This window comes from Sarcophilus harrisii, chromosome X (genome assembly GCF_902635505.1).
Source record: "Sarcophilus harrisii chromosome X, mSarHar1.11, whole genome shotgun sequence".
Taxonomy (NCBI): Eukaryota; Metazoa; Chordata; class Mammalia; order Dasyuromorphia; family Dasyuridae; genus Sarcophilus; species Sarcophilus harrisii.
In genome coordinates this window covers 72579534-72719351 of record NC_045432.1, presented here as the reverse complement: position 1 = coordinate 72719351, position 139818 = coordinate 72579534, and the positions used below count along the sequence as shown (strand labels likewise).

Below are 139818 nucleotides of genomic sequence, written 5' to 3'. Positions count from 1 at the left end.
TGCTCACTTTTTTCCGGAAAACTGGTTTCTTTTGCCCACCATAGCCCTTCTGCTTCCGAAGGTATCGCCTGGTCCCTGAGGGAAGAAAAGAGAAATATCCTAAGTCCGCAGGGCAGGTCAGTGGCAAGAGGTGTGAACATCTCCTCGCCCGCCTTCCCTCCCCCCCTCCCCCCATTAAGCCGCTTTCGGCCAAGAGGGCTCCAATCTAAAGCCTCGAGTCTTCCCCCCACTGCGCGCTGCTCTTACCCTGCGAGACCCGGGAATCTTTGCCTCTCCTGTACTGCGTCACCCGGTGAAGCTGGTGCCGGCCGCACCTTTTGCAGTAGCTCCTACGGAATCTGGGGAAGTTCACCTGGGAAAAAAAGCCTATGAAGTGAGCGGGCAGCGGCCCAAGACCTTCCAAGATGGCGCCCACTAGCGGCCGGAGCTCGACGGTCAGCGCCAGTTCTCCTCTCGCAGTCTCCACCCTCTTTCCCCGCCCCCAGGGCGGCCGGAGGGGCCCGTGAGGGGGAAAAAGGCCGGGGGCCGGCCGGCCGGCTCAGGCCTCGGGAGGGAGGGTCAGAATGCCGGCCCCGGCCCCACCCCACGCCCCTCCGCCCCTCCGGCCGCCATGTTTTCTTTGTTCGGGCCCGCCCCCACCCCACCCCCCCAGCAGGCAAGGTGAGGGAGCCCGTCTTCGAGCGTTTCCCGGCAATGGCAGGTTCCTCGGGTGTGCGAAGCTCCGCTACGCCACTGGCGTCTAGCGGGCCTCCAGGCCGATTCCCACGAGGTAGGATTAAACTGGATTCCCGCGCCTCCCCAGCCGCCCACCATGGCCGCCGTTGCGTCGTCACCCCGAGAAGAAGCCGACGTGGCCGGAAGTGGGGGGAGAGAAAAGAGGCTACGGGTCGCAAGGGCTTCTGGGAGACGCCCTCCGAGCCCAAGGAGGGGCGCTGCGCGGGGGCGCCCCCTAGCGGCCGAGGTAGGCATTGCACTTTCGGCATTGCGCAGAACGCCACGCCGGACGAGACAAAGGCTGAAGGGGGCCAGATGGGCAACGGCAAAGGTGCGGGGCAGAAGGTCGCTGGGGACTCACCGACGGGGGGCGCTGCGCTTCCTGCTGGGCTTCTCTGACGGCCGGCTAGCTGGGATCCCTCGGCCGAGCGCCCGCCAATGAGCGCTCGGCCGAGGACGACGAGGAGCTCTAGAAGACGACCGACTTCGAAGGACGTCGGAGGAAGACTGGGGCTTGACTGAGGTGGCTTACGCGCATGCCCTGACGTCAGGAGGAGGAGCGGCTCGACAGGCCCGCCTCTGACGCATACTGCCCGAGAAGTGTGACTTCGTACCTTCTTTGCTCGCCCCACCCCCCTTCATAGCCCCGCCTCTTCTCCGACCTCCTCCCCTCCCACACACTCACCCACAGCACCCCCGGGCCTTGCTGGACCGACTCTTTGACGACGTTTAGATAAGACAAGATCAGAAGGAAATGATATTTTTGCGTGACATCTCTTAAGTTCCCTTCCAGCTCTAAACCCATGATCAACCCCCTCCTATGCCAGGCGAATAAACTGAGGCCCGGAGAAATAAAAGCACTTGTCCAAAGTCACAGAGCCCCGTGATCCCCAAGTCCCATTGAAGGCATTCTAGACGTGCGTGCCTGGTTTTTCATTTGAGGAAACCACTGCCTCAGAACTCTTCTCCGAGGAAAACTGTCTATTCTATAGCTCAAGAGTCTTCCGACCCCTTCCTGCCCATTGTTGCTGGCCACTCCCTTGCACCTAACTTCCTGTGACCCCATTAGGGGGTTTCCTTGACAGAGATCCTGGAGGGGCTTGCCATTTCCTGCTTCAGTTCATTTGACAGATGAGGAAACTGAGGCAAACAGTAAGAAGCGACTTGCCCGGGGTCACACAGCTGGGAAGGCTCTGAGGCCAGATTTGAACTCTGGCCTTCCAGACTGGGGGGGGGGGGGCCCTAGCTGCCCTAGATGACAAATTATCAACACTATTGTATACAGTCCAACATTTGGCCCACCCTCAAAGCCTTTCCAATTTAGAAGGGCTTGTCTGAGCTTGATTCGATTTGCAGCTTGCAGATACTGTGCTTACAAAGCTGAGTCACCTCCTGGCATGATGAGGCATAAAAAGACATAGGATCCCAGGGACCAGAGGCAGAGCTGGAAGAGTCTTGGAGGGCATCTACTCAGAACTCATTTTACAAAAAACGAATCAGACCCAGGGAGGCCAAAAAGCTTGCTCAATGACGCAAGGATAGATTTGAACCCAGGCTCTTTGACAAATTCCAGTTTTCTTTCCACTAGGATGGGGGATACTTTTTATTTATTTGTTTGTTTGTTCATTATTTATTTTTTATTTATTCATTATTTATTTGTTTGTTATTCTTAAGTGCAAAATGCCATATTGAGCCAACCAAATGAGAGCTAATATCTGACTCCTTTGGATAATAAATACATGACCTCAAATCTTGACCTTCCTACTTCCTACTTCCATGCCCCACTCTGGACCTCCATTTCTCTAACTGTAAAATGAAGGGGCTACATGAATGATTACCAAGATCCCTCCTAGCCCCAAATCCTCAGTTGCCCGGAGCACAGGGGGACTGGCCCTCCATCTCCCTGGTCCAATGCAAAAGGATCTGAAGGCCACAAGACCTTGGTCACTCAATAACACTGCTGAAATATCCAGTGTATAGGGTGGCAGTCACTCCCCTTTCATTTCCCGGGCTTTGGGCTAACTACCAGAATTTACAGAATTGGTTTGGTTAGATTGAACAAATTAGATGCCTCTATTTCGGGGTCGACCTGAAATTGTGGAGCATCTGTAACCTGCAAATCATCCCTTCCAAGAGAAAGTCCCCATTGCCTTTTCCCCCTGTCTGCCCAGAAAGCTGAAGGCTAGCAGCCACTAATCCAACAGAATATCCCAGAACCCCACTTTGGCTTCCTTTGAGTACATGTTCCCATGTGATGACCACTTCAAGTTAAGTGTGTTCTAAGAAATCCAGCAGCACAAAGGACAAGCCAGCCCATCTCTGTCAATTTGTCTAGAAAACACAGAGCACAGAAGGTACCCAATCCAGTACTTTAGGACTTGAAAGGAAACAAAATTAACGGTCAGACTTCTCCAAACCTTTCTCTAATCAGATGCATCCTTGCTGAGATAAGCGTTTTGCTTCTAGCCTTGGACAGAGTAAGATTCAAGTGACAAGTATAGAGCAGACATCTGAAGCTCCAAACTGAAATACAACTTCTCATGCTTATTGGCTACCCGGCCAGTTTCCGTGACTGTAAAATAAGTATAATAATAACTTTTGTAACTATACTGACGCTGCAAACTTTAAAGCACCACTTAAAGGTCAGTTATTTTTACTTATCCATCTACCTTGAGCAAATGTGAGAATCAGCTAATACTTGGCCAATAAAAAGACTTTTAAAAAATATGTATCCAGTTAAGACGCCTTTGTTGCTTTCAGAATCTTGAGAGGCACATAAAGGCTTCAGAGAAGCTTGGAAAGATGTGTGAACTGAGGCAGAAGTAAGAGTCAGTTACTCGGTCAATAGACGGTTAGAATTCAGATCGATCCAATGACCAATCTTGCCTCCCAAGGACTAAGGCTGGCAAAACACTAAACATATATTATCTCTTTTTTTCCTCACCAGAGATCCCGTAAGGTAGGTGCTATTATTGTCTCCATACTACAGATAAGGAAACCAAAGTGACTCGCTAAGGGTCACATGACTAGCAAGTATCCGAGACAGATTTGGAATGCAGCAAAAGAGACTGCTGTCCTCTTTGCAAAGAGGCAGGGGATTATGGGCGGACAATGAGGCGTATGTTGTCAGAAGCGGTCAATGTCTATTATTTCACTCAGCTGTTTAGAAAAGGTTTAAAGGGATTTCGGGGCATGGGACAGAGCCAGAGGTGACAGCAATGTAAAGAAAAGCATCCAAGAGACATTTAAACAGTTTCAGTAATCTTAATGAACTTCCAACAGATCCTAGGAAGATCTTTTCCATCAGACATCAGAGTCTGAGTTCAGGCAACTAAGGATATGCTGGTAGGGTCACGATAGCAAGCATTACAGCTTGATGCCCTCACCAACTGCTGCCCGAGGATTGTTCCTGGGAGAATCTATTTCCTTCCTGGAATGCCCAGTGGAGAGTAGTAAAGCAGCAGGTCAGAGGTAGGAGTGGCGCTCAGCCCACTGGCTACTGCCAGTTGGGAAAGGACCACAAGTTCTCCGGATTGGCTCCCAGGAGGTGTGCTTTCCAGGATCAGAGAGCCCTAAAAAATTCAAGCCATGGTCTCATGGTAAGGGTCTTAAATGGAAAAAAAAAATCACCATCCCTGGAAAATACGGAAGAGTGCAAGTTTGTGCCCTGGCTCATGTTCTGACATTTTTATCTGTTGAAAAAAAAATTCTTTCTTAGAAAATGACTCAACAGAGGAAGTCTTCCTATCTCTAGCTCTGTCATTTTCTGTCCCCTCTGCCCTACCCCTCCCTTTGTCTCATCTCCAAGCCCCTCCACCATATAGGGCCAAAGGTTGTATGATACAACTCTTCTTCACCAAGAGCTTGACCCGTCTCTCTCCCTCTCTCTCCCTGCCCTGCCCCCCCCCCCATTTCTGCATTTCTCCTTTCTCTCTGCCTGCCCATTCCTGCAATCTTGAAACCACCTTCGTGGCCTGGCTGCTTGGTCAAGGCGCTATGGTCTGAGCCTCCGTGACACCAAAGTAGGTGGAGAAGGCTTTTTGCCAGCCCAACTCATGGTGGCAGTGTTGGGGGTTCCAAGCAAATGGAAGGGGAAATAAGATACCATGCCTCTGAGAAGGGAGAAGAAAAAAAAAGACATTGGTTTAAGTCAGGAAACAAAAAAAGGGGAACTGAGTGGCTGTGAAAGGGTGGGGTTTGCTCACACTGTCCTTCCTCTCTGGACTGTAAGAATATGTCTCCAGAGCCAGTCTCTGCAAGGATCGAGTCCCCCCTTCCACGCCTGGGCAGCTTAATGCATCTGGGAAACTGCCAGCATTAAGACAGTACTGAGGTGGGTGATTAACGAATGGAGCAACTATGACTGGGAAGTGCAGTGAGTACCTTCCCCCTCAGGGCCATATGGGAGAAAACATGGCTGGTGTCTGAGATGGCAGCAGGGGGTAGATGACGGTGGTGGGACGCTTCAGAGCACCGAGTTCTGACACTTAGTGCTAGATGACCAAGAGGGGTAACATGTATGACCTGAGGGAGGAACTGAGGAAAGTGAAAGGAAGGACCAGCAAGCAGGTGGCCCTGAATTAGTGGCGGGTCACTGAGAAGCACGAGCACAGTCCAAATCAGACCTTCTCCCACTCTTAGCCTTTGCCCCACAAGGGCCTTCTGGCTGTAGTCTCGAGACCCCTTCACAAATTCTGCTTTAACGTTCGCGTGGACCTCAGAAGGCAGCGGCTCGGTGAGCCGATCTGGAGGCAAAAAGCCGAGCTTTGAATCCCAGCTCGGCCGTGTGACCGTACAGTCAGAGAACGGCCGAGTCCCCTTACCACATTCCTTACGATTGGCTCCCCGGCCTTTGACGGCCTCCGGAAAGGGGAGCCCATCACCTCCGGAGGCAGCTGCTTTGACTTCCAGCTCTAAATTCATCATGATGGAAGCCTGGCTTTTGAGCTAAAAAGTGCTTTGGGAAGTCATCTGGTCCAGATATTAGGCAAGCTAGTTCATCCTTCTGAAGCTCAGTTTCCCTTTATGTAAAATAAGAGGATTCCATTAAGGGACCTTGATGGTTCTATCTAGCATTCAGTCCTGTAGTCTTGAAGTCCTCTGAGCTGAATGTGAATGAGCTGGAAGTCCCATCCTAGGATGATCAGGAGACCACAAGTAGCTAAGTAAAGGCACAGTTAGGAATTGTGGGATATCTACCTGGGATGCCCTGAAGCCACTACAAGCAAGTATAAGGCAAAAACACAGTCAGAGTCGACTTAATGTTCATATTTGATTTTTTAAAAATCCGATTCTTTAGGTCTAGGGAAGGCAGCCGGTGTCCCTCAGAGAATTGTTAGATGTGCATCACTGGAAACCCTTTCTCTCCTATCCCACATCTTATGTGTGCCTCTTTTCATTCTCCCATTCCTTTCCTCACAAGCTACTTCTCCTTCTTCCTCTTTTTCTTGCTCTTTCTCCTGCTCCCCCTTCCTTCTCTCCTCTCCTTGGCTCTGCTGGGCCTTGTTGAGCTATCGCCTCTCATCACTGTTGCTGACCTTAATCAGGGCCCTTAATCTAGTGGGGGACAGGGAATTTGAAGTCTGAGGCCTGGGATCAAATGCTGGCTTTGCCACTCACTACCTAGCTCATTGTGGCCAAGGTACTGAGGGCCTCAGCAAGCACCTGACCCACCTGCATATGCATCTGTCTCTTTAGTCTATGACCTGCCTCTCCCATGGTCCTTCACCTGAGGCTTCCTGCCAGCTTTCGGGCCTAGAGTTATATACTTGAGAGAGATGGACTTGACCACCAAGATCCCTTTTCTCTCTAAATCCATGTGTGTGTGTGTGTGTGTGTGTGTGTGTGTGTGTACATGCCCGCACATGTGGCTGGGCATATTTCTGTGTGTTTACATACATGCATATATTGCTCATGTCTTTCTGGGTGTGTGTATACATGTGTGCACATACATTGTGTGGCTGTGTATAGTTCTGTGTGCACATGGATACATGTGTCACCATGTGTGTGCATTTCTCTGTGTGGGTGTGTATATTATATGTGTACATGGATGCACGGTAGCTGGGTGTGCATGCATGTGTGATTGTGTGTTTCTGTATTTGCATGCAGTGTGGCCATGTACATAGATGTGTCTGTGGCTGTGTGTATGTGCACGCACTGAGTGTCTGCATGTACATGTGTGCACATGTGACTGTGTTTCCATATTGTGTACATGCCTGCAGTGTGGCTCTGTGTGTGTGTGTGTGTGTGTGTGTGTACATGCGTGCAGGTGTGGCTGGGGGTAAATCTGTCATCAGGAGAGGAGCCAGTCCCCTGCAGTGTGACCCCATCTGCTGTCAGGGCTGATAGACCATGCTAGAATGTCTGTGGCCAGGGCTGCCCAGCCTCCTTGAAGGGCCACATCCAAAGGCTTGGGCCCTACAGGGCAGAGGTGGTTGTCCCAGATGCCTTGTTCTTGCCTACCAAGCCACTCAAGCAAGAGAAAGGCAATTAGCTCCCAACTCCAGATCCCCTTTGGAGCTCACTGTGCCTGCAGTGAGCATCCCACTGCTGCCACCCATGAGCTCTGGAACCCTGCCCAAATCCCTTTGCCTCTCTGAGCCTGTTTCCTCACCTACAAATATGACAAATCTTGTCTCTGGTACCTTATTCCCTTGGTTGTTAGGAAGATCAAAGGAAAACAATTTATACTAGATTTAAGGGGTCTCCTGGGGGGGAGGAGGTCCACTGGAGGTGGGAAATGGCTTCCTGCAGTGTCACAGCACCACGACTGAGCATTTTGTTAGAACATTCAAATTGAAACTTGGAAAATGACTTAATTATTCCTGCTCTCTGCGCTGTAAGGGAGGAAAGAAATGGGAAGAGAAGTGATAAGAGGCTACAATACCAGGTAGAAGGTTTTCTGAAATAATATTGACTATCTGATCGCCGTGGATCCTGGTGAGATGCAAATATGGGGTGGGTGTCATGTGTTGATGGCCTATGTGACTGTATCCAACTAATTTCACCTCTCAAGGCCCAAATAACTCTCTTCAGACTGGAGTTGCTGGGCCACCAACTCAGGAAAATATTATGTCTGAAACGGCTTTATTTGGAAGCTTAACTCCTCTACGAGAAAGGGATACTTGTACGCTGTTGCCGGACTCTTTGCACTGAGTGTATATTGCCTCTATTTCCCTTTAGTAGATCCTCCGAGCTCTTTGGGAACATTTTAATTTCCCAGAAAGGATTTGCTTTCTAATCTCTCTGTTATACTTAAAAATCCTATTTTCAGATCTCAAAAGCTATGTTGTTCCTTTGTTAATTTTTTCTAAATTATTTGTGGTCCTGGACTTATCTTGCTACCCTTTTCTGAGGGTATTAAGGTCCCTTAAAAAAAATTATGGGCTTCATTTGGTATATCCACAATTGTGTATTTCCTCAGTTTTTTTTTAAATGCAGTCCTCCTATACCAGGAAGAGTCTTGGGAAGAAGGGCCCATATTGCTCATCCAAGCCAGTGGTTCCCAAGCATCTTCTTGGCTCTGAGCTGGGAAGGGAAAGAAGGCAGGAGAGTAAGGACTTTCTGTGAGTCCTCCCTGAGGGAGAAGCTCCAGGAGATAGCTCACCAACCTGACACATGTCCTGGGGAGGCCTCTCAGTTATGCAAATCCGATTGCTGAGGAATTCAGGCAGAACCAAGATACCATTGGGCCCCATGGGGCTTTCAGTTTCAGTGAAGCTGAAAATACAGTGAAGGGGGCAAGAAGGAAGGAAGCCAGGAAGGGAAGGCAGGCTTTCAAAGAGCAGGGGCTGGACCCTTCCTCCCAGCATATGCTCTCCCAGACGCCCAGGATCCGGACCGATAGTGGCCAATGACGGCTCAGCTTAGTCACACTGCGTGGCCCCCAGAAACAACAGACTGGTGTGTTGGGTGGGGCTCACCCTCCACATGCCTACATTTCTGGATAGAAAAGGGTCTGAGCACTAGAAGTTGGAGGTTTGAATGGGTGCAGACCCAGACACGTGAGCCAGTGCAATGGCAGAGAAGCACGGACAGGTCAACTTACAAACATGTATTAAGTTCCTGCTGTGTGCAGGGCACCCAGGTGGGAGCCGGGAGTGACACAACATTTAGATAAGACAAGATCCCTACCCTCTTAGAGCTTCCAGTTCAATAGGAGGCTATGATGCAAATGCCCACTTTTATGCTGCCTTGCACTCCAAGATACTAAGTAAGCCATGATGAGAGGCAGTGCACCGGAGAGGAAAGAGCGATGGAATTGCCAATCCGGGAGATCCTGGCTCAACTCTTTACTGACCATGAAACTTTGAGAAGGTCATTAACCTCTTAAAGCTTTCATCTTGTCATCTGAGAGGATCTCTTGGCTCTCTGGGGTGCTTTCTCACTCACTCTCCCACTCTTTCCTGGGCCTAGAAATACTTTCTGAGACGTGGAACAAAGAAAGAGCTCTGAGGTCTGAAGGGAGAAAGGCTTCATGGGGGAAGTAGCATTTGAGCCGAGTTGAGTTGACCTGTTGAGGATGGGCAGGCAATTCAACAGGTGAAGAGGAGGATGGCAGACATTCCAAGGAATAGCATAAATAAAATCAGAGATGAGCAAACACGGGAAGAATTCTGACAAGAATTTAATCCCAAAGCACTGCTTAAGTTCTTCCTCTGTGTCGAGCAGCACACAAGACACACCGGGGTACAGAGTCAGAACAAATTTTCTCCCCTCAAGTGGGTTACATCTCTTGGATAGAGGAGTCTGGCTCAGCTGGAGTGTATAGTAGGTGGAGCATGATGGTAGGGTAGATAGTAGAGCAGGTAGTAGCATTCGAAAGCTGGAGAGGTCCCTGGAACCAGCTGGGCAAGGACCTCAACTGATGAGCAGAGGAGTTTGAGCTTTATTGGTAGGCCCCATGGAACCACTCACCATTTTGGGGTTTTGAACAGCAGAGTTAGATGATCAAATCTATACATGAGGAGCCTCATTCATACCAGGGAAATGAAGGATGGATCAGTGTGGGGAGAAAGTAAAGAACCTTTTTGTAAGGAGTCTATTATATGGTTTAGGTGAGTGGTAATGAAGGTCTGTGGGAAAGTGCAGACAGCAGAAACAGACAGGAGAAGAGTGAATCAAAAAAGACCATGGACATTGGCTCTATATCCACTGAAAGGTGAGGGACAGACAGAGGAGGGTCAAGAAGACACCTGTGGAATTCGTTCCAAATTCAATATGGGAGACTTCTGAAGGATCCCTCTTGTGTCCCCACCTCATGTTTCCCCTGCATATTCGAATTTGGCTCGGGGCTGGGAATCTTCAGCAAGGCAAAGACTCTCGGTTCATGGGCAAAAGTCAGAGGAGTCCCTCATTTCTTCCACCATCACTGTGACTGTTGTGGCACACCTTCCTATAGTCCCCGATATGTGGCTATGGTGAGTCTGATGTGCTGGCAGGACGTCCAGATAGAGATATCCTAGAGACAGCTGGAATTGTGACTCTGGAGCTCAGAAGAGAGAGGTTGAGAGCATGGCTTTGCTCAAGCCAGCTTGAACCGGCTTTGCAGAGCAAATGCTGTAAAGCAGGCCTTTGTTGATTATTTTGTTGATTGCACTTAAGAAAGCATTTATAATGCAGGTTAAACTCTAAAACGTGTCCTGGGTACCTTTTTCTGAGATCTGGTTGTTAGACATTTATGAACACAGCAAAGTAAGAAGTCATCTCTTTAGAAATAGCAGTTGAAGCCTTGAATAAATGAGTCTGTGGAGCAGAGGAAAAAGAAAAAAAAGAGAAGAAAGAGGACCAAAGACAAGATCTTTGAGAACATCCAAGTCAAGGTGTTGGAATAAAGGAGGAAGAATCAGAGAAAGAGGCTGAGATGGAACCGTTACAGAGACAGGAAGATAACTAGGGGAATATGATCTCTCTAAGCCAGAAAAGGAAAGCTAGACAGAGACAGACACAGGGGTAGGGCAAGGGTGGAGAAGTGGTGGATGGGGCAGAAGGATAAAGGGAACACTTTAGGACCTGGCAAACTGGACATGTTTGTAGGTAAATGGGAAGAAGTCAGTGGTGAAAGAGAGACTGGAGATGCTGGAGAGAGCACTCGAGTGAAAACAGCACAGAAACACTAAGACATGATGCCAAGGACAGGGAGGTACAAGAGGCACAGGAGGAGGCACAGGCAGACTAAAGCTAAATTAAGAACCAAATGGTCCAATCAAAATGGAGCCAGAAAACCTGGAGCCAGAGTGCCACTCCAGAGCAAAGAGGAGCACTCAATTTCAGGTTCATGGGTAACTAATCCCCTCTGCTGCCATATGCAAAACTGACAAATTAGCTACCTGGCAGTACCCTCACTGCACTGGAGGAACTCATCTCCCCAAGCGAGGTACGGAGGGAAAAAACTCCCCGGTGGTCCAGAAACTCCCAAAGCCACAGAAGAAACCTGTGAAACACTGCCAGTGATAGAGCAAGAGCCCAAAGACCTTCGGTGACTGGGAAGGAGTCATCTTCTGAGCCCTGATGTGCTCTAGAATGCTAGAGAACAGCTTCTGGTCCGAGTCAGGCCACAAGTTTGATGAAGCTTCAGGGTCAGCCGTGAGGCCTTCCTCCATCACTGGCTCTGTCCTTAACTCTTGGTCCTCTGTAGGCCTCAGTGGGGCTGTATCTGGCCTTCTTACAAGCCTTGGTGAACTGAGTAGGCACCAGAGAATCTGCAGAGCCACGTGGCTATCCTCCAGGTTATAAGATCAGGGAATCCCCAAGCCTGATCTCAGGAGTTTCTCCTGGGAGCTGCTAGGTTTCAGGTCCACTTTAGTACATCAGCTACCTTCTCTACCCCTGACCAAGCACTTTTAGAACTCCATTAATCTTCACAATGGAGCATCAAGAAGGGCAGGACCATGGAAGAGAACAAAAAAGCAATCGGGTTTCCCTCGCTGCAACCAGTGAGCTCAGCTAGCGTGGAACATTTTGTCTGCCGATTGAGCATTTATTCCAGGACTGTGCAAATGCATTCAAGTAAAGAGCCACATTAGGAAGGCACAAAAGACATAGGTTAGAAGGGAGTAGATGTTCCTTTCAAAGCCTCTCCATTCACAATGATGGTAATGGAAGATGCCTCCTGGGGGAGTTGGGTACAGTCTTCAAGTTGGAAAAGCTTCCCCTTGATCTCAGAAGCCGTGAGAAGTTAGTACATAGAATGTTGGGCTGAGGAATGACATTTGAAAAGTGAGATTTTAAAGGAGATGCTTCTCCCAGTGGCCCGAAGGCATGTTCAGAAGAAAGCCCAAGAGGAAGGGAGACCAAGTAAAAGGTTTTTAGGTCCCCTAGAGGTTATTATAACAATTCTCAGGTTTTGATTCAGCATAAAGACAAACTTAACAATTAGAGCTATTGCCCAGAAGGAACTGACTCCTTTTTGAAGCACTGAATTCCCAATCACTGGGACTCTGGCTGAAGAACCATTTGTAAGGGACCTTGAAGATGGAACTCATGCTTCCGGTAAAGATTGGACAAGATGGTCTTTGAGGTCCCATCCAGCCCTGAGATCGAGGGTTTCTTTTGGTGAACATGGGTCGGGTTGCCCATGTTTCACAGATTGCCATGGTCAGAGAATTTCTTTTTTCTTTTCTTTTTTTCCCCTTTTTTTTTTTTTTTTCTGAGACAATTGGGGTTGTGACTTGCCCAGGATCACACAACCAGAAGTGTTAAGTGTCTGAAGCCACATTTGAACTCAGGTCTTCCTGACTTCAGGGCTGGTGCTCTATCCACTGTGCCATCTAGCTGCCCCCAGAGAACTTCTTTTCAATGATGGGTCCCACTTAGCTCTGCTGGTCCTTGGAAAACAGATCTGGGCGTGTTGTCAGGCCCAGAATCAGAGCCTTCTCCAGCATGGTAGAACCTGCCAGAGCTTATGCTCTGCTGATATCAGCTACCTAGGATCTTGGAGGCCATTCCCCTCATTGAGGCCATTCCTCAGATGAGGAAGTTGAGCCCAGAGAAGGAAGTGCCTAATCCAAGGTCACCTGGCCAAAAAGTAGCAGAATCAGGATTTGAATGTATGACCTTGGACTCCAAATTCGATGCTCTCTCCACCTCCCCCACACAATCACACTCCTATTAGAGCCTGCTGTTTTGAATGGTCGCCTCTTTCTTTGTTCCCTTAGGTAAATCACAGGTTGCTATGGAGCTCTGAGGTTACTATGTGAGCATCTCAAGGCCTCACCCAGCAGCAGCTGTTCCCCTTTGTCTCCCAGGTCTAGCTGTGGCAGGTTCTGCCTACTTAGAGGCCACAGGAAAAATCTAGATAATCAGCAAAGAGAAGGGAAACAAAGAGTGAGATTTGTTCTCGGGCAACTGTATCTAAAGAGTATACTGATTATTGGATGGATGTCAACTTGGAAAAAAGTCTCTAGCCGTGTGCTTTCAGACTATGTTCTTGATTAGCCCTGTTCCGGTTGCTATTCCCCTCCCTCTGCCCCCAAGAACTTTCAAAAATAGAATTTTTTTTAGTCATTTCATTAAATATCTCCCAATTACATTAAAAAATGTTTAACACTCATTTTTAAAAATTGGGACTTGCAGTTTTTCTCCCTCTGTCTCATCCAGCCCCAGCCCTCTAGGAGACGAGTAATATATTTGCTATTTTTAAGCTGACAGCTTAATTAACGATCTAAGTGGTCTGCTTTTCTGATTTGCAGATGATGTGAAATTGGAAGGATAGCTAAATTAATTAGGTAGCTGAATCAGGATCCAAGCCGGAATAAGGGGCCAACTTTAATGAGAACAGACATTGGAGCCGAATGGTCTGGTAAAAAGAACCTGACCCTGCAACCCAGGGATCTTAATTGGAATCTCAGCTCTACCACTTACTCCATATGCCATCTTGGGCAAGTCACTTGAGCTCCTAGGGCCTCAGTTTCTTCCTCTGTAAAATGAGAGGATTGGACTGGATGATCCCTGAGGTTCTTTCCAGTTCTAAATCTACGATCCTGCTACCATTCTGCCATTACAGGGAGGGAGGTCAGTTACAAACCAACCAATCTGTAGCACTTATTTACTCTTGCCATGATGCTTTTCTCCTTCACCTTTCTAATGGAAACTTTAGGGTTTCAGAATCAATAATAGAGTATGTCTTAGATGTTTAATGTGAGCGATTGGCAAAAAGCATTGCTTTATAAAAAGAAAAAAAGCTGTGATGTCTAGTCTGGGCCCCTGAGAAGAAAGAAGAAAAACACCTCCTTTCTTGTGTGGAGAGGTTGGGGTCCGTGGATGCACAAGGTTGCATGCACTGTTGCTGGATGGTGACGTTTGAAAGTTTTCCATTGATATATGAGAAGTCTTACTGCACAAAATGGGAAGGCTACATCTGGAAATGACTGAAATGTAAAAGTAAAAGGCATCCATAAATCTTAAAATAATCATGTCTTTTTGAAAAGCAGTGTTTTCTTAAAACGAAATTTATTCCTGGATCTGAGGACAACTCACTTTTCACCTTTTGTCACCATTCTCTGGCTCAGTTCATTTCTCCAAAAGGGTCATAAGTCATATCTCCCTATCTGGAGAATCACTAAGTTATTTCCTGGTCATACATGGCTCATATATCTGAGATGTAAGATAGGATCAACCAGGGAAGTACCATCACACTGAGGCATAATGTGATCTCTATATTTTGGAGTTAGCACGCGATCACTGTTCTTATTGTTGCTAAAACTGGTCACCATGTATGGTTCCAAGAATAAAATCTTACGTCCTCATCCCCAGAGTTTTCATTTTCTTTCCTTCAGCTCAGGCTGGATCAGGGTGGCAGTAGTGGTCCTAGTGATGCTGAGACAAGTCCAGTTCTTTGTGACTCCATTTGGGGTTTTCTCGGCAGAGATTCTAAGTGGCTTGCAATTTCCTTCTCTGGTGGAGAGCAAACAGGGTGAAGTGACTTGCCCAGGGTCACACAGCTAGTAAGTGTCTGAGGTAGAATTTGAATTCAGGTCTTCTTGACACTAGGCTGGTGCTCTATCCACTGCAGCATCACCTTGTTTCCCAAGATTAGTGTGGAACCAGGTAATGATAGCCTCCATCCATAGGTATGTTCCTCTCATCTTCCCCAAATCCTGCTGGGCTACAGACTCCAGCGGGATGCCACGTGAAAATAATTAAATATACTATCTAGTTTAACCATTCTGGAGCACAATTTGGAACTATGCCCAAAGGGCTATTCAAGCACATGCCCTTTAATCCAGCAATGTGTCTACTGGGTCTGTATCCCAAAAGGATCATAAAAGAGGGAGAAAGACTGACAGGTGCAAAAAAAGTCTGTAGTAGCTCTGTTTGTGGCAAAGAATTAGAAAATGAGTGGATACCCACCAACTGGAGAAATGAACGAGATATGGTCTATTAAAGTAATGGAATATTATTGTTCTATAAGAAATGATGAAGAGGCTGATTTCAGAAAAGCCTGGAAAGATTTGCATGAACTGATGCAGAGGGAAGCCTGCAGAACCAGGAAAACATTGTATACAGTAATAGCAAGCTTGGGTGACTTAGGTCTTCTCAGCAATTCAGTAATCCAAGGTAGAGCCTATAAACTTTGGATGGAAAATGCCAGGTGTATCCAGAGAGAGAATGATGGAAACTGAATGCAGATCAAAGCATACTATTTTTTACCTTTTTTATTACCTTTTTTCCTTATGTTTTTTCCCTTTTGTTCTGATTTTTCTTTTCTAAGATGACTCATATGAAAATATGTAAAAAAATGTATATGTATAAACTGAAAAAAAAACCTTCCCTTTGGCAAAATATATATATATATATATTTCTAAGAAACTTGGAACTTACCCAACCAGTCCCTGTATTAAATTTCTGATCTCTTGGCAGGGGGGAGGTGACCAGTAGGATCAACAGCTGTACAGTTCCTATATTTGTTTATACTCAATATAAAACGGGTCTTGGTGCTGATGCAGGCCTGCTTCTCTGGTACTTGGAGAGCCAACAAGTAGATTCAGTATCCAAGATAATCGACTATTACAATGACCCAGTCTAACAGAGCCTCCTCATGGTGGGGGAGTTTACCTCAAAATTTCCTTTCCCTAGGATTTGCCTCGGTATCTAGGTGCTGTAGTAAGAGGGGATCAGTGAAAGAGCCCAGTGGTGGTATTACTGTTGAAAACAGGGCTTCTTGAGGTGGGCTAAGGATGAAGGGAGGCCAGTTGGTAGTCTCCTGGGTGCTTACCACTTACTTCTCTGTTTCTGGTGCCCACAGGTGAGGAAAAAGAAAGGAGAGGACAAGAGAGGAGAAGACATGGCTGCAGTAATCCTAGAAAGCATCTTCCTGAAGCGATCACAACAGAAAAAGAAGACCTCCCCTCTGAACTTTAAGAAACGACTCTTTCTCTTGACCGTTCAGAAACTCTCTTATTATGAGTATGACTTTGAGCGTGGGGTAAGTGTGCTATAAGACAGCTGAGGAGGGTCTGTTCGAGTTTGCAAAATGCTTTCCATCCATTTAGCTCACACCCGGTGAGGAAGGGACTATGACTATATTTGACTTATTTTACAGAGGGGGAAACCAAAGCTTCCAAACATGTCACATGTTGACTGGGTATCAGGAGCAGTATATGAACCCTGTCTTCTGACTGCAGTTTCAGCAATCTAACCACTAGGCCAAACTGCCTCTCATAAGTATTGTTGATGATAGTAATGGTGAAGGCCAAGAACTGGATGTGTTACCTTCTGTCATAATGGGAGTGCCTCAAGAACAAGGACTGGATTGCTTTTTTCTTTGGGCCTCCAGCATTTTCCATATGATTTTGCTTAATGAATGCTTTTTCATTCATGTATTCCTTCCCAGAATATAAGCACAAAGAAAGAAATTCAGATAACAAAACCCAATCATTTCTCTTGCTTAATCACTCTCAGTAACCCCACCTCGTGCACTTCTTTGTTTGCTCTCTCAGAGACGAGGGAGTAAAAAGGGGTCGGTAGATGTGGAGAAGATCACCTGTGTTGAAACAGTGGTTCCTGAAAAAAATCCTCCCCCTGAGCGGCAGATCCCGGTAAGAACAGGTCACTTTTGTTATCCACCCACCTCTGTGGTTCAAATGAGCTGCAGTATTTTAGTCCAATCCTATCATTAAGCAGAGCCCACCTTGATCCACAATATGAGTGTAATTAAAACAAGTTATGTTGTGACATATCCTCCCAAAATAGAGAGAGAAATTCAGTTCAACAAACGTTTTTAGGATATACAGTATTTCTTTCGCTACAAGCTATAAAGTTTTATTACGTGGTTGTTATCTTTGTTCTCTGATACCAATGTCATCATATTTAGATGGTGTAGCCCAATGGTGACAGGCTCAAAAAGGGGCCACTGAACAATAAGTAAGGATCTCTGGGGGCCCTCCCAGACTTATAGAAAACCACAAATGAACATTATCTAGGTCCTACTGTATGTTTATTTATCTTATTATACATTTCCCAAAGACACTGCAATCTGCTTCAGGCCCTCGTGGGGATTGCTGTGGGCCTGAGAGTATGGTTGACATCTCTGCTTTAGAGTATTTGAACCAGATCTGTGACGTGTTCAGTGTAGGGACCTCCTGGTGAGAGAACTCCCTCGAGCTAACAGATTGACATCTGTTTGGAAACTTCTATTTTTCGAACCTTGCCCTCGAGGAGCAAAGGTCATGCAGCCAGTATGTAGCCTTCCCGACTCTGGCTGTATATCACATGGCTTCTTATAGTATTTCTGGTAGGTGGAATATGATAGCAAATGGATTCTAAGGTCTAGGGCATTGTGGAGCTGCACGCAAGTGAGCCTGGGACTGCCAGGTATTCCACCCCACCTCCCTCCCTGTCTCCCAGAACCGAGGATCTCAAACCCATTTTCAGCATGGGGAGGTCTTGTTCTAGGTGGGTGCCAGGAGATCCATTCCCCCAAGTGCCTCAGAGAACACACTCTTACATCAATCTACTAGAGACTGCATTTAAGGCCTAGTTCTTGGATCTCTGGGGGAGCCCATCCTCAGCTAGCTTGGATGTAGCTCACCATATGGCCTGGTCTGTTCCCCTTTCATGATTCTGAGTCTGGACACGGCAAAGAACCTGAGAAACTGGCTGTGTGGAGTCCTGTGGGTCGGTGCCCCCGTGGCAAGGTTGCAGGCGGGGACCACTAAGCCCTGACTTGGCCTTTAAGTTAAAGCCTTGTTCGACTGCCAACTGAGGGCCTGTCCTCTATGTCTTTTTCATACAGAGAAAGGGGGAAGAGGCCAGTGAGATGGAGCAGATCTCGATCATCGAGAGATTCCCCTACCCCTTTCAGGTAAATCCTTTTTCCCCTAACTACACCGTGGTCGGCCTGAAAGGGATCTTAGTGGGCATCCTTTTACACATCCCCAGGGAGCAGAGATCACAGCGGGGCCCACGATTCAGAGTGAGCGATAAGACCTTTACCCTTACTGGTGGCACCTTGGGTTTCTGCTTGGCAGTGAGGAAAAGGCTGCAGAGGAAGACAGCTTTTAATGCAGTCACTAACAGTGCTCCCTGGCTCTAATCACTGAGCTGGGGAAGCTGTGGAGTCTGCTGACTGAAAATTTCAGTTCTTTTCAGAATCGCCTCTCTCTGTTGCTGGTTTAGTAAACTTGGGAGATGAGCAAGTGGACTAGAGCTGGGGGCTTAACATTCAAAGAGGAGGTGCCATTGGGCTTACCATTTAAGGCCCTTTTTCGGTGTCAGCCCTGGACTGGCAAGCACAGTGAGCACAGACTAAGCTGGACACAGTAAAAAAGGCCCCACGATGATTTATTTTCGGGGACTTGGCTTTCCTTTGTTCTGTAAGCAGAAACACAGCAGCCTCTAAGGCCCTGAAAGGCAGAGAAGGAACCGGAAGTGCCCCCCAGGAGGAGGGGGAGGGGGGGAGCAGGCCAGGCAAGGAGGAAAGGGGGGGCACCGGGAGGAGAGGGGGGAAGGGAGGGAGAAGGGGTGGGGCAAAGGGGGGCCAGGGAAGTTGAAGTGGGTGAGGGGAAGGGGGCGGGGGAAGCCAGGCAAGGGGGAAGGGGGCCTCTCAGTCATGGTTACAGGAGCACAGCAAAAGTCTGGTAACAAAGCCAGAATGAATTAAGGCCCCTCGTTCCCTTTCTTGAGCCTTTTTAAATGGGGTCTTTCTTCCTGCTGTCTTCTCCCCTTAAAGTGCTAATGGAGACAGGCAGTTTCAAGAATACAAAGGAACAGTGACCCTGAAATCATCTTCCTGATTTCCAAATTCACCATGTGACGCTCCCCCTCCTGGGCTCCCCCCCCCACCGGTTTTATTCTTGGGCCATTTCTCCCACTGCACCTGGCATCTGGGCCTTATGGGGGATGGAGCCCTAAGAAGTTTGCGGGGATCTATTTGATAACTAGTTTATCTTCCCAATTATGAGTTACTTTCATTGTTGTTGTCTTTCAGTCCTGTCCCCCTCTTTGTGTCCCTATTTGGTGTTTTCTTGGTAGGGACGCTGGAGTGGTTGGCCATTTCCTTCTCCAGCTTGTTTTACAGATGAGGAAACTGAGGCAAGCAGGGTGAAGTGACTTGCCCAGAGTCACACAGCTAAGGAGTGTCTGAGGCCAGATTTGCAGTCACATCTTTCTGACTCTGGGCCCAGCCCTCTATCCCTTCACCACCTAGCTGACCCTTTACTCGCCTTTAAATTACAATATATTTCTTGTCCTGATGACATTCACGCCACTTGGTGGACACCAATAGGGAGGACTTACTTTAGAAATAAACATTTTCTACTGAGAGCCAAGGCCATAGATAGTTCCTTCTGATCACGATCTCCACTCATCTCCCCTGAGTTCAAGATTTAAAAATCAGATAAAAAGAAAGGGGCAGTGTGGGCAGTGCTGGGAAGGAGGGGGCCGCGGATTTGAATTCTGACACCCCCACTTGGTGAACCTGGGCCAACCCCTTAACCTCTAGGGTTCTGTATTAGAGAGATATTGCTTATCTCTAAATTGAGAGAGGCCTAAGCTCCCTTCCAGCTGGAAATCCATGAGTCACGATTCCAAAACATCGGAGCCCAGGCTGGGGCGAATCCTCCCATCACAAGGGTAATCAGTATGGTCCCAGGCTATGCTGAAACTAAGCCACTTATGTGGAGGCCCTGGGATCGTTTGGAAACCTAGAATAGAAATCTAGAATGGAAGCTTTGAGGGACCACAGATTATTTCATTTGTATTCCCATGACTGGCAGAAGATCCTTAATAAATGCTTGTCCATCCATGGGCGTTTACTAGCTGTGTGATCCTGGGCAAATTATTTAGTCTCTCAGCCTCAGTTCCCTCCTCTGTAAATGAGGATAATGATAGCACCTCCCTCCCAGGGTGATTGTGGCGATCAGTCGATCTCACACACAGAGAGTTGCAAACCTCAAAGCTCTAAGTGTTGGCTATTGTTACTGAAAACTGTAGACTTTGCAAACCTAGATCATGTAGAGAGTTCCCGCATCTCCTGGCCACCCGAGCCCATTCGATTGGCCGCACATCCTGGGTCCCACGGATTGTCCCCATGCCTAGGTCTTCCGTTGCCCGCCCTTCCTTCTTTGCTCTGAGGTCTCACCGTTGTGGCTCTGGTCCTTCCCCAGGTGGTGTATGATGAAGGCCCTCTCTACGTCTTCTCCCCAACCGAAGAACTGAGGAAGCGCTGGATTCACCAGCTCAAAAATGGTGAGGCTCATTTGGAAAACCAACAAAGGGTGTTTTCCTTTGAAAACAAAACTCCTTAGGCCATTTGGAAACATCCTTATGAAATCCTTCACATTGGTCACAATGGAGAGGTTCAAACCAGTCCCCTGGAAGACGATGCCAGGAACGAGCGAATAGGCAAAGCTGGCCCCCTTCTCTTGGGGCCCCCGCTCCACTCTGCCCCTCCGTTGACACTTCATGCTAACAGAGACTGGGCCTTCACCCTTTCTTGCCAGCAACTGCCACAGTCATGTGTTTGTTATTACTTCATATGGTTATCCTCTCGTGGCAAGATCACAGCTTTTAGAGCTGGAAGAGCCCTTCAAGGTCACCTCATTTTAGAGAGAAGGAAACAGGCCCAGAGAGGGCAAGGAGCTAGCCCAAGAACACACGGGTGGCCCAGGTTAGAGTGAGGCTGGGAGCTCCCACCTTGCTGGATCTCTGCCCTACAGAGGAGAAGGTGAGGGGGCTTCATCTCAGAAGTTCCTCGTGCACTCTGGACTTTGCAAGGGTCTAGATTCACTCAGAGCCCTGAGTTTCTGCCTTTTGTCCGAATTTGACCCCGGGTGCAGCTTGGAAGAAACTTCCACAGGATACTTGCGTGCACGTATACTTGTATATATATAGCTACGTGGCTGTTAGGGACTGAGAGATTAACGGGCTGAAGTGCTACCAGGAAAGGTTGCCTAGAGAAACAGGAAGGATGGCAGGCTGATAATCTATGGTTGGTTTATTGCATGACAGTCACTTGGCCTCATAAACATAACGATTCTCATGTGGCGACTTCTTGAACCACGCCAACTTTGCCCTCTTCTTGGGACACATTTGCCTGGTTCTCACCGCCCCCTGCCCAGCCCTAAAGCTCCAAATATGTTGTTGTTCAGTCATGGCTGACTGTCCGTGACCCACGGATCCTACTGTTCATGGAGTTTTCTTGACAAAGATAATGGATTGCTTTGCCATCTCTTTCTCGAGTAGACTAAGGTGAACAGGTTAGGGGTCTCACCCAGGGTAACAAAGTAAGTATCTGAGGCTAGATTTGAACTCGGGCTTTTCTGACCGCAGGCCCGAGCGCTAACCGCTGAGCCATCTAGTTGCCCCACATATAGTTGGTGCCAATGGTCTAGAGGGGGAGGTCTACAGAAGCACACGCCATCACAACAGAGGTCTTTTTGTAGATTTATTGTTCTCTCCTCATTTCTGGACATTATACCTCCACCCCCAAAAGCCTTCCCCCTGTGACAAATTAAAAAATCAACACATCAATCTTTTCCGATCATACATGCACCATTCCGTAGCTGTAGCTCTCTACCTCAGAGGGGGCTCCTCTTCTCTTCTGCAAGCCCCCTTCCCACCCCACCCCGGTCACCAGCATTACCCAGGGCTCAGCTTCTTTATGCTCTCTTTCATTCCCGCTGCGGTGTCATTTTTTTTAATAACATTTTCCCAATTGCTGATTTCAGTCCATTTGTAGACATCTTTCCACATTTCTCTGAGTACTCCATTATCCATCATTTCTTAGAGGGTAATGTATTCCATTACCTTTCTATACACCAATTTGTTTAGCCATTTCCTAGTTGTGGGCATGCACTGACTTTGCCCTCCGTAGGGGAATCTCTTGGTCAGAGGGCATGAACAATCAAGTCACTTGAACCCCTTATTTGCAAAGTGATTTATCATATGATTGGCCCAAAGAATAGCTCTTAAGTATATGTTATTGGATCTCTTTTCCCACAGCCCCCTCCACCACTATTTCCATCCTTGCCAATCTGTTGAAGGTACAGCTTTCACAACATTGCAGTTAGAACCCCGGGCCTGATGTAGTCTTAATGAATTTCTTTATAGTCCTATAGCTAACCCTACCCCTACCTCCTGCTCCCCGGATCCCTGTGACCCACCGGGAGACAAACGTTTCTTTTCCCTGCCCCCTCTTCCTGTCCTCAAACCCCTCCCTCTTTTCAGTGGCTCGGCTTTTATGTGTTAGCCTTTTCACTGAGCCCTCTGGAATACCCACTAGCTTTTTGACAGACTTCCTTCTATTTCAGTCTCTTGGATTCTTCCTATCTTCTGGAGATAAAAGCAACCTGGCTTTCTCCCCTCCCTGGCCGTCCTCTCCAATGTGGACCTTTCCTTCTCTCACTGCTCCTGACGTGATGGGCCTTGCGCCCCACAGTGGGTCACTCTCCAATGCTCCCTTGGTCCCCTTTACTCAGCAGTATCTCCTCTGAAACCCACACTCTCTAATGTCATCACCTAGTCCAAATCCTCATCCGGCTTTTCTAAGGACTTCCACGGTACTCTCTCTCCTTTCTTCCCAAGTGTACCATATGGCTCAGTCTTGCTCAGCATCCCAACCCCTGGAGAGCAGTTTACAGTCAGCAGCTCCACGTCCTCACTCCCCCTGATGCTTCGGTCCCTTCCTGTCTGGCTTCTGCTCCTCTTCATCTCACAGCTCTCTCCAATGTCAGCAAGGCCATCTTCATTGCTGAACCACATGGCCTTCTCTCGGCGTCCATTCCTTTGGTCTCTCCTTGCCCTAACATAAATGCAAAGAATGAAGCCATTTTGATGAGTTTGGCGCTGCTGACTTCCAGACCTCTCCATGGCTGCTCCTTCATCCCTTTGGCTTCTGTGCCCCTGACCTTCCGGCTTCTCTTCGGGCCTGCTTGACCCTTTGCTAGTTCCTGGCTTTCTGAGTACGAGTGTCTGTTTGAGCTCTATCCTGAACCCTCTTGTCTTCCCGTGAGAGAAAAACCATGCTGACTACGGCAATGAAAATGAAAAAATGAAGCTGAATCTTGGGTAATTATAATGACCATTTGTCCATCTGTGCAAATAAGTCCCAAAGCACATCTCCTCTCCTGGTTTTTTTTTTTTTTCTGAACTCTAACCCTCTGACTTCCTATAGGGTATCTTAACCCAAATATCCTGACAGGAAATTCATTTTTAAAAAATTATGTCTGGGGGCAGCTAGATGGTTCAGCGGATAGAGCACCAGCCCTAAAGTCAGGAGGACCTGAGTTCAAATTTGGTCTCAGACACTTAAAGCTTCCTAGCTGTGTGATCCTGGGCAAGTCATTTAACCGCAATTGCCTCAGGAAAAAAAAAACAACTCATGTCTGTACTTTGGATCATTTTGCCAATTTTCTCCTTTAGTTCATTTTTTGCCATATTTTTTTTTAGCCTTTTTGTTCTCTTGGTTGTTTTTGGAGGATTACGTAAAGAGCCTGGGTCCCTTAGAACTTTCACCTGTCCATGTTGACTGGAAAATGTACCTCTCCAGCCTGACTTTGGGAGATTTTTCTAATGGGGATGATTGTTAGAGTTGTTGAAATGCCACAGATGACAAAAATAATAATAATAATCTCTTCTGCATGGGGCTTTTGAGTGTTTTCTCACTTAACCCTCTAAACTCTGGGATAGGCAGAGAAGATACTAGCTGTCTTAAATTCTTAGTAGAGTTCTTAAAAATGGCACTAAGACTTTGGGAACAGCCTTTATTAAATTCATAATGAGTTTGACTCACCTGAATGTTCCCAGCACAATGGGGGGGGGGGCGGTACATATGCATTAGAGAGAGAGAGAATTATTCTCGTTTCCACTTATCGTAAGGCTGTACCTTTGAGCTCTCTGCTACTGAACCATGCAGCAGTTAAACAGTAACTTCCACCCTCCTTACTAAGGCAAATATCCTTTTAAGATCGAATGGGATTTCCCCCGTACAATAGCTGTCTTATGGCAAGTGCTTAACAAATGCTTCTTATACTGCATTTAATGAAATGCTGGAGTAGGAGTAAGAGAGAGAGAATTGGTCCTCATCTGGAAAGTGCAAGCCAGACCAATTCTCACCTGCTTCACAGAATGGCTGTAAAAGCAGCCCGAAAAAACTCAGGTCAAACAGTTCCTGTGCTCTGTGGGTAATATCTACTAGAATTCAGATGGTCGTTGAGAGGTTTTCCAGTACAAGTATACACGTATACTAATCATCAGGCCAGTGGAGAGAGTAAGAGGAGAGTTGGTTGAAGTTAAGCTAAATCCAGTCAAAGAGGGGAAAATGTAAACCCTGGGTCCTCCAATTGAAGAACCACCGGGAGGGCTCCAGGCTGCAGAATGACCTCTTTCTCTCTTCTCCCCTCCCCACAGTGATCCGCTACAACAGTGACCTTGTGCAGAAATACCACCCTTGTTTCTGGATCGATGGGCAGTACCTCTGCTGCTCTCAGACAGCCAAAAATGCCATGGGCTGTCAAATCCTGGAGAATCGCAATGGAAGTGAGAGACGTGCCATTTCTTGCTGGGCTGTATCCTCTCTGCTTTACTTCTGTGGCTGACCTACCCTTGCTGTTCCTAAGTTCTTCCCTACAACGCTTGCTCTCTCATCATCAGTTTCTTATTTTTCAGGCTTAAAACCGGGAAGCTCTCACCGGAAGACCAAAAAGCCTCTTCCTCCAACCCCCGAGGAGGACCAGGTATAGGGGGACCCTCAATTTGGATGCTGGATGAATAGTAAAATAATATTTTGATTCTTGGCCTGAGTTAGAACCCTAAAGGTAGAGGACCAGAGATGTACTGCTGTTTGGCAACTGGGCACTTTGAAGCCCAACAACTGGGAGTATTTCCGGTGCTGGGAAAAGGTATAAGGTGCTCCAGCTGCCATCAGGGTGATGTCCCACACTTAAAATCTGAGTAATTCCTACCATTTATACATTAGCTTGTGGTAAATGAAGCACACACATGCCTTGTCTCCTTTGATTCTCCCAATGATATTTTGAGGGACAGTCAGGTGATGAGGTGGATAGAGCACCAGCCCTAGACTTGGGAATACTCATCTTTGTGAGTTCAAATCCAGCCTCAGATACTTCCTAGCTATATGACCCTGGGACATTCACTTAACCCTATTTGCTTCAGTTTCCTCATTGGTAAAATGAGTTGGAGAAGGAAACAGCAGACCGCTGCAGTATCTCTGCCAGGAAAACTCCAAATGGGGATGCGAAAAATCAGACACAATTGGGAAAGGACCAAACACCACCACAAAGAATACTGTGAGGGGAGGGACATAGGCAGTTATCTCTGTTTTATGGAAGTGCAAAGCAAAATGCCCCAAGTCAACCAAGACTTTGCAGAGCTGGGACTAAAAGCAAGGCTTCCTTGATCTCTAATTGAGTGTCTGATTTGAGCTAGACAGGAAACAGTCCAGATAGGAAAGGAGAGGAGAGTGTTGCCCCTTTCAGATCCGTTACCTGTTGTGACTTCCTGCCCCACAGATTCAAAACAAACCACTGCCCCCTGAGCCAAGAGGAGAGGCCAGCCCCCCAAATGAGCTCAAGAGGGTCGTTGCCCTTTATGACTATACGCCAATGAACGCAAATGACCTGCAGTTACAGAAGGGTGAAGAGTATCTTATCCTGGAGGAGAGCACCTTGCCCTGGTGGAGAGCTCGGGACAAAAATGGGTGAGAGACCACCCCGGAACCATACATACCTGGGCCCTGGCTTGTGCGGTCTCACAATCTGACAGTGGAATCCTCCCTCCCTGTCATCATGGCTAGAAAGGGTTTTTACCTGCCCAACACCAAACCCAGAACCTCTGACCCAGGCCTCCACTGAGCATCAGCCAGGAGGCCTAAGCCTTACTTGAAGTTTGGGGTATTTTGGGGGGTTATTTTGAATTTTGGTCTGACCCTGCAATTTCACTGGCATTGGGAAATAAATACCATTGAGTTCCCCATGTCTTCTACCAGTGCGACCGTTCTGCAATTTGTCATCTTTGACAGTTGAATCAAGTCGAGATAAGCCCACAAACATTTTGTAAAAGTACCTACTATGTGCCAGGCACTGCGCTAAGCTCTGGGGATACAAAAAAAGGCAAAAAGAGCCCTGTCTTTAAGGAGTTCACATTCTAATGAGAGGGACAGCGTGCAAACAACTTCGGACACACAAGATAGAGATGGGGTAAAGTGGAGGTGATCTCAGAGGCAAGGCACTAGCATTGAGGAGGACCTGAAATGAGCAGGACCATATAGCATTCAAAGGAGGCTAATGAAGTAAGAAGTAAGAAACATGGAAAAAAGACAAAGGAGCCTTTAAAAGCTAAACAGAGGATTTTACATTTGATCCTGGAGGTGATAGGAAGCACCTCCAATTTATTAAATAAGGGAGTGACATGGTCAGACTGTAGCAATAACAGCAGACTATTGCAATAGCCCAGGCACGAAGTGATAAGGGCCCACACCAGGGTGGGGGCAGTGTCAGAGGAGGGAAGGGGTCATATGTGGGAGATGTGGTAAAGATAGAGTCACGACTTGGAAGCTGATTGGATGTGGGGGAAGGGGAAAAGACAGAGTAAGAGAGCGAGGAGGCGAGGATCATACCGAGATCTTGAGTCTGGGTGACCAGGACGATGGCGGTACTCTTAACAGTAACGGGGAAGTTAAAAAGAGGGGAAGGATCGCGGAAAAAGATCACGGGTTCAGTGTGTAAACATGTTGACGTCTATAGCAGATCAAGTTGGAAATGTCCAATAGACGATTGCAGATGCTAGGCTGGAGGTCAGCAGAGAGGTGAGGACTGGTGAATAAGGAGCTCTGACAATCATCTGCAAAGAGATGATCATTGAATCCATGGAAACGGGAGTGAGATAGCATAGAGACAGAAGGGAATTCAGACAAAAGCCTTGGGGGATGCTTCACGGTTAGTGGGTGTTATCTAAGGGAATAGGGCAGCTAAGTGGCACTGCAGTAGATAGAGCTCTGAGCCTGAAGTCAGGAGGACCTGAGTTCAAAATAGGCCTCAGACACTTACTAGCTGTATGACCCTGGGCAAGTCACTAAACCCCATTTGCCTCAATTTCCTGATCTCTAAAATAAGCCGGAGAAGGAAATGGCAAATACTCTAGCATCTCTGCCAAGAAAACCCCAAGTGGAATCACAAAGACGGGCCTGAAACGATCCTCCAACAACAACGACACCTAGGTGAATATTCAACAAAGGAGAAAACGAGGAGGGATCAGATAGGTAGGAGAAGAACCAAGAAAGAAATATGTCATTAAAAAAAAAAACTAGACAGGAGAGGATAGCAAGGGGAAAAAAGTGATCACCAGTGTCAGAAGCTGAAGAAAAATCAAAAAGGATGAAGACTGAGAAAAGGTCAGTAGATTTGTCAATGAAGAGATCCCCGCTAACTGTGGAGAGAGCAGTTTCATAGAAAAATGAAGTTAGAAGACACGTTATAGAGGGTTTAGAAGAGAAGAAGGAGAAAGGAAGTAGAGACCTTGAGTATAGATGGCCTTCTCAAGGAGTTTAGCCACAAAAAGGAGAAGAAATATAGCCTTGAAGTTTGAAGTTTGGGGTATTTTTTGGGGGTTTATTTTGAATTTTGGTCTGACCCTGCAATTTCATTGGCATTGGGAAATAAATACCATTGAGTTCCCTATGTCTTCTACCAGTGCGACCGTTCTGCAATTTGTCATCGTTGACAGTTGAGTCGTCAAGATAAGCCCACAAACATTTTGTAAAAGTACCTACTATGTGCCAGGCCCATATATTTCGGTGAATGGTACTGTTTTTTTAAAATATAACTCATATAGAGCTCATTGCTAGGTTTCCCAAAATATAGGTTGCAGAGTTGCTAGCTCCTATCCAAGTACTCAAAGTAATAAATGTTTATAGATTTGGCTTTATTTGAATTCATAGAAAATGCAGATGACTCAGAAGGGCTTAGAGGAGTCTAGGAGGAGACATAGAAAATACATAAAGCACTCAAGTAAGCCCCAAACTTAGCCACATAAGCATGCAGAGAACCTGTGATCGTTCAGAAGCTCTCTTTGGAAGGCAACAACATTTTAAGACTGACTCCAGTTACACAGGTAGTCACCTACAACTGTCTGAATCTCTAAAATAACAGGGGTAGGGGAAGGGATAGTACTACAGGGGACACAGTTCAGATTACTTGCTTTTCTATGCTGTGTCACCTTCAGCTCTCCTTCAGTCTTGAGGGCCATGTTGGTGATGCTTCTCTTTCTCCAAGAGGCACAGAGGTCTGCCTGTTTACAGACTCTCATCTCCCCTAGAAAGTCTGCTCCTTGAACTCAGGGTTCCTCATGAGGGAACTCCCAGGTCTGGTGCTACCTAAGAAACCTCCCTTCTGGCCAGAAGGCTAAATCCCAAGGTCATGCTGCCTAGGAAACTGAAATTCCCTCTAGGTGGAGAAGACGGCACACAAGCTTCCTGCTCACCTTCAAAACACTTATTTGACAAAGCACCTATTTTCTCTGATCAGGGGAAAAACCCAAAAGATGAGAGCATCAGAAAGATGCTTATTCCCTCTTTTGATGCTCTCATTCAGAGCCAAACAAACAAGCCTCCAATATAATCCAAAACACATAGAGCCTGGCCCATCAGCCATCAGGATGTTCAGCTCCTGAAGCCAGGGCCACACGTTTGGCTCTCTTCCTCCCTGCAGAGATGGCTCAGGGTGACTCACGTCTCTGTCTACTTTGCAGCCGGGAAGGTTACATCCCTAACAACTATGTCACCGAGGCAGAAGACTCCATCGAGATGTATGAGTGAGTATGCACGGGGCCTTTAGCTGTGGTATTTCACAAGAAAGAGGCTATCTCCCTTGCTTTCAATGTGCATTTTAAAATTTCACATGAGCTGGCAACTATAGCTCACTGCCACAAGAACAGGGGGCCACCACAGGACATGAAACTTTTAAAGGCTGCCAAGTCACGATTGGATTTTTTTCTACCTTCCTTCCTGGCCACAGGAGTGGGTTGTTCCCAAATCCTTCCCTTCCTGATCGCTCTTCTTCCATGTCTCTTTGATCCCAGCTTAGGTTTGAGAAAGGGGTGGATGCTATCTTCTGTGTACCTCAAAAGCACTCAGTAGCATTTTCCGTGTTGAATATATGACTGATGGCCAGAGGAACACAGGTGGGCCTGTGATGGCTGGGATACTTCTTCCTAGGTTCAGACCTAGACATTTTGCTTCCTATTTCAGGTGGTATTCCAAACATATGACTCGGAGTCAAGCAGAACAACTGCTAAAGCAAGAGGTGAGTGCACTCTAGTGTCTGAATACTGGAACTCCAAGCAGCATCCTAAGCCATAGACCAGAGTCACCTCCAAGCTGAAAGAGATGAAGTTGCTATCATGTAATGCTTAACTTTACTTATACTCAAATAGTTGCTATGACAACTGGCAAAAGGGAACTGAAGGTCAGGATGGATGTAGATGGGAGCTGTTCTTGTTCCTCGGTCATCTTGGCTTTTTTTCTCTTCATTCCAGGGTAAAGAAGGGGGTTTCATTGTCCGAGATTCCAGCAAAGCAGGAAAATATACTGTGTCTGTTTTTACCAAATCAGCTGGGTAAGTGACAAGTCTGGAGAAGTAGTCAGTTAACAAGCATTTATTAAGGATTTAAGATATGCCAGACACTGTGCTAAGTTCTGGGGATACAAAGATCTGAGAATCATCTGCCTACGATGATTGATAATTGAGCCCATAGGACTTGATAAGATCAAGTGAGATAGTACAGAGTGAAAAAGATCAGGGGGCCAAGGACAAAGCCTTGGGGGGGGGGCCACCCATAGTTAGTAAGCCTGACCTAGAGGGAAATTCAGTACAGGAGACAGAGAAGGAATGATCAAAGAGGAAGGAGGAGAACCTAGAGAGGAGAATATCAATAAGAAAAAGAGAGTGATCACCAGTGTCAAAAGCTCTATGGCATCAAGAAGGATGAGGACTAAGAAGAGGCCACTGGATTTGGCAACAAAGAGATCAGTGGTGACTGGAGAGCAGTTTTGGTGAAATGAGACAGCTTTCTTAAAGAGTTTAGCTGAGAAGGGGAAGTGAAATCTAGGATGATGGCTAACAGAGAGGGAAGGATCCAGTGCAGATTTTTTGAGGATCAAAAAGATGTGGGCCTGTTTGTAGGTTTGCAGGGAAGGTGCCTGAAGACAGAGAGATGTAGGATGAAGATATGTGGGAAAGGGGGAGTGACACAGGAGGAAATCGACCGGAGAAGATGGGTTAGAATGGGATCGAGAGGGTTTGCCATGGCGAGAAGAAAGGCTACCTCATCGGGAGAAACAGGGCTGGCCCTCACAACACTTGCACTCTGATCATCCCATCGGGCCACTTTTTTTCTTTCCTCTTTGAGCTTCTTCACTTCACTGATTTGGAGTCTGTAGCTCCTCTCTTTGTCTCCCAAGTTCCTGACTGTGTGTTCAATTCTCCAGGGACCCTCAAGGGGTGATCCGCCATTATGTCGTGTGCTCCACCCCTCAGAGCCAATACTATCTGGCCGAGAGGCACCTCTTCAACACTATTCCCGAACTCATCCATTACCATCAGCACAACTCTGCTGGTGAGTACCAGAGTCTACATAAGAAGGGGTGGTTAAACAGGTAGTTTTTTTTTTACCTTTTTTTAAAATGAGTACTTTTATTGTGATCTCAACAGACATAATTGAAAACATTTCAGTCTACAAAAGAGAAAAAGAACGTTTCATATAAAAAACTGAATCTTTGTAGCAAATTATTTCAAGAGTCCTGTGTAAGAAGTTGCACCCAAGTTGTTCTTTAAAAGACGAGAGGGATCGTAAGGGACAATTATAAAGGACCAATACTTTCCAGACATGATAGTCAGGTGGGCACAGGCAAGAGGCAGAAGACTGAATATTATTTGTGGGGAGCAGCTGGACCCTAATCCCAGCCTCTGCTCCTTGACAACTCATCACTTTGATTAAATGATTTTACCTCTGAGGGCCTCAATTTTGTCATTTGCAAGGTGATTGCACTAGATGACTTCTTTGGCTTCTTTCTTTGAGCTCTGAATATTCGATACTACCCTTGTTGTTGTCCACAAAAGTTCTACTATAATGGTTCAGTGGGAGAACAGGTAGTTTTTCAATGAAAAAACAAAACAAAACTATTTGTAATCACATGAAAAAAAGGCAAATCATTATTGACTAGAAAAATGCAAATTAAAACAACTTTGAGAGATCATCTTACATCTATCAGATTGACTCAAAAGATAGATGCCTTTCAATTAGGGAACGGCTAAAGAAGATGAGGTATATGATTGTGATAGAATACCACTGATATAAGAAATGATGAGCTGATTGATTTTAGAAAAACATGGAAAGACTTAGACCTATGAAAGAAGATGGGATGCATCTCCAGAGAAAGAACTGACAAATTGAATATGTATAGCATGGTCTTACATACATGTATATGTTTGTATATATTATATCTAGGTATACATATATATTTATATATTCATGTTTAATTGTATCCTGCTCTAGGACAGGTTGGTGAGAGAGGGAAAAAATAGAAATAAAAAGTACACGGCAGAGAACAAAAAAAAACTTGGAAGGCAGCACAGAAAAGCTGGATAGCTTTGAAAACAATATGTAGTATTTATTTATTTTTATTTTATTTATTTATTTTTATTTTTATTTAATAGCCTTTTATTTACAGGTTATATGCATGGATAACTTTACAGCATTAACAATTGCCAAACCTCTTGTTCCAATATGTAGTATTTATTACATAGGTTTTCCAAAAAATATAAACAGTTTGAAATGGAGACATCATTTTATACTGAATCCTCTAAGTTCTGCTGTGTACATGAACATGTTCTTTTTTTTCTTTTCTCATTTTGTATTTAAGCTTAAAATAAAATAATTTTTTAAAAGAAAAAGAATACACTGACACAGGATAACAAAACTGGGGCTCTGTGGAATCCAAGTCTGTGAACTAGGATGGGGAAAGAAATGAATTCTTGATTTTCTTCCCATGAGATTTATCATATCTTTCAATCATGAATAAAGACAACAAGCATGATTATGAGCAGGATTCCCAAGTTTCACCAGCCTACCAGAGGGGAAGCCACAACACAGAGAAGTCTAAGAACTCTCCTGCCATAAATTGTCTCGTTTGAGCCATACAATAACTGTGCGAGGGGTACTGGAATAGGTATGATTTGACTCAGTTTATAAAAGAGAAAACTAAGGCTCAGAGAGGTTAACTGGAATAGGCCCATAGTATCAGAAACAGAAGGCACCAGGTCAGTCCCTTTACCCATAATGCCAATGTTAGTCCTCAATGTAAGCCATCACCCTTCCCCTCGTGGAGCTGGTAGTTCAAAAGGAAATATGAAAAAAGTATGTGAGAAAGTGCTAGCTCGTGTGGTCTGGGCTCTAAGTGCAGGAAAAGTTCGCAGAAGGGGAAATCAATTTGCAGAAGGGGAAATCAATCATTTGGAGTTAAAGCCTAAATAATAACTATAATAATGGCTAACGTTTATAGCACTACCATGTGCCATGCAGTGTGCTAAGCACTTTATAAATCGTGCTTCATTTGTTCTTCACATTTCTGGGGAGGAGGTACTGTTATTATCCTCATTTTACAGATGAGGAAACTGAGGCAAATAAAGACTAAGTGACTTGCCTGTGGTCACACAGCTAGTAAATGTCTGAGGCTAGATTTGATCCTCTTGATCCCAGGCCCACCTCACTGTCTAAGGATGTCAGCTGGGTTTGAACTCTAAGAGTATATTACTAATAAGGATCATCTTTTCTCTCTTCCATGAAAATACCTTTTGAGAGGAGAAAGAGGAAGAAGCTGGTGGGGATGGAGGGGGGCTGCCACGGACACCTGACAATCAATCCCGTGACGCTGCAGGAAATGTGGGATTATGGAGGTCAACTGGAACAAGGCAGCTCTGCATATAAGCCTTCAGCTTCTCTTGCCCAATTATGGCCAGCTGGGCACTGGCAGCATTCTGCCATGTCGATATGCCGAGTTAGGCAGATGGAACCCACTGTTGTGTATTTCAGGACTCATCTCGAGACTCAAGTATCCAGTTTCTCAACAAAACAAGAATGCTCCCTCCACGGCGGGGCTGGGCTATGGTAATTACTACTTTTTTCTCGACCTGAATCTAGTGCCTCCCCCCGTCCCATCCTCACCTTCCACCTCTCAATAACTGCAGGAGCAAGCAGGAAGGGGGGCAGGCCTGAGTTTCTCCATAGTGAGCCTTAGTGCTACACCTGCTTCCAGGAGAACCGAGCAGGCTCATAGCTTTCTTTCTCTGATTCCCTTAGGCTTTGGTCCCCACTAAGAGAAACAAGGGCTGCAGAAGTAAAGACTTCCAAGGCTCAAAAGGCCCTTGAAGGGGTCATCTATACTATCTCTTTTCTTTTAGGCAGGGCTCTTTCCAAAGTTTTAAGATCTCAGAACCCCAGGGGAGGAACCCCCGAACAGTCCTATGAGGACAGATGCACTGGTGCTCCTGAGCCCACATCCCATTCTTCCCCTGAGAAAAGTCCCTCCCCTACAGTATGATTCCTATCCCATGGAATTACATAGAGGCTGCTATTTGTTATAGGGTCATGGGAGATTGATCCAAGGGACCTGACATTCTTGAAGGAGCTGGGGACTGGACAGTTTGGGGTGGTGAAGTATGGGAAATGGAGAGGCCAATATGACGTGGCCATCAAGATGATCAGAGAAGGCTCCATGTCAGAGGATGAGTTCATTGAGGAGGCCAAAGTCATGATGTGAGTTACTACCCAAACTCTCCATCCAACCTTTGGTGTCTATATCAGCAGGCACGCTACACTGTGATGTGAGTGTGCCGTACATTGTGTGAAACTTCCGAGGTCTGGACCAGAACCTGGGGTCACACTGTGACGAGTGGGAGGCTCAGTCTCTAGTTAGCTATTCCTTGAGAACGGTGTTGATCTTGGGGGCATCCTACCTCCAGCAGCATTAATAACACTAATGAAATTAAATGATGCTGCCACGGCCCGTCTCGTTTTCAATGTCCCTTCCATGGCTTGATCACAGTGGAGTAAAGCCAGTTCCCCCGAGTAGGTAGTCTCCGTGACCGTCCTGTGTTGGATTTGCTCCTCTGCTCTATTATTTTAAGTCTCCACTTAGTGCCAGTTTTGAAGTATCGGAACACAGCCAGGAGCCGGAAGGAAGAGGGATGGAGAAAGGCAATCTAGTCACCAGGGTCACTTGTTCTGGCGCTACTTCATCAGACCTTGTCTTTCCCAGCCTTTCCTTGACTGCTCTGTGGAGCAACAGGGGAGGCTGGATCTATTACCTATCCTGTAGGAACCTGTCACATGAGAAACTGGTCCAGTTATATGGGGTCTGCACCAAGCAGCGTCCCATCTTCATCATCACTGAGTACATGGCCAATGGCTGCCTCCTGAACTACCTGAGGGAAATGAGGCCCCGCGTCCAGACCCAACAGTTGCTGGAGATGTGCAGGGACGTCTGTGAGGCTATGGACTACCTGGAATCTAAGCAGTTCCTTCACCGAGATCTAGTAGGACCTTGGGGGAGCGTGTGCCTGCAAAGGAGGCAGGGTGGGGGAGAGCGTGGGGAGAGCCTCACAATTAAGCCTACACGGAGCAGCACAGATTCATGGCAACCTCTGCCTGGCATTATAATTGGGGAAGAACACTGGGGTAAGCCCCCTGATGTAGTACAGATGGGATGGGAGAGGTGAAAGGCTTCCAGAGAGCTGGGGCCTATGTTAAGAGCAGATGGCTGCTATCAAAGGGGGACAGAATACAGGGGGCAGAAGATACCCCAAGGAGAGATTAAGGAGATGGAAATGAGCTTGGTCATCCTGTGTCATTCTCCCAGTTTCGCTCTGAGTGTGAATACTGTTCATTTGCCTTGGCCTCAGTGGCAACAGGTCAGCTGTATTTTCATATTCTCAGTGTCTGGGAAAGCATGAAGACTCAGGAGTGCCTCCAACTGGTGCAGTTGCCCCTCCATCTAGGGGCACCCCTGCGTGGCCCTGCCCAGACCAACTCCCAAATTGCTTTAAGCCCACAAACTGGCCCCCATTGAGTTCTAGTTTCACATCTCCCCAGAAGAATGGATTCCATAATAACTGCATATGTGAAGGAAATCCAACTGCATTTATATTCTCAAGGATTTCATTCATTATCTCCACATCCAGGTGTTTCTGTGAAGTAGAATCAGAGCTAGGCTCATAATCAACAAGCATTTTAAAAATCCCTACTGTGTGTCAAGCACTGTGCTAAATACTGGGGATGCGAAAAAAGTCAAAAAATAATCCCATTGGATTTAGAGAGGCTTCTCACATGGAAGAAACAAAACATGTCTTACTGACGTCAACAACAAATGAACAAACAAGGATTCCACTGGGAGATTCCAGTGATTTGCAAGGAAATATGGCCTCACTGGTACCTCTTCCTCCACAGGCCGCTCGAAACTGTTTGGTCAACGATCAAGGGATTGTCAAAGTATCTGACTTCGGTCTCTCCAGGTCAGTGTGCCTCCTCATCCTTTCCCTTTTCTTCACCTTGAAAAACAGAAATGTTCTATGGCTTTGTCATCTTCTCCCCATCTTGCTGCTCAGTCTGGTATTTCTCAGTGGCTTCCTGCTCTTCGCTCTGTGTTATCGTAAGCATATTTTCCCCTCTCGCCCATGTCTCTGTGTCTTCTCTACCTCAATTCTTTCATTATCTTCTCTTCCCCTCATACTTTTGCTATCTTTACTGCTTACCTTCTTCCTAATCACTCTGGATCTCCCCACTGTGTGGTGTTTAAGCCAACCCAGAATGCATCATCAGCTATGGAGAGAAAGAAGAAAACAGACTGCTATGCACACTATTGTCTAGTGACCGGGCCTCAGTTTCTGTCCTCCTTTGAATAGAACCTGAATATCTTTTGCTTAATTTATGCCAGAAGAGACTGGTTGGACAATGAGACATGTGGCTGACCCTACACTTGTCTTGGTTTTTTGCCTCTGTCCAGAGGTCTAGGCAGATCCCAAGATGAGTGTCAACAATTTGATCTAAATCTCTCATAGATATGTCTTGGATGATGAATATACCAGCTCGGCGGGATCCAAATTTCCAGTTCGGTGGTCTCCACCCGAAGTCCTCATGTATAGCAAGTTCAGTAGCAAATCTGACATCTGGGCTTTTGGTGAGTAGACAAGGTAGTTTAGAGGAATAAGTGGGACTTTCCCCCTCAGACAGTCACCACAGCTGCCATTTCCAAAGTACTTTAAGGGCTCCAAAGGTCTTTCCCTGGAAATAAGGTGAGTACTATAGGTATCATGAGCTTCATTTTACAAGTGAGGAAACTGGAGCTGAGAGACTAGTTTGTCCATGAACACACAACTGGTAAGTGTCAGAGGAAAGATTCAAATCCAGGTTTCTGCTCCACTATGTCAACTTCACTATACCACATCACCACGGAAGGTACCACCTACTTTGTGCTACACTCCAAGGGGCTGGCATCTCTGGTATCTAGAATTATATTAAGGGGTTTGTAGAGCACACAATTGTATCAAGTATCATCTTCAGAGAGCAGAGAATAAGTGTAGGTATATATGATGTTGCTCAGTAATTTCAGTCATGTCTGATTTGGTGACCCCATTTGGGGATTTCTTGGCAAAGATACTGGAGGGGCTTGCCATCTCCTTTTCCAGCTCATTTTACAGAGGAGCAAACTGAGGCAAACAGGGTGAAGGAATTTGCCCAGGGTCACAGAGCTAGTCAGTATCTGAGGCCCCATTTGAACTCAGCAAGTTGAATCTTTCTCCAGTCCTGGTGCTCTATCTACTGGGTCACCCAGCTGCCCATATGTGTATGTGTGTGTATATATTAATTTTGGTTTTCTTTTCTTTTTTGCCTCATAGGGGTTTTGATGTGGGAGATTTACTCTCTGGGAAAGATGCCGTATGAGAGATTTAGTAACAGTGAAACAGCAGAACACATTGCCAAAGGCCTCCGGCTCTACCGGCCTCAGCTAGCCTCAGAACGAGTGTATGCCATCATGTACAGCTGCTGGCATGAGGTGAGCCTTCTTCCCCTATAAGCACAAATAGTCTTCCTGGGCCATTGACAAGGGCCATCTCCTACTTTCCAAGACAGAAGACCTGGCCGCAGACTGCCTGCTGCACAGATCCCTTTTTCCCCCTTAGTAATTCCCAGAGAACCTAGGGCTACCTCAAGGTTTCTGGAGTGAATTGAAATGCCATACAAGTTACTGCCAGGCAGCCAAATACCCACAAGAAGGCCTGTATCCCTTCTCATTTGTAGAAAGCAGTCCAAAGTTCAATGCTTATTCCTTTCTGTGACCCTAAATGAAGGTGCCAGGACCGTAAGACCTGAACACAAACCATTTTCAAATTGCCTCATTCTTTAAAAAAAAACCAAAAAACATTGTTTAGTTCAAACAGGCAAACAGGTAACCTTCACACTTCTCATTAAGTCCTTCACTACTCCCTTCTATAGGTACCTTCATAACCACTTTTTAGCCCTTGGTAACCTAAATTAATGTCTTGGGGTAGGTTTAGGCCCTCCTGCCCTTGACACTTCACCTTTCTCCAGGAGAAAATTGACAAAGAAATGTTGGATTCTGGGGGATGGGGGGGTCTGGAGTCCAAACAGAGTTTCCCTGCCACTATCCTTTCCCTTGACCGATGGCATGGGGCATAAGAAAGGCAGGTTATGTGGCACAGGAGGGGACTTGTTGCTTGCACACTGCTCTGATGCACTTCCATAGAACACAAAGAAAACTGTGTTTTCTGGCCAGGAGGTCCATGATTTCTGCCCCCTCCCAACAATCTTCTTTCTCTTTGAGTCCAGAAGGCAGATGAACGCCCCACTTTCAGATTTCTTCTGAGCAACATTCTGGATGTTATGGATGAAGAATCCTGAGCCGTTCAGCCCACTTCTCTGGTCCTTCCGTCTCCACTCCTCGCTCCATTTGCTCACTCACTTTTCTCTGAAGAAATTCAAGGCTTCCAGCGCCTGGGTGGGAAGGGGAAGGGAAGGGGAGGGCGAGAGGAAAGGAAAGGGATGGGAGCAGGGAAAAAAGCCTTTACGCTCCCCCTGCACTCCTTAACTGTGGCACTGTACACCTGAGAATGGCTCACACCTTTGATCCCCAGGGACTTTCTCTGGCCCGAGCAAAAGCTGAGGAATAGTAGCTTCATTCTTCAGAACACGCTGTTGCTCCAGGAGATAAAAATTCCTCCTAGCAGTTAAGAACAAATTGTAACGGATGTGTGTGTGTGGATGTGTGTGCATACGAGCAAATAAACCCTTTGGGTGGCCTTCATGTGACTGTGATAAGGGGTACTTATAACAACAGGCCTGGTTAGGGGACTGTTTTTGACAAAAGTGTTTCAGAAAAAAATCCCCAAGGTCTCCATTATCTTTTATCATTACAAGGCCTCCCTTTAGATGTCACTGCCTTCACAAAAGCAGGGTTTTATCTGTGTCGGGCTCAATTTCATTCAATCCAACAAGTATCATTTGAATTCCCACTACTGGGGTATGCAAAGCACTAGGCTAATAGAAAAAACAGGCTCTGGAGTTAGAAAGGCTCATCTTCCTACTTCAAATCTGGCCTCAGACAGGTACCTACTTATTAGCTTTTTCACCCTGGGAAAGTCACTTCACCCTGCTGGCCTCAGTCTCCTCATCTCTAAAGTGAACAGGAGAAGAAAATGGCAAAACCACTCCAGTATTGCTGCCAAGAAAACTCCAAATGGGGACACGGAAAAGCAGGAGGGACTGAACAACAATGGGAGCAAAACAAACAGGGGCTAGCTTAAAGAGTTTAAGTTCTACTGGGAGAAAGTGAGTTGACACAAAGTAATTTGGTCTTAACCTGGGATTTCCATTGGTGGAGGGAACTGGTTTGTCAGCTCAGTCCACTGATAGAGCTTGCAGTGTCTCCAAGTTTTGGTTTAGAGAGAGGCCTGAGGCCCTAAAAGTGAATATTAAGTAATGGCTTGCCCATCTTCCTGCTGCAAGTAAGATTAAACTGCAAGATTTCCAAGTCAGTGCTTCCTTACTCCAAGGTCAGTCCCCTAGCAGCCACACTATATCTATCACACACTGCTTCCCATATGTAAGTAGATACCCAGCAAATACAAAACAGCCCCAATGGTCAGATCTATCTGCCCAACTAAAAGCTAATATTCCTAGTTTTGGTCTGATTTAACAAACATTCATTAAAGCCCTACTCTTTACCAAGCACTTTGCTAACTGCTGGTAGTAAGAGAAAAATTTAAAAGCCCCTGCCCTCTGGCAGCTTACATTCTACAGAGGTCAGCACCCCAGAAAATGTCTGCTATGCTTCTAAAACTATGGGCTCTGCCTCTCTCTTGATCCCTTGAGGAGCCCAGGCTGACCTGATTCAACAAGCAGGCCCAAAGGCTGGTTGAGAGCCAGATTGTCCCCAGAGGTTGAGTCCCACAGAGCTCAGCACATGTATCTCCCTCGCCGGATTACTGTGAGCAAGCTGCTTTTTCAGCCTTAATATGAATGTCTGTGACCAGGGAATTAAGACTTAAAAGTTTCTAGGGTGTGGGTCCTCAGAGGTTACAGGGAATAGGGAGGAGAGAAATGGATAATTTCCATTTGATCAACAGTTCAGAGCTGAACAGACCTTAGAGGCCAGTGGAACTAATCTTTTCATTATACAAATGTGGAAACTGAGACAGGGGAAACTAAGGAAATTGTCCAGGCTCAGTCAGCCGGTATACCAGCATGTACTTATGTGGTGGGCACTGGGCTAAGCAGAGGCAATACAGAGAGGCAAAACCACATTGCAGACTCAACTTGCTTTTCTTTTTTTTTTTTAGAATTTATATATGGTTTTATTGATTATAAAGCATTTCACAAATGCTATCTCATTTCAGCTTTACAACAATTTTGAGAGATTAATACTATTATTTTGTAATTAGAAAAATGAGGAAACTGAAGCACATAAAATTAATTGACTTGCCTGGGGTTACAAAGCTGGTAACTATCTGAGGATGAATTTGATCTCAGGGTGTTGTTACTCCAAGGTCATCATTATAAGCATTTCAACACCCATCTGACTAGAAAAATTCTCTCAATTTTGCTTCTCTCCATCCTTTTTCTTTTTTTTCTGCATATTTTTTTTAATAGCCTTTTATTTACAGGTTATATGCATGGGTAACTTTACAGCTTTAACAATTGCCAAACCTCTTGTTCCAATTTTTCACCTCTTACCCCCACCCCGTCCCCCAGATGGCAGGATGACCAGTAGATGTTAAATACATTAAAATATAAATTAGATACACCATAAGTATACATGACCAAACCGTTATTTTGCTGTACAAAAAGAATCAGGCTCTGAAATATTGTACAATTAGCTTGTGAAGGAAATCAAAAATGCAGGTGGGCATAAATATAGGGATTGGGAATTCAATGTAATGGTTTTTAGTCATCTCCCAGAGTTCTTTCTCTGGGCGTAGCTGGTTCAGTTCATTACTGCTCCATTGGAAATGATTTGGTTGATCTCGTTGCTGAGGATGGCCAGGTCCATCACAACTGGTCATCATATAGTATTGTTGTTGAAGTCTATAATGATCTCCCGGTCCTGCTCATTTCCCTCAGCATCAGTTCATGTAAGTCTCTCCAGGCCTTTCTGAAATCATCCTGTTGGTCATTTCTTACAGAACAGTAATATTCCATAATATTCATATATCACAATTTATTCAGCCATTCTCCAACTGATGGGCATCCATTCAGTTTCCGGTTTCTGGCCACTACAAAAAGGGCTGCCACAAACATTTTGGCACATACAGGTCCCTTTCCCTTCTTTAAGATCTCTTTGGGATATAAGCCCAGTAGTAACACTGCTGGATCAAAGGGTATGCACAGTTTGATAACTTTTTGAGCATAGTTCCAAACTGCTCTCCAGAATGGTTGGATTCGTTCACAACTCCACCAACAATGCATCCATGTCCCAGTTTTCCCGCATCCCCTCCAACAATCATCATTATTTTTTCCTGTCATCTTAGCCAATCTGAAAGGTGTGTAGTGGTATCTTAGAGTTGTCTTAATTTGCATTTCTCTGATTAATAATGACTTGGAGCATCTTTTCATATGACTAGAAATAGTTTCAATTTCTTCATCTGAGAATTGTCTGTTCATATCCTTTGACCATTTTTCAATTGGAGAATGGCTTGATTTTTTATAAATTAGAGTTAATTCTCTATATATTTTGGAAATTAGGCCTTTATCAGAACCTTTAGCTGTAAAAATATTTTCCCAGTTTATTGCAGACTCAACTTTCAAGGACAGCCCAGTCTAATGGAGGATAAAACATACCACTGACTATGTACGTGTAAGACATATGCAGGACCAATAGAAGGTCACAATTCCTAAGTATGTGAGGCAGGATTTGAAATCAGATCTTTATAACTTCAAGCTTAAGGTCCTCTCCACTAAACCATGAAGCCTCTTAACCATCTTTTTACTCCCGTGACTCCTCATCAACATCTGATTTTCAGCGAAAGCCTTCTGAAAACCGGAGAATATTTCTCAGTGTAGGATAAGCCCAATGTATATCAGCACTGGGATGTGACACCCTGGTAATGTGATTGATCTTGCACTGGACTGAGATACGTGAGGGGCACCCTTAGAAAACCAGACTCAGTCTGTGTGTCCACTTCCTTTGCTGTCACTCTTTTCTGAAGCCCCTCAAGTCTGACTTCTGACCTCATCATTCCGCTGAAAGTGTTCTCTCCAAAATGGCCAGTGATCTCTTGATTGCCAAATATAATTCATGCTTCTCTATGTAGCTGACTAACAACATTTTTCTTCAGTCTCCTTTGCTGAATTTTCATCTAATGCCAAAATTCTCTCCTGGTCCCTCTTCTGTTCTCTTTACTCTTTCACTTGGTGATCTCGCCAACTCCCAGGGACAAATATTAGTCATCTCTATAAAAATGATGCTCAGATATATTTATTCAGCCCAACACATCCCACCCTCCTCCAGTCGCACATCGCCTACTGCATTTCGGACACCTTACGCTCAATATGTCCAAAATAAAACTCACCTTCCCTCCCAAATCCTCCCCTCTTCCCAGCATCTCTATTATTGTCAAGGGCAGCATCATTCTCTCAGTAATCCAGGCTTGCAACTTCACTGTCATCATCCACTCATATTCATCACTCAGGGACTCCCTTCTATCCAGTCTTCACAATCCCCAGGCAATGGGCTACTGTCTATATGTACCTTTCTCTCCCTTCACACTGTCCCCACCCTGTGGCAGACCCTCATCACATCACACCTGGAGTAGTCAATAGCTGCTAGGGGAGGGGAGGGAGCTGCCTGCTGCCAGGCTCTCCCCACTCCAAGCCATTCACCCCTCAGTCATCAAAGTGACCTTCCTAAAGCACAAGTCTGACCATGTCATCTCCCCACTGCCCCCTTCACATATTCAATAAACTCCAGTGGTTCCTTATCACCTCCAGAATCAAATGTAAAATCTTCCCATTGTCTTTTTTATTTTGCTGAGGCCACTGGGGTTAAGTGACTTGCCCAGGGTCACACAACCAGTGTTAAATATCTGAGGCCAGATTTGAAATCAGGTCCTTCTGGCTTCAGGGCTGGTGTTCTATCCACCACACCAACTAGCTGCGCCCCCCCCACATTGTCTTTTAAGTCCTTCACAACCTGGGCCTTTCCTACCTTTCCAGTCGTTTTCTAACTTCCTTCCCTTCTCTACAATCCAACCACACTATACTACTTATAGGCCCATCTCTGGGCCTTTACAGTAGCTATTCCCTAAGCCTAGAATGCTTTTCCTTCTCAGCTCTGCCTCCTGGCACCTTCCAAGTGTCAGCTAAAATCTCACAAAAATGAATTTTTTTTTTGTCAAAACGATCATATTTACAAAAACTGCACAAAAACAAATTTTTTTTCCTCCCCTCCTTTAAGAGGTCTTTTTTAGGATAAATCACTGCTATGCCTTCCCTCTGAGATGATCTCCCATTTATATCATCCCCAGAGAGAAGGGCTTTTGGGCTAGAATTATATCTAGCTGCTTCCTTAAATATGTCAGTCTAGGGATAATGCTTTCAAGTTCAAGTTAAACTCTTGATTGGTGTCCATTAACAAGGAAAAAAGAAACCCAAGATTATATGTAAATCAAAAGAAAGCAGGAGATGTTAGGATTCTTGCAAGGTGCTAAGTAAGTGGAATTGAGGAGACAGTGGTTAAATCTAGTTTAGCATTGATTTAATCCTACAATAAATAATGGTTTCCTAGTGATATAATGATTGGTGTCTACTCAGTGCACAGCATATAAGCAAGAAGCTCTGGCAGACAAGGAAGCTTGGAGCCTCCGCCACGATTCAGTCAAGGAGATTCACAAGCCAGAGAAAGCAGCTTAAGCTTTCATAACCAAGAAGGCTTCTAAGAAAAACTAGCCCAGCCCCAAGTGAGGGAGATAAGACTTGGAAAGAGACAACAAAGGATTTGGACTTTAACTCCTGGTTGCATTTGGGGTATTTACTGAAGTGAAACTACGGCTGCCTCCAGAAGCCCCCAGAGAAGCCTGCTCCCAGAGAACATTATATTTTAGAGAAGAATATTATACCCACTGAATGCCATACACATACATAGTAAATAGCAAAGGAACCCAGTTATCTGATTTAATAGCCAAACAAATCAGAAAAGGTATGCATAGGAAAATATCAAACAATGCAGAGCAAAAGAGCTCTCCCACTGAGAGACAGGTGACTCGGTGTGAGAATGACATATAGATACCAGATCTCGTGCAAGAGGAATTCCCTGAAGTTTCTAGAGTACCAATTTGGGGATAGAGACATGATAGAGGCTTCTGGCTCCTCTTATGAGATTTTCTTCCCAGAGTCTTATTTTCCCTTCAGCAGCCTGAAGTGGGATTGGCAACTTCCATCTTCTCTCTTGAAGCTGAAAGCTGGAAGTGCCGACTCTGAGGAGGCTTGAAAAGATTTCAAAAGTAGAGACTGAAGAGACTTGAAGAACCTGACACAAAGCCTTTTACTCATGCTCTCTCTCACCAATTCTTCCCTACTCCTTACACAGGGGCAGAGCATTGATTTTCACCAGTGACAGTGCCCACACCAATGGGCCTGGGGACATGTGAAATATATATATGTACACATACACACATGTATGCACACACATGCCTTCCCATTAAAATGTAAACTCTTTGGGGGCAAGGCTAGTTTTTTTTTCTTTGTAGCCCAGTGCCTGGTATAGACAGCACTTTAAAACTACTTATTGCCTGAGAGTTCCACGGTCCTTTGCCTTGCTCAAATCACACACCTGATATTGTGTTCAGCCCTGGTAATACACCTTTTAAGAACTTTTAAGCCGGGGAGAGTTCAGAGGAGACACCACAATGGTGAGTCTCGAATTCCGGGCACATGAAGATTGTTTGAAGGAACTTAAGAGGGGAATGATGGACATACTAGCTGCCCACACGTGATATGACTGGCTGTCACGGGGAAGAGGGATCAGACTTGTTCTGCTTGGTCCATAGAGAGAAGCAGCAGAGCAAAGAAGGGGGTAAATTTAGGCTTCCGTATGGGGAAAGCCTTTCTAAAGAAGGCTAAGAGTTGGCTCGAGGGCCCTTGCAGCGTCAGATTCTGGGATTCTCAATGATACAATGAAAGCTAGAAGGGTCCTGGAAAGGCATCTAGTTTAAACCCCTCATGTTCCAAGAAACTGAGGCCCAAAGACAGGAATAGCCTTCTTCGAACTCCTGCTTCAGATAGAGCGGGAAGAGCCCTTAAACTCCTACCTTCTCATATTTCAGAGAAGGAAACTAAGTCCCAGTGAGAGGGAAGGGCCTGCTTGATGTTGCCCTGGGAACTTTACAACCCCGGCCCTCGGGAGGCACTTGGAGAAGGCTTCCTGACTTCCACGTTGTTGAAGCCTTAGAGACAGCCAACTTTAAGCCGACCCCACTTCTCAGAAGAAGCTGAGGTACTGGGAGAGAGCTGAAGCCGGAGAAGCCGCTAACACGTTCCGAGACCACCCCCTTGAGCCCACCCCCTTGAGCCCACCCGGCCCAGCCAAGGCAGCCGGTACTAACTAGGGAAGTTTACAGTTTGGGCGTCTCGGACCGGACTCCCGAAAGTTTACCGGCCAGCCATTGGCTAAGGCCGGGCGCAGGCGCAGTGCGCTCGCTGCAGTTTGCCGCCCACCCATTGGCCCAGGACACGCGCAGGCGCAGCGTGCTCCTGCGTTCGCTCCAGTTTACTGTCCAGCTATTGGTCCAGACTACGCGCAGGAGCAACGCGCTCGTGGGAACACTACGGTTTACCGCCCAGTTATTGGCCCAGACGAAGCGCAGGCGCAGTGTGTCCGAGGCAGAACCGAGGGGAGGGGAGGGGACTCGAAGGAGGCGGGGCCGTCCCGGAGCCGGTGGTTTCTGTTTCCGTTTCCGCCCCGAAGGCACGTGAAGGTCGGTGGGTTGTTACGGCTGGCATTTGGCGTTCGTGAGTGAGCCGAGTCGGCATGGATTCCTCATCGTCCGTGGCGGGGCTGGCTTCCGTGGACCCGCAGCTGCAGCACTTCATCGAGGTGGAAACCCAGAAGCAGCGCTTCCAGCAACTGGTGCACCAAATGACTGAACTGTGCTGGGTGAGAAGCTGGGGTCCTGGGACCCTCCACTCCTTCCGCGTCCCGCCCTCCTCTACCCAGCCACGGGGGGGAGGAGGAGAGAGCGTGGTCCTCCCATCTCGGACGTTGGAGCGGCCTCTCCTTTCTCTTGGAAACGGGACTCTCACTGGGCTCGGGGGCTAGATTGGGATTGCAGACGGAAAGCCGAGCTCCCCAGGTGCTTCGCTCCCCCCTTCATAAGCCCCCCCCCCTTTCCTTAGTGGTAGTGCTCAGCTGGGCAAAGGGTGTAATCGGAGCCCATCTCTGCACTGGGATCCCATGAAGTCGGAGAACTTTTCCACTTCTGGACTCATCTGGGGTGCCTCCTGATCATACGCAACTTTCTTTCCCTGGGAAAGAAGTAAAGGTAACCCTCCCACTGCTCTGCCTTCTTTGTTGGATCACTGAGATCGTGATGAGGCATTTGGGGAGCAAAGTGTACCAAGCCAAAGGTTAGGTGAAACTTGGCCAGCGCGTGTCGCCACTTTGGGTTTTCTGTAGGACCCAGAGGTGGAAGTGGGAGGGGTTTGTGTTTTGGGATAATGGCTGGGAGGCAGGTGCACAAATGTAGGTCCGATAAGTGAAAGTGTCTAGTTTTTATCAGATAAGGGACTTGAGTGGTAGTTTGTTTGGAGAGCACTTCCAGGCTCTTGCCAGCCTAAAATACCTCGCGAGATCTTCGATCTGATTATGCTCAGAACTAAGAATTTGAAATTTTGGGAAACCTTACCACATGCCCCTTTACCCTCTGCAACCTTCATTTAATTCAGAAGGAGTGCAGCGCTGTGAACGTTATTAGGACAAAACTAAGTTTGAAGCAAAAAAGCCAACCTGGGCCGTTTCACATTTTTCAGAATTGTTGTATTCTTGTGTATTCGAACTTGGGGGTTTTTGTTCTCTGTCACGTGTATGTTTGGGGGGGATGGAGTGAGGTGGTTGGGGTTGAGTGACTCGCTTAGGATGACACAGCTGATAAACTCAGGTCCTCCTGACTTCAGAACTGGTGTTCTATCCACTGTACCATCTAGCTGCCCCCCATATGGACTTTTTATCTGCTTTTTCTCCTCTAGAATTTGGTATCTATAAAATCAGGAAGATCTTTTCTTTTCTTTGTGATCATATATCTTTTCTTGAGCAGGAAAAATGCATGGACAAGCCTGGGCCCAAGTTGGACAGTCGAGCCGAGACCTGTTTCGTGAACTGCGTGGAGAGATTCATCGACACGAGCCAGTTCATCCTGAACCGATTGGAGCAGACACAGAAGTCCAGACCAGCCTTCTCGGAGAGCTTGTCCGAATGATGGCAGCACAACTCCATGTTTAAAAGAACTTTATAGTTCAAGAAAAAACTCTGATGGGATGGTTGTGAAAGAAAAGGCTGTGGGGAGATGACTTACATCTTTTTTCCCAGCTTTTGGCAAGTTGTCATCTAAATGAGCAAAGAAGAGTTTTGTGAGGTTGAGGGTTGTGTTTTGTTGTTCTGAAATGCCAGTTTTGTCAAAATTTTGGACATTTGAATGGAAGACTACTTAAACTGTACACAGGGCTATGTTCTTATCGTTTCATTGGCTTCTTTGTAGGTATTCAAACTGGGACCATATAGGTAGACTCTCTCATCTGTATGTGATAATTCTAAACCTGTGGGAGGGTAGGGTTGAGATAATGAATCTCTGGATCTAGCAACAGGAGGGGAGCAGCCATTTGGTATTTCAGTTTCAGGCCTCATCCCTTTTGTGACTTAATGAGGCTGAGCAGATCTGTAATACAGTGCCCAGATTATACACCTCACTACCAATGGTATCCATCCTTCCTCCTTTACTGTGACTTATTTTAAATACCTATATACAATAGGTCCCAGTAGACAACGCTGAGAGGCTAGAGGCCTTTGGATACAGAGCAACCTTAATTTATCTAGTGAATATAACTTTTGCCTCTCTCTTGACAGTCTCAAAATGAGAATAATTTACCCTGAGTTTCAGGGTTTTAAGTGACTGAAAGATGTGCCTGGATTCATTGTAAAGGTTTAAACCAGCCGCCACCCCAGCTAGCCATTGTTTCAGGTAGAGGGGCATACTTAATGTGTTGATTCATTGTTCCATTTACTGCAAGTCTTCTGGTTACTGAAATAAAAATCTTTGCCTCAGGTTGATACGATTTTGGAAAAAAAACTTTTCTTTCTTTGGTTCTCACTCCTCAACACTCGTGTCCTCATTTTTGTAGTACTCCAGAGCCTACAAAACACTTTCCTCATACTTCATAACATACAGGATAGTTGTAGGAACCATACTCCCCATTTCATTGATCAGACAACTCAAAGTAATTGTGACCTGGCCAAAGATCCCGAATGGCAGAGCTGGGGCTTGAAGATTTAGTCCCAGTGCCAGGGCTATTTTAAGTACATCAAACACAGCCTTTACTACTTTAGATATCTTGGCAGGCAAAACTTAGACATGGGCTGATGCCAGTACTAAAAATTGTCACCCAATAAGGATTTGCTGAGTGGCTACTGTATGTAAGGCAAAATTGTAGAAATAACCCCCAACCTGGGATAGGAACTTTGCTCTGTATTTCCCTAGGATAATCACGTTGCTTAGCAGGACCGAATGATGGCTGCCAGCCTCACTCCTCCCTAGACAGACTTCTAAGCAAGAGGCCTCTGGCTTAGAAATGCTCAAATAAGCTTTGCACATCTTAACTCTGCCTTCAACTATTTACTAAAAGGGATTTAGTGGTATTGTGGGAAGAGGGGGATTTGAAATCAGTTTTCAAGTTAATAAGAGTCCCAATTCTTCATAGAACCCAGGAGATCTTGGGCAAGTTAACCCCTGGCCCCCAGGCTTTCTCACTTGTGGAGTTGAGATTAGACTAGATCTTAAAATTCCCTTCTGTAAAGTCATTGCACTTGAACTTCCTAAATGGTAGACAAAATATGAAAATTACTTCAGAATATTTAGGGATCTGGATGGTAAATATAAAACAACCGTCTGCACATGTGGGGGGACACTCCAGTAAAGCCATTCAAGCCAGATTGGTTTGTTAAAAGGATTGATTTGGAGGGAGTGGCATTAGATGACAAGGATTTTATTTTAATAAATGAGTTTACTAACCTGGTCCCACTATTAAACCCCAGAAAAGCTCGCCCATTCAAGTCATTCCAAGTGCAATGATTTGGTCAAATTCACTGAAGCAGCCTGTTCTCAATGGGGCTTTGAAACCAATCTTCTTTTCTGAAGTCCGGCCCCCTCTTTCCCCCTTTGTTTCTTTTTATTCTATATACAGAGATTTGTGGATATGATGGAATTGCCAAATAAGTTCTTGTCTTTGCCAGGGCCATGCTTTACACATTGCTGCCACTTGCTATTTGCTGCCTAACAAGAACAGAAAATAAAGGCAGCCTGTGTATGTAAGTCTAAAGTTAGTTCATGACTAAGTTTAGTCACCAAAGCTATTGGATCACTAAGTTTTCTTTGCCTTATAGAAATGTTTTTGTTCAGTCATTTTCAGTTATGTTTGAGTCTCGTGACCCCATTTGGGGGTTTTCTTGGCAAAGATATCAGAGTGGTTTCCCACTTCTCCAGCTTATTTTACAGACCAGGAAACAAACAAATAGGGTCAAGTGATTTGCCTGGGGTCACAAAGTTAAGTCATGAGGCTTGGATTGGAATTGCTCCCAGGAAGATGGCTTCTTGACTCTAGTCCCACCCCACCCCATTCCATCCACTGCAGCACCATCTACCTGCCCTGCTAGAAAAATGGAATTATCAAAGGAGCAAGTGCATCTGTTCTGCCCCTTAGTATGTGTGACCATGTGCTCATCTTTCTCAGTCTCAGCTTCCTCATCTGTAAAATGAAGGAATTAGATTCTCACCCCATGATCTTTTATAACTCATAATTCACAAATATAAAAGTTCTATTTTCAGTCATCTATAATAATACTTATATCCTTTGTACAGATCATGGATTAACAGATAGTTGTCTAATAGATATGATGAAGCAGCTGAATTGGCAGAGGACTGGCCTTGGCTCTTCCATGTTATACTGGCTGTGTGACCCTGGACAAGCCAGCTCATTGCGGTCTCTCTTAGGCAACTAGCCAAAATTAAGCTCCAGATGATCTGTGAGATGAAATCATGTGTCCCAGGTGACAATGGGTGACAAAGACATGGTTCAATTATCTTTTTTGTAAGGCTGTTTAAGGAATCTATAGCTAAAGGAAATTGAGCTTAAAGTTGCCAGGAGTAAATCCCTCTTTCAATTTCCCCCAACTCGAATTGGGTAACAAGCTGAAGCTTTTCCCAGAAGAACAGTAACAAATGCCTATATTACTGATCAAGAATCAACATTTATTTAGCATCAAGTATGGATACAAAAATAAAAACCAGTGTCCTCTGCTCTCAGGGAGCTTACATTCTAGTGATCTGTTTCAAACATCATGAGCCTCCCAAAGACTCAGTACATTGCTACTATTCCAGGAAAGAAAGCTCCAAACTCCAAGATGATCTACAGACAGGAAGTATAATACCTATAACTGCTGTTTGTCCTCATGTGGGGGCTGCCACTAAATTCTGAAGTCATCAGGGAATTGGTGAGGGACAAAGGAACTCTGCTTTAAGTCAAGCCAAAAAACCCCTCAACTTTAGGTTGCTTTCCCTCTTTGGTCTTGTACACATTACATTATAAGGGACTCTGAAAGTACTTTAATGCTATCTACAAGGAAGTGGGCCCACCAGTTCTCCTAAGTGTAAAAGAGAGTCTACTGGGACTGGAATAGGCACACTGGGAAGCTAAATAATCTTTACTCTCTAGAATCTTAGGTATTAGAGCTTGAGGGGGGGGCCAAACAAGTAATAATTTCTGGAATGTGGTTTTTAGAATCAAATCCTCTTACCAGGCAGGTGGCAGCAGCCAGCAGTTATTAGTAATTATACTCAAGTCCTTGGTACAAACTTCAGGATGATCAGGATTCGGCACTAAAAGTGACACAAAAACACCTTTAAAAACATTTTTTAAAGAAGTAAACTAGAATTCATGAAACACTTAAAACATCTGAGTTCTCAAACTGTACCAAGCAAATCAGACAGACAACAATGCTTTTAGGTTTCTGTATGACCTAGCGATGAGGGATAGATGTTTTTTTTTTTTTTTTCACAAATACTTCACTGGTGTATATATACATCCACATATACATCTAGCACCATGTCTTACAATCACAGTATATATTATGCAAGGGAAGCAAATGAGACTTTACTAAACAACATGGCAGTTGGGTAGATTTTGCTGTTCCACTGCTTACTGGTTAATGATTAATTTGCTCCTCTCCACAATATAATCTGATTTGGTTTGGCTGGATGTCAGAGGTCTGGGTAAATCTAAAGCAAATGTACAAAGGCCACCTTACCCAACAGAAAGAGAAATACAGACAGTATTCTGCCTAAGATTATTCACAGATTTTCAACCTCTTCAGCCTCAATATTCTGGAACTCTCTGTTGAGGTCATCTTCATCTAGGAGAGGCTGATTTTGCCTTCCACTTTCCCTCTGGGGAGAAGAGTGGTTATTACCCGAACATGACCTCTGAGAAAAATAAATCAGATCAGGAGAAAAAGGGATTTCTCGAAAGGCATGAAGAAGGAAAATACCGAAAACTATGGTTAGGAAACCACTGATCGTGCCAATGACACTGTCTAGGTCCATATTTTGCCATTCCTTAAAGAGAATGGCAGAGCAGGTCATAACAGCTGTGGTGAAAAGGACATAATAGATGGGAGTAACTATCGAAGTACTGAAAATGTCTAAAGCTCGGTTCAGATAGTTGACCTGAATGCTTATACAAATCACCAGACAAAACAAAAGCACCCAACCAAGGGGCTCCTTCAGGACAGGCTTCCCTGAAATGAGCTCCTTCAGGGAGATGCCCAAACCCTTAACGCACGACACAGAAAGGGAACCAACTGAGGAGCAGATCAGAACATACACCAGGACGTTACTATGGCCATAGCGAGGTCCTATCACAAAGATGAGGGTAGTGGAAGTGACCAATACATAAATGGCAAAGCCAATGAATCCTGAGGGAAAAAAAAGGAGAAAAGTTAATCAAAATAGGAAATCTATTACTATACAGATATTTTCATTGTTGATGTTCAGTTATTTCAGTCGTGTCTGACGGGCAAATCATAAAAATATATACCCCCCAGCAAGAGGCACTGTGAATCCAGTTCGGTCCTTTAATGGTATTAACCAATTATGTTTTAGTTCTAAATTTTCTCCTTACATCTGCCCCCATCAAAAAAGGTTTAATGTGAAGAGATAGATAGGATCTGCGACAGAGATACTTGTCAGGAAACAACCTGGGGTGTGTGCATTTGTCTGTGTGTGGTCAGAGCAGGGTTCAGGTACATTAGGAGGGAATTCATTATGGAGAAAATGGCTTTTGAGCCATCAAGTTAATACCCTGACTCACTGGAAGCACTGCTCTTGCTAAGGACTTAAATTAGGGTACCTAAAACATTACAAAAAAAGGTTAGAAATCATATGAACTATTAAATCTGGGTAATTAGAGGAAATGCACCTTGAACTCTGAAAAAATGTAATAAAATAATGGAGAAATAGATTAGGTAGGAGGTGTCTGTCTAACTTGTTTAATTCAGAGAAGAGAGAAAATAGCTGGGGAGAAGGGAAAGGACAAAGTGTTGTCCTTGGTGATGCTATAATCCTACATAGGAGGTGCTTCCCTGAGAACCATTAAATAAAAATGGACCCAAGGTTTCAATCTCCAATGACAAGAAAGAGTACGAATGTTATGGGCCAGAACTCTTACCAATGTAAAGAAAGAGATTAGGCTGGAAGGCAAATTTAAGTGAGAAGGTAGCTTCAGCTTGTAATATTCACAATGTTATTGCTATAAAAAGGAGAAAGTGTTTTCCTTGTAGGATGGTAGTGCCTCTTGCTGGGGTGTATATGTTTTAATCCTACATCCTACATAGGGTGCTTTACTGAGAACCAATAAATAAAAATGAACCCAAGGTTTCAATCTCTAGTGACAAGAAAAGGTACTATCAACAGAAAGGAAGAGGTTAGGCTGGAAAGCAAATTTAAGTGAGAAGGTAACTTCAGTTTGTAATATTCACAATGAGATGTCCACAAGCTGTGTCAAACAGCTCTGTGCTATTTAACATTATTTAACCAATAACTTGGAAAAAGGCATAGAGGACGTGCTTATCGATTTGCAGATGATACAAATCTAGAAAAGATGACAGAATGAAGATCCAAAAGGACTTCAACAGACTAGATCACCAGGTCAAACTTAAAAAGACAGGAGTTAATTAGAAGAACATAGTATAGTTTATCTCTCAGACATGAGGAGGAGGAAGGAATTTGTGACCAAAGAAGAACTACAGATCATTATTGATCACAAAATAGATAATTTTGATTATATTAAGTTAAAAAGTTTTGTACAAACAAAACTAATGCAGACAAGATTAGAAGGGAAACAATAAATTGGGAAAACATTTTTCCATTCAAAGGTTCCAAAATATAGAGAGAACTGACTCAAATTTATAAGAAATCAAGCCATTCTCCAAATGATAAACGGTCAAAGGTATGAACAGACAATTTTCAGATGAAGAAATTGAAGCTATTTCTAGTCATATGAAAAGGTGAAAAGGTGCTCTAAATCACTATTGATCAGAGAAATGCAAACTAAGACAACTCTGAGATACCACTACACACCTCTCAGATTGACTAAGATGCAGGAAAAGATAATGACGAATGTTGGAGGGGATGTGGGAAAACTGGGACATTGATACACTGTTGGTGGAACTATGAAGGGATCCAGCCATTCTGGAGAGCGATTTGGAACTATGCTCAAAAAGTTACCAAATTGTGCATCCCCTTTGATCCAGCAGTGTTTCTATTGGGCTTATATCCCAAGGAGATACTAAAGAAGGGAAAGGGACCTGTATGTGCCAAAATGTTTGTGGCAGTCCTTTTTGTAGTGGCCAGGAACTGGAAACTGAGTGGCTGCCCATCAATTGGAGAATGGCTGAATAAGTTATGGTATATGAATGTGATGGAATATTATTGTTCTATAAGAAACGATCAGCAGAATCATTTCAGAGAGGCCTGGAAAGACTTACATGAACTGATGCTGAGTGAAATGAGCAGAACCAGAAGATCACTGTACACGGCAACAAGACAATACGATGATCAATTCTGATGGACGTGGCTCTCTTCAACAATGAGATGATTCAAACCAGTTCCAATTGTTCAGTAATGAAGAGAGCCATCTATACCCAGAGAGGACTATGGGAACTGAGCGTGGACCACAACATAGCATTTTTACTCTTTCTGTTATTGTTTGCTTGCATTTTTGTTTTTCTTCTCAAATTTTTTTTTCTTTCTAGATCCGATTTTTCTTGTGCAGCAAGATAACTGTATAAATATGTATACATATATTGCATTTAACATATATTTAAACATATTTAACATGTATTGGACTACCTGCCATCTAGGGGAGGGTGGGGAGAAGGAGGGAAAAATGTGGAACAGAAGATCTTGCAAAGGTCAATGTTGAACAAATTACCCATGCGTATGTTTTGTAAATAAAAAGCTATTAAAAAAAAAAAAGACAGGATTTAATCAGATAAGATGTGGTGTGTTAAAACTGTATATTACTTGGGGTCCTCTGGTCACCTCCCCTTCCTTTCTAGTTAGTATGCTATATAAGTTTATAAGGAGCCATAGCAGGAAATAAGTTTGCAAAGGGGAATCTTGAAGCTGTGTATAAACTGTTTCAGAGATAAAAGGAGCATGATTTACAACCTAACGAATATTAACCCAAAATCACAGCCTGGTAATATGAGCTTGCTCAGAGGAAATTATCTGAGCTAATGAGGTGGATTTGTTAATGAACTAACTCCAAAGTGGCCCAGAGACAAAAGGGAGTCTGTTTCTCCCCTCCAAAAACTACAAAACCAAGACCTCCAATTCCTGCCCCTTGAGTAATCTTCTCCCTCCACTTGATTCCATGCTGCCAAGGATTCCCAACTCTAATCCATGGTTATAGGAGTGATTCTCCATACCCCTGCCCCCTCCTCTTACCACGATGATTCCTTTCCTCTGCCACCCTCATCCCCCATTTCCACAATGTCTGCCTCATACTTTCTGTCCCTGTTCCTCCCTCTACCTTCTGTGCCTTATTAAAATTTGAGTGCGGTCTCACTTTCAACTACCAGGCACAGCTACTCCATTTCATAATTCCATAAATTTTTAATTCATGGGGTTTCATACCTGGATTAAGAGAAATCAAGTTCAAAAAAAAAAAAAAAGAGAAATAAAGTTCACAAATACAAAATGGCTATTCACCAGTCCCTCTGAAAAAAAGCCCAGGATGTAGTAGATTACAACATGCTCAATGAGTAACTGAAATATCAGCCAAAAAAACTAATGCAACACTGGGGTACATTAAGAGACATTATGTCCTAGATTAGGGAGGTTCCAGTATCACTGCCCTAGTCAATCTCCACAGTGGACACTGCTGTGTATTCTACATTTTAGGGAGGACAATGATAAGCAGAGAATATTGAGAGGAGAGTAAGCAGGCTGGTGATAGATAAAATGTTCACTATTTATATTTACAGATAATAATATTCACTATTCATAGATAATGTATGAAGATCAGCTGAAGGAAGGAGGGAATGCTTAAAACTGTAAAAGGCTGAATCAGAGAGCTGTTTCAAGATTATAAAGCAAAGGAATGAGCCTTGTTCTGTTTGGCTCCACATAGAAAAATTAGGATTAGTGAGTAGAAGCTGGACAGGGCAAATTTCAGCTTGACATTGGGAAAAACTTCCTAGCTACTAATTTTATCCATGAGGGTAAAGGCCTGTCTCAGCAGGGAGTGAGTTCCCTCTCCCTGAAGGGATTCGGGGAAGGGATGGATTACCACCTGCTGGGAATTCTTTTTCAGGTCCAGCTTGGACACAATGGCCTTTGCCATCCACTCTCTCTGGCTCAGATCCTAGAAGGGCAGTCAGAGAAAAGGTGGGGCAGAGAGCTAAGAGTAGATCTGACTCTGCTTCTGAAATGTAAGCCTCAATGTGTTTGTCTGGCTTCCTGTGCTACAGCAGCAGTTCTGATTTTTCTGATGAAAAGTGAAGGAATTCTAGGAGGAGGGCCCTAAAGATCCCAGTCAGAGATCATTCCCATAGTGTGTCCACAGCCTCCTCGCAACTAGCTACCACTGTCTCTTGTCCTGGTCCCGAGTTGGATTATGGCTACCATCTCTATTCCGCTAAACAAATGGGAAAGTTTCCTTCTGAACTTTATGGAGGAAAACAAGATTTTTCTTTCTCTAGGGATCAAATCAAACCTTGTTTGTTCTCATAAAGTGAATTATGGCAAGGGGAGGCAGGAGATGTCACAAAAATGCTAAAAACTACTGATCTGATCAGTCATGTAGTATTAAACTCACAAATGTGTTTAATAAAGTCCACAGTTAACAAAATATACTATCCCAGAAAGAGACGGAGATTTCCTCTTATCTCCTGTCTTCCAAGATAAATTGCCAGATATGCTCAGATTAACATAATCAGAAACAGAGACAGGTAATGAGAGTAGCGAGTTTAGTGAATTAGAAAAAGTATAAGTAGAAGATGGAAGAAATTGGGTGCCTGTCCAAAGCCTTTATTGATTAGTGGCCATCCAACTGAGGAGATGCTGCTCTACATTTAGGAAGGCTAATCCTCAGACTGTTGTCAAAAGAATTATATTTGGAGCCTTTTCAGCTTAGAACCCATACATAGCAGAGCTTGCACATGCCTAGAAAATGCATAGCCACCTCTGTGCCACAACCAGACACCGGAATAGGCCTATCAAATTGGGACAGTGTAAAAATGGGGACTCCCTAAATCATAAGGGATCCAGAAGAAGCTAAAATGCTGACCAAAGCTTTTATCAAACCGAAATCATGCTAGAATTCCATGTCTGGTACCTGGACTTCGCAACTTCTCAGACATCTCGGCCAAGGTGAGGTTCATGTCCTCCTGGGGCACGTGGATCACCATCATTGTTGAGCCCAAAATACTGAGCATACAGCCAATCTTCCCATGAATGTTCAATTTCTCATTCAAGAAGGAAGAGGACAAAACTGAACTGAAGGGAAATATAAAACATGTCAAGAAGAGCTAAGCAGAGATTTTCTTTTACTAATAACCTCCATCTATCAATCAATACCATACTGGCTCAAGACAGGGAGGATTCTGAGGGACAGTAAGAGCAACAAGGTTCATAAGAGTTTTTACTCTATTATATAAAACTTCAACAGGAGTGAGAATGGCTAAGCATTTAACTGGACCAATCCAGGAGAGGACACAGCAAGATAAATAAAACCCAGTCAAGCTGGGTCATGGTGGGAGGGGCAGGAAGAAAACAGTCTTCTCTGTTCACAAAAAATAATTTATCACAAAAGTAGACTCCAGAAGTTCCAAAATGAAACTTTCCCCCCAAATTAGATAGTTAAGGGAGACAAATTTTTTTTCCTCCTAGGAAGCGAAACAAGTCCAATAACTAAAGTTTAGGAAAAGAATACAAGAAGACAAGGATATTGGAAAAATGGAGTAAAATATTTTGAACAATATTACATCATCACTTCATGTTGCTAGGATGCAGACTCAAATAAAGCACCTAAATATTGCTTACCTGACTAACACACTCAGTGCACCCAAGGGCGTTACTAGTGTGGCCGGGGCAAAAGCATAGGCAGCAAAATTGGCAGCTTCTCCGATTCCCACTGCAAAGGAGAAGCAACTTTCCTGGTTAGAAAAATAATCTTCATTACAAAGAAAACTTAGCCTAAGTACAATGTCATTATCTATGACAACTACAGGGTGACTGCCATCTCTCGCCAGATCTTGATGGGGACAGTCCGGGCCCCTGAACCCAAGAATTTTGGGAATAGCAGTGCCTCCCACACCACCAGATCTGCTACCAGCCCAGCCCCTACGGCCACATGGAAGGGAGAAATCATTGTGGAGAAGGGTCCCACCTTCCTCATCATCACCAGCAACAATTGCTGACCAACTGCCACCTACAGGTGGATAAGCACGGGAGCCCTAGGAGTGGCTCCCAGACCACTGATCCTGCCATCATCTGGGGAAGCAACTCCTGTGGAGAAGGGGCCAGCCAGCCCCACCACCTCTTACACACAGAACAGGCAAGCCAGCCTAGCTGAAGCAGTCAGATACCCTGAGGGAAAAACAGGAGGCAGCATGTGCCAAAAAAGTGAAAGCCCCACCATCACCACCATCTCCCCTCAGATCCCAGTGGTGATAGCCCAGAGCCCTGGACCCAAGAACCTCGGGAATAGCACCTGTTCTAGCCCAGGGCCCTCAGCTATCAACCATGGGCAGCAACTCCTGTGGAGAAGCAGCCCACTCACTGCTCTAGCAGATGCTCTAGACAAAGTTACTGAAGATGTAGAAAAGGAAATTCTTGGACCAAAATCCTTGGCCCTGTCTGATGGTTCAACATCAGAAACTGCTATGACTTTAACAGTAGAAATGTCATTAAAGAAGAGACTAAACCATGTGCTTTGCCACATACCCTAGGACCTTTCCATCCCACTGGTAGTGGAAACTTCCTAAATGGGTTGTTTCCCCTCCCCCCATTAGAATGTGAGCTCCCTAAGAGGACTGTGGATTGTGTGTCTATTCTGTTTGTAACCCCAGGGCTTAGCTCAGTATTTAGTACATGGCAAATGCTCCAAAAGTGCTTCATTTATCTATTCATTGATTCATCCATACAATTCTTCAAGTCAAGCCTACCTAATGCAAAGTCTTGAGCTCTTACATGTGCCTGCTTAACAAAGTCTTCTTTAACTTGTTCTTCTATGTAACTTGTTCCTTGATATCATAAATCCTTAAGCAGGAGTGAAATTAGGATCCTGTACCAGTAACTGATGGCTACCCTGGCAAATTGGGTGTATAATTCTAGGAAGCAAGGGTTAACTATTACACCCTAATCCAAAATGCACTATATAATAAATGTGGACAGTATGATTAAATGTTAAAATAAGTTTAGCAGAACTAACAGGAGGTAACAAGCATTTTATTTTGCTGTGATTACAAGACCATTCTACTCGAGCAAAAGTCTGAGGAGTCAGGATTTCCATTCAAGGCTCCTGGGCACCTGTAAATGTTAAACACTAGAGTAATCTTTGTTTCATGCTAGTACTTGTCCCCTGAATGTCACTCTGGTTTGTACAGCTCTCCTAGAAAGTCATCTGTAAGTGGTGAGAGGCCCAAGCACTGTAACTTTAAGTCAAGGCCCCAGAAGCAATGTTGCCCCTGCCATGAATTTGTCTACTTGAAAAATGGACAAGGAGCTAGGCTAGGAAGACACTTGAGAGGCTTCTCACATGGGAAAGGAGAGTGAAGATGGGTCTCTACCTGTGTGACCATGTGTGAGTATATTTATGCATTTTAGTGTTCATGATGTAGGAAAAGAATTATTCTTTTGGGAGCAAAAGAGAAACTCATGAGGGCCTGTTAGTCTATGCTAGACCAAGTTATGGTATGATCAAAATGCTGTTATGTACATTTACATATATATTTTTGCCGGAATACAATTGGTTGATAGAATTACAATGGAAAAACCTGTTTTACAAGCATAATGCATAATGGTTATCTTTCCAGCTTACTCTAAAAGAACTGGTTGTGTCCTTTTGCTATTTATCTTTCAGGCTGCAATTTCATGAACAAACCAGAAGACTTACTGGATATTAGTCCAGCCCACCACAGCCACTCCTTCAGGTATGCATGGCCACCATGACCTGAAAGAAGGAAGAGAAATTATCAATCTACCAGGTCTAAAGCACTGCAATAAAGGAGAGCAATAATCCAACTGGAGCAGTTTTCTTTGGACAAAAAGACAATTTTCCCTTTCTTCCTGACCTGCTATAATTTGGAGGGTTCCTCCCGCTAACTTCCTAAAGGTTTTTCTTCTTTAGCCCCCCAAAGACTGAGCATTTTGAACAGAGCTTGTGCAGTTCATCTGCAGAAGATTCCCACAGAACCCAAAACCTGTGGCAGTTCCGTTGAACACATCCAGAGAGGGGAAACTCTGCCTCAGGGAGTGGGTTTTGGGTTTGGGCACAGCACATACCAATGGGCAAGAGCTGAAGCAAAGACAGCCTAATTCTGGTCTATTCTGTGAAACTTCTGAGCATGAACTCAGAACAAAAGAATATGAATGGAATAAGCTTCAACTTCTCCTTAAATGACTTTTTCTTAGAGATGCACAGAGTCACTGCTGTATGTTCAGCACAGTGCCTTCAAAAGCTCAGTTCTTCTCCAAACCAGAAAGTACATCCAATGCCCACCAGTTATCCCTTTCCTCCATTATCATGGATAAAGATAAATCCAATTCAGTGACATTCCTAAAATGTATCTTTGAATTAATTTCAACCTTTTCTGATAGTCAATTAACAATAACAATACCTAAAGAATCCCATTTAGCCTCCTTTCTATATTAACACCATCTATCTTTTCAGTCCAAAAAAGAAAGGAGAATTCTGACATGTCAACTCAGGAATATAGAGTTTGCATACCTGCTCTCATAGAGCCCCTGTTGGCAATCTTAAGAAGTCCTTTCTTCTTTAGGATGAAGCTCGAACCAATGAAAATGCTGGAGCAGATAGCCAAGCTCAGACCAATATAGAAGTTATGGTTGCCAGCCATTCTGGCCAGCACTGGTCCTGTTGAGATTTTAAAAAAGTAAATTTGAGGACACTTTCCCTTCCACCAAGTTCAGCATTTACATACACTGTGGATTCATGAAGATCTCAGATGCCTAAGATTCCTTCTTCTGAGGGACAACACTGTTCTCAAAGTGGCAGGTTAAAAAAAGTCTTAACGACTTAAGACAGTTCAGCAAATCGAGTAATTTTATTCTTCACTGTGACCATTTGATTTTTACTAAGATAATTAAGCTACATTAACTTCAACCCTTGTTCTTGTGCATATCACCTTATTATTTCATCCCTGAACAACAGACAGGTGGCTGGCTTTTTCCTTGAAGTTGTTTAAATGTTTTAAGTTTGTTTAAGCAGCCTGAAAGGATTAAAATGCTGTAGTGTGTTTTTAAAGTTGATTTTTCAGACAGGCAAACTAACTAGCACATTGTCCTCCTCCTCATCCATAAGCATTTCTTAACTAAGGCGCTGACTAGGAAATTTAAATAGAGAGTGCCACACATGTGCTGTCTGCTTGCCACCATGAAAGAGACCGAGTTTTTGGAGGAAAAAAGAGTCCAAAGGACCTTATTCCAGGCAACAGAAGCACTGTATGAAAGAACACAGAAAAAACACTACATGTGCTTACTGTGCATATATGCCTGTATGTGTACACAGATGGATATCTATTCATCAGTCCTGCTTTTGGACTTAGCTTCTAGTAATTTAGAGTAACTCTCCAGTGATATGGCTCAACACTCAGAACAGAATAAATCCAACGTGCCAGTGTTTGTAAAATGGCTGTCCTGGAATAGTTCCAATCTTTTGGACACAGTGGATAGAGTACCAGACCTGGAGTCAGGAGGACCTGAGTACAAATACAGTCTCAGACACTTAACACTTACTAGCTGTGTGATCCTGGACAAGTCGCTTAATTCCAATTGCCCCTCAAAAAAAAAAAAAAAACAGTTGCCATCTTCCAATTTCAAGTTTCAGTGTCTTTATTTTCTTAATCTCTATTTTTAGTCTGTTTTAACCTATTCCAATTCCCCTCTCTTCTTCTCTTAATTCTCCATTCTTAACCCCATAACTATGTTCAAATTTATATATTCTTTCACTCATTTTTTCACCTGTATTAGTTCTGCCCATTTCTCAAGTTCTAATATAGCTGTAAATAATCCTTCTTTGATTTTCTACTACATGCATCTTCTTTATAATTCAATTAACACCAAAGGCTCACCCAACATATTTTGTTGGGGGTGAAAATCAAGACAATTAAAAAAAAAAGATAAACATTTATTGAATATAAAATCATAAGACTTTTCCCCACCAGCATAAAAACATTCCAAATGTAACTAAAATTAAAATTTGAAATAAAACCCCTGAATTTTAGTTGCAAAATTATAAAGAATAGGCATGAGTTTAAAGAAAAAATATGAGAAGATACCCACTCCTCTGCAGAAGTGGGAGGTCCACAAATGCTGTACTTTTGTCCATATTTTCAAGCTTTATTTTTGTTGTATTGATCAGTTATTATGAGTCCTTTTTATTTATTTCTTAAATACAGTATTACATAAGCTGGTTCTCTGGGAGATGGGATGACTGGTAAATTATGGTGACATAAAAAACAAAAGATAGCAATAAAAACTTAATAAAAACAAAAAAATTCCATTGATTAAATGTTACTCTAAAGATACAGATTATAAAAATGAACCAATAAAATCTACATTTTCTTTAGTCACATTACTCACTCCTCCATGTAGCACAGTTCCACTGTCCCTTCCCACCTTTAGGTTTTATTTTCCCAACTAGATTGCAGTGATGTCTTTCATGCCTGCACCCTAAAAACCAGTGCTTGGGACACCAAATCTCATCCAATGTCCATTTGGTGGAAAGGAGGGAAAACATTCTGTTTGGAGAATGAAAGGCTGCCTGCCTGGAGAGGTGGGAAACTGAATTCTGGGGGAAGATTCATTCTCTCTCTCTCTCAAAAAAAAAAAAAATATATATATATATATATAAATATATATATTTGTGTGTGTGTGTGTGTATTTATATATAAAATCATTCATATTATAATAAAACAAAATATTTTATTTACAAAATAAAATAATTTATGTTATTTAACTGTAATAAAAATAATGTATTTTATAAAATAAAAATAATTCATATATAAATTATTTATATTGTAATAGTGTCTAAAATAGTGTGTATGTGTGTGTGTGTGTGTGTGTGTATATATATATATATATATAAATTCCCCTCCAATCATGCTGTCCTAAAATATATTTTAAATATATGTTTATATATATTTATTTATAATATATATATTTATTTAAAAAATATATATTTATATATATACTTATTTAAATATACAATATATATGTAATATATATATTATTTATATATATAAATATATATGTTTATATATATTCATTTATAATATATATCTATTTATTTAATTTATATATTTATTTAAAATATATATATATTTATATATATATTATTTATATATATATACTTATTTATATATATGTTTATATATATTTATTTATAATATATATTTATGTATTTAATTTATATATTTATTTAAAATATATATATTTAAAATATATTTTAGGACAGGTGATTGGAGGGGAATTTTTTTTTCAAGCTGAGGAACTTCTTTGGGGTGGGGGGCTGGGCGAAGGGCTGTTTGCACTCTGCCCAATTCTGTTGTCTCAGTGGAAGCTGCTGAAGCATTAAGGCAGGGCCCTGTGTCGAAAGGGGCAGCATAAGATTTTTTTTTCCTTAAAACATTTTTTTTTGTCTTAATTTTCTAAGACATCCCACCCCCGTGAATCATCCCTGGTAACACAGATTTTTTTTTAAAATGAGGAGGGGAAAAATACAAATTAAAAAAAAAAAATGTAATGGGAAACCGTTAGGGACGCTTAAAGAGGGCAGGGCTTTTGGCCGGCTCACTTCCGGCCCTCCTCAGCTGCTCACATCTGGCACCCCCCCCTCCAAGTCCCCTCACGGCCGCCACCCCTACCTTTGTCCTAAAGCCGAGCGCGTGTTCCCCAAGCCCTGACCTCGCCTCGCCCACACGACGAAGGAGGGAGGAAGAGAGGGAGAAGAGGAAGGGAGGGAGACTCGCGAACCGCCCTCTTGCAGCACCTGCGAAAATCCCGCCTTCCCGCAGCCTCCCCGACCCCGCCTCACTTCCGCTGCCTCGCTCTGGGCAAGCCTCCACTCGGAACCCCGCCCAGAGCTCGCGAAGCGAGGAGGCGGGGCCGTCGAACACTTCCGGTGCCCGCCCAGATCCTCGGGCGTTGCGCTTCCTGCCGTCGTCGTCGTCGTCGTCGTCGTCGTCAAGTCGTCGTCGCCTGTGGGGCGTTCGTTCGGCTGCTAAGCGGTCTCGACGTTCGTCGGGATCGTTTTTGCGGTCGTCGGCGCTTTATCTCTCTGGATTTGGGTATCGGTGAGTGGACCGGGACGGGTTCCGACCCGTAGCCCCTGGGAGTTAGAGCTTTTGGTTTTCTGTGAGGAGAAACAGAGGGGGCGGGGCAGGGAGCCGAGAAGAAAATTGGAATGTAATGGGTTTAGGAGCTGAAGGGCCCCCGGAGGCGATTGTTTTCACTCCCCTCACTTACCACTTAAAAGGAAACTGAGATTAAGGGAAGGGGCTACTCCCAAATAGGGACGCGGTGTGATTCAAGGAGAAGCGTAGAGCTCTGAGTTTCAGGACCCGAGTTCGATTCTCTCCTCAACTCCTTAATACTTGCGTCTCCTTGGACTGGTCCCCGAGAGCCTCAGTTCCCTCCTCGGCAGAGGGAGGAGTGGGGAGTAAGCTAGGGCTGCTCGGCCTTTTGGCACCATGGGCCCCCTGACCGTTTCTCAGAATCCTGGCTTTGAGTATCACAAGTACGTGAAAATGACCTAAGCAAAATCATTTAAAAAGTTTTCTCAGCCCCGCCTCCTCAAAAGTCATTAAAGTGCGGAGGCAGGCTTTGAACCCGGGGCCCCCAACCTCGAACCCCTGCTGAGATGGGGGGGGGGGGTAATCAGGGAGATCTGCTTTTTAAGACTCTTGGGCCCCAGAAGAAGCTCCATTTGAGGCTGGCCTGGAAAGAATGGTGGGTGAGAATTGAGTCCTGGAGAATTGTATAGTTGTAAGAGGTGTAAACTAAGGCTGGGAAATCAAAGTGACTTTCCCTTCTTGACTCAACAAATGAATGCAATCCATTGTAGACTCTTTATATATCTACTTAAAGCAGATTAATTTAAAAGTATGATAAAATATTTAAGAATTTCTAAATATAAAACCTGATGAGAATGTTTAGTAAGAACAGGAGTACTTTTCCAAAGGTACATCAAAAAATTTGTCGTTTCATTGACTAGGAGTCAGTTTTTTTTAAAAAATTCAATCAAAATATTCCCTATATTCCTTTGATAAGCTCTCCCCCCCTTTTCCCCTATTGGAAAACTCATAGTAAATCATTTTGCCCCCTAAGGAGAACCCCATATGTATCTGGGTTGCCAGAGGAATTTAGATGACATTCTAGTGGGCAGCCTTCAGTTGAAATTGCTCTGGCACACATTTATTTTTAGATCAGTAGAGGGTAGGAGTGGCTGATAGAACCCTCAGACTGTGGCTTTTATTTTATCTGCTTTATTTTAATGGACTATCCTCTTCCCCGCCCCCCCCCCCCTTTACATTTATATTTAGTTTTTGAATGATATGAGAATGTGTAAATATTTGTATGAAGCAAGAAGAGAAGAAAAGGCTGTCACATATAATATATTTGTGGTTCCCCACTCCCTGTGCTGGATGTCTTCCTAGACTTTGGTAGTAAAAAATGATACTATGAAATGTTAAATTAAATTCCCTTTGCTTTCCATGCCTTTCCAAAAATTCCTTAAGTTACCTTTTAGGGATTGAACCTATAACAGTCCCTAAGTGATGTGATAGATAAAGTGCTAGTGCCAGACCTGGTAGTTGGGAACACCTAATTTCAAGTCCTTGCTAGTTGTGTGACTGGATTAGTCGCTTGACCTATGTCACCCTCAGTTTCCTCCTCTGTAAAATGAGGATAATAACAGCATCTACATTATAGAGTTGTGAGGATCACATGAGATAATGGCAAGCCTTAAAGTGCTGTGTAAATGCTACCTGCAATTATTCTTAGAATTTCAGTTACCAATACCTCCACACACATATGACTTCTTCAGTTCCATACGTGTTAAGAACTCTTTGGTAAAGTTTAAATTCAAATTCCAATCATGACCTACAGATTTTTGAGGTTTGTGAATTAATAAATAATGCTATCTGATGGGTCTGTCTGTATTTCCACACATGTGCCAGCTTTAAAGTTCTGTAACATGTTATCTGATATGTAGTTTTTCATTTGAATGGCACATTAGCCCTGTGAGGTTGATACTACGGACATTGGCTCCTTTTTACAAATGATGGAATTAAGGATTGGATTAAAGGACTTGATTCTGTCTATATAGCTGATAAGCATCAAATATAGGATTTGAATCCAGATTTCTTTGATGTCAGGGCCAGTACTTTATCCACTGTGATGCACTCTTTTTTGTCATGTTCTCTAATCTAAGGTGAAGGATTTTTTGGCACAGCATTAAATCTTTTTACTTTTATCCCTAATGACATCCACCTGTGAAGCTAATTGTCAGATCAAAGGTATATACATTGTGTTCTCTTTGCCCCTTAGGAGTGCTTTGACTGAAGAACCTTTGATCTCTGGCATCCAGGAAGCTGTTTATGAAAGCCAAGCTACTCTAGGTATAAATAATACCCCTATTTAAATCCAATAAGTGAATTTTAGGAATGATTTAAAAAAAAAAAGAGTAAGAAGATGAATAATTTATTCATCATACAAAAGTTTTTGCTATCAAAAGAATTTGCTCTAGAATTCCTTATAGAAAGTTTCTCCAGTTCATTTCATATAAGCTTTGATTTGCTGAAGTTGAAATTATTATAAACATATTGTAGGAAGCTAAGCCCATCTTTTTTTAAGGAATAACAATATATAATAAAGTTTTCAGTCATCAACAAATTGAACACTCACCATTAGTTAATTATTATAATTAGCTTAGAGGGCAAAGAGGTTGATGCCATAACTTCACAAGAACTGAACCATAACTTCCAGCACATTTACAAGATGAAAAAAACCTGGTAGACATAGACTAATAGTTACAATCACAAGAAGCTGCCTGTTTTCCATATAAATGCTTAAGCTTGTTTCAGCCCGGAAAAGTGAACAGATAATGGAAAATTTAACTATATTTTCCTCAAAACATCATAGAACACTAACTGCTCCAAAAGGTTTTAGTGTTCACCGCAATACTCATTTTATTTCCTTTTTTGTTTGTGATTCTTGTAGAAGACATAGTGTTTTTTGGTGGGGGGAGGAGAAAATAAATACTCATTTTGTTGAACTATTCTTTGCATGAGAACGTAGAATGTAATTGGGATAGTTTTTATTTTATGAAGTATATTTAGTTGATTTCAAAAGAAATTATATTGTGTAACTTAAATTCTCCTTGGAAGTTTAAACAGTTTTTATATAGAGAGGAACTGTTCACTCATTTCAGACGTGTCCAATTCTTTGTGACCCTATTTGTGCTTTTCTTGGCCAAGATACTGCAGTGGTTTGCCATTTCCTTCTCCAGCTTATTTTAAATATGAGGAAACTGAGGCAAACAGGGGGAAGTAACTTGCCCATGGTAACATGGCTAGGAAATGTCCATTCTTGAGACTGGATTTGAATTCAGGAAAGATGAGTCTTCCTGACTCCAGGCCCAATATTGTTATCCACTGTATCACCTAGAGAAGAGAGGTAGGGATCTCATAAAATGTTTCTGAGCTGTATAAAATAGCGTGCTGGCGTTGGCACTTGTTAGAGTGCTTATAAAACAGCTTCTATTTGTAAAATAAAATCTTTGGTCAACAATTGAAGGAAACAAAAGGGGTTTTCACTGACTATTTATGATTTTGGTTTTTTCCCCCTTTGGAATCAAGAGCACAAGATGAGCAAGAACAAAGAGGATCCTCCCCATGAGCTGGAGAGTCAATTTATATTGCGACTACCTCCGGTAAGAAATCCTAGAAGATTAGAACAAATGAGTGAAGTTTGAGTTTGAGTGGCTTTTACTTAGACTGTGTGACTTTAGACAAACACATGAGGATTCTGTTTAGTTGTCAGGTGACACATAGAAAACTATTATTTAAGAGGAAATCAGTCATTAAGGACCCAAATATAGTAATATTTACTTGTGTATCTTCTTAATTGAAGTTATCTTTTCCCTTATTCATGTCTATGTGCTTTTCAGAGCCATTTTTTCCAATAATATCAATTTTGAATAGACTCCATCAACTGTGTCTTTGTGTCTTCACTGCCTATTACAGTGCATTATAGAAAAATCAGTCTTTATTGAATTGAATCAGATTTAGAGCTAAACGTGCTCTCTAATACTAGAGAACTTTTAGTTCAACTCTACCATTTAACAAATGAATGAACTGAGGTCCAGACAGAGGAGCAAAGTGAGTTGCCCAAGGTTCCATAGTTATTAAGTGATTAGTACAATGACATCCTCCCAATATCTGTGACTCTAAATTTTATTCTCTTTCTGTGTCACCCTGTCATACTATAATTGATAGTCCCTTTTTCAGCTGGACTCTGAGCTTGTTTTGTTTTGGAATAATTGTGTACATATAAGGAGGTTGAGAGCTGAATTAGAAGTATACCACATATAGCGCTTCTCCATGGACATTAAAGTATGTTGTCCTGTTGAAGCCTGAATGCCACCTGGGAATGGAAAGAACAGTTCTTTTGAATATTCTTTTAGGGCCTCTTTACCCCTTGATACCTGCATTTGAACTTGGAAATGGACCAAAAAATGTGGCATCTAATGGGAAATGGCACATATTATACTGCCATTGGATGGATTAAAAAAAATCTTCTTCCAAAGTGTAGTCAGTTTGTATATCTAGAATATTTGCAGATCAGACATCCTTCTGACTTTTAGCAGTTACATTTGGTGGGGAAGGCCTAAAACCTCCGGGAGGGAGGAGTCCCTTAATTGGAGCTCTTGGAATGAGGGTTAGCCTGTGTACTGGTTTGACTTAGACATCTTAATAAATGGCAGAAATGGTTCTATGGAATGCCAAGTAGTTGCTGTCTTTATATGTCTACCCAGAAACTGGTTCAGGGTTGAATTTAAGAGCAGAATTTCCCTGTTACATCTCTTCTGTCATCTGGTATGCATGTGACCAGTTTTACATGCTTTGTTGGTTTTGTTTTGTTTTGTTTTCAGGAGTATGCTTCTACTGTGAGAAGGGCAGTACAATCTGGAAGTGTCAACCTGAAAGACAAATTATCCATTGAATTGCATCGTAAGTAGTACAGTCCATATCTTCATGGTCCTTTCTGTCCCTTATTGAGTTGGCAATATCTTATTTTTCTGAACTCAATTTTATTTTTCAGGTTAGCATTTGTTCCTTCCTCCTCCTCCCACTCTACCATTGGGAAAGCAAAAAAAAAAAAAAAAAAAAAAAAGAAAAGCAAAATCTGTTACAAACATGTAAATCAATAAAGCAAATTCCCACATTGTCCATGTCCAGAAAACTAGACTTCACTCTGTATTCTTGAGTTCATCAGCTCTCTCTGTATCTCCAGAGATGGGCAGCATGTTTCATCAGGAGTCCTCTGGAACTGCAATTGATTGTTGCAAGACCAGAGTCTTTCAAAATCGTCTTTATGGTATCGTTGTTGCTATGTACATGTATTGTGTTCCTGGATCTGATCACTTCACTACTATGAGTCTTCCCAGGTTTCTCAGGAACCATCCAAGGAGCAACATAGCTAAAAATTGGGAGAGTTAATCTATGTACACTGTATTTATGGGAGTATTCAGAGATTGAATCCCAAAGATCAGATGGGTAATGCTCACTGTCTCCTCTCTGATATATTCACCCTTCTTGGTCCCTCACTATCTAGGGAAATAACAAATGCTGGCTTTTCTTTATAAAGATAACATTCCAGACCCCCCATTATGCTTTCCATAATGGCTGATGTTTCACTGAGCTGTTCACAGAGTCTGGCAAAAGTTTCCTTTGCATTTTGCATGCTTTTGAGAAATAACAGTCCAAGATTATGACTTTGTTTACTCTGTAACAGAACTGAAGAATCAAACCCATAACTGTGGGCTCTAACACTATACTGGAAGCATAGCTTTTTTCTTCATACAAAATACATAATTGCAAACATCTCCCCCTGTGGTGATAAATATTCTAAATTCAAAAAAGCCTCTATTAGTTTAAATGAGTGGGATAGACCACTTGGAATAACATAAAAATTCAGCATTTACATTAATATAAAATTTCCCACAGAAAATCACAGCTTCACAAACTATTCAGTCTTCAACCTTTAATTGGGAAATTCAGCAACTCTTAGTAGAGTTTGGGAGTTGTGAATGTCGCCTGGCATTTTTCCTTAGAGGTTACAGGTTATATAACACAACTCTAAACAGCTTTACTGTTAAAATAAATGATAGCATTCCCAATAAAATGCAATGTACACACAGAAACACTACCCTCCCCCATACACACACATACTACTCCCCCTACTCTTGTTACCATGAAGTTGCTTGTTACTGTGGCCTTAGGAGGCTAATAATTCGTTGAAAAGATATCAAGATTAAGCTTTTGTGTAATTGTACTTAGCTGACGGACGTCATGGAATTGTGCGTGTGGATCGTGTCCCATTAGCCTCTAAGCTGGTTGATCTGCCCTGTGTTATTGGAAGCTTAAAAACTATCGATAAGAAAACATTTTACAAGACTGCAGATATTTGCCAGGTATGGATGGAATGGTTTTTCCTGATATCAATTAGTTCTCAGGTCTTTTGCTTATTCCATTGTATTTGAGGACTAACCACTTGCTATCACTGATTTCTAGGCTAAAGACACAAGGATGAGATTTCATGCTTCATTTTGGTGTTTTGAGACTTAACTGTTCATTCCCATTACCTTTGTCATGTAAACAGCTTGTGGAGTGTTGAACCTCTTGTCATTTGTAATGATTCATTAATTGAAAAATAGGAGCAGCTGGGATCTTCTCTGGCTCCTTCTGCTGAAGCAACCTGCAGTTGACCATACAGGTATATAGACTGGCTCTTAGTCATCATCTCTGCTGTTGATTTCTTGTTTTCTTTGTAAATCAAAATGCTGGGATCAGTTTTCCAACATACTTCCTCCTCTACAGTGGTAAGTACTCTAGCTCCAAAAAAGCCATTTGCTAGATTCTATATTTATAGTGCTATCTCCTGGTAAAGTAAAATGCCAAGTACATTGCCCTCATCTTTTGTAAAGTTTTAACTAGTGCCTTTTGTTTTCACATTGGAGTCATTTCTGGATACATATTCCCAACTCCCACACCCTCTGAGCTTTTCCATGCAACAGAAAAACAGTTAAGCAAGATCATTTGCCATGGCCACATCTGATAGTGTATGCAACATTCCACCTCAGCTGTCCTATTTCTCTCCCCCACCTTGTGCGGGGCACTTTACATTTCATCTCTTTTCAGGAGCCAAAATTTGTTGTTATAATTACAAAGGTTTAGCTTTATTTTGTTGTGCTTTTTTCTTTTACATTATTGTAGTCTTTGTGTATATTGTTTTCCTGGTTCTGCTAATTTTGTTTTGCTTCAGTTCGTGTGTCTCCGAAATTTTTGCTTAAAATTTTTAGAGTGCAGTACTATTTCTTTACATTTAGACACCCCTGTTTGTTCAGCTATTCTCTAGCCAGTGGGCACTCGCTTTGTTTCAAGCATTTAGCACCATGTTTTGATACATAGATGTTTAAAAAATGTTTGTTGATTACATTTCAAAAAGTGCCATTAAGAATATTTTGGCACGCATTATACCTTTGTTTTTTGTTTTTTATGCCCTTGGGGGTATGTCCGGTTGGCAAAGGGTACACAAATGATTTTTCTTCTATAATCCTGAATTGATAGCTAGAATGGTTGAATTAATTCACAAATCTACCAGAGTATATTAGTGTCCCTGTCTTACTCCAGTCTTTCTAGTGTTGATTACTTAGGTCTTTTGGCATCTTTTCAGTTTGCTGGGTACAAGGTGAAATCTCAAAGTTGTTTCAATTTACATTAACTGTGAATTCCTCCTTGCTCCAAATCTTTTCCACCACATCCTCCACTCCTCCTTTCTTCTAATCTTTGAAAAAATGTAATCTCTCCTATCTTATGATTCCTTCCTTATTGCTTAGTAACATTCTCAGATATCCCCTTATTGCTTAGTAACATTCTCAGAAATCCCCCTGTCTAAAAGCCTGTTACTTGACCCTCCCTTCTACTCCCCTCAGGCTGTCCTCCTTTTCTGTCAGAATCTAATCACTGTCTCATTTTGCAACATGGATTCTAATCTTTCCAAGGTTACAGTGCTGTATTAATTGCCAAAGCTGACTGCTTTTTCTCTTTTTTTGACCACTAGCCATTTTTTTTTTTCGGTTTCCTTTGTTGTACCATATCCTTATGTCACCCTTTAGGGGGGTGATGGCCCCAAGGACTTTCTCCTGGACTTTCTTTCTGTACAATACACTCTAATCCTTTCTGCTTCTGACCATTAGCTGAAGTGTTCCAGATGAGATGACATCAGGAAAGCTTTGAAGATCTTAAACACTAGCTATTATTATTGTTAATCCACACTCATAGTCCCCCTCACTTCTCTGAAAAGAAAAGAGATTCTTTCTCCTATATCTTTAGGGCCAATCTTAGACATTTACAATTTATTGCATTAAGCTTCACAGATTGCTCTTTTTTTTTTTTTTTTTTTTTCAGATTGCTCTTTCTAAAGCACATTGTCATTTCTCAAGAAATTTTAGTGGTTCCCTCTTGCTTCTAGGTTACAGTACAAAGCTGACTTTTGGAACCTTTCACAGTTTGGCTCCAGACTACCCTTCTTCCAGGCTTGTTTCATTTTCTTTTCCTTCATCTGCTTTGCATCCCAGACAAACTGACATTGCTACTACATAGGCTTTACTCCCTGCCTAAAATGTGCTCCCTTCTCACCTCTTACATTATGAGAATCCATACCTCCCTTCAAAACTCACTGTAGCCTTATGTGAGTTGAAGAAATTTTAAAATGAGGGAGCTTAATCACTTTCTCCCATTCATTTCAATTCCTACATGGGCCTCACAGACTCATTCCAAATGCATGATTTTGTAACAGTTCAACATCCAAACTGGGGAAAGCAAAAGAGAAACCCTACATACCAGACTTACACATCCAATTTTGATTTATTAGAGATTGAGGGGAGTATTATGATCTGGCAAATCCACACCTATTTTGGTGGAGTGGGAGGCTAACCCCTATGTTGGCTTCCCAGGTTTTGATATGGTGACTGGTAAGGAGCAAGGTGTTACCTGCTATCTCCGTTTCCAGATCTAGGGTTTGGGATCTTTGTTTGATGAAGTGACAGTGTAGGATCCGAATATTCCCTCAGTTAACGAGAGGGATGTGGCGAATTTTATCTGTGATCCCAGGTACTGTGGGTCCAGGTAGGTATTTACCTCTGAAACCATAGGAAAGAAAAGGAGACTTTCTTTGCTGGGTTTTTTTTTGGGGGGGGGGTGGAAGAAAAGAAATTCAAAGGCAATTAAAGCTCCATAGGGATATGGGGAAAATAGCCAATTAATTTAGGCATGAGTGTCAGGAGTATGGCCTTGGATTGTTCCCTCAAGTGAGAACCAAAGACTTCTGCTACGGATGCTTGTTGTTTTCTTCCCTGAGATTCTACATAATGTTAAGCCATTTTCTGTAGGGGAGTAGGAAATAAGCTTCTCGTACACAAAGGTCCTACCATAAGGGGAAAAAGACCCCTATTGCTAATAGACCTGTGTAAAAATGTGTGCATACCTATGTATTTGCAAGCTATAACAATTAGTTTACATTCTTCCATAGAAGGATGGCGTGGTTAGAAAATGTTGAGAAACATAGTCTAATACACATCATAAAAAGTTATAGAAAGCACACACTAGGCACTAAGAAATGAATCACTGTGGTTATAGTGGAAGGGGCCCTCCAGCAAAAGCAGAGTTTAAGTGCCATCTTGGTAGAAGGTCTGTTTGATCCCTGCCAGTTATTGACACCCTCCCCTCTAGAAATTATTTTGAATATATTTTGTATTTAGTTTTCTTTACACGTGTTACTTCCTTCCAAAAGAATACAAGTTCCTTTAAGTCAGGGGCAGTTTAGTTTTTGTCTTTTTGGTATCTGTTGTTTAGCACAGCACCTGGCACATAATACATACTTAATAAATGTTGGCTGAATCGAACTATTGATTTAGAGCAGCTTTCCATATGGTTGTTAATATTTTGAATTTTCTTGATAAATGTTTATTTCCTATGATTACTATTTGAGGGAATGGTTCTTGGTCTGTGTTAATTCCCTATATAGCTCAGATAACCAGATTTTTATCCGTGATCTTTGATTCAATTGATTTTCCCCAATTGACCATTTCTTATGCTAAATTGTATTGATATTGTGTACCAAAAAACCTCAAAATTTTATGTCATTGAACTTTTCTATTTCATCTTTTATGATCACCTTTATCTTGCTTTTTAAGAATGCTCCCCTTAGCCACAGTTGTGAAAGGTACCTCTTCATTTTCCTCGAAGTTTTTTTTTATGTAACCTTTTACATTTAGGTGTCTTTTTGGTGTGAAGGGTATAGTGGTCCTTTGTTAAAATCAACACCCCATGTCTTAATCAAAGCAGCTTTTCTAATTTTTTTTTTGGGGGGGGGTGCTATTTATAGATGCTTGTGAGTACTGTGGATGGTGATCTTTATCCACCTCTGGAAGAACCAGTTGCCAGTAGTGATCCAAAAGTAAATAAGAAAAAAGATAAGGATAGAGAGAAGAAATTCATCTGGAACCATGGCAGTAAGTGAGAAACTTTTTTCTTGTCCTGGTCTCCTTGTTACACCTCCTGAATCTTTGCTAGTGACTCAGACATTTGCTCTAAGCCTAAACCCATTTAGGCTCTTAGCCAGAGTTTTAAAAGGGCCTGAGCTTGAACCTATGACTTTGAATTCTAGCACTTACCTCTTATATATAGTAGCCTTCTGCCAAGTGCTGTAATTTCATAAAATCAGCTTGTGTCACTTCTCAGGTTCTGTAGGATGAGTTTTCTTTTAATCAAATCTATTTAGACTGTTGTCTAAGCAACAATTAGACTGATCCATGTTCCTCCATTTTGTTTTAGTCACTCTGCCACTGAAAAATGTCAGAAAGAGACGATTCCGGAAAACAGCCAAGAAGAAGGTAAGTTCTTACTTTATATAGGTTATTGGTTTCTCTGCCAGGTGGCCTTAGCAGGTGAAGATGGGCAAAGGTATCAAGAGGAACTCCGGCTCGAGTGGTTTTTTGGAGATTTGGACTGTGAGATTTACACACGGAAGGTACCACAGCGTGGTCTCACAGTAAGCCCTGGACTGAGCATAGCATCAGTAGACAGACCGTCTTCTATTCCCACCTGCCTCATCCTTATAGATTTTAAAGGAAGCCCCTGATAACCTGCTAAAGAACAAAAGTATAATTCTTTAATTAACCTCCACCAAAAAGAAGCAATTACGGAGGCAGTCGGAGTCAGAGGCTATATAATATTGTTTGTTCATTGTTTCAGCATGAGTTAATAGTTCATTTGAACTGAATAAGCTGGGAAGGGAATGACTGCTTTTTATAAATCTTCCTCCCAATTTGTCTTACTGAAAAATGACCTCACTATTTTAGATCTTTCAAATAACTCCTAGGAGAAAGTGTTCTATTCATCAGTGACTTTGCAGTCTGTTTATCTCTTGTTTCTGCTATTTATTGCAAAGGCGATGTTGGATTGCTACAATATATAAAAGCAATATCAGACAATTAAGTCTCTGTTTTATAGACAGTTGTGTGCTGTTACTGAGTCTTCTTTTTGAAGTTTTCATTTCAATTTGTGGCTTGACATTTTGGTTATTCTGGAGATAATTGCTTAAAATAAGATTCTAGGGAGAACATGCAGATAAGAGAGTTGCTTTTTATCAGAACGTTTCTAATAACAAAGATGGGCAGCTAGGTGACACAGTGGATAGAATGTTGGGCCTGGAGTCAAGAAGACTTGTCTTCATGTGTTCAAATCCTGCCTTAGACACTTGGTACCAGTGTGACCGTGGGCAGGGGCAAGTCACTTAACCTGTTTGCTTCAGTTCCTCATCTATGAAATAAGCTGTAGAAGGAGATGGCAGACCACTGTAGTATCTTTGCCCCGAAACTCCCAAATTGGGTCACAAAGAATCAGATAGGACCGAAACAACTGAACAGTAAAAAATAACAAAGCTGCAAGAAAAAGAAATCTGGGGATTGGAATCTTCAAGCCAATTCATTTCTCAGTAGCTACGAAGGGTGCAGGCTCTTGTTGTAAAGGCAGAGCAAATGTTTAATAATAGCTAGACTTTAAAGGGAGGATGCTTAGAATCAAAACTGCCATAAAGTTTTAAGATAGAAAAAAACAAGCTTCTCAATTCATGTTGTGTTTGCTGGAGGAAAGCTCCCATATCCTTTGCAAGTTCAGGGGCTGGAAAAAGACTTCATTTCTTGCTGCTGAAGAATGCTGGTCATTCTGGTGACTCTTCCTGCAAGAGCAGGCTCTTTCCTTCCCGCTACGGGGCATTTAATGCTGTTATTGTTCTTTGTCTCTTCTGGCCCAGTATATTGAATCTCCAGATGTGGAAAAAGAAGTCAAGAGACTGCTGAGTACAGATGCTGAAGCTGTCAGTACTCGTATCCTTTGATATGCCAAAATTTGAAGCCTGGGAGATTCTCTGGGCCTGTAAATTTGTTTTCTTCATTTAGCTAGCTGAAACCTGGATAATCAGATTTGTTTTGTGTTGTGTGGGGGGCCTCTGTTAACTGCTGTTGGTGCATTCTGCTATACTAAGAAGCTTGGCACAGTTGGGCTGAGGTCAGACCTAATTAAGTAATGCTTGACTTAGAGACTCTTCGGAGACCTTGGATTCTCTCCCCTTCTCTTGCCTTTTCCTTCATTGCACCTGTTTTCAGGTTGGGAGGTCATTGCTGAAGACGAAACTAAGGACAACGATAACCATGGCTCCCTGGCCAGCCTGGACATCTCTCCAGGAATGAGCGGCCATAAACAGGGCCATAACTCATCAGGTACTGCATTCCTCTAAGCAGAGCTTTGCTGGAGATGAGTTTCTGACTGTTAGTTAAGGAGGTTCTTGTTTGCATAGGATTTCTGGGCCTCCCTTCAGACCTTTCTTAGTGACTTGCTCTTTGGTTTGGGATTAGTATTCTTAATCCTTAATTACTTAATGTGTGAAGAAGACTTTTCCTAACTTTTGTTTTTGAGGAGCACACTGGTCCGCTGTGCACAGTCACTTACACACTAGTGGAAGGTGTGTGAAATGTTGTGTTTATTTGCTGTTTCCTCTTGTTTCATACTAGCTGAGCATGATGAACTTCGAGAGATATTCAATGATATCAGCAGCAGCAGTGATGATGATGATGACCAAGATCACCATGATGATGAAGATTTAAACATCATTGACACCGAGGAAGATCTGGACAGACCCTCACAAAGCACACTTGATGAATCTGATGAACAGCGCCAAGAAGATGAGAAAACAAATGATCTTGGTAAGTCCTAAGCATAAGGGCCAGCGTTGGGGATGCTCAGATGAGTATCCGGCAGTTTAATCAAGTGTGTGGCAAAGCTAGCAGGTCATGATCGTGCTCTACCACTGATGTAGGATAGAATAAAGGGAAACCAACTTTCTCTTAGTTCAAGGACTCCAGAAACAGATTGATGAGATGAAGGACAAGCACCAGGAGACTCAGGATAGAGCAAAACGCCAAGAGGACCTCATCTTCAAAGTGGAAAATCTGGCCCTCAAGGTGAGTTGTGATTGTCCCTCTAGGTGGCAGCACTTTTTCCCCCCTCTCATATTTTCCTGTATTTGCTCATCAGTTTCTATGGAGTGCCCTCTTCCCCCAGAAGTGAAGCTGCTGCTGCTGCTGCTGCTTTTCTTATTTTTTTTTTTGCTTTTGTTTACCCAGCATCTTTTCACAGAGTAACTCTCATTAATAGTTGAATTAAATTGAGGCCGTGTTTACAAAAATTATACACATCACTAGTCATTTCTGGAAATAAACACCTCTTCCAAATTAAAGGTGCTTTCTCCTCTCTGCTCCATCCTCCCTACCCACCACCCCTCTGGAATGTATATTTTAAGCCTGGTTTTTTTTTTTTTTTTTTTTGGTCATTGTTGGTTTTTCATTAGCTCAGCATAGCTTACTTTGAGTGATTGTTTTATTTATATATTGCCATCATGGGTATGTTCTTTTGGTGCTGTCTTAATTCAACATGCATCTTCCCATATTTCTCTGAAATCTTCATGGTCACAGAATCACAGAAAACTGTCATTCCTTACTACACAGTAATATTCCTTTACCTTTCAGAAACCACAGTTTGTTCAGCATTCCCCAACTTAGGACACTCGCTTTGTTTCTAGTTCTTTATTTTTCCCCACTTCTCTTATTTTTTTATTTATTCTGTGCAGAAACTTTTTAAGTTTTATGTAGTTGAAAAGGTCTCTTTTGCCCTTAAGAATCACCTCTATTCCTTATTTAAGGAATTAATTTAGTTAAGGGATTATAGTTATAATTATATAAATAATAAATAATATAGTTATAATAGTTTAATAGTTAGAAATTAAGAGTTCTCTCCTGACCATGATTCTGAAAGTGTCTATTTTTCTGTGACCAGTAATTTGCAAGCCCTTTATATAATTATAATTTATAATATAATATAAATATAAATTATATAATTATATGTATTGAATAGGGATTTCTTCCCCTCAGCTTAGTTCCCTTTCCTGATTTTCATCTGTTTCCTTCTACAGCAATTTTGGGCAATGTTAACTCCAAATTACCCTGAAATCTGCCCTTGAGACTCTTATCCACCCTCCATCTTTTCCTTTAAAATTGGGACACACCTAAAATCTTAAAAAAGCATTTTGAGCATCTAATATGACTGTTTTAGAGGAAGGAGGCAACTGGCTTAAGATATATTTGTGTTAAATACCATGTGTGAATCTAAAAAGCAGGGATTAATCAGAAATGATTTAACTTTAATGAAGAATCCTGATTCTCAAGTCAGTTTGGATTTATCATATCCACAGAAAAGCACTGTGGTATTTTAAAAAATGCCTGTATATGCCATCTCCTTCTCTTGGCATTCATTGCGTACATTGGAGAGCCAAGAATCGAATTTATTTTTTTTAACTATCTTCTATTGCATGCTTGAGCACAGATGAATAATTTGGTTTTTATTGTGACATGTTTAGCAAGTTTCAGTGAAAGGAAAATTTGTTATTGAAGCTCCTTATCTCTGAGCCTGGAGTAGGCTTCCAAGCCAGCTCCCATCTGAAATGGGGACAGATGGAGAAGTCCATCTTCATCCTTGGTGAGGCCGTATTTTCTGGCTGATCACAGAATGTGACAAATTTGGGCTGCTGCCCTTAAATGAAATCTATTGTATTGAGGTCACTTATGTGAAAGGACAGAATGGATTGGCAATTTCCTGGGTATAGGGAGTTGCTGGTGAGAAAACTGCCTCTACCAGGATTGAATTGTATCATGTCTGCGGCTTTCTCTGCAGACCACATTGCTGCCTAGAGCACTAAGATGTGAAGTGACTTGACTAGAGTCATACGTCCAGTATATGTATCAGAAGCAAGCCTTTCTAACTACTTATTATAATGTTATGTAAATTTAGTCATTTAAAAAAATTATCTCTGTAGCTTTATTATTTATTTGTTATTATATGTAATATTATTTGTTATTATTATTTATTAAATGGTTCTCACACTTTTTGGTTTTATAACCCCTTTACACTCTTTAAAATTATTGAAGACTTTCTTTCCCAAAAGAACTTTTGTTTATATGAGTTATATTGATTGATTACCATGTCAGAAATCCCAAATCTTAATATTGTAATGAGATCCCCTCAAGGCTCTAAGTGCCCTGCAGGATTTCCCAGACCACACTTTGAAAACCTCTGCTTAATAATAATATTAAAGAATGATAAGATTTCACTGGGATGAAGGGCCAGAATGAGACAGCATAGAAATTTCTGTTTAACTCTGTCCATTTTGTTTCAGGGTTCAAAGTAGCCAAAGGATTATAGTGGTTCTGATACCCAGTTAGAAAAGGGTTAATAGGGGCAGCTAGGTGGTGCAGTGGATAGAGCACCAGCCCTGAAGTCAGGAGGACTTGAGTTCCAATCTGGTCTCAGACACTTAATACTTCCTAGCTGTGTGACCCTAGGCAAGTCATTTAACCCCAATTGCCTCAGCAAAAAAAAGAAAAGAAAAGAAAGGGTTAATAGTCTATCTGAAGGCACTCATTATGTAACCATTTAGAAGAAAAAAAAGAATGGTAGGGAGTTCAGAGCAAAGTGGTGCAGAACTACAGTAGAGAGTGTGGTTTAAAACACTAAATCGATGGAAAGAGGGAGCTTTTGTTGTATCCCAGAGTTTCTGCTTGACTAACTGCTTATAGAGTCCTTTGTCTCCCTCGGTTATTGTCTCTTCGTTGGCCCAGAATTCATTGCTTCTATCTCTTATTTTATTTTTTTATTTAATAGCCTTTTATTTACAGGTTATATGTATGCGTAACTTTACAGCATTGACAATTGCCAAACCTCTTGTTCCAATTTTTCCCTTCTTAACCCCCACTCCCTCCCCCAGATGGCAGGATGACCAGTAGATATTAAATATATTAAAATATAAATCATTCTATCTCTTATTTTACAGTCCCGTCTTCAGGCTGTGTTGGATGAGCTCAAACAGCAGGAAGAAGAAGAAAAGCAGCAGGTAAGGAGATACTCTGAGACCAAGAAGGGAAGCCTCCATCAGCGTGCCATTGCTCCCCATCTCATTTTGACCGCCTGACCCCATTGGAATGGGCAAGAACCCACGGTGGCCCAATCCTCCCTGAATAAGATGGCAGAAAGGGAGGTGTTTCAGTGGTGGATGGTGTGGAACCAGTCTGAGGAACAGGTAACCATGTGGACGAGGGCTACTGGCTATTTCTCCATGTAGCTGCGTCCTTGGACTGTCGTGGCAATTTGAAAGAGCTCCGTGTGGACCTGGCAAGGGTGAATTCTTGGGTTAGACTGGTTTTCACAACTCATTATGGGCTGTGTCCCCTTTTCCTGCGGATCACGAAGAACTCGGTCAACCCTTTCTTTCATCAAATCACAGAGCTCTCTGTCCAGGTTCAAGTACCCTCTAGTCAGGTGCTAAATCTTGTCATTTCTACCTGGAGACCACCCACCTTGCATCTCTCCCCTTCTTTCCTCTCAGAGGAGCACTGGCCTAAGTTAGGCCCTTACCACAGCCTTCTAGACTGTTTCAGTGATCTCTTAATCTGTCTTCCTGCCTCAGTCCCTCTTCAAGCTGCTCTCCCCACAGCTGCCAAAAGAATCTTCCTTGAGGACTTGTCCGACCATGTTATTCCCCTGCTCAAGGGTTTACAGTGGCTCACCATTACCTGTAGAATAAAAGAGATTCTTCCCTTTGGCAATTAGGGTCCTTCGGAGTTTGCCTCCGGAATACCTTTCCAGATCGATTTCAGAGTACTCTGCTTCACATGATCCTTATTTCATCCAAACTGGTCAAACTGAACATTCTCCCACCTTTTTCCCTTCGCAGAGTCTGCCCCATGCTTGGCATTTCTTCTTCCCTTCTCTGCTTCTTGGCATCGGGAGCGGGGCATCTTCACCTTTTTTGTTGTGGACCCTTTTGGCAATCCAGGGAAGCCTGTGGGCTCCCTCTCGCTATCATGGTTTTAAATGATCATAAATTGCAAAGGGAACCAGTTATGTTGAAATAAAGCTAGAACTTTTTTCCCATTCAAATTCGTGGGTCCCCTGACAGATATCTCGGGTGAAAAATCCCTGTCCTGTAGGAAGCCTATATTGAGCCCTTTAGGTGTCAGTATTCTCTCCCTTATACTGGATTTATGGACCTGTTCAAATATATTCTTCTCCATGTCCCAACCTCTCCTATGGAATATAAGCTCCTCAAGTTCTGTTGTGTTTCTCTCCATATCCACAGCACTTTGCAGTGTCTTGCACATAGTAGGTACTTTAAAATGTTTGCTGGATTGGTTTAAAGAAACCAAGCGTGATGGGGCTTTGGGAGAGTGAAAGATTTAAAACTCCATGGAGGCCTGGGACTGTTTGGGAGAGCATATTAGTGGCCTTGCAATGATTCAGCCTTTTTCAGGTCATAGTTTTGCTCAGATTTACAACCAAAAATAGGAAGTAACCAAGCACGTGAGCTTCTTGGAGGGAATAGCATTTGAACTGGGCCTGGAAGACCAGTGGTTTGGATGAGGATTATATTGTAGGAATGGGGGAGCGAGGGGGAAGGGGTGGCTGCAGTAACAGTTGTTTTGGGGCCCAGAGATGGAGAAGTCATTAAAGGGTCAGTTAGAATTGAGCAAAGCCTGGTCCATTTTGGTGTGTGTATGGTGTGTATGTTGGGGAGTAGCTGGAGACATGGCTGCTCAGAGAGGTAGGAGTCAGAATTTGCCTAGCTTTGAATGTCAGAATAAGGAAGTTTCAACTGAATTAGGCCGCCAGGAGAAGTTGGAAGCTTCTGAGCAGGGAGGCCACTTTATGATACCACAGTTTAGCCAAAGTGTTGAGAAAGGTAGGATCAGGAGGTGGAGAGACCAGTGAAGAGGCTGGCCTGAGCTAGTAGAGGATGGAAAGAAGGAAACTAACAGAAGAAGTCTCCCAAAGCTAGAGGCAGCAGCTCTGGGCAGGTGGCTGTGTCGAGGTGATGCATGAGGGCATGGGCCTGCAGATTTCCAGCCTCTGGGCCTAAGACAGCAGTGTCAGAAAGCTGAAAGGGGAACGGCTGCTTGGGGGAGGGGACGGTTTGTTTTAGACATGTTGAGAGGGAGAGTCCTGTCGTGCCCCGTTGAACTGATTGGCCAGCTTTGTGATTAGGAGCTGGAGTTCCAGAGAAGGAACAAGCCTGAAGATCTTGGAGTCCGAGTTGTCTGCAGAGAAGTCATGGAAGGTGACGTGGACGGACTCTCCCATTTGGGGGGCCTTGGCATTCCGGATACGGGTGACTAGAGACCCTCTGTGGCTGTTTTCCAGTAGGTGGCACACATGGCCACGCTTGTTTTGTAAGGCATGTTTTCCCTACTTGAATGTCATAGAGTCAATATTAGGCACAGGGATATTAGTGTTTTCAAATATCCTTGTCTCAGAGGCAGTACTTTTCGGTCCTACATCAGCATGGCAGAATAGCTCAGGCGCTGGGAGTCAAGAAGGGCCGGTTTGGTTTTCACCTTGGAGATTACTAGCTATGTGACTCTGGGCAAGTCACTCAGCCTCAGTTTCATATCTGTAAAATGGGAATAAGAATAATACCTATCTCACAGGGACGTTGTAAGCTCCCAAGCTCTTGTATAGAAAGCATTTCTGGAAATGTGAGCTCTCATTAGTACTGTTGAGATGTCTATACAATAAAGTCAGAACATCAAATAAGTTTCAAGCAAGCCAGAAGCGAGGCCTTGCATTCCGAGCTGGTGACAAGTCAGATAATGCAGGCAGGACCATGACCTCTTCTCCATGCTCCTCACAGCCTTGCAAAAAGAAGTGAGGGGCAGTAGAGGGACCCTAATTGTCTCTCATCTCCTGGTTTGGTCCTGTGGCTGCCAGTATCCCATCTCCTGTTCCCCTGCAGAAAGTGTGATCTTCTGCCCTCTCTTCTAACACTCCCTTCTAGCTCCCTTCTTGCACTCGCTTCTAGCACTCTTCTAGCACCCTTCTAACACCCTTCTAGCGCTCTTTTAACTCTTCCTTCTAGCACTCTTCTAGCACTCCCTTCTAACTCTTCCAGCACCCTTCTAGCTCTCTTCTAGCACTCCCTTCTAGCTCCCTTCTTGCACTCCCTTCTAGCACTCTTCTAGCACCCTTCTAACACTCTTTTAACTCTTCCAGCACTCTTCCAGCACCCTTCTAGCATTCCCTTCTAGCTCCCTTCTTGTACTCCCTTCTAACTCTCTTCTAGCACCTTTCTAGCATTCCCTTCTAGCACTCTTCTGGCTCCCTTCTAGCACTCATCTAGCACCCTTCTAACACCCTTCTAGCACTCTTCTAACTCTTTGTTCTAGCACTCTTCTAGTGCTCTCTTCTAGCACTCCCTTCTAACTCTTTCAGCACCCTTCTAGCACTCCCTTTTAGCTCTCTTCTAGCACTCCCTTCTAGCTCTCTTCTAGCACTCCCTTCTACCTCCCTTCTTGTACTCCCTTCTAACTCTCTTCAGCACTTTTCTAGCATTCCCTTCTAGCACTCCCTTCTAGCTCCCTTCTTGCACTGCCTTCTAGCTCTCTTCTTGTACTCCCTTCTAGCACCCTTCTAATACTCCCTTCTAACTCTCTTCTAGCACTCCCTTCACTGCCACCTTTAGAAACTTGCTTTCTGTAATCAGGGGCAAGATTCTCCCTGGGGTTCATGCAGCCTTTTGTAGATGCACTCTTCATTGGGGCACCATTTTTATGCCTGGTGAGAAATGAAAGAGACCATATAAATGCTAAATGATGATTGTTCTATTTTTTCCTGCAAGCCTGAGTTCTGCATCACATAAGTGAATCTAGATTTACGGATGAAATGTTTCTTCACTTCTCCTTTGCAGCTCAGCTCCTTGCAGGAACAGCTGGACTTGCTCCTGGAGAAATAAGGGCGACTTGGCTGCTAGTTCTTTGTAATCTTCACACTGGCAAGCACCATGCATGCAAACTTTGGATGCATCCTCTGGGCTGAGGATAAACCTGAAGGTGGAAATGTGATTGCATTCACAGCTCGCTGTTTCTGTTGCCTGTTGAGTTTATCTTGTTTCTGTCTTTGTATAACCCTTTTCCTTTCCTAGAAACATCTGTACTTATAAGTAGAAAATGCTGAGGCCAGGGGCTAGGGGTCAGCTTGCAGTGCAGTCCTATGATTAGCGGGCTGGCCCTGTTAGCCTGGTCACTGAGACCCACCTCTGTCACTGGCTTTGGCCTGTTACTTTTAGAACAACTCTGCTTTCTGTTGCTCTGTGGGATCATTGGAGGACTCAGTTATATAGTCCAAAGAGATCTGAGCCTGGAGGCTCTGCGGATGTTCCGCATCCATTTTAAACCTCTCCTACACAAAAGAGGGCAAGTCTGGTATGTTGTGCTAGGTGTCAGCTCAGGAAAGAGTGGAGCTGGATCTGTAGCAATTTATGCCTGCTGCCACCACCTAATGGAAAATCTATAGTTTGATATCATCGAGGCACATGAAAAACAACGAGTATATCTTGGCTTCTGTGTATCAGAAGGCCAAGAAGGAGCTGTCATCCTCCTTTTGAACCCACAGAACAAAGCCTCCTCCATCGGAGGACAATTGTGACTCTGTGATTCCCTTCCCATCCGGGTTTGTTTTAATACCGTATCTTTTGTGCTTTGTTGAAAATTTCTCGGTTAGTGCTTTTTCAAATGGTTTTGGAAATCTTAGGCCAAAAAACAGATCCTCATCCTTTAGAAAGGGCTCTCCAAAGAAGAGAAAGCATATTTCCTAATGGAAGTTTTTAAAACACAAAAACAGCAGACCTTCCAATTAGATTGGAACCTCAGTAGAAAAAGAAAAGAGCTCTTTTGATTAATTCCTTACAGACTAGGCATTTCTCAATCGGACAAGATCGGGGATTTGTTGAGCAGGGGAAGGGGAGCAGATAGAAAAGGGATTTTAAAAAGCACTTCCAGTTCTGCTGCTAACCCATCTTGAGAGGGATTGAGCCTGAATTTTAAATAAGCCTCAGAAAAAGAGAATGAGAGAGAGGAGAAGTTGTGTTTTTCAGGCTTCCCTATGTATAGGGCGGTAGGGAAGCTGGTCCTCGGACCCTGGGCATGCAGACCAGAAGCTTTTGTAGCTTGGCACGGGACCTGCCAGCACAGCTGTCGGGGACCCGGGAACTTCTCTATCCCACATTGTGGCGTTGGAGAACAGGCTTCATGGAGCTTCCCGGATGCGTGAAATACTGCTGCTTGCCATGGGAGGAAGCAGATTTTACACAGAGGCCATCCATCATTCTTGTCAAACAGGCTCACCTCCCCGAGGATGGTTCCTCATTTGCTCTGCAGCCACACTGTGCACCAGGCCCCCAGCCCTCCTTGTTAGTACAGCTCTATATTTGTCACAGGCCTTGCCTTGTCTTGGCCAGAAGCAGAAATCCCATAAAGATTAAGAAGGGGAAGAGTTGATCTGTACATAAGTGGTACATGTGTTGTCCCGTGTGTTTCTTTGTAATTTTAGATTATATACTTCTTGTAAGCAAGGTTAGATATCTTTTTAGCTCCCACACAGAGCCCAGTATTATAGAGTCAAGGTGCCAATAAGAGACAAGGCCTGAAAACTCATGAGCTGCATTTGCTTTCTGAAGGTCATGGAGAGCTCCCCAGTGAAGAATAGTCTCCAGTTTTCTGTAGTGAAGGAATTTCTATGCAGTACAGAGCTAGGTAGCTTAGCCTTTTGTTCTTTAAAATAGAACTTGAATGCTTTGGGACCTGTTTCAAATGTAAGACATGACCTGTCGCTTATTTTTGGTTACTGAGAATTGCCATCTCTTCAAAGCCAGGAAAAATCTGGAAGTCCTGACTAAATTCTTCTTCCTTGCTTTTTTGGGGGGTATGGCCACTCTGGGATCCTCTTTAGAGAGCTAAAAATTTCCCTGTGGTGATCAGAGAGTAGAAGCTCCAGGGTCTGGCACCTCTGCTACCTCTCGTGATGTCTCTTTCAATCTGTGTGCCCTCACAGCAGGTTCAGAGCAAATACTTCCTGATGCCAACTGCTGGGGATACCGAAACTCAGGCATCTTTTTTAGAGAGATCGCCATAGGGAACCTCCTTAAGGTCAAAGTGTGCTGTGACCCAGTCACTGCCTTACCAGCTTAGTGCATGCCGTGCCCTCTCAGGGTTGAATTATGGTTGGACCTAGTTTTCTTTGAGGGAAGAGCTGAAATCACTGTCTGCGAGATCTAAAACCCTTTCTTCAGGTGATGCCTTTACTGGCAGAACTGAACCCAAAGCTATTCCACTGAGAAGTGCTCACCCAAGGATACTCCCAAACAGCTTTCAAAAGAAGAATCGCAAATCAGCAACAACTGTCTCAATCAAAATCATTAACGATACATATATCAAAGTGGCAAAGATGTTCAAAGAAGGAAATAGTTGATTTTGGAAGGGCTCCTAGAAGCCAAATTCATTCCACTCTTGGTGAGGGTGTAGACTGGTTCAGCCATCCAGAAAACAGTTTTGTGTGAAAAATGCTCTTGCCTAACAGTTCCACCATTGGGCAGGTTACCCCAAGGAAGTCAGTAACAGATCTCCAAATATACCAAAATATTCAGTAGCAGGGGCAGCTAGGTGGCACAGTGGATAGAGCACCAGCCCTGAAGTCAGGAGGACCTGAGTTCAAATCTGGCCTCAGACACTTAACACTTCCTAGCTGTGTGACCCTGGGCAAGTCACTTAACCCCCATTGCCTCAGGGGAAAAAAAGAGAACTTGTAGTAACAGAAAAGCAGTTCAGAAGCTGTGCCAAGTAGGCACCCAGAGATTAGGGAGCAACCCGGCAACTGGTATAGGGGCAGAATGCTATTGCTGAGCAATTTACAGAATGTGGCAAAACTCGTGAACAGAACAACAATAATAATCCAATGAAAGAAAACCCCAAACTCTAAAAACTGACTGAATTCTGATGAATTAGAGACCATAAGCTTGTTCCCCAAGCACAGATTTTGAAACATCATTATCCTTAAAGAACCTGAAGACTACTGCTGTGCCACTGCTGTAGACACTCAGATGTGGCGGTTATGTCGGGCTTGCAGAATTGTTCCTTTGTGTCGGGGTTGGGGATGGGGAGGGGGGAAAAGAGGGGTATCTTGTGAAGTGACTTGTGTAAAAACAAAAGGCACCAATAAAGCATAAAGGAAAAACTAAAGCCAAAGCTTTGCTTTCTCTTTTCTCTTCCAGCAGCCATCTTAGCTGTGCTTCAGGTCTCTGTCAGCTTTAGAGAAAGACAGGACATTCGTTTTATAGGCCTTGAAATGGCTCACTTCTTTCTGTGAGAATAAGTGCTAGCTACTGAAATGGAAATCAGAAAAGTGGAATTTCTTTAAGACATACACAGGTAACAAAAACAAGCTGTTTACCTGCACTTGATGTTGTGTTAGATTCTCTAGGCTAATGAAACCTTGAAGATTTGCCAGTCAACGGGACAAGGAGACTAAACAGAGCATCACAGATATGCTGTATTGAGAATTGAGAAGCAGTAGGTCGCCTCTGCCTAGTGGGACTCTCATCAACAAAAGATGCAGAACCTTAGGGAGCAAAAAGCATTAGGGGGCTAAGAACTCAACTGGTCTGTTGGAAACTCAGCAATAAAAGTGCTGGAAGGCTTATACTGAGAAGGACTACGAAAATCAGAGAAGTGTTTGTGTTTTATGGCTTTGTCTCATTCCTCGGTCTCTGGGGATGCGGCTAAGGAGCTGGCACTGAGTACCTTCGGTCCAAGGATCAGTTGCCATCTGCCATTGTTTGCTGCCCCCTGAGTCTGAACTGGATAAGAACCAACTCGGTCTGTTCTTGTCCTTAGAGACAACTCTCTGCCTTGATTTCTTCATTTTTAAAAATGGGGGTGATGATAGCACCTACCTCACGGACTTGTGAGGATCAGATGAGATCATTGTACAGTGTTTGGCACGGTGCCTGGCACCCAGGAAACGCTGTATAAGACCCTCCATAACTAGGTCCATCCCATGACTCTCTTCATAGACTCCTATCTCTTTCAGCCTTCACTTCTTATAAAGCTTAGCTTCCATGTTGTGTTCCTAATTGTGTCGGATCATTAGAAATGCTTACCAACTTGTTTTTCTTAAGAAAAGTTTCTTAGTGACAGCTTTTCTATAACAGGTCCATCGTAGCCAGGATTTGCATTCCCTGGGATTTGGCACTTGGATCTCAAGCTTCAGAAAGAGGTCAAGCATGGGATGTGAAATAATGGTCCAATGAGATATTGTATATGAAGGACTTCAGGTAATTCAAAGCAAGACAGTTCAGCAAAGGGCCTCATTTGGAGTCTTCACGAGCCCTACTTCAGTCCTTACTTTGCCACTTATTATCTTGGTCAAGTCATTTAATCTCCCTGGGCCTTGGTTTCCTTATCTTCTAAATGAAGGGATCAAACTAGGTGATCTTAAAATTCCTTCCACTTCGAAGTCTATGATCTGTGATCTTTAGGAAGTCCAAGACAGTAAAATACCTTTGAAGTAGGGGGAACTCAAGACCATCTAAAATCCCAAGGCTCAGGACACTAGAAGCAATAGAGGCAACTCTCCTTTTTGAAATCCTGGGCGGTTTTACCCACAGCTCTGAACCTCAGAGGTACTAGAGAACCTTTGTCTGCAGGCATTCAACATTGCCATTAAGTGTTATGTGGGATTTATCTTCCAGTAACTTAGAATAATGAAGTCTTGGGGCCAAGACCCACCGGGAGTTAATTCTAGCCTCAGAGGCCTAAATGCTCTGTTTTTTGACCCAGATGACTACGTTTAGAAGCTGAGGCCTGCAGTCCTAAATCCTCCATTGTATTTGGTGTGATCAGCTAAGGAAGCTGCCGTTGCTGACCCCAAACTGATGCCCTGGTCAGCCATCACAAGACTCTGGAGGTTGGATGCTTCATTTAGCTGGTTCTGTGTCAAACTCCCACGTGTTCTTGTATTTCCACAGTTCAAAGTTGCTGTCCATTGTCATGAAAATTTCATCTCCTAGCTCCATCTCCCCATGTTCTCGGCCTTATCAGACTTAGCCCTAGCCCTCTACTGCCCTATACCCTCCTTGGTGTTATTCCATTGTACCTTCTGGAGCCCCCTTTTTTGTAAAAGGAAACCTGCTTCATTCTCCATCTCTCCATCTCACACTCTTTCCATTTTCTGCTGCAGATGGAAATGTGGCTCTTCTGGAAGTGTTTTTTTCTTGTTACACCATTCTACTCTCTTACCTACACCTCTTACACTCTCTCACAAAGACCAGGAGGAGGAGCAGGAAGCAGCATATTCCTTGCTCCACATCACTGTTCCCACACTCCCTTTTCCCACTGTTATTCAGGAACTCTCTCCATGATGTTTTATTCTATTCTCTTATCTGATCTAGGTCCTTAATGTGGTGTTCTGTAGACCTCTGGGACATTCTCCCTCTCCTGAGGAAGTCTCTCTCCCTCCCTATCCTTCCTCTTATACTTGTGGTCATCATCACAGAAACCTTGGTTTCTCAGTTCAAGGGTTTCCTCAAGTCTCATATCCTCCTTTAAATCACTTCCAAGGATGGTCAGATCATAGATGTCCCAATCTTCCATTCCTTGTGAAAGTAATTATACCCTTCCTACTCTGCTTCCTGTTTCTGTTAGCATAGTCTTAACCAATTTAACGATACACCGCCACCTAGCCTTTCCCTCTTATTCTTTGGTGGCTCGTGTTTTACCAGCAACCACCTCATGGTCTCCCCCCTGAGATCCCCTCATCGCCATCCTCTGTTCCTGTTGACAGAATCCTGAACTCTACTCAGGAAAACCACACGCAGTTGATTTACTTATTTGTGGGTAGGATTGGGGAGATTTTTTTTTTTTGGAGGACAGGAAGTCACTAGGAGGTAACCATGATGCGAAGAAAAAATTGCTGCGTAGCTCCACAAATTCTTCCATAATTAACTCTGTCACGGTGCCCACAATGGCTTCTCAACTCTCCTCCAGTTCCCTTATGCCACAGCTGTCTCAGCAGAGCATCTCACATGAAAATAAATGCCTCCCATAACATTGTTCATTTCTATTCTATACCTCACATTCTCTCTAACTCAGCTCTCTATGTCTGCTTTTCTTCTGTTTCTGAGGATGAATGTCCTTTTCTTTATTCTGATCCCATCGCCTTCCCAGAACTCTTGTTCTCTTCTGCCTCTTCCCTTCATCCTCTCCTCATCCATTGGCTCCTTTCCCACTGCCTATGAGATTTCCAGCCATAAAAAAACTTTTCATTCACCCCTGGCATCTCCACAACCTGCCATCCAATATCTTTCCTCCTTTTCACAACATTTGTCCAGAAGAAGTCACCTAAAACTTCTTGTCTTTGGGGTTTTTTGCCTGTCACTTTCACTTTGCCCTTTGTATCCTGGTGTCTGGCTGTATCCTCCGCCCCAAAACTACTTTCACCGAGGTTTCAGTGATCACATAGCTACCAAATCCATCAACCTTCTCTCATTCTTCATTCTACTTGACCAAGATTCTCTCCAGATTTGCTTTTGGCCAACTACCCCTTCCACCTGGATTCTCTTTTTCTCCTGTGCCTTCTGTGGCACTACTCAAAAACCGTGTCCCCTTTCTGTCTTGTCTTCTATCCACTTAGCATAATGTCTCTGAGGACCCATGTTCTCTCTGTACTGTCATTCCCCTTAGTGGCCTCATCGGCCCTATGGGTTCGGTTCCATTACTGTGGCCCCGAAGACGGCCCCCAAATCCATCTCTCCATCCCCGGCCTTGATGCAGAAAAGCGGTCCCACAGCACCAGTTCCCTGCTGGTGATCTCCAACTGAATGGCTCGTTATATAATTCAAACTCGGCATGGCCAAAATGCAATTCATTAATTTCTCCCCTAATTCTGCCCCCCCCTTTTTTTTAACCATTCTTGTCACCCAGATTCACAGCGTGTTTGTCATCCTTGACTGCCCTTTCCACTTTTCATTTGCAGTCACATTTCATGTCTTACCAGGTTTTCCACAGCATCTCTCATCAGTTCTGTTTGTTTATAGTCAACAAATAGAAGGAATTATTAGGGACCTGTGAGGTAAGTTACACTTGAATATATTCAAATTAAACATTTCTTTACGAAGGAAAGCTGTAAGAAGAAAAGGGAAAGATGTTGGAAGAAATATTTGTGATGGTTATAAGTGATAAAAACTTGACATCCAGGTATAGAGGGAACTATTAAAAATTCATAAAAGTAGTTATCCAATCTACAGTAGATAAATTGCCAAAGGATATGAATAGATGCTTTTCAAAAGAAGAAAGGTATAGTGTTAAGAATTATTGAAGAAAAAGTCATCCTTTCAATTCAAAGCAATACAAATTAAAACGACTCTGAGGATACCACTGCATACCCATCAGATGAGGTAATAGGTATAAAGCTTTTTGAAAGTCCCAAAATGCCCTATGAAGACTAGCTATTGACAAAAATAACATTAAACAACAAAAACCCATAAGAGCAAGTGGACCTAATTTTTTTTTTAATGCTGATTACAAATATAGTTTCAAGTTTTGTCTGTTAGCCATTATTGTCACAGGAATTAATTTTATATTTAAAATTTTTTTCCCCAACAAAATTGTGGTTTTTCAGCTCACTTAAAATGTAGCTACTTGAATATTCACTCATATTCACTTTCAGAAGTAGGCAGCCAGTGTGCTTGGTCTCCACCTGCTTTTCCTTTCTAGAGATTTCTAGATGGAAGCATTGCTCATGTTCCTCACCGACAGTGCTTAGTTTTCTAGGAAAGGTTCCAGATGTTAAGTTTTAAAAATGGATCTTGAGTAATATGTTATAGCTCCTGAATTTATACTTTATAGGCTTTGAGAAGATCGTTGACTTTTTGGGAGGTGATTTTCTACCTTGTAGTTTCTCCCAAAAGTATTTGGTCATTAGTTATCACCATTCAGCCCCTCCAACTTAATTTAACTTTTTCCGAATGGTCATCTTCCACCATTTCCCTTATTTGAGAACCTAAAAATATCCCTTCTTTGATTTCAGGTTCATTGATTTTTTTTTTATTATAGCTTTTTATTTACAACACATATGCATGGGTAATTTTTCAGCATTGACAATTGCAAAACCTTTTGTTCTAACTTTTCCCCTCCTTCCCCCATATGGCAGGTTGACCAATACCTGTTAAATATGTTAAAGTATAAGTTAAGTACATTATATGTATACATGTCTATACAGTTATTTTGCTGTACAAAAAGAATTGGACTCTGAAATATTGTACAATTAGCGTGTGAAGGAAATCAAAAATGCAGGCGGCCAAAAATAGAGGGATTGGGAATTCTATGTAGTGGTTCATAGTCAGCTCCCAGAGTTCCCTGGGTGTATGGAGCTGGTTCAGTTCATTACTGCTCCATTGGAACTGATTTGGTTTATCTCATTGTTGAAGAGGGCCACGTCCATCAGGATTGATCATCATATAGTATTGTTACTGAGGTTCATTGATTCTTGAAAATTTATTTTTCAGATAGAGGACATCTGCACTTTTTCCAATCCATCGTCTCCACAAAGTTTTTCATTAGATGAAGTTTTTGATGATGTGCAGCAGTAGTAAGAAAACTTTCCTCCAAATTGTTGGCTTGCCCTATGATTTTCCTTGAAATTCATTCTTTCGAGGCCAGTGTTGTTTAATGTTTTCTTTTACTGTTCTTCCTTATTTACAAATAAAGCAGTTACATTGGTTATTATGAAGATGCAGTCCAAGAAAAGAGAGTGGTTTCTTTGACATTCCCCCATATTTGCTGAGGCTGTTTCTCATACTGAATGTGTCTTGAGAAGTTTTCATGTTTCAGATATGTTCTTTTCCCTATTACTTGAGAATCCTTCCTTTGAGTCCTGATACTCAAAGTTCAGCTTGATTTTTAGCTAGGCCAAGATTATAACTCGGATCATTTAGATCTGCTCGAGTCATGAAATAAAGATCTGAGTTTGGAAAGGTTCCCTCAATTGATGGCTCGTCACCTTGCCAGACTCCTCTCTGGCCCAGTATCTGTCTGGGCTGAATTATTCATCAGGTTCATCCTTTTTTATTCAGATTCTAGGTATCTAGTGGTTAGAGTATAGGTGGTTTCTTTATTGGTTCTTAGAACTGATGACAGATTTGAATATTGCACAGTATGTTTAGACCTGGAGGTGACTCCTGATATAAGTAAAAATATCATTATTCTCTTCGGATCATCGGGACCAAAAAGGTCCAGTCAGACTTGATGTAACACAAGTGATCCAGACAAGCTGTGTTTTAACCAAAATAGCTTTCGTGTGCTTTCCTAGCTGGAGGAGCAAAGTTCACCTTGTAACCTAAGAACAATTGGAATGACTTGACAGAAAAGGGAAACTGAGAATTTAGGTAATGCATTAAATATAAAACATTTGAAAAAAAAACGACTAGTAACAATAATGATAGTTACTAAATGATAGCAGGTCCATAAATGATAGAATAGTTTACCATGTATTGAACATCTTGTGGTATGACTGAATATGTTGGAATACTCCCCTATCCCCCCACCAAGTCAATCCCATCATACACAGTATATTTAATGCACTACTTAAATTCTCAGTTGCTCCATAGGCAAGGACATCATGCAGTGGGTAGGGAAAAATCTAACGAGTGATGCCTCAGTACTCGCCTCTCTCCCTACCTTCCCCTCCATGAAGTCATAATTGATTGACGTCTCATTTTAGGTAGTTCAGAGGTAATAGGGAGCCATTGGAGTTTATTGATTGGGGGGAGGAACTTAGATGTATACTTGGGGAAGATGGCTTTGACAGCTGCATGGGATGGATCGGAGTGAGGGGATGAGCTCCTCTCCAGGTTGGAGTTGTGGTCAGAGGAGAGAAGGGGCTATATAAGAGATGTCCCGAGAGTAGAATCGACAGAACTTGGCAACCGACTGGCTAGAAAGGCTGAGGAAGTGAGCTCGGAATCGCTGGGAGGATGTTGGTTGCCCAAGGGAGTAATGGGAAAGTTAGGGGAGGGAAAGAAAATGAGTTCCATTTTGGATATGTTGAGTTTGAGATGTCTATGGGGAGGGCAGAGATGTATGTCTGGAGGTTAGGGAAGGACAAGCAGATCAGAGAGTCATTACCATGGAGATGATAATTGAATCCTGGAGCTTATGATGACCAAGTAAAATACCATAGAAGAAGAGAAAGAGGCCCGGGCAGAACCCTGGGGGACCCTTCCACTTAGTGGGTATGAAGGAGGCTGAGAAAGCAGGCAGAGCCAGGATGAGGTATTACAACAACCCAGTGAGAAGATGGTATCAAGAAGAGGAGAATGATGGGCAGCGTCGGAGGCAGAGAGGTCAAGACAGAGTCCAGAAAGGGCCGTTAGCGGGCGTGTTGGTAACTGGGGACAGTAGGTTTACTTGATTGATGTGGTCAGATTCTGCGCTGCTCAAAGTTAGGAAGAGCCTGAGAGCAGAGAGTGCAGGGGATCAAGGATGGCCGAGACATGGGCGCCTTTTTAGATAAGGAGATACTGAGACTGAGGAAGACAGTGGGCACGAAGAAGGGGACGTCTGCTGGAGAAGACAGGACAGCATGAGTCTCCTGTGCATGGATGTGCATGGAGCGGCCTTTACTACATGGCCCAGGGGACAGAGCACCGGGCTGGGATTCAGGGAGACCCAACTAGCTGTGTGGCCCTGGGCATGTCACTCGGCTGCTGTCTGCCTCAGTTTTCTCATTTATAAAGTGGGGATAACAGCACCTACCTCCAAGGAGTTTATGAGGATTAAATGAAGTAATATTTGTAAAAAGCACTCAGCGCAAAGTGTGGCACATAATAAGTACTTAGCAAACTTTTATTCCCTATCTCTTCTCCTGAGATAGGGTGGAGGAGCAGAAGGCGTCCCCATGATGCGAGTTGGGAAGAGGGAGCTCTTGGCCAGTAGCCTCAAACCTAGCGTTTTGTAGTTTTTCTACAAACCAATTTTTAAGTGTTGGGAGGCGAACTGTATGAAAGGAGGCTAAGTGAGCTTTTGGCTCAAGCTTGAGAGGGAGAGGAGTTGGGTTTGTGCGGAACGTTCCGTGAGCCCGCGGCGTGGCTTAGAGGATGCATCGGGGGCAGGGGAAGGGTAGCAGGGGCGGCTTTGGTCTCTTCTGAGGTGCTGGGCACTTAGGTCCCTCTGGGAGGAGCTGGTGTGAAAAATAACATCCTCCCAGAGAACAAAGGAAAAGAAACTTGCCCACGTGTGAGATCCCATTTGTAGGCACTTAGCACGGTACCTGGTACACAGTAGGTGGTATATAAACTAACGGCCTTATCTCAAGTTACTCTCCTTGCCCTCAGCATTTGAGGGAGCAGTCATTGTCTTCCACCTCAGTAGTGAATGCCCTCCCCACTAGCTCCACTTGCTTTTGAAGGGCAGCGTGGTATAGTGGCTTTGGACTCAAGAAGATCTGTGTTCAGCTCTCACCTTAAATGCTGATGCCCTGTGTGGGCATGACAATATCTCTGAGCCTCAGTTTCCTCAGATGGTAAGTGAAAAGGGTTGGAGCCAGTGGCCTTGACCATCTCTTCCAGCTGTAAGCTGTCATCCCTGTGCCCAAGCTGGCCGCGTTGGCATTCTCTTCTGGTGCCATGTGGGCTTTTTGGGGCAGGGGCTGTTTTGGTTTTGACGGCTCCAGCGCGGCGCCTTGCTCACAGTAGGTGGGCAGTTAATAAACTGAACACACTCAGGTAACACGCCTGTTGTAAAAAGTGCCACGTAAATCTGAGGTGTTCTAGTTTCTCCATCTTGCCGTCTGCCCGGTGGGCCTGCCCGAGGACCCTGGGCATGGGGGCCTGGCAATCCCGGCCTGCATCCTTCCAGGTGAGGATTGGGGGTGGGAGGGGACAAAGGGATGGAGACCGAGGCCTCCGGCCATAACCTGGAGCCTCCCTTCTCCAGAAAAAAAGACGGATGTGTCATATGCTTATGTTAAATCTGCATTTCTCCATCACCATCGGAAGGCTGGGTGATTGACAGAGTGATAAATCAAGCCCTGATTCGGAGCCTTTGCTGGTTTCTGAGCTGTAAAAGTTCCCCTTGAAATTTTGACAGTTGCCCTCGGGGACCACTTGGAGCTGGCTCCTGCCCTTCCCTGACCTCACGGGTAGGCCGCGGCTTTGGCCAAAGATGGCTGACTTTCCTTCTCATTCCCTGGCCTGGGCAGACCTGTGAAAGCTCTAGGCCACATCTGGGCTATCAATCAGCGAACACACCTACTGTGTGCAACGCGTAGGGATACCTAAGCAAAAGGGGCAGTCCTTCTCGGGGAGATTGTCTTCCAGGAGGGGAGACTGCATACGTAGGCAGCCATATGGGTAAGCTCTAGTTCCCAAATCTACTGCGTTGTATAAGTACTTATCTGGGTACACAGGTGCCGATGGGAGTCTGGGCAGCTGTGTGTAGACGGAATAAAATTGGGGTGAACACAGGGTGGAGGAGGGCCCGAGCGGCCGGGGTCTGGGAAGACTTCATGGAGAAGGGACCACTCGAGCCGGGCCCTGAAGGGAGGGGGTGAGTTGTTTGTGAAGAAAACCAGCTGCTGGGACAGCTCGGTGGCTCAGTGGAGAGAGCACCGGCCCTAAAGTCAGGAGGACCCGAGTTCAAATCTGGTCTTGGACACTAAATACTTCCTAGCTGTGGGACCCTGGGCAAGTCACTTAAACCCAACTGCTTCAACAAAAACAAAAAGAAAGAAAACCAGCTGCTGCTACCTTAGGACTCAGAGGATCATGAGCAGATGGGGCTACTCTCTGGGCCCTGGTCCATGGACTTGTGTATGTTTTTTGAACATTGTACAAATCTTTCACTTTAGTTTCCTTCTCTCTTATGCATTTGAAAAATCCACTTCCCAGAAGGTGGCCCTGGCACCAAGGCCAGGTGGAGAACTCTGGGCCAACGGGAGATCCCGAGCTGAGCTGAGAGCTACGGGGTCCTTACCAGACCCTGGTTTCTTCCTCCAAATAACCAGCAGCAAATTAAGGCTGTAACTGTGGTGGGCCCAAAGCTGTGTCCTAGGGGGCTGAAGTGAAGGGGGGCATACTTAAGGGGAGGGGCCGAATTGAGCAAACATTTTTTGAAATGGGAAATGTCCAGATGGCCCGCCCCCCACCCAGTGGCAGCATGAGCGAGATTCCCTCCCCCTTCCCTGTGACCATGGTTATCCCCTGTGACACCCCCTTGTGACCATGGTTATCCTGGAACCGGCCTCCCGGCTCTCCCCATAAAGGCCTTATGTCTTGAACCCGGTGCCGTCTTCCACCCCTCAAATGTCTAAGGCTTGAGGGCAAGCTGGAAGCCACAGAAATAAGAAATAAACAATATTTAATTTAATTAGTAAATTAATTTAGCAAACAGATAATGAAATAAGTAAATAGATAAATAAGTAAATAAAATGCATAAACAAACATAAAATTTAGGGAAAAAATAAATAAAAAATTGGCAGTTATTTGGGAGCCGGGAGACCAGAGAGGAGGCCATTATTAGTGAGAGGCAGAAGAAAATCTAGACCTCAAGCTGCACTTTGGTTTTGCCCATGTCCCGGTGCCAGTGCCTGGGACTCTGTGAGCCACATGCTCGGGGGAGGAACCTTGGAAGAACCTATGGGTGCCCCTCTGCCCCCTGGGAAAGGACTCGGTGGGAACGAGGCCGTAGGCGAAAAGGAGAGTCGTGAAGAAAAGCCGAAGCGTACAAATACAAATTTATTCTTTCTAAAGCAGAATTAGAAGAGGAAACAGCACCACGGTGAGTGGTAACCAAAGGAAGCCAATTTGCCCCCCGCCCCAAGTCTTCAAGAACACCCCCTCCCCTCCCCCTGCCTCGGCCCTCGGCCTCCTGGTAACTGGAGCTGGGGATGGGAGGACCCAGGTACTCCCTGGGGAAGAAAGGAGTGAAGGTGTCCCCTTCTCGCAGGGTGCCAAAGAAGGAAGGCTCCTTGAGCCCGGTCAGGCCCCCATGTACCCTTTTTAAGACCTGCCAGGTCTTCGGCCCCCCTTCTTCATCTGAACCTTGGGCTCCCGGCCCAAAGAGCTCTGGAGCTGGGCCCGGGCCGTTCTGAACACTCACTTCATGAAAGGTGCTGGCTCCACCTGTTGTACGCGTGGCCAGAGGCCACCCCGGCCTCCGGGCCCCGCCCTGTGCCCACTGGGGGGAAGGAGGATTGCGATTCCTACTCCCGGCCCGAGTCGGGTGGGAACGGAGGTGGGCGAGGCTGGTCCAGCTCCCGGCGCGGTGGACGCGCTTCTCCGCTGCTCATCCCCAAACCCATCATGGCAAACACTCGGTCAGTCCTCAGTCACCGCCGGCACCATTCGCCTGCCACTCCGGCCAAGTCAGGCCACCCGTGGCCCCTAGAGCTAGCTATGCGAAGCCTACAACGAGAAGCCCTTCTGTAGGCTGCTAGCGACACCCCCCCCCCCCAGCACTCACACACATTACAAGAAATTCGACAGTGTCGAACCCAGTACACAATAGATGCTCTGACGACATACGGCACGTTCAAGGATTCCCAGGGCTCGTTTCTCCCATAACGGCGACACACCGCTCGGGTCACAGGGATGACCACGGGCCTGAGCCCCCATTGGGGAAGGAGCCGGGCTGCTTCCCCGCCACCTCCCGCTGCACCTGCTAACCAAGTCCCCGTGCATCCCTGCCGGCCTGGCCCACTCCCTCTCGGAGGCAGGTGGCTGAGCTCTTGGGCCTGGGGGATCCTTCCAGGGTGTTCCTGGTTTAAAAAAATACTCTGGGACATCCACCCGGGGGAGCAGAGCCGTCCTGACAAGGAGCAAGCACTTTCCTGTTTCCATCTACCAGCTCCTCCTCGGGCCCCTGGGAAGACCCTTAGGTCTTCCTGGTGTGATCTCCCTGGCACCTTTCTATTGTTCTCATCCCTTTTGTGGCCAGGGCGGAGGTTCCCCAACCTTGGGGTATGAGCTTGGGTCAGGAAGCCCAAGGCCCGGCCATCCAGCCCCGAGAGCTCTGACAGCGGAACCGGCTCGGTCGCCATCTTGACTGCCGCAGGTGCAGACAGTCTCTTCCTCTTCTACCCACTGACCTGTCTGATGGCCGCCCAAAGGCGAAGTTGGCCTCTGCTTCCTTTAGGAGGTCAAGTGAGACCTCATGAAGAGAAGAAGGGGCTGAAGAATCAACTATGTGGCCTTGCCTAGGACCCGGGGGGTGGGGGTGGGGTGGGGAGTGAGATGGGGAAAGCCAGAAATGGAGACTGTGGTCTCCTTTCTGGTACACTAGGGGATCTGGGACAGGACAGAACTTTGATTTGGTCTCCCCTAGGCCCCAGGGGTGACAGAGGGACTCCAGTGACAGGCCCGGGAGCCCGGGTCCCAGAGTGGCCTGCGCCACCCCCGGAGGAAGTTCTGAGGGAGCAGCTGAGGATGTGGGCATCCGGGCACTTCCCCCACACGGCCGAGGGCCAGGCCTGACAAAGAGCGAGGCAGAACGTGAAGACTTCACGAGGTATTAGGATTTAATGTGCGAATACTGATGGCACGGGGCAGCCAGAGATGGATCTAGGTGGAGTGCAGAGAGAGCTAGACAGCCAGACTGGATTCTAGGGCCCTGTTCTAGAGCTCCTTCCAGTATAAGGCTGCTGAAGTTGGCTCTGGTTTGGGCCAGAGGCCCCGAGCCTCCTGCCTGCTCGGGCCCCCTTCTGGGCCCGGGGCCTGCGCCGTGCCCATGGAGGTTAGTTCAGCTGGCAAGACTTCGCTATCCAGCATTAGAATGAGAGAATCAAAGGAGGGTTGCAAAGGGAAAGCCCTTGGGGCTCCTCTGGAGGCTCTGGGAGAGCCCTTGGAGCCCTGGCGCCACAAGCTGCACCTCTGCTGGGCTCTGGCATCTGGATGGCTGCCCGCGTCGCCCTGGGAGGAGGGAGAGGAGGAGCCCCGGGCAGGCACTGGGCCCAGTCACGGCCCTGGGAACATCACTATGGTGGCCCCAGGGCCGCTTCCTCCTCCCAAAGCCCTTAGAGGCCAGACTGGCACAATGCCCGCTCCCAGGGGGCAGCGGGGACAAAGCCCCTTTGGAGACCTGGCCTGATATGCCACCCCTGACCCCGAAGGAGGCATGACCAGACAGATCTCCAGGACCCAGGGGACCCGCAGAGGAAAGCAAGCGGCCCGGTTGCCCGGGGCATTGCTGGCCGATCGCCCCAGAGGCCGAGGCCTTGAAGAAATAGGAGGGGGGAGGGAACCTCCACTGGAGTGGCTTCCATTTTTTCCAAACGAGGCCCAAATGTTAGGTGGTGTTAGGAGCCAGGAAAAATCAAGGCTGCTTTCCAAAGGCGGAAGGAGCCCCCTGTCCTTGAGGGCACTCTGACGCTCGTCTCCTGGGAGTGCCACCCGTGGGGCACCGAGGGTTAGTGGGACAAGTAAGACTAGTCTGAAAGGCTGCCCAGTGAAGGGAGGCCGAGTTAGGGGGCGGGAGGGGTGGAGCATGGGGAGGAAGGGGGTCCAGGCAGCAGACTATCTGTGGGAAAGGGGCACCAGCCTCCCAGGAGGGGCTGGGCTCGTACCCACGTGGTCCCAGGGCTGGGCCAGAGGGCAAGGATACCTGGGCGGGTGCCAGGTAGGGGATGGAACGGGACCGCTCACATCCCTAAACTGGCTATCTGTCCCCAACCCAACGTATCCTGGGATATGGTGGCAGTGCCGATGGGAAGTGGACTGCTGGTTTGAGGGTTGGAAGGTCCCTTTGCCGGCCCCCCCTCTTTCCATCCCCCCAAAATCTGGCTGCTCTTACCTCAAGACCCTGCTGCTGCCTGAAACATACTAACCCAGGGGGGGGGGGAACGGGAGAGGGAGGAGGGCTGGTGGTGACAGGAAGGGCCCAGTTGGGGCAGGGACGGGGATGTGGCCAAGACCGGGATCCAGGGTGGGGGATGGACGCCGGGACACCTCAGGAAGCCAGCAGAGTGTTGGTGGGCACATCTGGGCTCCGGACGTTTGGAAAGGCGTGGCGGAGCTTCTCCATGATGTCCTCCAAGCACAGGCTGACGTCCTGGCTTTTCTGTCCCACATCATCTGGGGTAGAGAGGGAAAGCAGAGAAAGGGGCCTTTCAGCCAGCGCACTCCGCGGCTCCTGGGAAAGGCTTCCGGGCCCAGCCCGGCTGGGCTGGAGCCCAGGGGCAAGGCCGAGGCCCGGGAGGAAGGGGAAGCTCACCCGCGGCCTCGGTGTCTGGGGTGGTGTGCTCCTTCTCGTGGGGGTGACTGCTCTCCGACTGCTGTGGGGAAGAGGCCAGGGAGGAGCCTGCAGAGCCATTGCCTTCTGATTCAGGGGGTGGCTACAAAGAGGAAGGAAAAAGTGACCCTCCAGTGGGCATCCAAGGACCCCTGAGGGCTCGGGCAGGGGCACCGGCACTAGCAGGCAGTTCCTCCCCTCCTTTTTTTTAATATCTTGGAGGAAAACCCTAGGATCTCCCCTGGATCATGTCCTGACGTGAATGTCATGACCACACTCCGAGCAGCACTTGCGAAGCGGCCAGGCCGGACGCCGGGTGCAACGCCAGAGACAGAAATGGCCCCTGCCCTCAAGGAGCTTGCACTCTGTGGCATTATTCTGAACCAGATCCTTTTGGGCCTTGTTTCCAGAAAAAGATCCCCTGTTCCCCGCCTCCCCCACCGCCTCCTTGCCAGCCAGTTCCCAGGGAAGCCCAAAAGCTGTCAAGTCCTGTGGGATAGAGTTCGGAAGACATAGGGATGAGTGAAGCCTTGAAGAAGTCCTAGCTTAGAAAGTCCCATGGGGAACATTAGGAGGCGCAGTCGGGTCACAGGGGGCCCGTTTGGACCGAGGCCTGGAGGCCATCGCTTGGGAAGGTTCTCGGCCACTAGGCCGGGCCCGGGGCTGCCCGGGCACCCTCACCTGCAGCAGCAGCTCCCGCAGACGCAGCAGCTGGGACTCCAGCTGCCTGTTGTGGTCCTCCAGAATCTGCATGCGCGTCTCCAAGCGGCTCTTGTGCTGCCGAAGGAGCCTGGCTTCGGCCAAGAGTTCCTCGTTGCGGGGGTCCTGGGCTGCCTCGGGGGGACCCTCAGCGGCCTCTTCGTGCTGCCACTTCAGGCGACGCAGCTCCCCCTGAAGGATCCTGCCAGACACACGGAGCCTGAGGTCTGGGGCCCAAGTGGTATCCGGGTCCTGGGCCAGCTGCCTGGCCGGGCCGGTATGGCTGCCATGAAGAGGAGCCCCTTCGAGGCACAGGACCCCCCCGCTTTTTGACCGGCCATATAGGCACATCTGGAAGTCCCGGCCTTCCCCCAGCCTCAGTGGGCTGAGAGCCAGCACTTAACAGGACAGATGCCCGCCCACCTTGCCACTGCTACTTTTGGCCCAGCCCGCTGGCAAAGTGAGGAGCTGGCTAGAGGGGGATCTTAGCCCTTCCTTTTACCCCCTTGCATCTTGCATGAGCCTGAACCCCAGTGCTTGGTTAGCAGAGAAAAGCAGACTCCTGGTGGCAGGGCTGGCCGGGTGCACCTTGTCTGTGAGTCACAGTGGAGGGCCCGCTTTGGGCCCACTCCCATCCCTGCCCCCCGCCCCTGCTCCCATTCCAACAATCTGCGTGTCGGTGCACACGGCTCGATCCTCATCTTCCCGGCTCTCTGCATGGCGCCCGTACGGACACCCTGGCCTGAAGGCCCAGTATCCAGGGGCGGCAGCGGAGGCCTCACCGTTGCTCCTCAGGCCGCGTCCGGGCCCTCTCGTCAGCCCGTCCCACCCCCGGGCACACACCCACCGGTTCTCATCCTCCAAGTGAGCCAGGATCTTCTCCAATTCCCCCTTGTCATCGGCGGCCGCGGCGTCCTGGGCTTGTTGCCCAAAAGTGGGCTCCCGGTCAGTGATGGGGCTCGAGTGCCTCAGCAGATACTGATCTTCATCTCTGCCAGGGGGCGGGGGACAGGGGAGAGGAGAGAGCATCATCTACTAGGCAGGCAAAACCCTGGCAGGGGGCTCCTGGCTTTCAGCTCTCCCAAGGGGCTCATGGGAACCATTACCGTAGTCGCCTAGAGAGAGAGAAGGGCCGCATATCCAGGCTTTGCCGGGAGAAGGCTGGGGTGGCTGTGGGGATCTGGGGGCAAGCAAGTGCTCTTGGGACGCCCGAGTCCTCCTTGCGGTTTACTGGCTGGTCCCGACCATGACACCTCCCTTTCCCGGGCCTGAACTTCCCCTCTGGCAGGTAGCTGTAATACTCTTGTTTCAGTCCAAGGCAGACCTGGGATGGCTCCGCCTCACGGGCCCCCGGGGAAGGAGGGCGACCTTGCCGCAGAGGGGTGTCTGACACCCCCCTAGACTGGCAGGCGGGACGCTGCCATCTTGGGGAGATGTTTTCTAAGGTCAGCGAGTTCCCTTCCATTGCCTGAGGACGCTCACTCCCTTCTCCGGAAATGGACCCCAGGCCTGGGGCAGGAGGTCACCGGGACTGAAGGCCAAAAGTGGGGGGAAAGGGGGAATAACAGGAGAGGCCCCCGAACTCGGCTCTGGGGGGGGGGGGCTGCCACAGTAATGACGCTCACTTTCCTCACCTGACCTCATGTTTCTAAGTGGGGGGGCCTTCGCACCCCTCCCGCCCAAATTCCCTGGGCCTAGGCTGGCCTCTCCTAATTGAAAGCGGGAAGTCCCTGGGAGATGCCGGGGGGGGGGGGGCCCACGGGGACTCACATGCTGTCGTCAGGGGACAGGCTATCGTTAAAGAAGGAGCAGTTCTGGCTTTCCATCTCGGCGAGCCTGGGGACAAAGGAGTGGAAACGGAAGGGAGTCACACAAGGGGGCACATGGCCCCCTGAAGGAACCGGGAGTCTCCCGGGATTCCCCGCTCCCTCGACCACTTGGGTTCATTCCGGACAAGGCTCTCCCAGGGCACGGGCCTATGCGAGGCCTCATCTGGCCGGATCACCTTCCCCGGTTTCCTCATGGATTCCCCTCTCCCGGCCTCCCCCCGCCTCGGCTGGTGGAGCCCGCTCTGGTACCTGCTGGCAAAGTGTTCGATGCGGGAATGCGTATCGGAGTGTGGCAACATCGGAGAGGAGGCCAGCCTGAGGGAGGGCAGCCAGGGGTCAACATCCGGATTCCTCTCGCTTTCTCCCGGCCCCCTGCCCCCAAACCGCTTCCTTTTCCGCAGCTGGGCCACGGTCTCTGGACCCTCCCCAGACACTCCCCAGTTCAGCACAATGGGGTCCGTGTGTCCCTGGGGGCCGGGGAGGTCATCTGGCCTCACGTCCAGCGTTTGCCAGGGCTCAGGGAGTGGGTACTCACGGCTCGGTGTAGTCCGCCTCCAGCACAGACTGCACGGGCAGGTATCCTCTCTGAGGGTGTTTGCTGAAATACTGCTTGGACCGGAACTTGTTCTTCAGTGTTGTAGCAAAATCCCTCACGTTCTCACTGGAAGTAGTCTGTGGAGAGACAGAAGCGAAGGTTCACCTACCGCCGTCACCACCGCTGGGGTCTCGGGCCAGCCGGTAAGGGATTGAGGGCTCCTGGAGAGCATCCAGGAGCCTGGGGCCATACACATATGAGTGCCTCAGGCCACATTTCCCAAAACTCCCATATATCTTGGAAAGCCCCAGTCTCGGACCCATGTACGCCGGCCAAGTGATCGTTCAAATTTAGGTGCTCACTGCCAAGGCTCTGTGCCGGGGTGAGCGACAGGAGGGGGAGGCTAAGACAGGAAGGTCTGAAGAGGTGACTCTCCCCAAAAGGAGCATGGGAGTTCAGGATAGGAAACTGCTATGCCATGATGCTGACGATACTCTTAGCAGAGGGTGTGAATTTACTGCTTTGGGAGACAGAGACCAATCCCATAGGCGAGAGAGGGCCTAGCGGTGACCTCGGTGACTTCAACCACGGGCCCCGGTAAGCTCCACCAAGAGCTCCTGAAAGATCTCTTAGATGATGAGATGACTGAGCTCATGATCACGGGAGAGGAGAGAGAGAAAGAGAAAAATAGAAGAGAGAGAGAACAGAGACAGAAAGAGAAGAGAGAGCAGGAAGAGACAAAGAGCCAGAGAAATAGAAGAGAGAGAACAGAGACAGAAATAGAGAGAGGAAGAAGGAAAAGAGAGAGGAAGAGAGACAGAGAGAAATAGGAGAGAGAATAGAGACAGAAATAGAAGTGAGAGGAGGAAGGGAGAGAAAAAATAGAAATAGAGGAGGAAGGAAGAGAAAGAAGAGAATGAGAGAAATAGAAAGACAGAGAAATGGACAGAAATAGAGGAGGGAGGAATAGAGAAATAGAGACAGAAACAAGAGAGAAATAGAGAGGAGGAAGAGCAGAGAATGAGAGTAATAGACAAATGGAGAGAGAGGAGGGAGGAAGAGAAACAGAAGAGAAAGAAATACAGAGACAGACAAATGGAAAAACAGAGAGAAATAGAAGAGAGAGACAGGCAGAAATAGAGAAGAGAGAAAAACAGACAAATAGAGAAGGGAGGAGGAGGGGTCTGCTGGTGGACCCTGGGTTTGGGGGCGAGGGGTGATCCTTTCTCAAGTAAGGGCTGCTGGGCCTGCCTGCTTTCAACTGTCCTTTCAACTCAGAAATTCTGTGCTTTAGAGAAGCCACTGAAGAAAAAAGTGTGAAGGAACTTGTTGAAAAAGACCAAGGGTGTGTGTGTGTGTGTGTGTGTGTGTGTGTGTACACGTGCATGTGCCGTGTGTGCCGTGTGCATATGTGTCTGTGCTGTGTGAGTGTATGCGCACTTGCACATGTGTGCGTGAGCATGAGTCAGATTGTCTGCCCAGAACAGAGAGCAGCTCATTGAAATTCTGCAGCCGGGGCCTGGAGGTGGTGCCAAGTTTGGGGCACGAAGAGGTTCAGCCTGAAACCCAAGGGGCCCCGGAGCCCACACAGCCAGCACAGCTATCAGAGGAACCCGGGGTCAAATGGGGCAAGCCTGAAAGGGACTGAGCGGCGTGGACCCGGATGTGGTCGGCACCAAAGCCTTCCTCCAACTGCAGTTAAATACCCCTGAGACCCCCTCAGGAAGTCAACCGGTGTGAGCTGACCCATTGCTCTGCCCCTCTCCACTTTGACAGCTCTGAAAACTGCAGGAACCCAAAGCCAGCCCCCCGCGCCCAGTGACGCCTCAGCTCCTGACCGAGTCCAGGCTTGCCATGGTATGCCCAGTGATGCCCTCAGACCCCGTGGCCAGTCTCGGCCGACTGGGGAAAAGAGTCAGAGGGGAAGAGCTGGGCTCCCGCTGTGCCTTTTGGGGCTACACTGTGCCCTTGTGATGGCAGAGTCGGCTCCCCAGCAGCGGCAGGGCCTCCCTCCTTACCGGCGTATAATACTCCATGATGGGGTAGTGCAGCTTGTTCCCTTTGCTGGCCCTGCCCGTCAGGAAGCAGGTCTGGCAGATGTCCACGTTGAACTGCTTAAGGCTCCGGTACCTTGGGGAAATGAGGGCAACAAGAAGGGTTGGATGGAGCCAGGCCTGCCCCGTTGAGAGAGGGGCTGGCAGAAGTACACCGAGACCCATCCAGCCCACTTCCTGAAGGCTTCCACTCGATTCACTGCGGACCGGCCGAATGCCTACTCTGTGCCAGCCGCCTGACTGGGTGGCGGGGATGCAGATAAACGTGTACGTGTCCACCCTCAGGAAGTCTGGGGCCCATCTTGCCAAACCAAAGGCTGCGTGGAGCAGAGGCCCATCTCGAGGTGTGCCGGGCCAAGTGAGGGCTCGACAGGGCCTTCGGCCTCTGGCCCATCTGCCCCACGACGAAGGGGCCCAAAGTGACCCATTCTGGTGAGACTTTTCCCTCTTGTCAAGGGAGCAGGTGAGCTGTCTGTGTGACTGGCCCCACGCTGGCTCAGCATGGTGCCTGGCACATGCCACACATTCGGTATGCGCCACTTTAATTGAATGGAGTCAGTGAGTCCCTATTTCCTAAGGCTGATGGGCCTTTGCTGATTTTAGCCTGACACCCAGCCAGCTCTCAGGGCAAACCCTGATGGTTACACTGTGTCCCCTGGTACCCTGCCGGGCTTCTGTGGCACAGCTGACGGCCTTGGGAGCGCCTGGCACCTGCTCCAACATTTGGTGTGGGGAGATGGCGTGCCAACCAGGGCACCCGTCACATCCTGGGCCCAGGTGCCATCTCTGTCTGGCTCTGGACTAGGCCCCGGGAGGTCCGGCTTCCAATTCTGCCTCACTCACTGGCTATCTGATTCAGGACAAATCATAACCTCTGTGCCTTGGTTTCCTCATGTGAATGTAGGGGAGCTATCCCCTGCCAGCCCTACTGTGAAGAGAGGGGGTGGTCCCCTACCTGAAGCCTTTGATGGGGCACTGCCTACACACGGAGCACTTGGTCTGGTGCTTCACCTGCTCCGCGATGGTCACGCGGTGCAACACAGCCAGCCACACCATGGACTGTGGCTCCAGGTTGACCCACTCCAGAAACTGGGCAGCTTCAATGACCGGCTTCCCGGTGCTCTGGGGAAAGACCACAGGAAGAGCCGAGGCCTGAGGTGGGCCAGAGCGGGCTTGGGGAGCCTTCCTGGTAAATGGCTTCCTCTGGAAGCTCCCAGACTGCTGACCTGGCTCTGGCCAGGCTGAGCCCCTTCCCTGACTCTCTGGCAGAACTAGAAGGACCCCCAGGAACCACGTAGACGTTCCTGCATTAATAAACTGGGAAAATATTTTTACAGTCAAAGGTTCTGATAAAGGCCTCATTTCCAAAATATATAGAGAATTAACTCTAATTTATAAAAAATCAAGCCATTCTCCAATTGAAAAATGGTCAAAGGATATGAACAGACAATTCTCAGATGAAGAAATTGAAACTATTTCTAGTCATATGAAAAGATGCTCCAAGTCATTATTAATCAGAGAAATGCAAATTAAGACAACTCTAAGATACCACTACACACCTGTCAGGTTGGCTAAGATGACAGGAAAAAATAATGATGATTGTTGGAGGGGATGTGGGAAAACTGGGACATTGATGCATTGTTGGTGGAGTTGTGAACGAATCCAACCATTTTGGAGAGTAGTTTGGAACTATGCTCAAAAAGTTATCAAACTGTGCATACCCTTTGATCCAGCAGTGTTACTACTGGGATTATATCCCAAAGAGATTATAAAGAAGGGAAAGGGACCTGTATGTGCACGAATGTTTGTGGCAGCCCTTTTTGTAGTGGCTAGAAACTGGAAACTGAATGGATGTCCATCAGTTGGAGAATGGCTGAATAAATTGTGGTATATGAAAATTATGGAATATTACTGTTCTGTAAGAAATGACCAACAGGATGATTTCAGAAAGGCCTGGAGAGACTTACACGAACTGATGCTGAGTGAAATGAGCAGGACCAGGAGATCATTATATACTTCAACAACAATACTATATGATGACCAGTTCTGATGGACCAGGCCATCCTCAGCAACGAGATCAACCAAATCATTTCTAATGGAGCAGTAATGAACTGAACTAGCTATACCCAGAAAAAGAACTCTGGGAGATGACTAAAAACCATTACATTGAATTCCCAATCCCTATATTTATGCACACCTGCATTTTTGATTTCCTTCACAAGCTAATTGTACAATATTTCAGAGTCTGATTCTTTTTGTACAGCAAAATAACGTTTTGGTCATGTATACTTATTGTGTATCTAATTTATATTTTAATATATTTAACATCTACTGGTCATCCTGCCATCTAGGGGAGGGGGTGGGGGTAAGAGGTAAAAAATTGGAACAAGAGGTTTGGCAATTGTTAATGCTGTAAAGTTACCCATGTATATATCCTGTAAATTAAAGGCTATTAAATAAAAAAATAAAATTAAATTTAAAAAAAAAAAAAAAAAAAAAAAAAGACGTTCCTGCATTGGGCGCCGCCGCCCCACCCGTAGCAGGTCCCCCGCCCGCTCCATACTCACAAAGCGGAAGCAGCTGCGGACACTGGGTTCCACGTTGCTTCCCCCGAAGGCGGCCACTTCCCCCAGCTGGCGGGGCACCTGGATGGCCTCGTGCAGCAGAACACCCAGGTGGCGCTGGTCACACTGACTGCCCGCGGTGGCCACCTGGCTGAAGAGGTCTGCAGCACAGCCGCCGAGGGGGACACAGGCACACGTTTAGCCCAAGACCCCGGGAGGGCTCGGACCCCCTGAAAGCTGGGCCCTGACTTCATGGGGCACAAAAGGAGCCTAAGGTCTACTTTGGAAAACAGATGGATTCAGTCGGGGGTAGTGTGCTGAGAGGAGACACCTCAGGGAGAGGCCTCGGAGCCTGGGATCCCACGTGATGGCAGGCTGAGGCCAAAGGTAAAAATGGGGAGCCCACAGTTACTGGCGGGCCGCTGCCGGGGAATGGAGCTGGCCAAGGCTGGCCTTGGCTCACGGGGAACTAAGCTCAGTTGTTTCTCCCTGCTGCAGTTGAAATGCTACAGCCACCCTCTCCATTTTGGCACCCTGGCACAAAACCCTGTTCAACTTGGCCTAGTTATAACCAGGAGCACTGAGAGCACATTGTCCCTGAGTGACAGGGGCAGAGTCAGACCGGAGAGAGATGGCCAGAGAAAGGTCGAAAGAGAGACTTGGGGGCGGGGGGAGAGGGTGCCAGCGGCCAGCCACTCAGACACATTGCCTTAGGAAGCTCGAGGGAGAGCCGAGCGGTCCGGCCCCTCTGTCTGGGAAGCTCTCGCCCAACACCCGAATACTCCCTGTGTGTCTAAGCACAGCTTCCAATTGTGGCTTCGGCCCTCTGGTGAGCATATTCGCAAGCATGGTTCCCAGAACCCCTCTCATCCCTCCTCTCAACTTCCTGATTTCTTTGGAAGGTGCCATCCTCCCAGTCACCCCAGTGAGAAATCTCAGGCAGCCCAGCCTCTGCCCTCTGCCCCTTCCACGAGGTGTTCATTGCCACGGGTCCAACCCTGGCAATGTCTCGCCCTTTCCTTCTTTTCCTTTCTACTGCAGCTACCCCAGGTCAGGCTCTCGGCCTATCCCACTCAACCAGTAAAGGAAGAGAAAGGCAGATGGCTGCTGCTCAATTCCAAGGTACTGGGCTCACCGGCTGCTTCCCACATCATCAGCCCTGTAGCGGCCGGCACAGGAAGAGCTAAAATCCTCCCTCCTCCATCCTCCATGTCTGCTTCAATCTGGCTCAAGCCCACCTGGCCTTGGGAAGCCAGCTGAGTTGGGGGACAAGGCCACTGGGGCAGACCCCCAGAAGCACCTCAAGTGCACCCTTCTGGGGTGACCAATCTGCGTAGGTCCAGGCAGCCTCGCAAGAGAGCTGCCAAACCTCCTCCACCCTCCGTGGCTGCCTGGAGCCTGCCATAGCCCTTCCCAGCTTTCAGGACCAAACTCACACTGAAATTTCTCTTTCACTTCTGTTCCACACAAGCAGGCAATGCCGGTCTTAAAAGACAGGGCTCGCATCTTTCCACTGCGCCCACTAAGAGACAAAAGGGAAAGAGATCGGGTGCTGGAGTGGGCGGCAGGTGCCCACGAGGCCCCGGGCCAGTCTGGCTCCACTTCAGTGGGAGCCGGCGGCCTCCCCAGCCCCCACTTCCCCCCGGGTCCGCAGGGTGGTCCCAGCCTACCTATCGAACACATTGAGGAGCCAGTTGAGGCTCATGTCCACACAGAGCGGCACATTCACCAAGATGCCCCTCTCCTCCTCCAGCCGCTCGTACAGGGCTGTCAGGCAGTGGATGACCTCGACCACATCCATCACGTGCTCACTGGGCTGCAGATCATGCTCGTTGAAGATCTCCAGAGCCGTGTTCAGGGTTACCAAGTCCACTGTGGGAAGGTGGAGCCAACATGGGATCCCCAGGCAAGGAGAACAAGAAACCACCCAAGCACAAGCACGGCGGGTCAACGCGAGCCTCGCCCCCTTCCCATATGCCACGTCTGGACCCACATCATTCTAGTGCTGCTACTTCTGCTCTGGGTCACAAATGACTGCCTCTCGTGAGCTCCAAGGAGAAGCAGCCCCCTCCATCTCAATCCCACTCATCCTGGCGCCTTCTTGGATATATACAGGCATTGGCCATGGAGGCCCGGCCACGACAGGCTCCTCCCACCGTGCCTTAGGAGTCAGCTTAGTTACCCAAGGGCCACGAAGCCCCAGCATTTCCCTGCACTCTCTCGCTGTAAAATCCCTCCTCTGAAGCACATGAGTTTCCGGGGGTCACACAGGATGGCCAAGAGGAAGTTGGGTCTGGGTTTGACTCAGATTCCAAACCCTCCCAGCCTCTGGATGGGGCTCCCGAACCCCACTTCCCCAATCTATCCCCCATAACTGTGATCAGGGTGGACCGGAAGGCCGGAGACGTACGGCGTAGGGCCTTCTGGACTCGGCGCAGTTTCATGGCCGTCCGGTAAGCTGAGAACTTGATGTTGTTCAGGTCAGCTGCCGAGAGAGGAAAGAGACTTCTGGTGCCAGGGCCGGGACAAAGGGAGCGGGAAGTGGCACAGCTCGGGTGGGGCAAGGAGGGTGACAATAGGAGAGACTCTGAATCCCCCATTCTGAGCATCTCCTCGCCCAGGAACACAAACATCCCAAGGGGCTGAGTGATGGTCCTCGGCTTGGGTAGGGAATCCCCGAAGGCCAGTGTCCTCAAGGGCGGAGGCACCTGGGAAGCTCCCCCGCCCCCGCCCCCTTCACATTCTTACCCAGCGTTTGGTATAGCTCAGTCATCTTGGGGTGGTCCCAACACGTGGTCTGGGCCTGATGGCTATAAAACACAAGGGCCCAAGCGTCACTTACCCCGGGCTCAGCCCCCCATACTCACTCCCCACAAGCACACATGCAAGGGGAGCTCCTCCCACATCTCCAACGGGCCCGGGGCCCTGATAGGGAACTGGAGTGAAAAATCGAGGGGGTGAGAGCGGCCTGCCGAGGAACTGGCGGCCATGTGGGAGGGCGGGGGCTGGGAGGGCGCTCCCCCACATACACACACTCACTCACTTGATGTAGTAGGGTACTTTATTGGGTGAAATTGCTCTTTCCCAGGGGACCTGCACGGAGGCTGGTAAGAGAAGAGAGAAAGAGAATGGCAACTGGCTCCGTGGGCTCCCCAACCCAGCACCCATGGTGACCCAGCTAGCCGGGGGGGGGGGGGTGGCAGAAACCGAGAAAGTGCTGTTGGGAGTCAAAAGCCTCTGCCCCCAAATGCCACAGAGGTACCAAACATGGAAAACAAGGCACAGCCGGGTGTCTCCAGCCAGTCAGGGAGCCCTGAGGGGTGCCCAGTGGGCTGGCAGCCTTCCCCGGGAAAGGCCCCTTGGCGCTATTCTGGTGTGGCAGACAGGGAGCACCTTCTCTTCCCCATGCCGCCCCATCTCCAGTCTTGGCAATCTCACAATCCCATAGCCTCAGGGTTAACAGTGGAGCATCTGTGTCAGAGAAGCTGAGTTACTGCTCTAGTGCCAGGAGCCACTCGGCTATTGGAACACGGAGCCTTGGGGACCAGGCTCCCCACTACCCCTGTTAAAGGGACACAGCTCTCTCCTGATTAGGCCTTAGAGCCTGGGGCCGGCCCAAGTTCAAGTGGCCAATTCAGAGACGGGTCTCAGCGATGGGGGCCTCCCCCCACCTCCCCCAGCCTTTTGTTGGGTTTCTGGGCTCCCTGAAGGCTCCCAAGACTAAGGCTCAGGGACACTCAGTTAAGCGACGCCCATTGGCTCACGCACTGGACAGGAAGTGCTGGGATCCTGGCCCAAAGTCGCGGTGGGCATCCTGGAGCTGCTTGAGCCGTTCATTAACTGAAGCCTGTGGGGAAAGTAAGCGAGGATGACCAGAGTTTGAGAGATTTCTGGATCCCCGGAATCATCTACTGACCTCTTCCCAGACGGCCACAGTCACCCCCACCCATCCGAGATGGGGCACCCTGACGCCGCCCTGCCCGCTTTCACCCATTCGGAGCCCCCGGGGAGCTACCTTAACCCGCTGGGGCGGTTTGTGGCTCTAGACCTTTCCCCATTGGCCCCCATGGGACTTCATGGCTTCCCTTGCCCCTCCCTCCCTCCAGCTGGGTGCTGGGCAGCAGTGCTACCTGCAGCTGTTTCCAGCGGGTATTGATTTGCTCCAGGGCCCGGGAGTTCTCCATGGAGAGGTGCACGTCAGAGATGGCCAGCTGGTGAGCCAGCTCGTTCACCAACTTCACCCCCTCCTTCACCGGGGCTAGCTCCTCTGTGAACAGCTACAAGGGAAACAGCCCCAAGCCCAGCAGGGCCAAGGGACACGGCAGTCACTTCCCTAGATATCTCCTCCCTCATCCAGTGCCCAGGAGCCACCTCAGTCCCCCTCAGGAGGCCAGTGTGAGCTCACCCATTGCTCTGACCTCTCCACTCTGACATCTCTGGAAACTACAGGAGCCCAAAGCCAGGCCCCCGTGCCCACTGACGCCTCAGGAGTCCAGGCTTGCAATGGTCCCGCAAAGTCTGAGGAGACCATCAGGCCTGGGGCCCCACAGCAAACACCCGATGGGTTCAGATCCCTTGTACCTTAATGGCCTGGATGTGCTCTGGCAAGGAATCGATGAAGAGGTCCCCGATGGGCTCCCAGGTAGCCCGGATGCCCTCGGCCTGAGTCAGGGCATTTCCCAGCTCCCCCATGGCTCCGTGGATCTCCAGCAGCTGCTCCAAGGTACGCTCGATGTGGCGATGCTGATCCACACAGCGGGCGGTCAGCTTCTCCCACAGCTCGCTGGCCACAGTCGCCTGCTTCCACACGAAGCGGCTGAGGTTCTGGATCTTCTGTCTGGGGGAAGCGTCTGCCAAGGAAGGTCGGGGATTGACGGCCAGGGTGCCAAAGGGAGGGAGAGACAGAGACAGCACGGCGACAGGAAGGGACTGGGGGGTTACTGCCTCTACTAGTGGTGGGTACAGAGCACCCAAAGTACCAGAGGCAAAGGGTGCCTTCAGGCCTGGGAATATACCTGTCCTCAAAGGAAAGAATGGAGCAACAGGGATCTCCCCGGCTCAGGAGATCCTCTACAAAGCCTCCAGCAGAGCGGGCCCTGGAGACAACTCCTGAGAGGCTTGGGCCCACCCTGGCTCAAACCTGCCTGCCTGCCTCCCACTGAGAGGAGAAGTTACTGTGCATGTGTGTGTGTGTGCCCCCCCCCCCACCCGAGCTGGGAAGGAGCAGAGACACTGCCAGGTGCTGGCCACTAAGGGCTTTCTTAAGGGCCGGGTGCTGTCCGGGCACCTCGGTTCCAGGGGCCGACCATAGGCCTGGGACCTCCCTTGGTCAGAGCAGACGTCGGGGGATCTGAACCAAGAAGGAGCGACCTGAGCAGGGGACAAGTCCCCCATCGTCTGGGTCATCCCAAAGGGTCGTAGGTGAGTTACTGTTCTGCAGAGTTTTTTCTGTTAGGCTCTCGAGGGCCCCCTGACACGTAACATCGCAAGAGATCTTTCCAAGACCATCCTATCATCACAGCAGCAAGGTCCTGTGGGGCATGAGCTGGGGCCCGGTTTCTTAAACTGTAGGTCGTGACCCCACACAGGGTCCTGGAACTGAACAGGGGCGTCATGAAATTCTGATTTCTTCTCAGTAAATGTTGGATTTGTAGACCTAGTTTATATGCCTACATACCCGGGGTCACATAAAAATTTCTTCAGTGAAAAGGGGTCATGAAAGAGTTCAAGAAGCCCTAAGACAGAGAACCAGTGTCATAATCGGGGAGTCCTGGATTCGAGTTCTGCTTTGAGCACACACTGGTGAGGGTCCCTGGGCAAAGCCCCTCGCTTTCTCAGGGCTCCCAGACTGTGGGAGAGGACTGTTGCTGTGAAAGCGCCAAGCTGCTCCAGCGGAAGGGGTCTGTCTGCCTGGGGGCTGCCGTGCCAAGCAAACCACAGGGCCGGCCCCTCTCCCTCTGCTTCTGAAGCCTGGAGGCAACGGCCACCAGGATGTCCCAATCTCTGCCTCCTGAGGCTTAGGGTCTCGGCTGGCAGTGGCGGGAGAACACACCCACAGAGAAACGTCACCCAGACCCGGACAGGACACACAGGCCACGAGGCACCCAGCTGTGTGTCTGTACTGGAGGAGGGCATTTCTACAGCAGAAGTCCTTCCCGACCAAAGAGAGGGGAAAAGCACATGAGAGCACCAGAGCACTTTGAGGTCTAATGAGAGAGCAATTACTTTAAGATGGGGGTGAGTGTTTTCACATGTAGCTACAGAGTGCTCTTCCCTGCCTGCTTTTGTACTTCCTAGGCCTGAATCTCCCCTCCTGTGACCTCTTTTCCCTCAGGATGGCTGGGACTGGCATCAGGGTTAAAAAGGAGGGGGGAAGCAATAAGAAATGGCCAGGACAAGGGAACGTAAGGAAAGCCGCCCACCTTTGTTCTCACAGTGGGGTTCTTCCAGTTCCTCAAACGGGTGCTGGGATAGGAAGGCCTGAGCTGACTCAAGGACTGAGTAGATGTAGGGGCCTCGGGACTTGACCTCTTCCATGAAAGCCTGAAAAGGACAAGGAGAGTGAGAGTGCCCTCTGGCACAGCTGGTCTGGTCCCCCGGGGCTGGCAAAGCACATCTGAGCTGTAATGGACGCCCTCCTTCCCAGGAACCCCGAGCAGCCTCCAGTGCTCGTGTCTCGAGAGGCTTCAGCAGCAGCGGGCTGCATGCCAGTGGGCAGCATGGCTTAGATGGCCCCAGAACCTTCCTTCTAGAGCAAGTGGGGACCCCCGGGAAATTTTCAGAAACCAAATCCAAGGTGGATGAGTAAAGGCTGAAGGAGGCGGGCAGATGTGAGAAGCTCTCCGAGGACTATCGCCAAACACTTGAAGGGCCCGGCTTGGGGGCAGGGGACTGGACTGTTCTGCTTGGCCTTGGAAGGCCAAGGGAGAGGTCCCAAATGGAGGACTGTGCAGTACAGGATAAACAATCACAGCTGCCCACACACGGAAGGGCCCATCCCTGCCGTGGAGGTCTCTGAGCCCAGACCGGACGTGCTCCAGGAGATCTGATCATGGGGCAGGAGAGGGCCGCTCTCACGGGCCTCCGAGGCCCTTTGCACTCAAAGGCTCTAGAACCATGACCTACCGAATGAGTCTCCTTTTCCTTCTGGACCAGGGCCACGGCCCCCTGGAGGGGCAGCTGAGCGGACAGCTCCTCATCCTTCTGGCTGAGCCAATCAATGATCTCTTGAAGAGGCGGCTGCAGCTTCCCACTGGGATCCGAGAAGGCCTCGAGTCGAGCCCTGTGGGCGGTAGGCCAGAAGACTGTGAACGGCCCATAATTCACTTACCGGAGGTTCTAGTGATTCAGCTGGCTGGCTTTGACCTGAGCCCCAACAGAGCACCCCGCCTCTGAGGAGGGCCACAGGGGTAAGACTGCAGCTAGGTCAACGTTCCAGTGGGGCCACCTCAGCTAGGGAGTATTTTGACAGCAGCACGGCCGAGCGGACACAGAGACGGCCTTGAAAATTGAGGTCCCGGTCTTTTCTCCCATGTATATAGGCCATGGGCCCCTTGGTGCCCCAGGTACCTTAAGATGGGGGGAGGGCTCCCCTAGAGCTGTGCCATAACTAGTCTAGTCCTCATCCTTTCTTAATGATCAGAGGCACCAAAAAAGGCAAGAGGTGCCTCTAACCATCACCAGAGGGTTTCCAGCAGGCCGGGGCGAGTGAGCCAGAGGGCACTGGGGAGAGGGCGGTGCCGGGTAGGGAGGGAGACTTCTGCCGGCTTCTCCATAGTGGCCGGGAGGGACCTCGGCCTCCCTCTCAGCCCGCTTGAGGCCAGCCCGGCTGTTCAGGGCACACGGACACGTCAAAGTCCCTTCGGGCCTCAGAAGCTGCCCACTTGGCATCTAGCCAGCCCAAGGACAGGGAGGTGGTGAATAAAGCAAGGCACTGGCCTGGGTCAGCTAGAAAGAAGGTGGGAGGGGGGCAGTCGTTTCTTCTGGGTGCCCCTCACCCACTCTTTCAGCTCTGGCAGCTCCGTGAGGAGGCGGCACGGTGATCGCCTCCATTTTTCTTTATTTTTCAACAAATGAAGCAGCTTCAAGAGATGAAGTGAATTTCCTGAAGTCACACACGTTTCGGGCTCAACCCAGGCCCGAACGGGTCCAACCATAGATGGGAGGGAAGATGGCAGAGGAAACAGAGAGAAGGAGAAAGGGGGATTGTGGGCCAGAGGAAGCCTGCACGTCAGAGGAAGGGAAGGAAGCCAGCCCTGAGCTGAGGCCACGGGCACGAGTGGGGGTGACGGGAGGCCAGGGGCCGCGGGCTGCCCTTGGGGCTTACCGGAGGTTGTGGGACTTCTTTTTGATTTCATTCCAACACAGATTCATGGCTGGAGCATCCAGGGGCCCAACAGCACCGTTCAGGACCTGCTGCCTCACACAGGTCGGCCCTGTGCCATCCTGAGAAGCCGCAGCGGTGGCTCTAACCTGGACAAAGGCACAGACACCACACCACATGAGCAGCTGAGGACACGCCCCCGGGCCCAGAGGAGGGGGAAGCCCGGCCCCAGTCCGGGTCCCAGTCCTTGGAGTTCGTCCTCTAATCTAATCTAATCTCTCCCTTTATTAAGAGAGGGTAACAGAGCTGCCGGGACCTGGCTGGGAAGCAGAGGCCCCCAAAAGGGGAGCACAGAAAAAGCCAGGACTGGGCCGAGGCCCCTGCAGGGTGGCACCTGATCTGGGCATTTCACTGGCAGAAGGAACAGTTCGGGGTCACACAGCCGGTCTATATTGAAAGCAGGGCCCAAATCTACATCACCCTGCCTGGGCGGCCAAACCTTGTGGTACAGCCACCCGGGCTTGGGTGACCTCAGAGAACCTGGAACAGCTCCCCTTTGGCAGTTAGAGAACAGGGGGGAAACCGAGGTCCAGACCTCACACCTGATGTCATGACCCCTGTCAGCCACTGGCCCCGGGATGAGCAAGGACTTGACTCAGATCCTCCCGGGCAACATCTCTGTCCCCATTTTCTGGGTGCCAACCAAGCAGGTGCCAACGCAGACCCAATTGGGGAGGGCCCTGGGGTTCCGGTCCCTCCCCAGCAGAACTTCATGGATGGCTCAGAGAGGACCGGGGAAGGAGAGAGAAGTTGGTGCATCCTGGGAAACTCCCCCCCCCCACCTTCATCCTCCTCACGCCCAAGGAGGGACCCTACCTGTACCGGGCTGGGACTCCTCGGCAGGCTCGGGCAGCAGCAGCTCCATGGGGCCCAGTGCCAACGTCCCCAGCCCGCTTGCCGCCTAGGTGCTGCCGGGCAGACACCCGACAGAGCACTGGCCTCAATCAAGGGAGGTGGATTCGCTCTCAGCAGGCGGGCGGGCTGGTGGGCCGGGAGGCGGGAGCGGGCAGCCGCTGTCACCCTGTTTACTGACCCCCCAGGAATCTGCAGGGGGGCGGCTAGAGCGGGGCTCTCCCGGTGAATCATAGCTTTGTCCATGTGGAATTTCTGGGCTTGCTCTAGCTCGCTGTTGCGCGCGTGCTCTCTGTCTGTTTGTCTCTGTCTCTCTCATCTGTATTTCTATTTCTCTGTGTCTCTGTTCTCTGTCTGTATGCCTCTCTGTGTATGACTGTGTCTGTCATCTCTGTGTCCCTCTACCTCTGTCTCTGTCATCTCTCTGTCTGTCTCTTTGTCATCTCTATTTCTCTGTCATCTGTTTCTCTCTGTCTTTCTGTTTGTCTCTCTTATCTCTGTGTGTCCCTCTGTCTCTGTCTCTTTCTATCTCTTTCTCTGTCATCTCTCTGTCTCTTTGCCATCTCTCTATTTCTCTGTCATCTCTATTTATGTCTCTGTCATCTATTTCTCTCTGTGTATCTTTCTCTGTCTCTGTCATCTCTGTGCCTGTCTCTGTGACTGTCTGTTTCTCTGTGTATGTCTCTTTGTCTTTCTGTCATCTATTTCTCTCTTTGTATATCTCTGTCATCTCTCTCTGTGTCCCTGTCTCTGTGATTCTTTCTCTGTCATCTCTCTTTCTGAGATATCTCTTTCTCTCATCTATTTTTCTGTCTCTGTGACTGTTTCTCTCTGTCTTTGTCTCTTTGTCATCTCTCTGTGTCCCTGTCTGTCTGTCCCTGTCATCTCTCTATGTATGTCTCTGTCTCTTTGTTATCTCTACTTCTCTGTTTCTGTGATCTTTCTCTCTCTGTCATGTGTGTCCCTGTCTCTGTGACTGTGTTTCTCTGTGTGTCTCTCTCTTTCTGTCATCTCTATTTCTCTGTCATCTGTTTCTGTGTATGTCCCTCTCTATTTGTCTCCTCTCTGTGTGTCCCTGTCTCTGGGACTGTCGTTTCTCGTGTGTCCGTCTCTGTTTCTCTGTGTATGTCTCTCTGTCTTTCTCTTTGTCATCTATTTCTGTCTCTGTGACTGTTTCTCTATCATCTCTCTGTGTATGTCTCTCTGTGTCTCTGTCTTTGTCATCTCTCTTACTCTGTTTCTGTCTCTCTGTTTCTCTGTGTGTGTGTCTCTGTCTCCCTGTCTTTCTCCTACCTCAGCCAGTCGGCTCATTCTGATGGGGGGAGGCAGGACCGGGTGACCAAGGTTTCCTTGCCTGAATGGGGGGCGGGGTGGGGCGACTCTCCCAGGCTTCCCTGCCCAGGGCTGCACCTTCTCTCTTCACCAGCCGGGAGTGAGGTGTAGAAGGTGCCCCCTGACAATGAATGGGGAGAAATAGCCCAGAGGAAAGAGGAAGGGCAGAGAATAAGCATTTACATGGCACCTACTGTGTGTCAGATTCTATGCTAAGAGCTTTACAAATATTATCTCATTTTGTCCTCACAACCCATTTTATAGTTGAGGAAACTGAGGCAGAGATTAAATGACTTGCCCAGGGTTACACAGCTCGTGTCTGTGGCTGGATTCGAAGCCAGATCCTCCCAACTCCAGCCCGGCTCTCTCTCCATCCACTGTGGACTAGTTCTAAGCCTGGGAAGCGACGCCCCTCAATCCTGAAGTTGTCACGCTAACAACAGCTAAATGCCTCCCGAACTGATGCTTCCAAGTTGGCAAACGCTTTACACACATTCTCATTGGAGTCTCCTGAGGCCCTGCGAGGAGGGTACTAGAGTATCCTTTTTACAGGGAAACTGAGGCACAGAGAGATTGCATCCTTTGCCCAGGGTCCCCTAGGCAGTGTCAAAGGTGGGATGTGAACTGAGCCCTCCCCAGCTCTTAAGTCACAGAGAAAATGCAGGATGCTGGACCGAATGGGGGTGAGCCCGGAACCGTACCATGGGGGACGTCACTGTTGTAAGCCCGTCCCCGACCTCTCCCATGATGCCTAAGGGATGGAACCCTGGGCTTAACCGGGCTCCCAGTCTGCCTCTCCAAAACGAGGTGTGTGTGCGCGGGAGGCATGTGGGTTGGAGGGGAAGCCCTCGGCCCGGGCAGCTGGGGGGAGTACAATGAGCGTCAGGGAGACGAGGCCAAACCGGACTTGGTCACCCCAGCCGCTGTAGCTCTAGGAGTCTGGGGACGAGGAGGACTCTGCTGCATCTGGGCCCGGCCCAGCCTCCCGGAGGCCACCTTCCCTCCTCCCGGCAGTAGACCTGCCTGGGGAAAGGTTAACATTCCAAGCCCAGAGGCCCCCCCTTCCCACCCCCTCCCAATGGAAAACACTTTGTTTTTGCCAAAAGGCTCGGTTTTCCATTCCCGTCCTCGGCCGCTCCCACAGAACCCTCTGCACATTGTTCCCATGCTCAGGCCCACCTACAGGAATAGCTGGCCCGGCTGCCCCTCCCGGCCCTCCTTCGCCCTGTTGTAAGACTGGATCTGGTCTCCTTCGGCCAGCCTGGGTACCTTCTGCCCCTTCCGCCATCACCCTTGACCTGGGCCCCTGTCTCCTGCTGCCTGCCCGCCACAGCCCTTCCTTTAGGGCTTACTGCTCAGCCCAGAGCTTGTCTGGAAAAGCCACGTGCCTGGACGGGGCCTGAGCCTGGTGTATGCCCCGCTCTTGCCATGTGGTCAGCATGCCCACTGCCCACCTTGACTCTGCCCTGCCTAGGAAAGAGATCCAATCCCTCCTTCCAAGGGCCCCTCTGGCGTGGGCCCGCCATCAGGCTAGGTCTTCCAGGGGCACCATGGGAGGAAGCACTGAAGCAGGAGGTGCCCAGAGCAGGGCACAGACCTGAGTGATGTCACCATCACTTACAAGATTGGTCTTTGAACCTCTGGGAAGTGGCCAGGCCCCCCAAGCCCAGGTCCTCAGACTGAGGTGGGTGAGTCAATCCAGGCAGGTGTGCTACAAAAGGCCTCACATGTGGCCCACTGAGGTAGCAAGTGGGTCTACCCTTGCATTCCCAGATGCCCGTGCCTTGGGCCAGCCCCATCTCCTGCCCAGGGGGTGCCCAGGGGAGCCAGAGGGGCTCCAAGCTCCAGGCTCCCTCTCTGTGGCTCCTTGGGAGACAAGCCTCCTGACTGCTGCACCTTGGGGTCCCTACTCCTCGATCCCCATGTGCTAGGGATCCTCCCCCTCTACCATATATTTAGCCACCACCCGCGTGACCATCCTTGGTGAGTCAGCTCTGCAGAGCCAGCTGTGAGCCCCTGGCTTCTCAACGGGGGGGAACCACTTCCTCCCACCATCAGCCTGAAGAGACTGGACCAATTCTTTCCTTCGTGGGGCCGGCGGCTCTCCTGGCTTTGTGGCCAGGGGAGGGGGTTGGGGAAAGTGGGGGCGCTTTTCCCAAGCTGCCTCAGGACACTACTTCACCCGCCACCCTTAGGAAGAGGCCAATCACCCAAATTCTCTCAGGCTCCCATGTCCTATTGTGCTGGGCCGAGAAGGAGGAGCTCCGGGACCGGGCCAAGAACAGGCAGTGTCCTCCAGCATTGTGGGCCCTGACCTCGGGGAGGAGATGGGTGACGGCCTGCCCTGCTCAAGCCTGGCGCCAGAGACAGACAAAGCTCCCTGCACGATGGCCAGAATTAGACTGAGTGCAAAGGGCTAAAAAGGACATGAAAGAGCAGTCGGAGTAGGCCAGTGGGAAAGAGGGGGGTCTCGAGGGCCAGGGGGAGGGAGTGGGAAATAGCTGAAGGCCAACAGAGCTTAAAATCACACTCTCAGCTAGTAGCGGTCACTCCTTAACCTTGGTTGGCAGAGGGTGTGGGGCACGCCCTTAAGCGTCAGGCCCTGCCCTCACCAGATAAAGTGGGCCCCAGTTCTGGGCGTGGGCCGCTCTGCTTCCCCAGCTCTCTGATCTCCTCCCCCAAGTTGGCACAAAAAAGAAAAAAAAGCGACCTGATTTTGCACCCAAAGCAATCCTGGACTTCCAAAAGGCCGAGGGTGGAGGCAGGGGGACTGTATACATAGATGGGCCCTCGCCATCCACACAACGGTGTCCTTTCCCAGGCTAGTAGTGTTCCCTGCCATCCCCGCTGGAGTCTGCCCAAGGGAGACCATCTGAAAGACTCCGTCACTCATTCGGAGGCAGAAGGCCTGGGCTGTTCCTGTGTGAGTCTGGGCCTCCTCTAAAGACTTTTTGCTGCCAAATCTCCACTGGGCTCCCGAGGACCCGAGACAGTCTGACAGTGCAAAGGGTGTTGGATTTCAAGTCTGGTCTGGGTTCAAATCCCACCTGTCTTTGTTGGTCATCCTTAGGCAAGTCATCTCCCCTCCCTGACACACAGAGCGCTCCTCAGTAAATCAAAGGGCTGAAATGGACGGCCTTTGAGTTTCCTTCCGTCTCCCTCGGCTCTTACCTGAGGCTGGGGGCGGGTGGTGTTGAGGCCAGCGTTGTGCTGGGGTTGCTCAGCTGCCCGCCACTCATGACATCGTGGGAACGTGTAGGGACATCCCTGCATGACCATGGGCTGCATCAGAACAGCAGCTCATGGAGGGGCAGGGCAGGGGGACCAGGACACCTGGAAGAGCAACACAGAGAGCCCACGTTAAGACCCCGGGGGCTCCGGGGAAGCCCAGCCGTCCGATCCGGCCCCTGTTCCCAGCCCAACCTCCCTCGTGGAATCGGTACGAGAAGCAGACAGAACAAAAGCGATCAGCAAAGGGTGGGGGCCGAGCTTCTGCATGCAAAATACAGCGGCCGCCAAATCCTGCTTCCAACGGGGGGCCGAGTGAAAGGGGCCAGGAGGCGAGACGTAGCCAGCCCACCCACCGCCTGCCTCCCTCACCACCTCATCCCACTCCGGTGGGTCTGGATCTCCATTCAGTGGAGATGACAATTTAACCACGGACCCCCAGGCAGTAGAGACAGAGACTCCATCCACCAGGTTGGAAACTCTCTTGATATCTCAAGGGTAGCAAATGATCGACCAGAATTGACTACGCACCTACTAGGTGACAGACACTGTGCCAGGGATACAGATACAAAAGAATAATAGTGACTGTAGCACTTGGTTGTTTTTTTGATCCTCACAACAACCCGTGGAGGCAGATACCATCATTATCCCCATTTTACAGATAAGGAAACTGAGGGTGAGGGAGGGTGAGCAAATTGCCCCAAATGACACAGCTAGTAAGTATCTGAAGAGGTACTGGAACTCCGTCCATCGGACCATCCGGAAGCCCAAAGCACACAAAACCAAGAGTCGTATCTGCCCTCTGGGAATGGACTAACGAGAGGGACTACACGTACTCCTGAGTCTTGTAAATGCAAAATAGCAACTCGGAGAAGGAAGCGCTAACTTGGAGGGAGACCGGGGCCTCCTGCAGAAGATGGTGCTTGAGCTGAGCCCTGAAAGAAAATAGGGATCCCCAAAGAGGATAGGGGGAGGAAGGAGAGCATTCAGTGCTTTGGGGACAGCCAGAGCAACAGAGCCAGAGCAGAGATGGGAGTAGTATCCCAGGTGAGGAACAGCAAGGTCGTCTTGAATGGACTTGGAGGGGAGTCAGATGTAAAACGCCTGGAAAAAAAAGCAGAGACCGGTTAAAAAGAGCTTCAAATGGCAAAGAAACCTGTATTTGATGTCAGAAGGAATAGGGAGCCACAGGGAACAGAAGAGGGAGGGACATGGATGTGAGCTGTAGGAAATTGACTTGGGCAGCTGTGAAGAGGATGGATTGGATGGGGGAGACACTTGAATCAATGAGAACCATTAGCAGGCTATTACTCTAGTTCAGACGAGAAGTGATGAAGATCAAACTGGGCGGTATCTCTGTGGAGAAAAGGGGACGTGGATGAGAAATGTGGGGAAGGTCAAAGTGGCAATATCTGACTACAGATCGGATACGGGTGATAAGTGAGAGGAAGGAGTTGAAGATGATCCTGAGGTCACACATCCGGGTAACTGCACGTATGATGGTGTTCTTGGCCAAGATCAAAAAGTTTAGAAGAGGTGCTGGCTTGGCTGCAGTGGCGGCGAGTTGTTTGGAGATGATGAGTTTGGGTGAAATGTCAGATAGGAGCTGGTGATGCAGCCCTGGAACCCGGCACATTGGGACTAGACAGGGAGGATGATCATGAAACCCCTGGTGGCCGATGAGGTAACTGCAAAAGTATAGACAGAAAAGAGTCACAGGAAAGGACCTTGGGGAATACCCAGAGTCAAAGGGCACGAGCTGGATGTTAGGGGAGCAGAAGGGACCAGGGAGTGGTCAGACAGGAAGGAGGCAGCCAACAGAGCGGTGTCATCAAGACAAGGAAAGAAAGTATGAGGGTGGTGTTCGATGCTGCAGAGAAGTCGAGGATGACTGCTGAGAAAAGATGATGGGATTTGCCAAATGAGACTTTGGAGAGGGTGGTTTCAGTAGATGAGGTCAGAGAACAGATTACAGAGAGTTCCAAAGACAGTGAGAGGAAAGGAGATGGAGGTGACAAGGGAAGATGGGGAACAGGAGGGTCTAATGAGGGGTTACTGATGGAGAAAATGAGCTACCCCACTATTCCTCACTCTCATCATCCAAAGAACGTAAAGAATGACATATACGTATGAGAGCAGTCACCAGAAACACGGGCACAGCCACGTGTTCCAAGCACGTAAGGACGAAATAGCTCTAAAGGAGAACTTCTTCCCATCCCTCTGTTGATGCTGGGCCCAGGGCAATGCCCCATAAAACAACCAACCTCAGGTTATCATCCTGATATGTGACCTAGACAAAACCAAGCAGCCATCTCTCTCCGTGATAAGAACTGGATGCAGGAAGGATGTTCAGGTGCCTCCTGACGGGGTCCTTCCTTTACCTCTCATTGCAATGGCTTTCTGGTGACTAGCATTCTGTGAGTTGTTCCCATGGGAAACTGAGGTGAGGGGAAAGGCCGGCAGGGAACTTTAAAGATCAGTGTTCTTTGCGTTCTCACAAAGCCTAGGATAGTATCAGTTGTTCTCTTATGATGTTTAACACCCCAAAGAGGGGTGGGCAGAAGTGGGCCTGTCTAGGTAGAGCAGCACGGGTGCTAGATGTGAAGTCAGAGGTCCTGACTTCAAAGCCTGGCTCTGCCATTGACTACCTATGACCTCAGGCCAATTGTCTCCATCTCAGTTTCCTCATCTATTAAATGAGAATCGAGAGTCATGGACCTAATAACCTCTAAAGTTTCTAAGTTGAGGATCCAACGAGCTAATGAACGTGCTGGCCGAACTACTTCCTCAACTGCATGTTTGGATGGACAAGTGGCGCTCTCCCAAAGCTTGTATTCTAAGAGTAGAAGAACAGAGGAAAGCATGAAAAATGGCCAGATGGGACCTTCAAGGCCACCGAGTCTGAACTCACAAAAGAAATTCCACCTTAATTCCACTTGTGGCCATCCAGCCTCTGATGGAAGACCTCCAGGGATGAGGGAGGGGCTGGGGGTTACTAGGTTCCCATCTGCAATTTCAACTCCACTCCCAACCTGTAGTCCTTGGCTAACCAGGCCGAGCTCATCAAGGAGCCATCAGATTAACCTTGCTGACTTTTCTGACTTGGTTACTAAACTTATAAATCAAGGCAATGTTGGTTTCAGTGGAACATTTGATGGCGAGACACAGGCTAGACAACTGTATACCCAGATAGCTTTAAAACTGGTTGGGTAGCCCAAAAGATAGTTATTAAAGTTCCAATGCTCGGCTTAGAGAGTCGAGTCGAGTGTCTCAGGAACCCACGGGTGGCCCTGTCCTATTTAACATTTTTATTCATGACTTGGAACAAAATTACAAATGGCATGCTTATCAAATTCAAAATGACAGAAAGCTATGAAGGGTAAATAAGAGGCAGGATTTTCACAGGCCAGAACACTGGGCTGAATCGAGCGAGATTCACTTGAACAGGGATAAATGTAAGGTGAACTTAGGTTCGAAAAGCAACTTCACAAGTAGAAGGTGGGGAAGGTATGGCTAGATGGCATTTTGGAGAAGATACGAGAGGGATAAGTGCACTGTAAGGCTCATATCACAAAGTCACAGAATCAGACAGCTGCAGGATACCTCAGTGGTCCATATACAAGAGAATCCCCTTTAAAACATACCCAACAAATGGGTATCTGCCCTGTGCTTCAAGCCCTGGGTGGAGTGGAAATTGTCTTTTGGCCAGGTTCTCTTGACATCAAGTCTAAATCTGCCGCTCTGCAACTGGTCCTGCCCACCTGCCCTCGAGGGCCAAACCATCCTCTTCCAAGTGACAAGCTTGCAAATATGTGAACACCCTGATGTTTCCCTCAGTTTTTCTCCAACGAAAACATGTATAGTTCCCTCAACTGATCCCTGTATGTCATGGAGTCTTGACTCTTTCCCATGCTGATTGCCCTCCTCTGGAAACTCTCCAGCTTATCAAAGTCCTGAATATGAGTCGAGTTGACTTAGACACACCTGATGGCGCTGTGGATAGAACACTGGGCTTAACATCAGGAGGACTTGAGTTCAAATGTGGCTGACCCTGCCATATTTTCCTCATCTGTAAAATGGGGTTAATAATAGCTCCCACCTTGCAGGGTTTTTGTGAGGAGCAAGAGATATTTGTAAAAAGTACTTATCACAGTGTCTGGCACATAGTAGGAGCTATACCAATGCTTCTTTCCTTCTCTTCCCTTCCTCCCTCCCCACTGTGATACGACAGTCCAAAGAAACAAATCTAAGCTTGGGGTGCATGGGAAACACGGCACCCAGGACCGGGAGATGATAATCCCATTGGATCCTATGTTGGGCAAATCACATCTAGACTATCTATGTTCATCCTGGAGAGTGTAAGAAAGGCCAGGGCAGGGAGAACAGATCAGAGAAGGGCCTTGAACCCATGCCATATGACAATATGGTTGTTTAGTTCCAAAAAGAGAGGCCACCAGGGGGACTTGATAGTTGGTTTTAAGTACCCGAAGGAACATCCCACAAAATAGTGACTGGATTTATTCTGCTTCAATGAAATAAACAGAACCAAAAAAAGGATGTTCACGATAACTATGGTAACATTAATAAAAAGATCACTAGAAGAAGGCTGAATGCTGAACAATGAGAATCATCACCCTTCGTTCTGAAGAATTTAATTCAGTTCAACAATCACTTATTAAAAACGAACTCAATGTCACGTACTATGCTAGGGGCTGGAGAGACAAAGGGGAAAAAAAATCTGAAACAATCCCTCAACTCAGAGAATTTGTAGCAGAGATTTGCTGGCAAATGTTTTATCAACTGGCTCTCCAAAAAAAAATGTACTCATGACCCTTTTAAGTTTAATTTACATTATTGATATTTTCTCCATACTATACTAGGTCTAGACAACCAACAAAACAATAAATCAAGCCCTGATTTGTAGCCTTTGTTGATTTCTAAGGTCTAAAAGCTGATATTGAAAATTTAACAGTCAGTTCTCATGAGCAAGTGCTAGCTGGTTCCAGCACATATCTCCTAATAGGTCTCTGGCACCTAGCTCTCCCCATTCCCATCCAATCTCCGGAGTTTTGAAAATGCTTTTCCTAAAGGATAGATAGGTCTGACCATGTCACTAACCTACTCAATAAACTCCAGTGACTTTCTATTACCTCTAAGTTCAAATATAAGCTTAGCAATAAATGTCCTTTATGACCTGGCCCCAACCTACCTTATCAGACTTATTCCATTTTAGTTCTCATTTCATACCTTCTTTGGAGCCCCATTACTGTAACTTCTGCATCTCCCTCTGTGCCTTTGTCCCCCAAGTCTAGTGTAAACTCCCTTTCTTCCCTCCACCTTCAGGCTTCTAGCCTCAGCTCATGTATCCCATGCTACATGAAGCTTTTCCTGCCCCCTTGGACTACTAATGCTTTTCCCTGACAACTATTCTGTCTCTTGTTTTTAAGTTTTATGTATTTTTTATTCTGAACTTAAGTACCAGAAAGAACATTTTCACACAAATAGTAAAACACAAAAAGAAACTGTGATATGAAACCATGAATTTTCCTTTCATGTCATTTGTTTTTGTTTTTAAAGCAAGTAAATTTTACATATTACTTTCAAAACTGTCCTGCTCACCTGTGCTCCCTTCTGAACTTCTTTGTTTTCTTCTGTGAATAAAAAAAAGTTTTAATGTTTTTTTTTTTTTTTGGGGGGGGGGAACAGTAATCACTATAGCTAAGTCCTTTCCTCCAATTCCCCTCCTGTCAAATTAACTGAAAGGGGGAAAAAACCATTATAATAAATAACACAGTCAAGCAAAATGAATCTACATGGTCGCCATGACCAAAAAATATAACTTTTTGCCCCTTGAGTCTGTCACCTCTATGTCAGGAGATGGGGAATGAGCTTCCTTATAAGGTCCTTTGGAGACATGGTTGGTCATCACATTGATTAGGGTTCTTAATTTTTCTTTGCCATTTTGTTATCCTCGTATAAATTGTTCTCCTGGTTCTGCTTACTTCCCTGGGTTAATTCACATCATCCAGGATTTTCTGATATCATTTCTTTAGTCATTTCTACTGTGAAATAATATTCCATTATATTTATATATCACTATTTCTTCAACTACTCTCCTGTTGTCTAAGAGTGGATCTAAAGCATTCCCTTAGATTCAAATACTTTTTTTCTCTTTTTAGTTCCTTCTTTGGAATAGAGAAGTTTGTTTTCATTTCTGATTATTCCCTTCCAAGAATAAGTCTTCTTCTTAAGCACCACCCCTTCCCTATCATCACCATTTGTTTCCCTGTTTGATTTACTGATGCTCCAAACTGTGGGTGGGTGTGGTCCTCCTTTGTCCATTTCAGAAATGACTGAGGTTTATCTGATGCTCATTCTCCCATCTCTTCCACATTTGTATACCCTCCTCACGAACTTCATTTATGAGAAATGGCAACTTCTACTCCTTCTTCCTCCTTTCTATACTAATGTATTTTTCTTTAAATGATTTCTTTTTCCTCTCTCAAAACCCTCAGAACAGGAAAGGACAGGGGATACTACCTGACTACTTAAGAAATAGGCAGAAAAAGGAAAGAATAGTTAAATAACTAAATAATAGGAAGAAAGAAAAAAGAAATAAGTTAAACAATTCTAAAAGTAAATAAAGAGGAAATAAATGGTGAAGGGAAGAGGGATGCTTAAAAGTATGCTAGAGGATAGCCAACAGAGCCAGTGGGAATAGGATTGTGTTAGAGTAGATTAAGCTAAAATAACTGAAGAGAGACTGTGTTTACAGAGGGAGATGGGAAAATGCTAATAAAAACAATATTAGAGACAACTGGAAGAAAATATGAACCTAGTGAATAGATTAAACACTTCAAAATGGAAAAGAATGACCGAATGTACATGAAAACAAAACCCCATAATCTGCTGCCTACAAGAAACATTTTTTTTTAAAAAGGCACATACATAATAAAAATGAAAGGCTAGGAAAAATTTGTCATACATTATGTGAATCCAAAAAAGTAGGAGTTGTAATCATGCTATCAGACAAAGCAAAAACAAACATTTACAATATAAAAAGGAAGAAACAAGGAAGTTCCATTGGATTTAAAGGAACTATAGACAAGAAACTAATTACCAATATTAAACTTACGTGCTTCAAATGCCTTAGCATTTAAATTCATAAAGGAAAAAGCAAATGAATTATAAGAAGACATGAGTAATATAACAGTGGCAGGAGATTACAACACCTTTCTCAGTTTTACAGAAATCTAATGGAAAGAAAAACAACAACAAAAAGAATTTAAAACGTGATAGAGATACCAGAGCTTAAACACTACGGCTTCTTCTAAATGGTACTGCTAAAGAATATACATATCGAGGCAGCTAGGTGGTACAGTGTGACAGTACATAAGAGTTAGGAATATATGAGTTCAAATATTGCCTCACACACTTACTGTGTGACCCTGGGCAAGTTGCTTACCCTCTCAGTCTCAGTCTCCTCACCTTTAAAATAGGGGTAATAATGGCACCCACCTCACAGGGTTGTGAAGAGCAAGAGAAATAACATATATAATACTTTGCAAACCTTAAACTGCTATCGAAATACTAAAATTAAACATTTCAGTACCACATGAAACTTTTTACAAAATCGATCATGTATTATGGCACAGAGAAATTGCAAACAAACGTAAAAAGACAGAAATAGTAAACATACCCTTATAGATCATAACACAACTAATCAGTTCAGTGAGCACAAACAAAAGACACAGATCCAAATGGAGACTTATAATGAAATCCTAAATAATGAATGGGTCAAAGAAATCGTAGAAACAATTAATAATTATATGAAAGAAAATGGGTATGATTAAACAACATACCAAAATTTCTGAGATGCAGCTAAAGCAGTCCTCAGGGAGAAAATCATATCCCTACAAACACATATTCATGAAATAGAAAAAGAGAGGATTAATGAACGAATACACATTAAAAATTAGAAAGCCAACAAATGTACATATCTAAGATAAGCACCAAAGAAGAGATATTTTAAAAATCAGAAGAGAAATAAACCAGAAGCAAATAAAAACTATGGAAATGACAAATAAAATGAAAAGCTGATTCCCTAAAAAGACTAATACAATTGATGAACTTTTAAAACTTAAAGAGAAGACAGAAAATCAAATAAAACAGTAACAAACAAGCAGGATGAAATAACAATGAAACCAGAAAAAAAGATAAATTATCAGAACCCACTATGCCCAGTTATATACTGACAAGAAACAGGGGAATATCTTCACAAATAGAAAATATTCAAACTAAATGAATACTGGAGATCTGAAGTAATCCAGTCTCAGACAAGGAAACATAACTAGCTATAAAAGAACTACCAAAATGGCAGAGGCTTAGGGGGAACAGGAAGAAGAGCAAGAGGGCTAGGAAGGAGAGAAACAATTCCTAGTCCTTATAAATTTACAGGAAAATTCTATCAAATTGTTATAGAACAATTAGTACCACACAAGTGATTCCTTGATATTGTGGTATTTGATCTTTGACACGGAAGGTCTAGATTTTGGCTATGATATTCCTGGGACTTTTCCTTTTGGGGCTCCTTTCAGGAGGTAATCTTGGGATTCTCAGGGACAGTTAGGTGGCAGAGCAGATAGAGTATTGAGTCTGGAATCAAGATGATGTGAGTTCAATTCCAGCCTCAGGTACTTATTAGCTGTTTGATCCTGGACAAGTCACTTAATTTCTGTCAGACTCAGTAAAGAGGAATAATAATTGCACTTATCTCCCAGGATTGTTGAGAGGATCAAACGAGATAACATTTGTACAGTGCTCAGCACAGAGTAGGCATTTAATAGATGCTTGTTTCCTTTCTTCCTTTTTCCATTTTCCCTCAGATTCTAATAAATCTAGGTAGTTCTCATTTAAGATTTTTTTTTGAAACAGAATGTCTGGGCTTTAAAAAAAAAAAAAGATAGTTTTCAGCAAGGGCAATGATTTTTAAATTCTTTTTTTTTTTTTTTTTTTTTTTTATTTCTTTTTTTTTTTTTTTTTTTTTTGGTAGAGGCAATAAGGGTTAAGTGACTTGCCCAGAGTCACACGGCTGGGAAATGTTAAGTGACTGAGGCCAGATTTGAACTCAGGTCCTCCTGACTTCAGGGTTGGTACTCTATCCACTGTACCATCTAGTTGTCCCTAAATTCTTTCTGTTTTCCAAATCAGTTCTTTAATATTATACCTTCCATTTTTTTAACTTTGGATTTTAGTCTAATATTTCTTACTGTCTCATGGGATCATTAATTTATGTTTAATCTTTTCTAGTTGAGGGAGGATTCTATTTCTTGGTTTACCACTTTCTCTGAGATCTACTCCTGAATTTTTCATTTTTTTATTACTTGCTTCATTTCTTTTAGGCATTCTTGGAGTCCTTGTGGAAAGGCTGCTTTTGCTTTTGAGTCTTTGCAGTTGTTAAAAGCCCTTTCTGTAGATTTGCAATCCTACTTTTCATATTGGCTGGCTTTTTCTTTGATTTTCTTATCTAATTTTAGTTTCTGAATTGGGGCTTTGCACCAGGGTCAGCCTTTTCCCCTTACTGTACTTTGGGATGAGGTGGTCACACTTGCTTGGTCTTGTGCTGGATCCTCTGTGCTTGAGATGAGCCCCACTTACCGAAGTTAGGCCCTCCTGGAGCTTTCAAGTTGAGAGCACTGGGTCTTCAGGACATGTTCTGACATCTCAGGCCAGATTTAGGGACCTAAGAGCCCCTGGGTCTGGACTCCCCAGATCTGAGCACTGCACCAAGCTATTGGGCTAGTATGCAAGGCTTCCAAAGCCTATAGTCTGGAGCTTACTCAAGGGATCCCTCCCACCAATGCTTCCAGTCTCAGGACACTAATGATGTAGGCTACATGTGGCCTGCTTTCCAGGAGAGACCCCCTTTCCTACTGTCCTTGGGCTTCTGGCTTGTCTGTGTCATTCTGGGGTAGAAGATATAATTATTATAGTTTCTCATTGGCTTTATTGATCATGATTTGGTGTGATGTGAGCTTCTGGGCTTGGCTGGAATAGGTATGGGAGAAGCCAGGCAGCCTGCCTTTTGCTTGTTCAGGCAGCCATCTGGGCAGGAAGTCCCGCTCCATCTATTTTGTATATAACCTGTATAGTTATACATTGTCTTTCCTGGGCTGGATTATAAACTCCTCAAGGTCAAAGGCTGTTTCCATTTAGTCTTTGTTCCCCTCAGCACCTAGGACAGCGGCTAGCACTCAATAAATGCCTGTTGCTTGAAAATATACAAAATAAACACCAAGTATTTGGCAGGAAATACTAAGTACTGTCAGTGGGGGGAGTCAGGAAAAGCCCCCATGTACAATCTGGTAGTTAAGGGAACCGGAGGAGAGGAAGAAGAGCGTTGTTGACACGGCGGGCACGCAAAGGCCCAGAGGTGGGCGATGGAAAGCCTTATGTAGGGAACATCAAAATGGGTTGGTTTAGCTGGAACACCATGTGAAAAGGAGTCATAAGTTCAGAAGGGTGAGCGGGAGTAAGTCTGGGTGAGACCTTCGGTCAGAGCACTTTGTAATTTATGCTAGAGATAACAGGAGGTCATCAGAGCTCGGATCCCTGTGCTTTAGGGATACCAGTTTGGCAGCTACATACAAGATGGATTGGAGAAGGAGAGCCTGGAGGCAAAGAGATCAATAAAGGGCCTATTGCTATAGCCCAGGTGAGATGATGAAGGTCTGAACCAGGGTGGTGGCCATGTGAGTAACTAGAAGACAACAAATGAGAGACGGCGAGGGGGAGAACTAACAAAGCTTGGCTACTGCTCGGGTGGCAGGATGGGGAAAGGGAGGCCTGAATGACAGGGGAAATGGCTGTGCCTCCACAGATATAAGAATTTAGGAAGATCTGGCAGTTGGTGATCTAGGACTAGAGATCAGGATCCAGGTAAGGGCTAGATACGTTCATCATCATCTCCGAAATGAAAATTAAAGCCTTGTGGGTCAATATGAGATCAACCAGCAAGTGCAGAAAGATAAGAGGGCCTGGGACTGAAATACATTCCCTAGATAGGGAATGCAATATTAGAGAAAATGTTGCTTACATTGTTCCCAAATGTTCCCAGAGAGCAGAACTGGATGTAAGGGGCGGAAGCTCCAGAAGAGCTAGATTAAGTTCAAAGTCAGGAAAGACTGCCCAGCAAAGAGTCCTGGCTCACAGATCTTGAAGCGGAGGCGGGACACTTGCAAGTATGTTGCTTAGGGGACTGAATTCAAGGACCATTGAGGTCTTTTTGAAGGTTGTGTGATAAGGTAAGGGACACCCTTAGCTGGCACAGGGAAAGAATAAAGGGGGAAGGGGAGGGAAGGGAAAAGCACAGCGATCGGCTCTAAAAGCATAAGAACTGAATGCATTCTGCCCCATCCAGGTGGCACTCAAGCTGAAGTGACAGTTGAATCACCAGAAGTTCTTAGGGTAAAACTTCCTAAGAGGGACAAAATCTAGGAGTGCTGAGGGCCAGAAAGACCGTTATAGCACTAGGGTGGTTTTGTTTTGAGGGAGAGGGGAGACTCAGGTTACCTCCTGCCCAGAGCACGTGACCTACCAAACTCCTAACCTTCCACCTTAGGATCAGAGAAGAAGTGAAAGCCAATGAGAGTGACAAGGCGGAGGGGGTTGGGGGTCCATAAGGTAACAGTGGGAGCCCTAAGAACCCATGCTTCCTGGATGTGACTGCATGTCTTAGTATGGCCTTGGCCCGACTGGCGTGGAAAGGGGCATAAAAGGTTATGAGCATCAGAAAGCCAGCAGGGCCCTGCTCCATGAACTGCTTCTGAAAAGCACCTGTAAAAACAGGCAAAAAGAGAAAGGCAAAGAACTCGGGTCCTACTCTAGACAGGCTTCCATTAATCAGAAGCAGCAGAACGACCGGATTTTCCATCTGGAAATGACCTTACGCATCAGCCCATCTAAGCCTGAGTTCACAGGGGGCAAAAGGAAAGAGACAATTCCCGGACGGCTGGTTGTCAGGAAATTTCCAGAAGTCAAATCCTATTTTTCACTCATTTCCATTATAAAGCTGGAATTCTCATAAGGAGGGGAAATAATTAATCCCTCAAAAGAATACAAATTACACAAAGACTCCAATCAATCTTGTCTTTAAAGGTCATCCTCTATTACCAATACTCTCGAGATAAGCCAAAGTGGAAATCCTACTGCATCAAACGTTCACACACCCCATGTCCCTCGGGAGGCAGACTCACGGGAGAAGAAACCGTGTCCTCCGGCCCCTGGCCGATTCGAGCAGTCTTGCTCCTCGTGCCTGAGCAAGATGAAGATCTGCTGCTTCTCTTAAAGGGTATCTCAGTCACTGGGGCGTCTGTTTGGTAGCCTTTGTTCGAAAGGGGACCGACAAAGCACAGTTCTGACATCCACGAATCATGACATCATCAGGAACACACTGACACCACGGGGAGCCCTTTCACACGGGCACACCTGTATAGGTTTAGGGGGCTCTCCCCTTGGGGTTTCTTGGGGATCCCCCGAGATTTTCAGTGACTCTATCTGACGGAGGGGGGGACTTCCTCCAGGATACGCTACCAGGCTTAGCTGAAATGACCAACTCGAGCCACGGCCCTCCTCCTCCTGAAGCTAAGTGCAGGCCCATTCTCCAAGTATCAGATGGGCTCAGAGGCCTTAAGGGTCTCGTCAGGGCCCTAAGAAACTGGAACAGAATGGGGGCAGCACACCTAGACAGAGGGATGAACCAGCACAGTTCTTCCCTTAACACCTCCCATATGTTTGACATTTACACTCCCAGCAGCCCGGTCTCAGGGGATGACTACTCTGGCTGCGGTGAGCGAGCCTCTCCCATCTTGGCGCATTTCAGATCCCATTGGGCTGTGGCTTTCCCTGGGCGGGGAGTGGGGGGCTCAGGGCTCCAAGATGGCTCACCTGAGAGTCTCTACCTAAGAGAGAGGATGGCTTAAGAAAAGTCAGTTGCTAAGGGGAATCGGGCCCAGGGCTTTCAGAAAAGGCATTTGCTTTTCTGCTCCACTAAGGGGGGAGAAAAAGAAAAATGCCTTCCTCTGTAAGCAACCGAGCTTGATCTCTCCATGGAGACAGGAAGGCAGGGCAGGCCAGTGGCGAGGGAGCTCCTCACATCCCCATGATGGCTGCCCGTTCACGAGGAGGGGAGACAAGTGAGGCCGAGGGTCTCTCCCGGAATCCCACTTAGCGGGCTGAGGACTTGGGGGGGGGAACGGCAGAAGTAAAGGGGTGCTTAGCTCCTAGCTGCCAATCTCTAGCTCATTGCTTCCAGGGGAGTTCAAGGAATAGCCCCACACTTTCCAGGTGGTCAGGGAGGAAACGGGGGGAGGGGAAGGGAAACGTCACAGACAAGAAAACAGACTGAAGGTGGGGAGTATGGAACTTTGGGGGGAGGGGCAGCTCAACCCCCTGGATTCCCAGGATACTCTTGGGAGCAGCTGCTGTGCCCCGTGTGCTGGACTGGCTATTTATTTGCAGAGGGGGAGAGCTCCCGGGGGGCCCCCCCCCCCCCCCCCCCCTCCCTTCGAGCCCCAGAGCTTCCCATCAGCAAATTAGCTCTTGGAACAAAGCCTGGAATCGACAAGGGAAAAGCCCCCCCCCCCACTAAAGGGGCCAAACCGATCCCCTTCCTCTTTGTTTCCCCATCCCCGGCACTTCTTCCTCATGCACCAAGCAACCCTTTGGGCAATTTTCCCCCGAAGCACATACACGAACAGGAAATCTGGGGCCAAACCCAGAGGCCCCCCCCCCCCCCCCCCCCCGCACAGCCGGACCCCCTCCCAGGCAGTCCCCCCCCTCCCCGCCACCTGAGCCCAGCGAAGGCTGGACAGCAGTTTCTCCGGGGCCTACCTTGCAATCCTGTCAGGTCGAGGGAGTGGCAGCCGCAGAGCACAGACAAGGAGGCGAGGGGGCTGGGCTGGCTCTGTGAATCAGCAAAGAAGTCGCTGTGACAGGGATGCCCACGGATGCTGTGTGCACACTCCTGCTTCCCTCCTCCTCCTCTTCCTCCTCTTCTCCTCCTTCCTCCTTCCCCTCCTCCTCCCCTGCTTCCTCCTCTTCCTCCTCCTCCTCATTCTGTGTTGCTATGCAATCACATCGCCAGGTCTAACAGCATCACTCCGACCTCAGGCAAAGATACCCTTGACTGGGTGAACGCAGAGAGAAAGACAATCCTAAAGCTAGCAGCAGGGTAGAAGGAAAAGAGCAGAGAAGAGAAAGAAGGAAACTCTCAAACTGTAGCAGGAGGTAGAGAAAAGACCCAAAAAGGAAGAATGCACTCAAACAAAAACTCCCAAACCAATGAGGAACCCAACCCCTCACCACACAGCAAGCACCCCATTGCGCCTTCAACAGCTAAAGCTCTAACCTCTCATATTAGAGAAGCTCCTCCCAATCCCCAAACCCTTCAAGACTTCCCTCACCCTCCCCTTCCAGCTGTATCCCAAAGGTCTCATCCTGTACACGGAGCAAAATGGAACCCAAGTGTCTTGCCAACACCCCCTTCCTTCTCCACCTTTGCCATACTCACCACACCAGTGAGGTGAGCAGAGACACAACATTGACTCCCAATATTTCAGGAGAGTACCCAGGAAAGGCAGAGGCAGGCTCCAAGCATCCAACTCTACTAGAACGCCATACACCTCAGCCTGACGCAAGCACAGAATTCCATGAGACAAGCATCCTGTCTCAGCCTTCACACCAAGACAGAAGCTGACCCACAGGAGTAAAACAGCCAAACTCCCCACACAAGTGAGGCAGAGTCCCCACGAGACTTGCTCCATCAACAGAACCACCTAAGTTCCCAACCCCACCCAAAGAGCTGGATCATCTGGCACGAGGCAGCTCCTTCCAGTTCTAAGTGCACAAACACAGACAACCATACCGAAACTCTTTCCCCCTTTTTGGCTCTGCTGGCTTTGCACTGCTCCCACCTGAGCCCCAGAGCCTCACAAGCCTGTAATTCCCAATTCCTTCCTTCCACCCACCCTCGCTCTCTCTTCCCCCCTCTCCCTTCCTTCCCTCCCTCCCTTTCTCTCTCTTCCTTTCTTTCCTCCTTTCCCTCCCTCCCTTCATTTCTCTATTTTTTTTTTTGCTTCTCTCCCTTCCTCCTTCTCTCCCTCCCTCCTTTTATTTCTTTTATTTTGCCTCTCTTCCTTTCCTCCTTTTTCCCTCCCTCCCTTCATTTCTTTTTTTTTTTTTGCCTCTCTCCCTTCCCTCCCTTTTTTTCCTCTTCTCCCTTCCTCCCTTCCTCCCTCCCTCCCCCACCTCTTTCTCTCTCTGTTTCTAGCAAGACAAACCAGGTTAAGCGACTCGTCCAGGATCACACAACTAGTATCAAGTGCCTGAGGCCAAATTTGAACTCGGGTCCCCTTGACTCCAGGGCTGGTGCTCTATCCACTGTGCCATCGAGCTGCCCCATCTGTCGAAAATGTCTAGAAGCCTCTTCTGCCATGAGCATATGGCGTTTCCCTTTTCAGAATCCCTTTGGGCTCGACCTATCCCGTTCCACCAATGAGTGAGACTCAGACCAGTCAACCGGGCACAGTTAGCTGGCAGTCAGCAAAGTTAGCTGAAGACAGTTAGGTTGTGGTCAGCAGTTAGATGGCCAACCGAGTCCTATTGAAGAAAAGCCAAGAGAAAGTACAAGGTGAAATTGCTCTCTCCGGTTTCCTGCCTGGGAGTAGCTGCGCTCGTTTAACCTCTGTACCATCTTGCCCGGCTGGAAGGGAAATGAGCCTTCTGTGCCCAGGGGTACGCTTGGTTTTGCTCTCATGGACAGAACAGGAAATCAACACCAAACAGTCGAATGGCTTAAAAAAGCTCAACCTGTTAAACCATTTCGTTGGTCCTCCTTACCTCGGTTTCCCCCATTTAGCGTGTGAAAATAGTAATGGCAGGTGATTGGAATAGCTTGTGGTTTGTGCAGCAGTAATTGCAGCTGAGTGATAGTGGGCCTCTGGAGTGCTCTCTGGAAATCTTAGCTAATGATGGATATATTATGCTTGAGATTGGGGTAGACTAATGCAAAGAGGTTGCAATGGACAGTAGAATGGTTGAGGGTAGGGGAAGGCAGAGAGAGAATACGGGGAAAGGGGGGAGGACTGTGGCTACTATGCAGAAGATGGCAAGGGGGGAAGGCTCTTTTGATTCACTGCAGAACTGCCAAACTCCTTCCTGTTATTCTTTGGGCCATCTTCCCCAAAGGGATGGGGCCAGCCCCTAGGGAGATCTGCGGGGATCTGCAAGGAGCAACTGGAATGAGGGTCCTAGGGCTTCCTGGTCAATCTGCCTTTTTCCTAGGACAGACTTAGGCTTAGCCGGGCTTTGAGCCAAGTGGTTGGAGGGGGGCCTGCTTTGTGCTGTTGCCTTGGGTTTGTGGAAACTCCTCAGTTCCATGGAAAAAAAGAAAGAAATATGCTTTCTAAAGTTCTTTTCAGACTTGGATTTGCTGGCTGAAGGAAGGAAACTTTAATAGTGTTGAATGAACTTCTCAGGAAATGAT

The 139818-nt window shown here is 46.4% G+C and overlaps 6 protein-coding genes across 19 annotated transcripts in view; 3 read left to right on the top strand and 3 right to left on the bottom strand.

Moving 5' to 3' along the window:
• LOC100932225 (60S ribosomal protein L36a) overlaps positions 1–5640 on the bottom strand; it is a 7232-nt gene extending 1592 nt beyond the window's left edge. The window contains exons 1-5 of the mRNA XM_031945073.1: positions 5550–5640; positions 5368–5459; positions 1076–1120; positions 247–352; positions 8–75 (exon numbers count right to left, since the gene is read on the bottom strand). Of these exons, the coding sequence (XP_031800933.1) occupies positions 8–75; positions 247–352; positions 1076–1120; positions 5368–5459; positions 5550–5640 (402 nt within the window). The remainder of the gene's footprint in view (positions 1–7; positions 76–246; positions 353–1075; positions 1121–5367; positions 5460–5549) is intronic.
• Positions 4878–38545, top strand: BTK (Bruton tyrosine kinase). 2 transcript variants are annotated; one of them, XM_003775026.4, is made up of 19 exons: positions 4878–5047; positions 15959–16138; positions 16653–16751; positions 17948–18016; positions 20319–20400; positions 24562–24690; positions 24820–24887; positions 25683–25870; positions 28918–28980; positions 29417–29471; positions 29704–29783; positions 30656–30783; positions 33259–33333; positions 33810–33981; positions 34544–34760; positions 35671–35735; positions 36282–36400; positions 37119–37276; positions 38071–38545. In XM_003775026.4, exons 2-19 carry the CDS (start codon positions 15998–16000, stop codon positions 38140–38142), a joined length of 1980 nt encoding a protein of 659 aa, XP_003775074.1. In that variant the 5' UTR covers positions 4878–5047; positions 15959–15997; the 3' UTR covers positions 38143–38545. The 2 variants fall into 2 exon arrangements, with proteins under 2 accessions (XP_003775074.1, XP_023362912.1); XM_023507144.2 differs by having other exon boundaries at positions 4878–5089.
• A 7115-nt stretch (positions 38546–45660) lies between these two features.
• On the top strand, positions 45661–48060 carry TIMM8A (translocase of inner mitochondrial membrane 8A). Its single transcript, XM_003775027.4, has 2 exons — positions 45661–45889; positions 47046–48060. Exons 1-2 carry the CDS (start codon positions 45764–45766, stop codon positions 47205–47207), a joined length of 288 nt encoding a protein of 95 aa, XP_003775075.1. The 5' UTR covers positions 45661–45763; the 3' UTR covers positions 47208–48060.
• Positions 48061–51347: 3287 nt separating this feature from the next.
• LOC100932482 (magnesium transporter NIPA2-like) lies at positions 51348–63833 on the bottom strand. Its single transcript, XM_012553467.3, has 6 exons — positions 63668–63833; positions 60511–60657; positions 59677–59733; positions 57603–57693; positions 56896–57056; positions 51348–51970 (listed from the first exon to the last, which is right to left on the bottom strand). Exons 2-6 carry the CDS (start codon positions 60638–60640, stop codon positions 51348–51350), a joined length of 1062 nt encoding a protein of 353 aa, XP_012408921.1. The 5' UTR covers positions 60641–60657; positions 63668–63833.
• Positions 63834–63917: 84 nt separating this feature from the next.
• On the top strand, positions 63918–93307 carry TAF7L (TATA-box binding protein associated factor 7 like). Of its 10 annotated transcripts, none has more exons than XM_012553473.2 (13): positions 63918–64096; positions 66351–66421; positions 67661–67734; positions 68956–69034; positions 70364–70497; positions 74472–74598; positions 74921–74979; positions 76395–76473; positions 76753–76866; positions 77158–77349; positions 77495–77607; positions 80529–80588; positions 93084–93307. In XM_012553473.2, exons 3-13 carry the CDS (start codon positions 67669–67671, stop codon positions 93165–93167), a joined length of 1107 nt encoding a protein of 368 aa, XP_012408927.1. In that variant the 5' UTR covers positions 63918–64096; positions 66351–66421; positions 67661–67668; the 3' UTR covers positions 93168–93307. The 10 variants fall into 10 exon arrangements, with proteins under 10 accessions (XP_012408927.1, XP_012408931.1, XP_012408930.1 ...); XM_012553477.3 differs by lacking the exon at positions 93084–93307 and adding an exon at positions 84435–92682 and having other exon boundaries at positions 76401–76473; XM_012553476.3 differs by lacking the exon at positions 93084–93307 and adding an exon at positions 84435–92682.
• A 5697-nt stretch (positions 93308–99004) lies between these two features.
• On the bottom strand, positions 99005–137243 carry DRP2 (dystrophin related protein 2). Of its 4 annotated transcripts, XM_031944999.1 has the most exons (25): positions 137166–137243; positions 135530–135657; positions 123219–123380; positions 117807–117952; positions 116606–116762; positions 115903–116023; positions 114062–114330; positions 113611–113757; positions 113249–113327; positions 112524–112584; positions 112229–112290; positions 111891–111965; positions 111151–111352; positions 110917–111002; positions 109484–109641; positions 107872–108038; positions 106881–106992; positions 104863–104999; positions 104577–104642; positions 104269–104334; positions 103605–103613; positions 103346–103489; positions 102481–102700; positions 101782–101902; positions 99005–101642 (listed from the first exon to the last, which is right to left on the bottom strand). In XM_031944999.1, the coding sequence occupies exons 3-25, from the start codon at positions 123333–123335 to the stop codon at positions 101518–101520; spliced, it is 2847 nt and encodes a 948-aa protein (XP_031800859.1). In that variant the 5' UTR covers positions 123336–123380; positions 135530–135657; positions 137166–137243; the 3' UTR covers positions 99005–101517. The 4 variants fall into 4 exon arrangements, with proteins under 4 accessions (XP_031800859.1, XP_031800857.1, XP_031800860.1 ...); XM_031944997.1 differs by lacking the exons at positions 123219–123380; positions 135530–135657; positions 137166–137243 and adding an exon at positions 118680–118883; XM_031945000.1 differs by lacking the exons at positions 103605–103613; positions 135530–135657; positions 137166–137243 and having other exon boundaries at positions 123219–123362.
• Positions 137244–139818: the final 2575 nt, after the last annotated feature.

Excerpts from the sequence above, each read along its gene's own strand:
- DRP2 (XM_031944999.1), bottom strand. The coding sequence starts at position 123,335 with ATGCAGCCCATGGTCATGCAGGGATGTCCCTACACGTTCCCACGATGT. Across the intron at positions 112,585-113,248 it reads ATCCCAGCACTTCCTGTCCA|CCTCCGTGCAGGTCCCCTGG; the intron begins GTGCGTGAGCCA and ends TTCTCTTACCAG. Across the intron at positions 104,643-104,862 it reads GAGGCGGACTACACCGAGCC|GCTGGCCTCCTCTCCGATGT; the intron begins GTGAGTACCCAC and ends GCCCTCCCTCAG.
- LOC100932482 (XM_012553467.3), bottom strand. The coding sequence starts at position 60,640 with ATGGCTGGCAACCATAACTTCTATATTGGTCTGAGCTTGGCTATCTGC. Across the intron at positions 59,734-60,510 it reads CAGGGGCTCTATGAGAGCAG|GTCATGGTGGCCATGCATAC; the intron begins GTATGCAAACTC and ends TCCTTCTTTCAG. Across the intron at positions 51,971-56,895 it reads TGAGAAGTTGCGAAGTCCAG|GATTCATTGGCTTTGCCATT; the intron begins GTACCAGACATG and ends TTTTTCCCTCAG.
- TAF7L (XM_023507140.2), top strand. The coding sequence starts at position 67,669 with ATGAGCAAGAACAAAGAGGATCCTCCCCATGAGCTGGAGAGTCAATTT. Across the intron at positions 74,980-76,394 it reads GGAAAACAGCCAAGAAGAAG|GCCCAGTATATTGAATCTCC; the intron begins GTAAGTTCTTAC and ends TTGTCTCTTCTG. Across the intron at positions 77,350-77,494 it reads TGAGAAAACAAATGATCTTG|TTCAAGGACTCCAGAAACAG; the intron begins GTAAGTCCTAAG and ends ACTTTCTCTTAG.
- BTK (XM_003775026.4), top strand. The coding sequence starts at position 15,998 with ATGGCTGCAGTAATCCTAGAAAGCATCTTCCTGAAGCGATCACAACAG. Across the intron at positions 16,752-17,947 it reads CCCCTGAGCGGCAGATCCCG|AGAAAGGGGGAAGAGGCCAG; the intron begins GTAAGAACAGGT and ends TTTTTCATACAG. Across the intron at positions 24,888-25,682 it reads CAACCCCCGAGGAGGACCAG|ATTCAAAACAAACCACTGCC; the intron begins GTATAGGGGGAC and ends CCTGCCCCACAG.
- TIMM8A (XM_003775027.4), top strand. The coding sequence starts at position 45,764 with ATGGATTCCTCATCGTCCGTGGCGGGGCTGGCTTCCGTGGACCCGCAG. Across the intron at positions 45,890-47,045 it reads AAATGACTGAACTGTGCTGG|GAAAAATGCATGGACAAGCC; the intron begins GTGAGAAGCTGG and ends TTTCTTGAGCAG.